This window comes from Gallinula chloropus (assembly GCF_964237585.1).
Source record: "Gallinula chloropus genome assembly, chromosome: 4".
In the NCBI taxonomy this organism is placed as follows: domain Eukaryota; kingdom Metazoa; phylum Chordata; class Aves; order Gruiformes; family Rallidae; genus Gallinula; species Gallinula chloropus.
Genome location: NC_140088.1, coordinates 41,298,111 through 41,442,289, shown reverse-complemented (window position 1 = coordinate 41,442,289; position 144,179 = coordinate 41,298,111).

Below are 144,179 nucleotides of genomic sequence, written 5' to 3'. Positions count from 1 at the left end.
AAGTTCTCATACTTCCAAAATAGAAATTGACTGTCAGTGCAGAGAGAGAGTGTTTCATTTCTTAATGCTTCATACAACTGGCTTTTCAATGAAACCCCATTTATTTAGTGTATTTCCTCATTTTTGGTAGACATTCTCTTCTGTTTTGTTAGTATAATCATCACAGATTCACCATGTTTAAAAATGTTGAGGATATTGGTGGAATGCTACTGAGGATCATTGTTTCTCAAGATGTGGGCTTAGACCTTTACACACTTCTTTGCATCCCTTGTACTCTGTGTGTAATGTGAACAATATGTGGGATGGTACTGTCGGAAATACAGTCTCTATGGTGTTTCAAAATCTCAAACTTTGACAACAAAAATGCATGGCTATTCATAAGTATAGCAAACCAATTGTTCCATCTGGCTGATTTCTGACACCAGACAATGCCAGATATTTCAGATAAAAGTATAAATTTCACAAAGAAAATGCTTGCAGCAGTTGAATTAACAAAAATTTTACAATTTAAATTTAAGCTAAAAGAGGAACATCTAGTCCCCAGTCCATTTCTAACCAGGCTGAAACAAGATATCTGTATTTATTGTTATGTTTTGCTATTTTATAAGTATCACTTTGAAAGAGCTTTATCAGTTCATTTCTGAATATGAAATCTAAACTGTAATATGAAACCACTGACCACAATGATATACCATACCAAAAATGCTAATTTCACAAAGGGAAATTATTTTTCATATTCTCTATTGTAATCTACTGGTTTAAGCATAAAAAAGAAAGGAAAGAGCTGCTGTTCTAGCATTCTTTCCCTCCATTTCAGTCTTGGATACATCACTTAGTTTTATGGTATCTACTTCTTTATTACTTGCAGAAGGTAAAATTATTTGGAGATTAAAGACTTGTGATGATCTTAATCCATTTTGAACATCTGTAATAGAAAGCTCAAAATAGCCCGGGGGGTTTGGAGGGTAGGGGGAAGAAAAAAAGAAATACCAAAAAAGATTTAGAACATTTGCTCTCACTACATACTCTGAATTTGGATAATAAGACAAGGATGATGACTGTAATTAACTATCTGTCCATTGTCAGGGTAAAATTACTTCAGCTTTTCCAGAATCTTTTTTCTACCTTACCTTTTACCAGTTCATATTCTCAAGCCTCAGTACAGTCTCCTAATTAAATAGCTTTACCTTTATTTCTTATTTGGGACACCTGAATCATATTGTTTATTATGGATACATTTTTATTCTGTGATTTTTACAGGCTTTACAGCTTTTTGCTGTGCTGAGGCTCAAGAACTGCTTTGGTCTCCCTACCGAGCCATTAAATTCACCTCATTTCTGGACCACTAACACTGTAGTGCATTTGTGCTGCTTCAGTTCTGACAAAGATTTACAAGTACTCAACCTTTTCAGTTGCCATGAAACGCACATAGGTTCATTTCAGATCCTGTTTCTGAACAGAATATAAAATTACACATGACAGAAACTAATGACATTAGCAATATTGGGTTGGTACCAGATGAAATCTAGACCCTAAGTAACTATACATACAGAGTATAACATGGGAAAATGAGAGTCAGAAATAAGCGCTGCCTTGTACTTTCTGGACAAAATAAGAATGGGGGAATTATGCTGTGAATATGTCTGAGATGTGTCACTATATTTGTGATGAATGTACAAAACAGCCTTCATGACTGCAAATGCATTTGACAAATAAACATTCTCCAAATGTCCTGGATAAACAATTGTTGGTCTGTGAAACATTTACACGCTGTTTAGAGTACCCATTTTCTACTGCTTTTTTGGCATGAGTGTGGAGATGTCTCAGAGAGTGGATGCTTACTCTCCCTCTTCTGGCTTGGTTTAAAGGCAGAATGACAAACAACAAAGAGGTCTCAAAGGGATGTTTTTGTTCCCAACTGCATACAAGGAATTCATGCAGTTTTAGTGTTTGGACATTCTGAAGATTTACAAAAAATAAATATCCCTGATTAAACTCAATGCTGAAGACAGCCTCTTGGCTGCTAGCAGCGTTACACAGAGGGGCCAGCAGGAAGGGTGCTGAGACAAAAACCTGGAAACCCCTAACTGTCTCTGCTGCAGCCACTGATCTCATCCACAAAGAGGAGCTGGAGACCCATGACAGTAGGGTGCAAAAGGCACTGTCGTCTGCAAGGAGCCCAAAAGGAAAACAAAGACTGGTATTGTGGACTGCTGTGGTTTACCCCTCCCGCAGCTGAGCGCCAGGCAGCCCCTCCTCACACCTGTCCCTCCCACTCCAAACTACGGCGGGATGGGGGTGGAGAATGGGGAGACAAAGGCAAACCTCGTGGGTTGGGATAAGGACAGTTTGCTGGGACAGCTCAGAGGGGGAGAAATTAACAATAACAGGGTTTGTAGCACAACATATATGACTGGTAACACACAGCGCACTTTCTCAGCCAACCGCACAGCTCAGACCGGACAGCTCAGAGCTGGACCGTCCCCACACCGCGTCGCCCATCCCCGCTTAGCCCCTTTTTATATTGGGTAAGGAATATTCCCTTTGGACAGCTGAAGTCACCTGTCCTGGCTGTGTCCCCTCCCAGATTCCTGGGTGCTTCCCGCCTTCTCCTTAGCAGGGCAGTGTGAGAAGCCCTTTTCAGCCCTTAACTGCTTAGCAACAACTAAATCATCAGTGTGTTACCAGCACTGCTCTCATCCCAACTTCCAAACACAGCACTACCACCGCTGCTGGAAAGAAAATTAACTCTATCCTAGTCAAACCCAGGACAGGATATTAAATTATTCTCTGCAAATCCTTTTAAAGCTGCAATAATGTTATTATCACATTATCAAAGTACAGGTTGTCCTCCCGTCCAGAGGACATAAAGCCTTTCAAGGAATTCAGAACTGACTACACTGGCAATACATCCACTCATTCTGGTAATCTGAGTGCGAGTGTGTTGGCAGGAGCATGTCGGTACAGAATGAATATTACGGCATGGCTGTACTTCAAAACTGCAATACAAAATAAAGCATTTCATCTAGTTTCCCTGTCTTCCATCACAGCTAAATCAGCTCCTAGTATGCTAGGTGTGGGAGTAATTCTCTCTCTGTCCCTCCACTGGGATCTAAATTTCTTATGTGAAATAAAAATAATATAAAAAATTCTAATGAAGAGATAGATTCTTTTTCAATAGGTGAATACATTTTTCTTATTCTTTTACCTTTGTCTTCTATTCTTTTTTTCTTTCCTGCCAAGAGGAAAGAAGAGTTTTCCTGCATCACATGAGAACTAATATAATTGCATCAGGTTTGCAGCTGCTTAGCTGGATCCTTATTTTAATCCTGCTTTCATATTCCATGTGTGCATCTGTGTTGTAAGCCCCAAGATGCAGAATTTTTAATGGGTGGGGCAGTGTCCTTCCATTAGTAAAGCCACTTTTCCCCCTTCAAAATCATCCTTTTTGCTTCTAATAAAAATACATGTTACATTTGTGTTCATATTATGATTTTATCTCAAATAACATCAGTTTCTAAATAGCCAAATATCACAAGTTTTGAACAGTTTTGGAAAGTGCTGTCACTTATTTCCTTTCATTTTGATATCATTATTATCATTATCATTTCAGTATCAAATATTATTTTGTTTGCCCCAAGAAATACTGAACATAAATAGATGTTCCAAACCATAGCCACAAAGACTTCTAAGTTAGCAACAGTAATTCTTACTTTTCAATGATAACTATATAATTCAAGAACCAAAATTGTTTAGACAATGATCTATTAATGTAAATACTACAAAACTTGCAGATTGAGAGACACAAAACTTTTCACTAAAGTCTACTAGTATGCCAAGCATTATTCGCTTTTCAGTTTTGCTGTATGTTAAGCTTGTAAATAATACTGGTTAATTTTGTTACAGAAATGTGAGCCAAAGCAGCATTTAAAATCAACTATAAAGTACAGAAAATTTGTAACAATTCTTCAAAACAGCTGTCAGAATATTTTTGCTGTCTTTTGGATATCTGGTTCTGGAAAATAAATTCAGAATTTGGATGTGATATATTTGTTTACATTCAGTATATCTATTAAAATATTCATATACGTACATGAAATTAGCTGTACCTGCGGGAAAAAAAAAATCATTTCCTAAAATGGAGGGCAGATAATCTACACCAGTATCTTTGTGAATAATGTACCCATTTATTCCTGTCTCCAGAACAAAAGATTTTTTAGTTTTACAACATTACATGCTGTACTTTTCTAAATACGTTATTTGTGAGTTACTACCAGATGCTTAATCTTTCCATCCTCTTGCAATTATGTGAGAGTTTATTTTGAATGAATTCCATTACTGCTGATACATTAATGTTCTGGTTTTTCTTAAACAAAACAAAAAACCCAATCCCAACAAGTCTCAATTAGGTTCTTTAGTTGCAATATTAACTCAGGCAGGTGCTTCCTTCATAAAAAAAAAAAAAAATTGGTTTGTTTCCTTAAAGTTTTCAAATGTATAGGAAAATTTTTAGTGTCTCTGGACAAGCTACAAAGGCAGAAGAAAGAGGAGTGAAATGGTAAGTGGAATGGTGGGGAAGTGTCACATCCCAGCAGGCAGGCAAACCAGGGAGATGCAGACTGGACCTCTTTGCTTTTTAAACTCCTCCTGATAGAGGAGTCTAGGTGTGGCTGGACCCAATGCTTCTCTCACACCTGTCTGTCCTACCCCAGCCAATGGGTACATGTAGAATTAAACTTTTCTACCTGCCATGGGGCTAGGTTAACCCTCGCTTAGCTGATCTCTTAACAACCACGCATGTGAGGCTATCTGCTATAACCCTCTGTGCAGCACTCAGGAGTAATAACAATTACCCACGAGGTCCAAGTAAAACACAAAGATGTGAGCAGGATTATAAACCTTGCAAACAAAACCACAGCACACAGTATATTGGGAGCGATGGATTACAATTGGTGAAATTTAGCGAAATGAGAAATGCTGTTGCTCTTGTGTGCCAAGAAAAAGGTTAGAAATTGAGAGAGATTGAGAAAAAGATACAGAAAAGATACCACCACCTAGAGATCCAGTTTATATCAGCACAAGTTGTGGTTCTTGGATTTGGGGTGTGCACCAGACATCCCAAATCTGCATCTTTTATGCTACCTGGCCCCACCCTTCTAAGGGGACATAGTGTATCTTGTGCAGACTCCGTGTTGAGTTGTAGAGTGTCCTGGAAATGAGTCGGTGGGGAATGGGGGCCCCAGGGGGTCATTTGACCCCCCACCCAGCCTAATCAAGCAATGACCCCTTTTTCGCCAGAAAGCCCTCTGCCTCTGCAGGGCCCCACTCGCCTGTCACTGTTCCTTGTTGGATAAGGACAGGATCCTGCTTGTTGGGGTGCCTACTGAGTGCAGGGCTGCCCTGTCAGGGACAGTGTCCGGAGGGCTCATCGAATGAGGATCCCACCTGAGAACAAGGTCGGGTTTGTCAGGGTGGCTTTCTTGAGAGGAGTCTACAGGCCCTCATGGCCTTTGGAGGACGGGGACCCTCGTCCGCAACACGCCATCCTGCAGAGCCTCTGCAGGTTCTGTTACCCTGCAAGACAGATTGCTTGAGTCAAACCACTCATCCCAGTATTTGGAGCAATGCAGGAAGGGAGGAAAAGGGAGAAGAGGAGGCTGGAGGATGAGGAGAGGAAAAGGGAATGCTAAGGAGAGGTAAGAATGGAAGGTTAAGAGGAAGAGAGGACAGTGGAAGGTTAAGTAAAGGACAAGGGAAGGGAAGGGTAAAGAAAAGGGAGAGAAAAAGAAAGGAAAAAGGAGAAGGCAAATTTTAATTGTCACATGTCTGGGAAATTAGATTTCATGATTATGGACATAGATATAAAAAACAGTGGTTCAGGTTACAATGATACCTCAATAATTTTCTGTTCATGGGTCATCACTAAATTTGGTTTGCATGAAAGTCCAGATACTGACTTTTTAACAACTCAGTACTGGCTTTCTCGAAAGTTTTATATCCCCTTAGTTTGATTCTAGCAATATAAAATTAGTAAAAATTGTTGAAATCAGGTGGTACACACTTGAGAAATAAATGTACTAGCATTTTAAAACTTGCAGAGAATGTGTTTGGGGTTATTTTGTGACTCCTATACGGATTTTGACCTATCTAAATCACAAATACCATGAAGACCCATTTGTGAAACATACGTCTTTGAGGTGGGTACATTACAAACCTGCTTGATTTAAGATACAATATAAAATATTTTATAATATCAGCTTAAAAAGATAACCTTTTCTAGTCTGGAGCTTCTCAAAAGCAGCATATGAGCAGCATCCTGTCTCCAAACAGGCAACAACACCCATTTGAAAGAGCTGGAACAGACCATCACTTTCAAGGCAACACCTGCATAAGGCAGAACCTATGAAATGGGGACCAGGCAGACCTCATTTGATGGAACAGTTGCATATGAACATCAGGGATACAGAGTGGAGCTTGGGGAAGGAAGAAGAGAAGATTTGAATTTCAGCTTCCCCTTTTGAAGATGATTAGGGCCATATCAGTCACAGAGGCTAAGAACATCAAAGACTGGGTATCAGAGCTGCTGGTAGCCAAAAATTCATGGTATTTTTCACCCAAGGTTCAGCTAGCATGTTGGATTTATCTATGATTTGTAACTGTTGACAGAGTATGTGGTAGTTATATTTAAATAAATGCTTGCCTGAAGTTTTAAAATTTGCTTGGTGTTTCAGTCTCAAAATACTCACAGCAGTTCCTAATTCACAGCAGTACAATCTGTTTGTAGTCTGCTGTGCTTCACTCCAGAGACAGCTGCTTTCACCAAGTGCTGCTCAAGACAGTTCTATACTTTAAAAGTCATGTGCAATATCAACTGGAAAAGATCCAGCAAAATCTGGTACAATAATGTGGAAAAAGTCACACAGCAAAGCTAATACCATGTTTTTCTTTTTTATCCTTTTCCACTAATTTCCCATACCTACTAAAGTCCACTAGGAACTCCTTACAAAAAGAACCACTTCCTTAAAATCTCATTGTAAATACAAAGCTGTTATTCACAGACAGTTTTATGGCCTGCCTAGAAGAGAAACAATCATGGCTGAGATAACACAGTAGATGATCTAGAAGTAATTAGGAAAAAAGAAGTTAAATCAGTCCTGAGACTCCAGACATAGATGAGCAGCTGTTGCCTGCATTGTTCTGGCTGACCACACACAAGCCTACATTTCTTTGGAGTATTGATCGATCAGAGATTGTAAATTTTTACTACTTTTTTTTCCCCTCACTAGCTCTCAGTTACAAGGCCCAAGCATAAGGTGAGTCATTACAAAAATGTAAACAAAAATTAGTTCTTCAACAACATTAAAAACCCATTAATTTATTAGGTTGTTTGGCTGAGAGTCAAATGAGTAACTAATAAGATAATCCAAACTAGTCTTTTCATCAGTAGTTAATGTCAGCTGCACAGTCGTTTCTACCTTTTATCTGCCAAACAAACCTGTCTGTCTCCTCTCCAGCTGTACTGGTACCGAATCATCTCTGACAGCAAAAACCGCAAAACTCAAAATACCTCTGCATGTCTGAGCTGAAGACAATGCTATGCTGCCTCAGTCCATTACAGAAACAATGGCAGGGTGCAAAGATGATCTGGAGACTCCACCAAATTTAGATCCAATTATCTGATCCTAACAGTTGCATATTAATTAGATCGAAGCAAACACTGTATTGAAGCTCATGGTAAATGTCTTATTTATCATACTTTCCCTAAAAAAGCTGAAAAAGCTGGGAAATTTACACAATTAAGAAAGAGGCTTTGTCTTTAAGACAGGTAAATTCCAAAAACCATGCTACAGAGAGCCAAACAGCTGTCAAATATTGACTGACAGTAGCCAAATTGCGCAAAAAGCAAAACACTATAAAAATAAAACAGTCTCCAAATTGATTTTACATTGAGCTAACATTGTGAGAAAATTTTTATTCTCATATGGCTTATATCCAAAATGCTCTTGTTACTTAATAAGGTAACAGGTAATGGCAGTAGGTTGTAAAATAACAGTAAATTATTAGAAGATTCTAGATAAATTCACGACTATGTAGCACTCGGCAGGAAATTGGGTCCTCTTTGTCTAGGCTTCAAATACAGCTTGCTTTGTTGAAACCTGAAGTTGCCATGGGGGGTGGTGGTTCACATGCTGGAGAGCAAAGCTGTCAAATGGAGTCAGCTTCCCATCTCAGTTTGTACTGGAGACAAACAGTCCCAGTTGGTACTAACTGGCACCCTTACAGGTAGTGTGAGGAGAAATGAAACTGTACTGGCTGCAGAGACAGCAAAACTTTGAAGACAGACTTCTCCTGAACACGCCTATGCCCAGGATAGGAGTAGATAACAGTACAAAGGCTTTTTCTGCTTTTTCCTAGGTAGATCCATGAGACCAAATTGGAAGTTGGACTAATGCAGTGCAAAGATTACCCACATAATACTTACAATTAAAGTTAATTATTTTGTTTGAACTTCATGACATGTACCCATGTCTGCAACCCAAGAGATTAATCAAAAGATACACAGGGCTGAAAGTGTTATTTGACATTTATTCGGCCCGAACCAAGCAAAGCTAAATGAAGCAACTGCTAGTTTCATGTTCTGTAAAATTATCTGCATCTATCAAAAACATCTTGGAAAATATCTATATCCAATTAACGAAGGATTTTAACCCTTGTTTTTGCCAATACATTGTGATTTAGCAGTGCCAAATTTATTTGACTGCTGGGAGAGTAACGAGTTAATTTGCATTAAAAATTCGACTTGAAAATCCATTTCCCAGTTTGCCCTCAAAGCCTTCTTCTGTGTTAAATCTCAGAACAGAGCGCTGAGGACACTAGAAGCTATTTCCTTTTAATACATGTGTATAACTGTATTAGTTTCAGCTGGCTAAACAGGTAGTGTAGTATTTTGAGCAGTCATTTGTGCATATGCTAAATTCTATGTCCAACATAAAATAGCGGGTACTTTTTTGAGCTGTCAGACATCTTGCTTCCTGTTGCTTCGCTGCATCTTTTAAACAGGAACTGCTGATTAAGTAGAAAAGGATGCTTGCTTCTTTGAAGTGGTTTTGATGAAACTATAGTATATTCTGTCAGCGGCAACTGAGGCAAGAAAGTTCAGTTTAAATTACAGATAAATTTGACAAGTTCCACAGTTTGTTCATGGCAGAACTGTCAAATCCCCAGCTTCACGAAGGACTAGATTAATTTTATTTTTTTTAACGTGCTGTGCAAAGTAATTCAGTTTTGTATTTTACAAATATTTTAATTTGGTAAAGGCTACTAGTCATTATATAGCCAAATTTGTTATATGCTGCATAAATTTATATCTTATCAATAAAACATGTATGTGAGAAAAAAAGCTGGAGCTGGTGCAGATGAGCTCTTCTGCATACTATTTTTACTAGTTACTCATGCAGCAATGATTTACAATTGGTCCCAATATACTCAGTGAAGTGTTGTTTTGCACCCAACACATGGTTGGAGGAATGCCAAATGCATTTCGTCCCATAAGCACATTAAGCAAAGTTGTTTTGCAGAAAACTAATACAAACCCCATCCATTAGCCTGTGGCAGTCTGTAGAGTAGGGATTATTCAACTTGTCTGAAACATAAGGAAATGAATACAGTTCTTAGATTCTTAATTTAGTGTATTATGTTGTTAGACTATATGTGTGTATAGAAAACTAATAGATATGATGCAAACTAAGCCAGAAAAAAAATATGTACCATTGCCTTGGGACAACCAGCTAAAGGATCGGAAGCACAAGTATTAGTTCTCCTCTATCCATGTAGTTGCAAGGAATGATAAGAGAATAAATGGAGAGCCAGCCTATCAATCAGGCTCTGAGCCTGGCATCACTAGCAGAATTATGCTGGTTTTGATCATGGGTCAGTTTAACCTACACCAGGCCTGCTGGCATCAGAAGAGGTCATATACAAGTGACAGAGCTGATTCTCAGAGAGTGACCTGTGTGTCTATTTCTAGCATTACCAAATTCCTGCCTGGAGCTTTCTCAACCATTACATACTTCTGTTGAGGAATTCCGTCAACACTCTTCTATCAAGGACTACTGAGCATGAGCACTATGCTTCCTCTTCTGTGGTTACAGTGCCTTGCTGGGCCATAGTTTAATGCTTATTGCAAAGCAAGTCTCTCACTGGGTTTGGCCTCATGCTACCAGTGCAAGAGCTGACCCCGTGTGTGGATATGTCAGCATTTGCTCAAGGATCTGCATGCAGTGCAGGCACATCCTAGTTATGATCCTCTTCTAATTTTATCCAAATAACTTTACTAATGAGGATTGCTATAGTGTAGATTGTTAAAATGTTAACGCTTCAAGGCCAAGCTGTCGCTTCTACTCAGCTTTCAATTTTTACTACCTCAGCCTCATTTTTTCCTGAATCTAACACATTCACCCTATTTAGAAACCAAACATTTCTGTTTTTTCTTACAACCAGATTTAGCAGATACACTAATCTTTGTCTTGTTTTTTACAGATATCCAGACAGATTAGACCAGTGGGATTTTGAAGTGGTAGTACAATGTTTACCCATTTTTTATGCCCCAAAACCGTTCTCTGTTCTATAAAAGAAATACATTTCTGTCCAGGAAACCATGTAAGTAGCCTCCTGTTAGAACCCTGTTCAGCAGTGCATTGGTGATGGGCTGGCTCATGTAATAATGGAAAAATTATCTTTCTTGAATCTTATCTTGTTTTTTTCCTTAGGGTATGGGTTTTTTTTTGGGGTGGGGGATGGTTTGTTGGTTTTTTTTTCAATATATTCTCTTCTAGTACCTTTATTGTACCTCCAAGATTTATTTTCCTTTCCTGATTTTAAGGATCTTCATATTCCAATTTTGTCACGTAAGGATTTCAGTCCTTTCTCTCTGTACTTTCTCCTCCAATTCAAAACTGGCTGTCCTACTACTTCTTCCTAAGGATTTAAAATAAATTTGAAAACCTTTCAAATTAAAAAGTCACAGTTTGTAGTAATTTAGACATCTTGTTATAATTTACCAGGACGAATAATTTATGGAGAATCAGAATACTTTTATAAGTACATTCTCTAGGGAGAATTTATCCTGAGAGACAAGTTTCAGATTCATCATGTTAATAGTTTTTGATGTAAAAGTATTGGGTTTTTTCTAATTACATGTATATGCAATACTACTTAACTGCTGTGAGGCGAAGATGGTGAAGTATAGCACTTCTAGGAAATTCCTTACCCAATGAGTATTTAATCTGGTGTTGGGATCCTAACAGCTTTGTATGCTTTCATTAACTTCCTGAAAGTGCCATTCGACTTTAAATTTTTGATGCAACATAACTGCTAAAATTAATATAAAGATATTTTATTTAAGAATTTCAGCTTTTCTCATTTGAAAACGAGGAACAAAACTGCAAACAAGTACCTACAAGCAGCATCATTTATCATAACAGCAAGAATGTTAGGAAGGGGAAAAAAGGATTCATTTCTCCAAAACTGGGAAAATGTTTGCAAGTAAGAATCAATCCTGTGTTTAATTATGAGTAGAATATATTAACTTTATAAAACTAATTACTGTTTCTGACTAGAATGTGATTTTAACAAGCAATTTAAGTTTTTTGTGACTTGGTTCTTCACTTACAAGCAGTTTTCTTGGTTTTAAACTCTTCTATGGCATGCTATCCAGCTATGTTGGAATGGACTATATTCTGATCTTTACCCTAAGTGCGCACTGCATAACAACATAGCTGAATTTTACATTACTTAATCCTACTGTTATTCCCTTTAGTATAGATGCTTAGTTCTTCCAAGAGGCAGTTACTTTTTGCTGCAAAAATTAGTAAATCAGACATCTTTGATTAATAGAGGCTTTCCAGATTGAGAATTAAGTACCTATGTAGCTTGCGCTGTATTTAAAATACTGTCTCTAAATTAGTTTATAAAATAGGCGCAATTTATAACAACTCAGGATTATCTGGAAGAAAAATCACTTTTCTTTACAAGCTGAAAGAATCATTCCAGATTTACACATACTCCACAGGACAACTATCAGGCTTGTAGCTTCAACAAATATAAAGTGCAACTATGGTTGTCCTTATATTTGTATTGAGAGCAATTAATGAAAGAAGAAATATATGACCTAGCACTTAATCTATCATTGCATAGGGGTAGCTGAACCATGCTTTTAGGAAGGCCCTGAGCTCATCTCCCACCCTTTTAGAGATTTGGCCATCTGCACTCAGAGCCAGATTTTGGTGCAGCTGTATGGAAAACAGCTATTTCTCACAAAGCTGTTAGAAATTAAGACTTGCTGCCCCTTTGCTGAAAAGGCTGTTTTAAGATCAGGCCCTCAGGATAGGTCTGTGCCCGAGCTAGGTAAGGATAATTCCTTTTCCAGGTCATGTACCTTGCAGACCTGAAACCTGACCCTTGGGTTTAACTGCCTGGTGCACCCTGAACCCGCCTTATTACTACAGACCTGCCCGACCTAGAATGAAGCTGAGCCTTGTTAACATCACTGGACCTGGTCTGTGCTATTAGCTTGAGTACTGTGGGAGCATGCCCTTGACAGTGAGAGCACTGCCTTGCTGTTACCCATGGCACCCAGCTTGCTTTCCATTGGGAACCAGACCACTTCACCTACTCCCTTGTGCCCTTGGAGGCATGTGTAAGCTAGTGAGCTCTTCTATACTATGTTTGCAAACTTAAAAAGTGTAGAGACTGTTTCTAGGGTTTGGTCCTTATGAAACTACTTCCTTACAAATCACGACTAAGACAAAAGAACTCTTCCCAACCAGAATAACTTTCAGTGTCAGATAGTAGTACTGATGATTCTCAAAGCATACATCAGGATACTCTGTTTAAGATTAGTAAGGAAGAGGTTGCTTGTTGTTACTCTGAGTCACTGCCTCAAAACTAGTTTGTCAAATAAAGTATACCACAGACATCTTATAAAATCCTGTTAACACTGAAGTTATTCAGAGTCATAGATTGTCTTAGCTTTCAGTGTCATGAAATTTAGTCCCAAAACCTTGAATTTATGCTTGTATGGATTCCCTCCCTCTCAGGATCAATTCCAAATTACATTGCATTTCTGTAACAAAGAAACCCCTTTTTCTGAATGCTAAATGATTGCCAGGGCTCAAGAACTGATGTGGAGAATACTGCATGAAAATTGTTAGTCTTAATTTCTAGTATCTGATAATCCCTTCCTTAAAGGGAGTCACTTTCCAAACATTATTTATTTAAGTTTGTATTTATGCTAGTCATTAATGAAGACACCTTCAGCAAAACCAGAGTGTATGTGTAGACACAAAATTACACAAAAAGAGGAGTTTAAATTTTAAAAATTAAAATATTTTGTAATTGGTTTTAGAACATAGGTGTATCTTGTTTTCTAATGTGTCCCTGATGGTGGTCATTAGCAGATTCTTGAAGAACAATTCTTTTGAACTGGATGCACTCTATGTCATCCTTCCTCTGATGTACTAACCCTGGTTGGAGTCATCATTTTGATCTGTAAATGGACTAACATTTTTAATAATCAATAGAGAACCATAGAGAATATTTATTCTGTGAATTTACGAATCCCATTTTGAACTCACTTATAGTTCTGAGCTGTATAATGTCCTGAGGCAATCAATTTTACAAATACTTATCTGCAGTATAACAAAATTCTTTGTTTTGTAATGACTTTAGTTCAAATACAAACCAGGTCCACCGATTCAGCTAATTAACTTAAATTTACATATGAAATCAAATGTTAAAAAGCACAAAAAAAGCAGAGCAATTTACAAATGCAATTCATGTACTTTCAAATACCCCCCCATGCCTATTTTGAATATGTATCTTGTAAAGTCATCAAAAATAGTGGTTCTCTTTGCAGTCATGATGTTTGGTTTAATAGCCTTGGGTCCTGGCTCAGCATTAAAGGTGAGGCTCATTATCACCATACCCTCAGGCATAAGACCTTTATCATGCAAGGACTCAAACAGATCAAAAATTTTATGTACAGAAATTGGAATTTGCAGGACTATAATTTTTGGTAAGTGATGAGAATGTTAGTTTGTATGAATGTAATAGACTGTGTTATTCACAGAGACTTTTAAACACTAAGCAAACTTGATGTGAAAAATTGGATCATGTTCAGATTGATTTGCAGTAGAAAATGCTTTTTCTTCTGTAGGTTACGTACAGTGCACAATATCCATGAAAGCGGCACTGCTGCATTACATGTTTCCTTCAAACATGTAATCAAACTTTAAGAGTGCAAATAGTGGGATAGAGAAGCAGCAGCCAGAGTTGTTAAATGTTTTCTCTGTAGATACTGTACATTTCCTTAAAACCTTAAAAATTCATCTATCTGGAAACACCCACAGAGGTTCTTCAAATCAGTGTTAAGAATGTCAGTAAGCCATGAAATACAGGAAAAAATTATACATATATTCTGAAAGGATCTTTTCATCTAAGGAAACACAACACGACAACATTGAATAAAGGAATTACATTTCAGCACAAGTAAATTAAGATACAGCTATCAAACTCCAGTTAACAAGGCTGAATGTTTCTAAGTTCATCAGCTGTAATTGGAGTCAGATGGAACTTTTTTCCTCACTTGTCATGATTTCATTTTGTCTCCTTTGCATTTGCCAACTGGCCACTTTATGAAACAGAATGTTTAGTCAAAAGATTGCTTTTTACTCAGCATACTGTTGCAAGAGATTCAGAGTTTTGTCTTGTTCAAACAAGCATCTGTTACTCTTAAAATTCTAAAAACTTCAAAACAACGAATTTATTCACAAATCCTGGGTAAAATGCCTAGCTATGATACAGTCATCTTGAGATACACCTGTCTTAGAGGTGTATCAAAACTACTTTCATTGTGAAAGCTTTGTTCTCATTCTTATAAAGCCATTATAGCTATAAAGAGGTACACAGAACTATAGAGAACCAGCATAGCTCTATTATCATTACCATTAGAGCTACCATCTGGAAAGTAGCTGGTAAAACGAACTTATGAAGACACTCCTTTGTTCAGAGAATAGCTAACCATTAAACTAGTATATAGGGGTTATGATTGATATCATTCAATAGGCATGGTAAGCAGTAGTGCATGTCCAGCACATTAAATATGTGCTAACCAAATAGACTGAAGGAAGGGACATTTGTGATTAAGTGTAAGATTTTTGAGAAGTATCTAATTACTGTCTAAGAGTAATTTTCACAAACATGGTAAGACTCTAGGTTTCACAATTTTTAAGTAAGACCTAAGCTATTCTCACTCATATTTTGTGAAGTGAAATATTCGCTGCGCTCATATTCTGAGCTACCAGGATTTAAGCCATGAGCATCAGCACAGAGCTCAACCCAATACAATCTGTCTGTCACCAGCCCTATTAGTACAATTTCATTTACACATTTGTGCACTTGCTTTGTTCAGAGAGTGGCTTTAAAGAAATTTCAGCTGCTAACAAATGTAGCAGGTAGATGCAGTCTCCCTTCTGACAATGAGCTTTAGCTTCTTGAGAACATAAATGAGTCTGAGAGATTTAGACTAATCTCAAAAATAGGATTCTGTTTTAGATTTCTCCCATGTCTGAATAGACTGGAAATATGGTGAGATTATACCTTTGTTCAACAGTAATCCTTTGAGTGACAGTAAATGAAAATGCAATCATGTAAGATTCGTTATATGGATTCTAATGAGACTTCCTCACCTAGTTCTTAGAACAGTAAAGGAAGGTAACTTTTCAATGAAGCCCTTGGAAAATTAGGATTTACTTGTGATAACTATGCAACAGTATCTCTGGAGTTATACTTCAAACAATAATCTCATTTACTTCCTTTGTTGTTTAATTTTGTTTAACAAAGTAAACCACCAGTTCTAACCTTAACAGCAGCGTATCTGTAAGTTTATTGTGTCAGGGATGATCACCTATGACCCACAGATCTTCTCAGTACTCTATGATAACACTGCAATTCATGGTCAAGAATTCTTACCTTTTACTTCATATTAAATACCAATACCACATGTAATAATACATTGGTCAATAAAAATCAGAACTCTTATAAGAAAACCAATGCAGTAATATCCTGCACCTTCCAAATCGGTGCCTCCCAATGATTTCTAACAAAAGACACGATCTTTCTATTCCTCCATGTGTGAACACACTAATTCTGAGGGAATTTTTTCCCCTGTTGCTTCTAGATCCCAAACATGCCCAATCTATTACCATAACACAAAGTCTAATCGGACTTCAGTTTAACTGCAGCGTTTTACCCACATTTTGCCAACTGATATAAAAATACTAATGTGGGTTCCTTGTTTTTTTCATTTTGCTATTTTTTTCTCTATTTTCATACACATTTTTGTCCACCTTCTTCCTTGATGTTGTATTCCTTACATGTAAGGAAGAGCCAGTAGAATCTCCTCTATTGTCTCTCCCTTTAAATTTACAGAAATGTGAAGGCCCTACATTGTTCTGGTATATAACAATAAAGAAAAAAGTAATTTCTTTTAGAACTGCATGGACCTGTGGAGGAAAGATGATCTTTTAAAACCTAGGTAGGATCTTACTGCAACAATGAACAACTCCAACGTGGCACACTGATATCTGAATTAGGCACGACTGTAGGCTGCTTCTTCATGAAAGCAAATATTGTAGCACCTATATAAACAGTACTAATATTTTAATGAATCAACAGCAAATTCTGATGTCAGATATGAGCGATCATATACTGTTTATAGGATTCTGTTTCTTGAAAGAAAAGTTCCTCTCTTAGAATATAAGTATGGTACCAGCTCTGTGTCTGCAAGGATGCATGTGCAGTCTTTCAAACTTGTGAATTTAGGTTCCCTGAATTATTTGAACAAGACCAGCTTCGTACTAAAAGTAATAAAATCTCATTCAGAATGCAATTTAAATTAATAAAATGTAGTTATATTTTCTACACAATCAAATATTGAGTTGATTTTTATTTGGGGTTTTTATGGGGGGTTTTGTAAACTAACCTTGTTTTCTATACAGTCTAGCTATTCAACAGTGACTACCCAGAATGCAATCATGCAAGACATCACTGGCATCAAGATTTTCTTTCGTAATAGCAGTTTTTATTTGTTCTTTCCCCAGTCTCATGCATTTGTCTACCATCCTCTCCCATAATTTAGTGCCCAGATAATCATGTTCGGATAGAAAATGAAATGTTGAAAGCACTTTATTTTAATTCTGAGGTTTACAGAGAAGTATGCCTACATGATTCCTCTGATTGATTCACATATGCACGTATCACAAAAAAATCTCTTACTGCTCTGAGATTTGAGTGTTCATGCCTGGTTCAGGTAAAATATTTAGCATTTGATGCTCCAGCAATATAAAGATTTTGTATCTGGAATCTTACGCTCAGTTAACATGATGCTCAGAACTAATTTTGACTGAGTCTTTCTTTTTCATATTATTTTTGCAGGTCTGTGGCAATATCTATTTCGCAGGTTTCTTTTAAAAATGTTGGTGGAGTTTCTTTTAAATAATTAGATACAGCATTCTAACTTTTAAAAAGGAATTAGTCATTCCCCTATGTCACTTGATCTCTCCGTATCTTTTTCTGGCAGTAAGAATGAGTTTGATATTACTTATCTCCTCCACAAAAACTGGATTTTGTAACGAATTATTTTAGATCAGAGTCAGAAGTCACAAATCTTTTATCTAATTTTTTTAAGGAATCCAAAGTTTCTAATCCCCTGCTGACAGGAAACACAAATGAGGTTTGCAAGGGGCAGGAACTCTGTGCAGGTGAAGAAATGTCAAATTTTCAGAAGACGTTCATGTGGGCCTTTCATTTTGGAACAAATGCTTAAAAAGAATTATGTAATATCTCTATTTCTCCTAGCCATTAAATTCTTTATGGATACTTATTAAAGAAAGTCTAGGAAGTATATTTTACACATATATATAAGAAAGTTGTTAATATGAAAATATTTTAAGACTAAATATGATTGTTACATAATGTGTGCTACTCAATTTACATCTATAAAAACGACCTGTAACTAAATATCATCCTAACTTTTTGGGAAAATGTTGGTTTTGGAAATAGTAAAAATACAACTTCTGTGCCTTAATGCTTTCTAGTTTATGACAGCCTTTTAAAATTTCCTTTTCTTCTGAGTTGTGTGACAACAAGGGGGGGGAGAGGAGAGTTTACAGTGGCAAAAAAAGAAGTAACCTGCTTCAGTAAGAAGAATGGAAGTTCCTGCAATGCCAGCACATTTTCTGTCACACAGCTTTACTGAAATAGTATTAGAAATTATATAGGGTGTTATATAATCTGTTTTTCAAGAGATTAGATTATAATTGTGGTCTGGGTTCATAACGCTTAACTTTCCCAAGTAATGCCAAATAGTGACTTAACCAAGTGCTTATGGCATTCCACAAAACATAAGTGAGAAACAGATTCTTCCAGGAATTAAGTCAGCTTCTAGTATAAAAAATTACAGCAATGGGAAAAAAGATTATTCAGTTCAAACACAGTGTTTCCCTTTCTCCAAACACAGGAATAAAAGTGAATCAAGGAGCATGAAGCAGTGAAAAGAATCTTAGCAGAATGGAAAACTTGCTTTTTGTTTGACACACAGAATCCTCTCTTCTCAAACTGGTGTCTGGTAGCTATAACTTTTGAACTGAAATTCTATTTCAGGAATTAGCTTGGTTCAGTGAGAACGTACCTACTTTTTTAGTTGTCCTATAATTTCTTCCTACTCCAGACTTTGTAGCTTTTATTTAGTGCTATATATTAAATATTAACTTCAGGATCATATTGTAATCATATCACACCCTCTCTCTTCTTGCTTTCCTTCACTACAGTTTTTACTGCAGGTACCCACAGTCTTTCATTTCAGGCCACTTACTCTATGCACAATCATAATGGCTTAGTTTATTTTAGGAATTAAACCAGCTAAAATTCCTCTTTTACATCTTGCATGAATAAATATGAACTTTATAAAGTCTAAGGGGGCAAAAAACCTGCCAGTCACTGGATAAATTTTTAAAGCTCATCTTATTGTTTTGCAGCTGGTGCCCTTTGCTGAAGGATATTTCCTGTGCTGCAGACTCTGAATAAAAGCATTTCATTTTAAGAATGCAATTAGAAACACATCTGTTGTTCTAGGACCTTTATATTGAACAAGTACTCCATAAAGCAGGCAAGAAGATTTTAGAAACACGCTTAATGTCTCTGCCTTCCACCACCTTATTACATTAAGAAAACCCAACAACTGAATATCCAGTTTCCAGGTTTGATCCCACAACATATATGACCTAGCAATAGATATTTAATTAATGTCACTGGATTTTGGAAACAAGCAAGTCAATTCCTTTTCAGTTGGCTTATTTCTCTGGACCTTCAAAGAACAAGAAGCCTGTGGCTGGATGGTAGGAATCCTGTCTTTCATGGAGTTTAGAATGAATCAAAAGTATGACTCGCAGCCTGAATTTTAACCCAGGTGTCTCATGCTTTTTCAGTTTGTTCACAGGCAAATGCAAGCTATAGCTAATCCTGAAGCTTTTTTCAAACTTCTACTCCTATATTCTATTCCTGGGCAGACCATTCCTTTATTAGTTAAACTACTGAGATTAGTTACTGAAAGATGAGCATGAACAGCTTCCTAACATGTCAGCCACTGTGTTTCCCAGATAGCATGGAAGCACTGAGCTACACTCAGCACTCACTTATCTGAGTGGACGTACTGCTGACCCAATTTAAGGACACAAACCAACTTCAAAGGCTTAACTGGTTAAAAAAAATGTAGGACTGAAACTTGGTCACTGTTCTGTAGATGAGGTAGACATTGCAAGACAAATTAGTACACTGAGTCTTCACACTCTAGTATCTTTAGTTTTTACACCACTACATATAGTAGCATGTCTTTGATTCTTTTCATACTAGTGCTGGTCAAAAATATCTTTGTTAATAAAAATGAACAAACGTATGGAAATCTACAGAGTTATTTTCACTCCTTATGAAGAACCATTTATTATGTCCATTCTGGTGACTCCCCAGACACCCCTAAAAGGAAAAAATGAATTCCCCAAGGATAAGTAACCAGTACTGTTCAGCACACTAACAAGCTTAGTGGAGCTGTAGTGATGGTGAATAGACCCCCAATAATGAAAATTTGGTTTAATTGCAATATTTTAAATATTGCACTATGTAAGTGTATTAATTATTTTTTTATTGGAGGTGTTCACACTCATACAATGCTAAAGATTAGGGTCTAATATCTTTCAGGTAAAGGAAAAGTTCTTGTACTTACAGTTACACACTCTTGCAGATTGAGCTCATCTGCTTATTCTGAGCCTGCAACACAAATTAGTTCTGAAACTCTACTTCTCCAAACTTCCCTCACATTAGTGTTCTGTTTTCTTATCATTATGCAGCTTCATTTTTCTTTAGTTCTCATTATGCAGAACATAGCTATATATTACACATTTAAATACAGCTTACTACTTTTCTTCAACCATCTTTTCTTGCCTTTCTCCACACTATAGTAATTCTCTTTCTACACTGTTTGATGTTTGTAATGTTTGCCTTTAACATAGATTCTCTTTTTCAGTGACTTCAAATACAGTACCACACAGGCCCCTATGTCCTGAAAATAAAAGAATAAGCTTTTACACTGGTCTGATAACTGATTGGTACTCATGTGAATATAAGTGTCTCTATTGTTACCTTGGGTGTCTTCAAGTGCTTGAATGAGAGAATGTGAATCAGCAGGGTACTCTGTCTCATGATTACAAATTTCAGTAGTTCATATACTGTGTTCCACAGGTGTCTGGCTAGCCTGCAGGTAGGTGTGCAGGAGAAAAACCTTCCCTCAGCATTGCAAACATAGTTGTATGTGCAATTAGTCTTATTCACTCTCCTAGACACATCACAATATTACCTACATGCGTAACTCTTTAGAGCACACTTGGTTTAGGTGAACAAATGTGGACTTTCTCTTTTAAATCACATACAGACTAAAATCTACAGGAAATATGCTTAATAATGTCCGGGAGAAAGTATTTCTTACTGTTTGACCACTGAAAATTGACTAAGAAAATTTAAAAATGAGCAGTAGTGATTTCAGGCTGAATAACTTTTTAATAACCCAAGTAATCTTTTTGCCATTTGCTTAGCATGACAGGAGTGTTTGTATAAAGCCAGTGAAAATAAGATTTTTTTCCTTATTCTACCAGCTGCAAACTTTACAGCAGTAGGTGTGTTAGATTTGGCATTAATACACATTTTTTTTTCCACACACCATCAGCAGAGACAAGCTGATCTTCTAGGAACTCATCCCTGGAGCTCAGACACTAAACACAGCTCATTGCCCCTCCAGTCAATTTACCATTTTCCTACTAGTACTGTATAATTGATCTATGGTTAATATTGTTGCATTGTAGTGAATTTTAGGATGCAGATCTGTTTTAGAAAAGTCACTAGGTCAATATTAACACCTTTCCTCCCCCTCCCTGCTGTCACTTTGCTATGTAGTTACAGGGCAAGTGAAAAAATAAAAAGGGGTTGGTTGGATTTTTACCACCTGGACAACAGACTTAGAAGTCATGAATCTTCTGTATTCAGATATATGCATTTGGGTTTGTGACAGGCCCTTAGGTCAAGAGAGATTATAGTCCCCTTCTACTCTATCCTGCACATATGGACCTCTGTGTCCAGTTCAAGACCCCCCAGCTCAAGACTGACAGAAGTAGTGGAGAAAGTATGGTGGACGACTACAAAGATGACTAGGGGACTGGAGTATCCCTTGTATGAGGAAAAGCTGAGAGCTGTTTAGCCTGGAGAAAAGACTGGAAGTGGATCTTAGCAATACATATGAATATCTAAAGGGTGGATGTCAAGAGGATGGGGCCAAACTGGAATGCAGGAAGTTCCATTTGAACATGAAGAAAAACTTCTTTACTTTGAGGTTGACAGAGAACTGGAACAGGCCACTGAGAGATGAATCTCTCCAGAGCAGGAGATGCTGCAAAAAGCCTCCTGGATGTGATCATATGCAGCTTGCTTTAAGTGAACCTGTTTTAGGAGACGGGGTTGGACAAGATCTCCAGAGGTCCCTTCCAACCCCTGTGATGTTTAAGTGTAAATAACTTCTTAAAAAAGAATTCCCTAGTTGCTTCTGTTGCTTCTGTATCAACTAAATTTCCATAAGGTTCTTAGAAGCATGCCTTACAGAATCTGCTACTCCAGTATGTGTGAATCAATCTGCTTTAAATGCCTCTAACTGAAGGGAAGTCTCAGAACTTCCTTCTTACAACAACTGCCTAATTAAACCTATAAGGAAATTCACTGCATCAAAGTTTTAACTAAAAGTATAACCGTAATTAGCAAGTGCCTTTAACTGTTTCACCTACTGCCACCCAGTAAGTGAAAGTCTCCCTTTAGAGACGACTTCTGAGACTAAGCTGCAAATTATCCGCTTTGACTCTAAACAGCTTTTCTCTCCTTAGATATAAATAGATCACTGCAGACTCCCACGGAGACAAAACCATCCACCTTTACAGATTATATTTCACTCAACAAAACTGAGAGGCATCATTTTTTCATATTCCTTTTCCATGTACAGAGATAGTCTTTTGAAAGTTCTTTTTTCCTCATTTCACCAAAGGGCCAAGCTTTTCTCCTTACAGCATGGCGGACTACTGTATTACTGCTCTGATTCTAGGTTTTCAGTCAGCACAGGCCTAACTGAATCACAGCTCTACCCTCCACAAAACATTCAAGCCTCCTTTCTTGCTTATTAATTCTTTAGAGTGAGCAGGTGTAGTAACCCGACACACAGTTAATAACAACTCCATCTAACCCAGATAAAGTGAATCCTATATTTTCCAAACAGGATTGTTATTGTGATACAGTGTCTGGTTTCCATATCTACGTTGTTCTTGAGGGTAAAAGTGCTTCCTATTCAATAATAAAAACATGTAGAGTTTGTTTGTTGCTCATGCTGTCAACTATCTATCTTGATGACTCAGTGCCTTTGTTTCCATCTTTTTCACCAAGCTGTCAATTTTCTTCTTGTTCAGCAAATTTCTGTATTTTGACTAGGCAGAAGCCAGTGCAGTTCCTTACTGTCTAGGCTGCATAGGTAACTAATGCAGATTTTTTCACCTTTCATTTTTCATGGAAGGCTTATTTATATATACCCACTAGACACATTCTGTATCAAGAGCTGAAAAACATCCTGACTTTGGAAAACAGCCTCATATAGAGCAGAAAGCTACTTATTTCCATCACTGTGGGATAGCAGTTCTTTTGTTTGTTCTTTGACATAGGAGGCATGAAAATAAAATTCATCACTCCTAGGACTGTATAGATCTTTCCAAACTGTATTTCACTAACTCTAGTTCACCAAGTAATTAAGTACCATTTGAAATAGTAACCTACTCCAGTCAGAAATTCATAGTAATTATGATTGTAGCAGATGTTCAAAACTTGCAGAAGACTGATTTATTTTTCTAGATTATTCTATTCATAGAACAGAACTAATAATTTTATTCATAATTTTTAAAAAGACAGTCCTAGAACTCTTAGCTCAATTTGAGCAACTAACACTGAAAATAGTCCTACATTTCTTGTGAGTGCATGTTTTAAATGTCTCTGGGCAGGCTATGGACATTTAGTCTTCATTGTGAATGACATACCCCTTGTTTGTTTCACTTTGTATCTTTGTATATGGCAACAGACTTCGGCAAGCTTAAAGTCTAGCATTTGTTTCCAAAGGAGAACATACAATCACTCATGATTCAGGTTTGGTTTTGACAGAGCAAAATCCTTAGGAATTATGGAAGTGTTCTTGATGATTGCAGTTTCAAAATAAAAATGCTGTTATTTCTGCTTCAGCAGTGGGAGAGTGAAGAGTTCATAACTACTATTTTTGAGTCAAGAAAATATTCTTGTGATAGGATATGCGGCTGTGACTTTGGGATCCACCCAGGCACAAGAAATCCCATAAAAAGAAGGTATTTTAAGATTTCTGGTTCCTAAAGTGAAATCTTTACCTTACTGAACCCGATGACACAATTCCCATGCTCTGTAATTGAACAGGACTTCTCTGGGAGCCAAAAAACACATGTACGTCACCTGTGAGTTTTGTAAGTACAAAAAACACATTGTGCTGATGCTCAGACACTGACTTCAGAACTTAGAGTTATAGAGAAGGTATGTTTATTCAGCACTGGGTGCATGGGGGATCACTCCACTACAGACATGCACACCAAACAGCCATTCACCTTAACTATATACAGTAGAATGTACATATTAACAACATTTCATAATACACATTCATAACCTGTCCAGCTTTGTACTAAAATTAGTCCCAAGAAGTCATTTTCATAAACTCCTAATTGCACCTGTGCATTTTCTCATGGTGGTGGTCATCAGGGGGTCTCCGAGATGAAGGCTTGAAGTCTTCATCAGGTTGAACTTTTCACCTCCTTCCCCTGACACATGCATAGTTGTGATTGTTCCAGATGAGCACAACTATCCTTGGGATATTTTCTTATCTATCCCAGGCACCACCTTCCTTGTGATGCTTCCTCCTTATCAGTCCTGGGTCCAGTTGAAATTATCTCAAGAACACTAACCACTCAAGAATAACTACAAGTAGTTCAAGTGAGACATTGTTTATGCAAAGTCACCTCTGACATAACCACTATGGCACTTCAAACCATCCTGTTAGTAAGCCCCCCCCCTTAACAGGCATATTGTTAGCAAGCACCCTTTAACCCTTTGCAAGCATCTTGTTATAAAGTCCCATATCAGTGTCTTAGAGGCATTCTTCTCTTGCAGCATTTCATTCACAAACTCCAATCAGGATTTTGCAGCAGCTGGAAACCCATTGGTCTCTGAACGAGGCTGTTTGTGCAAAGCTGTGCTCCAGGATCACTGTGCTTTGGGAAAAGCTGCAGATTCCTGAGGAGGAGAGCACCTCTTCTGCAGTGCACATGGCTGGGTGCAGAGACAAAACCAGGAAAGCTCTGCAGCTGGAAGTTGATGCCATCTGGAGGACCTGCAGCTGCAGAACATCAAATCTGTGATTCAGGCAATCCAGGCAGAGCTGGCCAACTACTAGGACAAGTCAAGAGCAGAGGGAAGGCTTCAGCCCCTATTACAATGAGGACTGTACTGAACTGAGGTCCTGCTTGAGCTCCACAATGTTGAGGTGGGGAAGATGAAGAGCTACTATGAAATGCACAAAGACCTGTTTGGGGCCATCCAGAAATGGGAGGAGAACTGGCAGCTGTTCCTGGAGCTGGAGAGGAAAGCTTCTGACCCCAGTCACTTCGTCAACTACGGGGGGAACCTGCTTGAAGGAGCAGCAGTGAGCAAAGCTGCAGAAGATGCTTTCCAAGCTGCTTCCAGGTACCTTTTTCTGTAAGTTAATATAAATCAAATCATTCCAGAGCAATTTACTATATTCAGAGTCTAAACAAAAAAAAAATCTTAATTCTATTGCAGTATCTTTTTTCTATTTCTTTTAAAGCTATGTCAATTACATTGACATTGTAAATATGAATTCTTGGGGAAAAAACCCACACCATTCCTCTGTGAACAGAAGAGCATTAAATTCAGCAGTGTTTCACCAGAAATTTCACTTAAAATCTTAGACAAGCCAAATCAGACCAAAAAAATCTCAGATTTTGGATTAAAGAATGTCAGAAAAAGAATCACTAGGTGCCACAGAACATTTAAAATGGCTAAAGACAATAAATAGACAAGATACATGTGTGCATGTCCGAAAAAGAACAAGGGGCATAAGCCTAGAAGTATTTCTGGAAGTGCAAAAGCCCCTCAAATCTAAAGACACTGACAGAAAACTCAAGTACAGTTTACATTCAGCAAACTCTCCCTTTCTTTTGGCAGTTTGTCTCCTGAACAGCCTTGATCTAGAGATAAGTTTGTCTCTCAGTCCCAGTCCTCAGTGGGGTCACCAACCTCCCCCAGCAAACCTGTTCCAGTGCAAGTCTCACTCATCTCTGTCACTGTTCCTCCTCATGGCTGCAAGTGCCTGCAGCAGCTTGTTCCAACATAGGGTCACAGCATCTCCTCTATGTCTCCACCTGCTCCATCCGGCATGGAGCCCTTCCATGGGCTGCAGGTGGTGTCTCAGCCTTTTCCATGGGTTTCTCCACAAGGCTGCAGGAGCATCTTTCTCTCCAGCACATGGGCTGCCTCCTCCTCTGCCCTGTTCCAGCCTTGGTGTCTGCACAGCTCGTTACATCTTCTCACTCCCTTCTCCAGTGGCAAAATGCTGCTACTTCCAGATTGTTTTCTCCTATACGTGATTCTCAGAGGCACTGTGACTGTCTCTCAGGCTGCAACTTTGGCCTTGAATTGCTCATTGTTTATAGTTTAGCCTGGCAGAAAACTCTAACTGCTGCTTAAAGAAACCATCTCAGCAGCACAGACTCACAAAACTGCAACATAAAGATAATCAAAGAGTGTTTTCTTATATCATGATTCTTTTCCCCTTTTCTAATTAGGTTGAATTTGGTAGCAAAAGGCTTTAGTGTAAAGATGCCACATGAAATACAGGCAGTTTTTATCCTTGCTGCCATAGTTCTAGGCCAAACCACATTTAATATACATAAGCTATAAAGGGTGCAGGCTGTTTGGAGGGAACATCAGCCACAAAGAAAATTCTTTTGTTTCCACATCCAGTTATTCATCATTCAGTGGAGAATGCCTTTGAAATGAAATCTCTATATAGAGAGATTTTGCTGATATGGAGATGTATATAGATTGTGAGCTTCTTATTCCCTACAAAGATTAAACTGATTTTGGACATGTACTTTAGGTCTTAATATTTTGAAAACTTATTTGCAAAATATATTGCAAAAAACTGTACAGGCCACACTTGTTATATACAGAACTTTTAAATTTGCAATTTTTATTTGCCATAAGAATGATTTCTTATATTTGAAAGCTTGGTATTCCTTGAAGTTGTACATGTCTTGCTGATTTTGCATGCTAAAGCTGGTTTACATGAAATGTTTCCCCAATACTCCTTTTTCTTAAAAGAGCAGCATAACACACATAGTCAGCACATTGTATTTATGGAAGAATGAATTTAGCAGCACTGGACTAAGGATTTAAACTGTAATGCATAGGTGTTATGTGACTCTCATGAAAGACCACAAGGAGCTGGCAGAAACTAGCTAGCTGGTCATATCAGAATAATTAAATTCTGCTTATACAACTGTATATAAAATCAGATACAATTAGACAATTTTTTGTCTTTAAACAAAAGTGTTCATGAATCCCATCTGTAAAGTAACCTTCACAGATCATAGTACTTCATCACAATTAGACGTTTGATATACAAATCTTAAGAATGTTATTGTCTTTCAATGTATGCATGAATATCTATTTTGATTTGCTAAGCAATTATTGCCAACTGAAAAGAGATGGAGAACAGTTAGACATGCCAATTTGTTTCCTTTTTCACTTGATTTAATACAGAGACAGTACATGGCCTCAGCAGAATTGTTAGCCATTGCCACATCTAATACTTTATCAAATTACACATTTCCACTGAATATTCAATTAATATAAGAATAAAGAATAAAACAGAGTAGAGGAAGACAAGAATAGAATTTAGAAGCTGAAATAAACTGAATTTTGATTAAGGGTATTTTGTGTGGGTACTGTGAGACTTAGTCCTGGGTCTGCTCTTTGTATCAGATCAGAAGCTACCAGGTTTTTACTAATTTCTTGCTCATTATGTTTTGTCCACCAAATTTACAGACTTAGGGAGGAACTTTCTCAGATTGTACTTGCACTTTGTTTTGCTGTTGTTCCCTCTTAATAATATTAATGTATTTTTACAAAGTCTAGGTAGGAATGCACAAATGGATTCTGAGAAGTCTACTAAATTGTTTAAAGGGGTTTTTTGCTTCGTAACAACTACCATGGTCACTTAATATCTTTAATATTATTCCACTTTTCATACTGCTCTTTCAAGACGCAAAGGATTTCCTCTGAACTAGAGAGGTACCTTCAGACACATGAGCTGAAGTAGCATTGCTGTAAAGTTTCAAATTTTAATACTGCTAAGTCATCACTCTTAATATGGAAGCTTCGCTGCTTGCTATTTAGGAAACTCTGGTAAAGGATAAATTTAGTGATCTAGGGCTTCACACATTATAAAAATGAGTATATCTGAGTCATAAATCATCCTTTTTTCAGAATATTTCTTTCTTGCAGGCACCCAAACCACACAAGCATGCAACATGGATATTACACAGGAGCAGACTTCCATCTAGTAAATATTCTCATAGCTTGAATTAGAAAGTTATATTTGTGTGGTACATACTATTTCTTATTTTTATGCAGACTACTGACTTCAATACCGAAGCAATCTACATATGTATCTTACTATTTTATCTACTTTGACAGTTTCCTGGACACTGAGTCCTATTACTGGTACTAAACAGAATTTTCTTTCCCCCTGCATTCTTAGTTGGTTCAGTTGCTGCTGGTAGTTCTAGCACATTCCTCTCATATCAGAGCCTTTCTTCTTAATCTCCCAGAGGGCTGACCATACCTCAATGATCAACCCTCATGGATCTAGAGGCTTTAAAAGTCTCTCTGTCTTTCTTTCCCCTACCAACTGTTGTTATGTCTGAACTTTAGAGTTATTTAAGGTCTTTTACAATAAGTAGTGCATAGTAATTATCATCCCAGTCACAACGCATGTCCATGGGGGAACGCTGAAAGAATGTGTTTTTTTTTTCTTTTAAAAATATTCAGTATCTCATTTATAAAAGCAGTTTAGCAAGAAAGATGAAGGAAGATTGGAAAAATGGAGGACAGGGAGGAAAAAAGCAATGCTTTTTATGTCTTTTTTATGCCTTTGAAATCTCAAGAGAGCAAAAATAAGAAAAAATCACTCCCACATATTTGGATAGTTTCTTAGGCTCAAGCAAAGAAGAAACAAATACACACATATTATATCTTTCCTGTGTAATGAACATATAACTATGGAACCACTCACTTATTTCAATAGCAGGCTTTTTATTGTGGCAGAATTATAGGGACCCTGGGGCGCTCTGTCACTGTCAGAACTCTTAAGCACTTCAGTCTCCAAAGGCTTCTCTGAAAGCTCATCACTCTTGCATAGACAAAGACTTGAGGCCACTAATATAAATAATATATCAAAATTTAGCAGGAGAAGAATATGCCAAGAGAATGTGCAAGATGGCAAAGTATCTTCAAGACGTTATAAAATCATGCGAAGACTATCAAGACTTAAGGACATTGTTATTTTTTATTGTGTTGCTTTGTCAAAACCAAAATTCTGTTGTTCCATTAGAGCTTCAGACAGTCTCTCAAGAAAGCTCATCTAAATATATAGATGAACATGAATTAAGCTGTGTCAGTTCTAGGTTTATAAACTATAAGGAACAAAGGGACTCCTAGAAGATTTCATTTTCCTCTAAGATTTTGAATTTTTGTATTTTATTATATAATCCTTTATCAGTATCATGATTTAGTGTTATGAGTAATAGCATCCTGCAGGTGAAATTCACATATGATTAGACAAAACCACCAAAATTTAGGAAATTTAAATAGCCATTCTCCAGACCCCTTCATTAATCTACACTGCCTCCAAAATAGGAGTTCTGCATTGTGTAAGTTATGAAACAATGTGAAGCTAAAAGATTTAGAGGGATGATCTTAGAGACACATGATCTAGTTTTGCAGGTAAAATACAGATCTGGAAATTGAAAGAAGTCTTTTATATATGAAAAAAAGATTATTTATCAGGACAGTGAAAACTTTTCTGAACTCCGAATATATCTAGTCTCAAATAGTAAATATCCACAATATGTTTTGAGATCCTTAAATTAAAAGCATTACTGTTTATACATACCGAACCACCTTCCCCACCAAAGTGGTCAACATAATGCTTAAAAAATTTACCAGAATCTAGTTCTGTTCCAGGCATTATAGAAGTTCCATAGCTCTCCAGTTTGGCACTTTCTTCAGTCTCAGATGAATTTTAGCAGCCAAAACATTTCCCAGGGATATTTCAATTTTGGCATGAAGAAAATACTTATGTCTCAGATCGTACTGCCAAGAAATCACCCCCTGCCAAGCCAGACTCACCACCATTCCCAAGGAGTGGAGTATTCCTTGTTTTTTATTTCAGCTGAATTTGCCATATCTGCTAATACTTTCTAAGTTTGCCCAGAAGCTACAAGATAGATAAGTTGGTTAAGCAGATGTCTAAAGGGAGATGAATATGAAGATTTTTTTTTTCAGAAGTAGGTAATATAACAGAAATACTCAACACTCTATAATCAACATTCACTATGACTTTACCCTTATTATCTGAGTTATTTGTCCATCATTCACATTACTTTCTTCTCAGCCTCTTTATTCTTGCTTATGCTGTACACTGTGCCTATTCTAACAATTTAAATCATTCATTAAGGTAGAAGGAGCAACAACTACATTAAGGAAACTGTTTCAGAATTCTAGAGTATTGCACACATTTAGGTGTCATAGGTTTCCTCATGAACAGACAAAAGTCTTTGAAGTATGCAGCTGGAAAGCACACAGCATTGTCATAAAAAACAGCAAAGAGGAAAGATGGAAAGCAAATTTTGTACAGAACTGGGTTTGGTCATATCACTTTCCTACAGTGAATATTGAGAACTGATGTGTTACACAAGTTTAAGGCTATGCAGCCAGTCCACTCAGAATCTAAAGCTTCTAATTTCACTGTATAGGTCTTATATAATTGAAAGTTTAATAAACCACCAAAACTCTGTGCACTATTCAGCTACTGTGTGCAACTGTTCCCATGTTTGTGGGACTAGTGCTTAACTATTAAGTTAAACCTGCTGGAATCACTGTGTTTCTCTTACATTCAGGTAGGGCTTTTATCACATATTAAGTATATCTTATTATCTGGGCTAAAGTAGTTCTGATTGCAGAACAAGTGACTTCTTTGTCTCCACAAAAACTAGAAGGATAAGTTTTAGTATTTTAAGAGGACTTTGTGCTTTAGAAAATACAACTTTCTAAACAACTTGGCATAAATTCTATGTAACATATCACCCTCGCTTAAACTCTCATCTCTGCCACAAGCTGAAACGAATTCACTGTTATCTCTGAAAAGTATGTCTGATGTCAATTAACTGTACGAGCTTTCAGTTTCCTTCAAAGCTTCCATGCCATTGTCTTCAACACATTTATAGAGATATACTGGCAATGGAACATGCAACAGATATAGGTTAACTAACAGACTGAATTATATCATCTTCCAAAAATACTCTAGGCATCCTAAAGAATTCCCAGCCCTACATGGTCCCAGTCCTTTAGGTCAGATGGTGTATGAAAGGATAACTGTGCAATCTTTTCTTACCAACCTCCACTGAAAGATATTCTAATGTTCTAGCTTAACTACTCTTGCAGTTAGATATTAAGGAGAAATAAAAAACTATACTCCTCTTCACTATCTAATTAACTAACTGGTTAGTCAGTCCATTAAAAATGTTTATTAATTCATATTTACTGCTCCAGAGATAAAGTGTCAGAATACTGAACAGGGCACTGGGAAGTCCTCTGACTGTACTAGAGACACATCACTTAAGGACAATATCACTTGTGTATTTTATTTCTTAAGTTTATATACTTCAGACCAATGACAACACTGCTGCAAGTTACTGTGAAATGCAATATTAATTTCTATAAAGGTGGATGTAACTATAGCTACACATTAAGAGTTCTGTAAATCCATGTCAATCCCTATTCACTATAAGAGAGACTATGCAGTATTTTTATATATCAAAATGAGTGATACTTGAATAGCTGAATTTTCAACAGGGGAGAAAAGTGATATGTTTTACCTTTCATTAGCAACCTGAATAAGAGCATAATCTCAAAACCAGAGGAATCTAAATTCCTCCAAGACAAAGGTGTTCAAAAGAAAGTCAAAACTCAGTGTCAGTAGCTGAAGAAGAAATAGATCCATAAGCAACTTTTGAGCTGTCAGTTCAATAGCCACAGAGTCTGTCAGAGTAGATGCTTTCAACACTTACTACCCTGAGCCCACAGTGTTCAGTTGTGCCTTTACAAGCTTGGACTCATCTTATGACTTTACATACTAGCAGTGAAATAACTACAAGCCTTTATATTTTTGAATGTCAATTAGTACATATTCATTCCTGACATCTGCAACTGAGGGTATTGTACACCAGCATCAGCTTTCTAATTATAGTCAGATGTATGACAACTGTCTTAAAGTGAAAGATACATTTTGTACAGGAAAAAAATCTGACATTCCACTTGTGTGATTTTTCTTATGGCCAAAGCTAGTTTCACATCTGCATTAAGTCTCAGCAGACATCCAAAAAGGAAGAAAGTAAACATTTAACTCATAATTGTGTCTTTTTGAAGCTGCTTTGCATGACCATTGATGTTGCCTCTTGTCACTGTCCCAGACCCGCAAAGATTTACATATAAAACTCACCTTTATAGAAGCATTAAAATGAGTGCTTTCAGTAGCACACTTACACGTGTTACACAACTTTGTAGAACTGAGCCATAATTATGTTAGTTAAAACAAGTGGTAGCCATGGGTACATTAGAAGTACGTTACACTGAATTGGCCAAGAGATGGGTCTAGAGACCACAGATGATACTTTTCTCTGGACATTGGGAAACTGCTACTGTGACCTCATTTTTTGAGGGCTACTCTGCAAAAAGTTACTCTGAAATATACAAATTAATTATGTTCATTTCAAAAGCTCCAAAATTCTTCATGAAAATATAACTTTGCCTATTACAGCATTGCCACCTTCAACATGGAACAGAGCATTCAGATTGTATTCTACACCAAGCCTACACAATTGAAGGAGACTTATGGAATTCAGTATTGGCTCAAGATAGAGCTTTTCCTCATTATTGCCTGAAAAAGTAAATTTTGTTTGCTTTATCATTATGTCTGTATACAACCCTAGAAAAAAATAAATACACTATCACTTGATTTAAATGATATAGTGAAAGTCTATTAGTACATGTAGCATTTGAAGGATAAAATAAGCACTTATTTTGTAATGGAAAAATAACAGTGTTCTAGGAAATTATCTGATAGCAGTTTCAAAGGAAACACTTCAAAGAAAATACTTTTTCATACTTTACACTTTAAGGTAGTTATTTGCAGAGCACTTAGTCACAAAAGCTCAATAATAGGAATGAATTTGAAGAATAACTATTTCTGGCCAAACATGACAGTGTGGGTGCAATTTCCAGATAAGGAAAATTGTAAACCATTAATTCCAGGAAACTGTGAGCATTACAGCAGGAGGGTCATTGATACATATACATGTATCTCACCTTTTACCTGTTTCTTGCTCACCTGCCACTGATAAATGTCTGCAGACAGACTTTGACATGTGTGATTATTTTTCACATTCTAATACTTCCATGTCCTCCCCTTGCTTAACATATTAAGATATCTCAGTCCATGAGCAGGTAACTATTAATCTTATTCACACAGTATATTGGGATTTTATGCATAAATCCATGAGGTCAGTCTCTCCGAGGTTCTAGAGTATACTGGCTATGTATTAAAATGAACACTTAATAAAAGACTGTACAGATACAGCACACTGTGGGTTGTCAAACATTGGTGATAACCTAACCATACTGATCTACTCCTGACAATACTATTTTATTACAAATAGGATATTTTAAAATAACATTAAATAGTCTAATTCAATAATTTGATCTGACATTAATCTAACCAGTTTGTATACAGTACTTCAGCAATAGCACTCCACCAAAATTAAAAGTTCATGTGCTTTTCTCTCTCATCCTAAAAGTTACATCTGCATCCAATTTGTGTTAGATTAGCATATTCAAGAATCTTCAATGACTTTTACAAAGTTTGCATGATTGTTTTATAACCATTACTTCCCTTTTATGAACAATTAGCCTTTTACAAAGTGCAGTTCAGGTTAGGATTATTAGGCTAGTATACAATCAGTATCGTAAATGCCAAATGAATAAGAGACTCAGAAAATTATCCTGGCAGGTTTCTTACAGCTTCTATTATTACAGACAGATAAACCAAGTACTTTGAGTAACTGGATTTGACATAGAGAAAAAATTACTATATAATAAGGGACTTAATTTTGTAAACATCAAATTTTAAAAAAAAATTCAGTCAGCTTTTAAACACATGAGAGTTTTAGTAAAGAAAAACAATTAAGGTTATTACTCCAAGTTACAAATATCCTATATTTGGTAATAAGTATGATTTGTGTATGGCATTATATTTGTCTGTTATCGCATATAAATGATACTTATTTAATAGTTTTTCTAATTTTTATATTTTATTTTAAAGCCCACTGTATGATAATTTATATTTGCATTTGTATAGATTCAAGTATAATTAGATACAGACATAACACTGACAAGTTTAGTTGACTATAGGCAGTTATGGCATTAAATCACTTAAAACATATCTGAAATTATTTTTAAACTGTGAAAGATATATTTTTAAAAATTTTCTTTTTTTACAGTACTCACTGTACTTTGCATACCTTAATGCTTGAAGCAATAAATACAGTGTTTCAAGTTAACAAATTATCCTTGACTAGGAGAAAAAAATTCCTTAAGTCAGCTTTCCATTTCTCCTGATCTTTGGTTGGATTAAAAGAAACATGGAAAGTATTTATGAAAAAATCCATTCTTGTTCTATACTTTTCTTCAGTGAAAATTAGTGTTACACATAGGTCACACACCTTTCACTCCCAATTTTCTTTGTTAGCAGACTTTGAGGTATCCTCTGTTGTGAGGGTAACTACTTTTCTAAAGAGGTTTTGGCTTCTTAGTCACTGGTCAGTAGGAAACACTGATCTGAGTTTGCTTAAGACAGGCAAGACAACACATCAAATATTTTCAATTAATTATTATAGTTGGTCAAGGAATTGACAATTTCCTCTATGTGTGAGGTCATTCTGGAGGTTGTCAGTGTTTGGGTCAGAAAAAATAATAGATGAATCAGATGAGACTTGAAACTGAAAAGGGTACTTAGAAACAAACACAGAGCAACTCATTTTTATTACTTTATAAATGCTCTGCAACATTATGACTGCTGTGAATTCCGAAAACAAAGAAAACAGCATATACCTGCATGAATTTGTAGATGTTGATTTATAGCTGTCACCATTGACATTAACATATTGATAAAAAAAGAAAAATCTTTTTCCTTCACCAATGGTCATGGTATGCTTTAATGGATATTGTTAGAAACATCCCCCTCATTTCCTACACCTTACTGAAAAAACAGGCTCTCCTTTCCAAGAGGAAGAATATATGATCCTTCATTTTGTAAGAATTATAATTTTTACAGTCTACTGTGTTGTTTGACTTTGTATTCCACATTATTCCAATCTAACATGTTTTATTGGTCAGGATGACCTGACCACTTAGTCATATTCTTTAGAAGATGCAGCTTATCATATCCTAATGCATTCAAGAAAATGTCTCCATTTTGCATTCAAAAATACAGTTTGTCTTGCTAAAAACTTCAGTGTCTGGTACTTCTATCAATGCAATCTCTCAGGCAAATATTTTTGCCAAAATGTGTTGTGATTTTCTTGATAAATCTGTAATATCAAAAGCAGATATGTGATCATAGTAGATTTTTTTCTCTTTCTTTAGTGTAAAAGTAACCATAAGTTGTTATCCAAAACCCTGGAAACTGACTTGGTGACACATATCAAATTAATATAGATTTTAAAGTATAAGTTCAGACTGAGTAACAATACAAACATTGAATCTGTACTCCAAAAGCTATGAGTCTCATTTAAAACTTATGTCCTTCGAGGCTATGTTTTTATATCTGCCGTTATCTCAGAAACTCTGGACAGCAGGGTAACAGTGATCTCACAAACAATTTATAAAGAATGTTCATCCCTGTACTTCCTGCATTGCTTCTTTTTATGAGGAAGACAAATATAATCTGCAAATGGCATACAGTAAAAGGTCCTATATTTCCCTAAACTTTTCTGGACTGCATTTGTTTTACTTGAGTATTCTGCAAGTGTTTTAATGAGTCAGTCCTTCCTCTGCTTGCTTTTTTAATTAAGTTATGATTATATGCCAATATATTTCTTGATCTTGCACCAGCTCTAATCGAACTTAATGTATATAAATCATATAAGTTAAATAGCCTCATGACCTTTCCAACCAATATGGCAATCAGTGAAATAGCAAACAGAACTGACCTATCATATTTTCCTTAGATTCAATTGCTCAGAGAATCTTCCAGTTCATGGGTGGCTGGGCCATAAAAACTGCAGAGAAAATAACAAGGGCTTAATAGTTTCAGGCAAGGGCAAGAAAACTTTTTCCCCCCCCAAGGTATGAAGTGGGCTTCCCATCTTACACTTTAGAATCAGTATCTACTCAGCCTCCATTTTATCTCAGTATTCAGTGTTTATATAGAAAAACACTAAATAAATATCTATATTGCATAAATTTTAAAGAAACTCCACTACATTATGTTAAATAAATCTTTGTGTACTGTCTTGGTTATTTTAAAGATTTAATGTAAGTTAACATCTCAATGTAAATTTCTTCTAGAGTGACCGTAATGTTAGATAGTTTTATTTCCTGCTTTGAAAGATATGTAGATGAGTTTTAAATTGGCTTTGAGTGACAAGAGTCAGAGTTTTGTTGCTGTTGGTGCTGTTAGACTGAAAGCTTGGATTTAGCCTATGATTTGTGTATCTTTCGCATCCCATTAAATCCTCAAGGGCTTTCTGCATATTTGAATTTAAGTAGCCGGAATTTATAACACATATGAAATACAAAAGGAATAATAATATTTATTTTACTAGACAAGCTTCATAGATAAATTCAAGATATAAAATTTCACACCAGAGGTTTGGAGGAGCAGCCTAACATATGGTAACTATGCAAAGTGAACTACATAGAATTCATGTTTTAAGAGGTCAGAAAGGGATTTTTAAATGTTCATCACAAACGCTGTTGATTTTTGAATGGCGTAACTCCTGTTAATGCCTATAGTCAGATGTTTGCAGCTATTAACTGAAGGAAAAAATGAAGAATAAAAAGCTGTTAGACTCTGCAAACACCTGATTTTAGAAGCAGTTCTATAACATATACACATTTCTCTTAGTATCTGAGAAGACATACACTAACCTACGCATTTATACATTTATTCCCAAAGAAATGTGAGAGGCGCATTGGAGAGCTAGTGCCCTGAAACAGGTATTTATTTCTTTGGATTTACCTAGGACAGAATAAGCTACACGACATGAGGGAAAAGCAAGAAAACCTTAGGAAAGCATAAGCAAGATGGGGAACAAGATGTGTGACAGACAAAAAGGTGGCAATATTAACAATAGCAACCAATCAAGCATGGCAGGCAAAATTATAAGAGACTTACCCGCAATGCTTGAATTGGCCATTGCGTCGTATTCCTCATTTTGCCTTTCAGATTGAGGATATAACTGCACTTTCATAACTTTTTCTAAGTTTTTTCTTACCCATCATTTATGTTTAGCATCCTTTACAAAGTAAAATAAAGCTTTAAGTCTGTTTCTTGGAAAAATACAAATTCCCTTAAATTTTAAAAATAAGGACCACAGTGTTTCTTACAAATAAGGCTAAGTGTTTTGTGCTTGTTGCATGAGCAATAAGGAATTGCAGACTATTGGGTATCCCAGAGTATTAGGTTCGCACTGTACATTTTAAACTTGGAGCATTAGCAGCCTTTTGAAATATCTTACCCCATAAATCAAAAACTGTTTTAATTTGTACACATACTGAACATAACTATTATCACTTTATTCTGCTTTTCACATAATTCTTCTATATTACATGCAGTTGATGAAAAAACTTGTGTTTGCCTTTTTTATATAATCACATGCTCAGTCCTCTTCCTACTACTATATTCCATTTGTTTTTCAAGCTCAAGTCCTATAATTGCTATATTAGTATACTCGCCTCCATTTTTGGAGCACACTTACAATTTAAGAAAACAATACTCTAGTTTCTTCTGCCCTTCATTTCCACAACAGGTATACAACAAGTCATCTTTCCACTTCCACTCATAACTTGACGAAGAGACAGTTTATGCGATCAGAGATTATAGCAGAGCTATAACTGAGAAATATTCTTGTTTTGTAAGCATTTAAATATCTTTTAATAGAAGATGAAGCAATCTAAGTGGACACATATGAGATACTGCTAAGTTGTACCTTGGCTCTGAATTATAAAGTTCTGTTTAATGATGTATGAAAACCCATCCTTTCTGAATCATTGTTTATTTGAAGGATATGTTTTACCTCAGTTTCTAGACAATTTAATACATGGATTCAAACTGTGGCTGGTAGGATTGATTATTTTTGTGTTACTTTTTCTTTAGAATATTCTTGTCTGTGAAAATATATACATTCTCTGAATAAAGAAAACTTTATAAATTCCTTAATTAATGTAGCCTGCATTTCATTGAAATGTACTGCTGTACTTAAGCACTCCTGTAAGTTAGTGAAATAGTTTTTTGATGGCACTTGCAATTTCATTCTTGGATTTATAAAGCCTGTGCAAACAAATTACTATATGCATAAGCATGATACAGTTAATTTAAGTGCTTTTTGTATCTGACTTTTAGGTTTTTATAGTCTCATGATTGATGCTGCTGCATTGTGATCAATTCTGAAGTCCCACTAAACACCCTAGCAAGAAATGAACCACATCTCTGTGCCCAGCTAAAAGCTCTTCCCTCTCCTCTGTAAAGCCTTACTAATGTTAGAGAAGCTCTTAAGTGTTTAGTATTGAAGGGAAGTTGTTACATCTTGTGGTGGATTGACCCTGGCTGGACACCAGTTGCCCACCAAACTTTGTTGGACATCAGGGAAGCTTCAGGCAGCTTCTTGCAGAAATGCTCATACATCAGCACACACACTTCCCCCAAAGCAATACATTAAAAACGTAATATTCAGATGATTTATTAGAGTGCAATTTGTCTCACAATGTTTCATGTTAGGCTCTGTACTGTGACAGAACTATCATGGATCTTGATGAGAGATCAGAAATTAAAATAAGGAACTTTAATACCCAACCAGAGCAGAAGGTCATTATATTGTCACATTTCAGCAGTGAAATTAACTTATTTTCTCTCATTAAGTTTAAGAACAGTTAGTGGTTTAGTGAATCAAAAAAACAATTTAGTGTTTTTTGCTATCCTGAAAGCATTTTATCCAGTATATTTCCTGTGAGTTATCTTCAGAGGTAATATTTTATTAAATGTGAATAGCTGAAATTTTCTATGATGCAATTCAAGAATGGTACACTCACACAGTTAGAATGTATAACAACAACATAGCCGGATAAGGTATGTTGTTGCTACTGCTGAAAAGGGACCCATGCAAATGGAAAAGATATAAAATTTATTTTTAAAGCTGGGGATTTCTATATCATTCATGTGCTCTTACTGTCTGCATTAAATTCCTTTGGATCTTGGCCTTCTGAATGGATTCCACACAGTCAATTCTTTCCAGTTAGCAGCCATGCTGCAGCATGAGAGTGGTAAGTACAATGAACAGAGGAAAAAGAGAATCACATGTACAAGGTATCTCTCCTTTTCATGTGGCTTTGAGACAAAAATTATAATCCCATTGCTGTTTTGTCTGTTCCTATGTAAGATAATTCCACATGTTCAGCTCCCAGACAGGGCAATTCCCTTGAGCAAAGCCTACTGTTTCTAGCCATCAGTATGAGGAAGCAAAGTTACATTTAAAATCACTACTCTTTTTAGGGAAGCCTGATAAATACATTTGAAACATATTAGAAGAAAATAAAGCTGTCTTGCTGTCAGGAAGAATAATCATTTTGACAGGCAGGTTTTTATGGCCAGGTAAGTAGCCAGCTGTCAAACCCTACTACCATAAGTTATGAATTAACTGAACACTCAACCATAATGCCTAAGGAGAAAGACTACAACTCTGAGTATGTTTCTATAAACATTGAAGGATTGCCTTTTTTTAAGCTTAGTAGCTCCATTAAAATGGAGATAATGAAACTAGAGTTACTTGTTTACTCATTTACTAACAAATGAATCAATTTCATAGTTACATTGCTGTTCCATAAGTAAAAGGCTGCTCACTTATTATACAGTTTTCAAATCTTGATTCTGCTAAGCTCATGATCAGTTTGTTCTGTGCCCAAAACAGTGTGGAGTTTTCCATGGAAGAGACACATGTGATGCATTGTAGAATTTCTAATGAAATTTTGGCCAAGACCAGGCAAACATCAGCGCACTACTTAAAAAGCTCATGCTCTCAATGAGTCCTTAAATTGCTGAATAAACCATAATTGCTGCTCTACATTCTTTTTTCATGCATTTTTAGCCTGAATTTTTTTGAAGGAAACGAGGTTCTCAGGAAAGGAGGCAAATAGCATGGTCTTTTCCTTGACACCACCCTGGTACCTACTAAGTTTTTTTAAAAATGTTGGTGACTTTTCACCATATTTAAAGTGATACAAATAAATATTTTATATTCCTTCTAGTATGGGGAAGATGATGACCAAGTAAGAAATATAGTCCATTTGTAACTTCACACATAACTCTTAAGTCTGCTGAAACATCTCACACTTACTTATCATAATGAATGTTTGGTACAGTAGCTGAGGAAAAAATATTATGAAGTGTATATACAAGTAAACTGGGAGAAAAATACTTGCAAGAACATAGGGACACAATCCTACAGGAAAAACAAATTTTGTTCATTCTGTTAATGCAGAAGAATAATTCCTGTTTCTTTTTGACATTGAAGTAGAATGGATATTCTTTCAAAATAAGTATTTAGAAATAACAGAGATAAGCCATGTAAGCATGATGTTGCTACTAGAAGAGAGTATTTTGTGTAAGATTTATGCAGCTTTGAGTCCAAGGGTCTTTAACAAAAGGTTACTATGCATACAATGGATTAATATCAATTATCTGGATCAAAGTTGAATATTTTTCTTAATATGCAGACTTTGAGACAGCTTTTAATAGTGAATTTTATGTTCACCATTCAGTCTATAACTTAATGAAAAATACCTTATCTCAACATTTCATCTAAAAACAAACTTGGTTTAGATTTGTCTTGTGCATTCAGAAAGATTTTAAGTCCCTTATTCCAAGTAAGAACTTGTGCTAGTGAGACCAGGATACACACCCAATACCTTACAAAAAGGGTTTAGACTTTGTGGCTTTTACCTGTGTGATACGACTGTGGAGCTTTCTCTTTTTAAGTGTAATGACTTTACTGCATGAATTCATTCATCTACATAGAAGGACAATGAATTTTGGTTATGCTTGCTCCAAGTATAAAGTGAAATTGACCTCATACTAAGGTATCTTACAAATTGATCTGCATTGATCTATGTTAATTTTCACCTCCCTGCTTTTTTATTTTTTTACAGAAAGCAATAGGATTTCAAGCAAGTAGATCCAATAGAGCATAAGTCATCATACATAGAGTGTTTTCTTCCCATCTACATTTGTCTTGGTAGACCTATAGTATTGGAGAAAGACATAAAACAAAGGACTGGTAGAAATGGAAGAGAAAAATTTGATGTGACACAACACAGGTACTTTCTTCTCTATTCTCCACTGTCTACCCTATGGAAGGCTTTCCTTCTTGAATATTACCATCAAGTACCTTTATTTGAGCAAGTAGGCATATCTTGCCCCCTGCAGAGAATGGCTCTAAGCAGGACCATCTGTTCCATCAGATAGTACAGTACAGGTGTATGTGGAAAAGAATAACTTAAGCACCTTTAGACATAGTGAGGAACATAACTGCTCACCTAGACTTTTCAAGCAATTCACGCAAGTCATACGTTGGTCCTTGTAGTATGTCACACTTCAGAGTATTTTCCCTGCAAGTACCACCTTTCGTTCCACTACAAGCCAATGGCTCATAGCTGGCTATCCTTGTATCTGTCTATCCTCTGGTTCACTAAGAATTAGGATAAGCTTTGACATTAGGTTTAGCTCCCATGAAAAGGTAAATGCTTCTTTAGACAAAGGATTTACTAAGAATGATGAGAATTTAGCCAATTCCTGTTTAAAAGTGGAGGTGGGAGACAGAGTAAAGTTTTCCTGTCAATGACAAAGGACGAAGTAGTACCAGAAAAGCAGGAAGAATGAATCATAAAACTCCAGCGATTTTAATCTAAACTCAACCCCTTTTTATTTCCTTTATTTACTAAGGAACAATACACCTGTACCAAAGCAGGTTTTTTTATTCCTCTATATTTTAGTTTTATTATTTCTGTTCCTCTAAATCCTGTGTAAGAAAAAGGAAGATCTTCTGCAAGTGGAGAGCTATGCTGAAACAGCAAGTACTTAATTGTTTTTCTACCAATTATAACCTAGTTGTTCTAACAAGAATGGAAATATGCTCACTAAATCTATGCCTTAATCCATACATAATTTTCTTAGATGGATGTGTAATAAAGGATTTTAAAATAATTTGAAACTATATGTCTTTACAAACATAATTATTTACAGAGCTACCATAATATTTGCCATTATTAATCTTGGTGTTTGAGTGGATTTTTCTTTTTGGTAATGTAGACAAAGAGAGAAAAAATTATGAAACACAATCAAGTATATTTTGGTTTCTTCATGCTTCAGCAAGAAGAGCCCCTTTACAAAATGCACAGACACCTATTGACTCCTGAAAACAAGTTGGTCTGAGGTAACCTTTCATCTTGTAAGGGCTAAAATAAACACTACTAGGACCATGGTCTTAAGAAAAGCTTTAAAAAAATATTAGCTTTTAGCTTCATTCCACATCTCCTATGAAAAAGTGAATTCTTCTACACCACAGAGCCATTTGATATTTATACTGCTACCATTGCTTCCTGTAGTATACCACACACGTAGTATATTATAGTATAGAGGCCAAAAAGACCATTAAATTACATAGTCTTGTATAACTGTCCAGCTTTTTTTTATGTTACTGTGTTCAATTGGAAGTTTTTTGGATAATTTATATAGCCAACTTTGAGAACAGATAATTTGACAGATTAGAAGTTGCTTCAGTGGTAATTTCAGATGTATTTTCCTGGCTTGATATGGTCATACAACCCCTGAATGACTCAGTAGGAAACATAAGCCTTCCTTTCTGTGCTAGCTAATTTAAGCTTAACAAACCAAGTACTTCCTAATTTTTAGCTACTCTTGTCCTCACCCTTGCAACTTGCACCAAGTCACAAACAAGATTCTTCAGAAAACAGATACATAGAACCATCAACCAAAAAGCAATTTTGAAGCTAAGAAACCACATTACAACATGGGAGCTGCAAGATAAGGACTGCTGGCAAGAAATTTACCAAACATTACTGCAGTGGTTCAGCCCCAAGTATGGGCTAAACAGCACACAAGCCTGCTCCTGGAGGACACACAGAGCTTTCACAGGTTGGGATAAGGACAGCTTACTGACAAAATCACTGTAAAAGATGAACAATAACAGCCCAGAGGAAATCTCACTCACCTCCAGTGATAACACAGAGTACTTACCAAGCCAACAATTACATGCTGCCCACCACAAGGACCGACCTAATACCCCAGCCACACTCAGACTGTGCTGAATAAACCCAGGAGCACCCTTTTATGGGGGAATCATGTCAGGTGGTGTCTGAATTCAGCTCATCTGGGCTGACTTAGCTCACCTAAGCTGCTGCTTGAGGAGTATAACTTTGGCTGCCTGGGTAGAACATGGATAATTACTAAAATTTTTTCCTGCAATGATTTAAAAAGTTACTGAATCACTGCAGCAGATTTAAGGAGCGATCTTATTGGATAAAACATTGTTTGCCTATAGAAACTCCAGCTTTATCTTGACAGCCCAAGAAGAACATGCAGAACAAAGGTATGTTAAGTGAAGTACTTTCCTCATTGTTTGTGTCTTATGATTTCTAGGAAAGCTGATCATTTTCAAAAAAGTCCTGATTTTAACGGAACAAACCTTGAGAGATGCTGACAGTATAAAATTAAGACTCACCTCTCTAATTCCATTTAAAACTCTCTATTTCTGTTTAAAAGAGTGAATTGCTAAAGGGTATCCAAAAGTTTTATTCTGAAAAATGAGATTTGAGTGCACATGGTGTTTTTTTAAAACTCATTTTCTGTCCTGAATTTCTTATCTTTATTTCTTTGTTAGCTATTTCACAAGAACAATGTGAAAGCTGATACATATGCAGAGCAAATCTTCTGTGTCAATTACTTTTGTTGCTGGGGAAAATTAAAATGTCATTCATAACAATCATGAAGAATCATGATTATTAATACAGTGTGTGAGGTATTTGAATTAGATTAATAATAGTAAAAGTTATATAATGAATTGAATATACTGGTCTTCTAAAACGGCTTCCTCCTGCTTTCTGAGATCTTATGTCCTGTCATAAAACTTCATAGTATTTTCTGGGTATGATACTTCGTAGTCACTTAGTGGGTGAAAAAAATACGCTTGAAAGTTTTAGATGCACTTTTGATAATGGAATTTTGCCAAACAGATTCTTTTTTAAGCTTTTTGATTAGGAATAATTTAACTTAATACATATATCTGTAGGAATTACTGTGAGGAATTAACACAAACATTACACTTCAGGTTATAAAACAGGAAAAAGAATATGAGAAATAACAATTCTGCTGTGCCTCTTTCAATCTAATAATCGCAAATCTTCTTAATCCTCAATTTAGCCATCAACACTTCAAGTTAACATATAAAACTAAAACTAGTAAAATTAAATTCAGCAAACTGGGTGAAATTACATCTTTGTTATCTTGGTAGAGATTCCTTTTTGCTTCATTATACTGTACACAAGTTAGCTGAAAAATCAAGGAGTTGGGGCTTGAATTTAGCTGTCCTCGTTTATTTAAAGTGAAAAAAACCCCAGTCATAGTTTTCTCTCTCTTTTTCATTTTTTTTTTTCTCTTCTCTTTTTGTGTGTGTGAAAGTAAATACTAATACTTTATTATTAGGTAATTCTGACCGATACTGTTTCTAGTAGTTTAATTCATTCACTATGTAGTTTTCTCTGAAAACCTGAGGAAAGAGGCTTTGAAATTTCCCTACATTATTTTACTGACGAGCTTTCTATTTCAAGTGGAGGTCTTGTTTCAGTATTGAACTAGGTTTATTTGTATCCTTTTTAAAGAGGCAGAAAAATGCCTGAAAATTAAAATCAAATGTAAAATTTTATAAGAAAGACTTTTCTTCAATTTCCTCGTTTAAGCCACCAAATGCTGAAATAAGCAGCCTTCTCTTTGTCTTACCCTTGAATGCTTTGTAGTTTTCAGTACACTGTTTTTGCAAAGCCTTTGTAAATCCAGAGGGTGTCTGTAACTGCAGTTGCCCAGATAAGTATTGTAGAGCGAAGAGCAAGGAGGTCACTGTAAATTCAGGAAATAAAAATAACTATTTATAGAATTTATTACTAATAGGACACGTTATTTTACACTTCCACTTATTTTAATTTTTTTTTCTTAGATTATTTGTATTTTTCTTTCTCAGCACAAAACACTGAACTGCTTTCAGAGTACTGTGTTTTTCCCTTGTTCACATTTTTACCTCTCTGCTGTCTGGTTAATCAGGTTAATTGCATTAGCCGTGTAAGCATCTGATTTATTTGACTATGTTCAGACTTTTGAACTGAAATTTTAAAAAACCTGAATTTTTCAAAAGCACTTGCCATTAACTCCAATCCTCTTCTGAAACTAGCAGATAAATTGCAGTAACAACCAACAGAGAAGACAGCCCAAACGTCCTAGTTTCAAAGAAAAGATTCTTGATTTTGAACATGTTTAAAAGCCTAGTGCCGCATTCGTATTTCTCTGTTGATATAGCTTTTGATTTATATAGGTCTGTCCATGTAGGTAACATAATGTTGATTCTCCTGATACTTCCAGGAGCTTTTCTGGAAGGGAACAACACACTGTGACTGCAGCACAGCTTTGGAGAGGTTGTCTGTCTTTGGCAATTTGCACTTTACAGCACACTCAGCTTGTGTGTTTCCCTAAATATACAGCAAAGTGACTCTTACCAAACCGAGTCCATCTCATTTGGAATATCAGTGTCTTGAAGGAGAGAGGGATAGAAAACTGCCCAGATAGCAAGCTTAAACAACTTTGTGCTGTAGAAGCAGGTTTCTAGAGACACAAGAGGAAAAAAGCACACTCTATCTACCTTGGTGTGTTTGCAAGTTCCTAATGCATGGGTCAAAGAAGTACCCTATATTTCATTTCTCTTGCTTTCAACTTTTCAAATTTATTACTATCATAATCAATTTTAAAACTAGACTGTAATAATGGCATCAGAGGAAACTATCTCAGTAAATGAGACTAATATTTTTATCACTTAAGTTCCAAAAGTATACAGTTTCTAAAATCACAACTCATGGGTAGCAAACACTTAGTAAAGTCCTAGGAAACTAGCTGGGTGTTAGGCATAAACTATCTCATGGGTATTTGCTCTGACAAAAAGCCTGTGTGAATTACAGAAGGAAATTTTCATGCTACACCTGCCTACTTAGAGAAATCTCTTTAAAATGTATACATTTTATTTTACAGTCCCTAAAGGATTTTTGTTTCTGTAAAGACCCCAGAAGTGTTGGGTCATCCTTAGTCCCTATTTTGTTCTCAGATTTTTAAAATTGTTAATAAATAAACCTAAAAATAAATTTATGCTAAGGAATGGTAGGTAAAGTGGTAGGTAAATTGGTAGCTAAGGTGCTATGAAATCTCGAGTAATTCTAAGAATTTAAGAAAAATAAATAACCCCAGAAGGCAGATGTTATCTATAAAGCTGAAAAAGCAAGGTGAGCAGAAGAGAAAGATTTGAGAAATTGGATTTACAACTTGGTATTGAATGCTGTCTTACTGCATTAAGATTATACAAATGTTACTGATGCATTTTTATTACGATGATTTAATTGACCCTGATTAATATAACTCTTCTCAATTACCATTCTCCATACAAATTTGCCTCAGAAGTGTCCAAGACTATCAATGATAGATTGATTTTTATTTTTTTTCCCCCTCAAAGATAGGAAGAGGATGTTTTCTAGAATACAGTTAACACACTTTCTAAACCACGGAGTTAGGATTACAAACAGTTTGTTAGTGAACATTTTGTGACAGTCTAATTGTAGACCAAGATTTAAAAAAAAAACCCAAACCAAAATACTCATTCTTCTTTTATTTACATTTTTATAATGCATATGAATTATAAGGACTTGTATCATAATAGTGGAATGCTGCAGGTATGATTTATTGTAATTTATTCACATTCAGTAATTTCTTAGGAAATGTGTTTGATTTATAAATTTGTTTGGGTTTATAAAGTTGTAGGTTTGCAAGCCAGTCAATTATTTTTCTAATATCCAGCACTGATAAATCCTTTTTCCTGTCTCAAAGGGACACTGTCATGACCGAAAACATGGTCAGATCCTGGGATTAACCCTCCCTCTCTCTGTCTCATTCCTAGTGCTCTCTTTGCATTTTTCTTGACCAGTTTGAATTCCTTATAACTCCCGAAGAAGTAAAATACCAACAACCTCTGTATATGCTCTTTAATTTAGGCAAATGGAAAACTGGTGGTTGCTAAGGAAACAAAAAAAACCACATCACCTTCACTGTGAATCTGAGAAATTATCAAATCATTTTAGATCACAGAAGGAGATTGATATAAATATTTCAGCAATGTGGTATGAATTTTTCACCCCCTTTTCTGGAATGCTTTGAATGTGGTACCACTGAGACTCTAAATTCTGAGATCCACTTTGCCGCAGAAGCATGCCTGTGAGAGATGCTGATCAGCCTTTTGGCATAGATCCATACAGATATAGCAGTGCATTTTTTTTAATGTTAATGACAACATGGAGTATGTTATGCTTCACTGCCAGTTATAGAAAGCTCATGAACCTCCCATGAAGCAATGAGAGGTCTATCACAGATGCTATAATGTAGAATTAGAGTAAAACCTTTAGCATGGTTTCTTTTTGTTTCTGTTCTGCCACTACATAGGAAAATGGGCTATTTAGCAAGTATTAAGACTCATGCTAATTTGTAATTTTTCTTCAAAGGAAACTACAGAGATGAACAGCATGCTAGCTTTTGTGTTGTGGGGTTGGGTTTTTTTCCAGCTCCTAACATGCTCAATTCTTGCATGCTTCAGAAAAACCTTATGCATGGAGCTGAAGTTTTGCAGACTCAACTCAGATCAATGTGATCAAATGCTGAGCTCATTTATTGAAACACACACACAACTTACATAGGTTTCTATTTCAGTACATGAGTTACATTCCATTGTTATTGGTTAGATGCTCTGTTCACCTGCCGTACGTGCATCTCACTATTGCTAACAATTGGTTAAGGCTACACAGTCACAATGTTCCTTTTTAAGGCAATTGTTAACATTCTTGCAGTTTCTTATCTCATAAACTTATCTCTCACAAGCTGCTGTTCTCACAGACATCTGCTACTGCATACTGACATGCCTCTGCTAGCTTCCCCGGGCCTTATTATATGGGGATCAACAATAAATCTGGATGGGACACTAAACCCATTCCTCTCAAAATGCATCACTACACCCTTATGAAGGATCTGGTGATATAGAGTTTGTCCTTTAAGGAAGTTTTGGATACTATTAAACCCACTTCGCATGACAAAGGGCTGACTGGTAACACCGACATATAATTTTAATTTCTTAGATAATCATATATAAGGGGCCTATTTATAAACTATGAGGATTATGTAAGTGCACCTCTTCAAATAAACAAATGAGAGACTCAGAAGAGACAGCTACCTTGTCAATTTTGAACACAATTTAGCCATTAAAATGTTCCACGTTATGAGGAACAGACTTCATGTTGTAAGTTTCTACCTTTAGGTTTTTTTTCTCAGTTCTTTCCTGATACCTAACAACTAATACAAATCTTAATTGCCAAGTTATTTACTTTTATAACAGTTTGAAACACCTATTTTATTCCTTTCTGATATTATAATGAAAATTAATTTCTTAATTTAAAAAGAAGTTAAAAGATTGAAAAGCATAGTGTCATTTTTTCTGTTTTGTGCTTTTTCCTTTGTGCAGAAATAATCTAAAACTCATTCCAAAGTCCTAACAGTTTTTATCTCTTTTACACCTCAATCTATATTGAATAAGGATACAAGTGAATGCTAGAATTGATTTCCTAATGTATTCTTCTGTGCTTCATAAAGCTGTATTCATTGAAATGCTCAGCTCACACTGTATAATCTTATCCAGTTAAACTCTACAAGTTATTTACACACTGTTACACTTTTTAGGTAAAAGAGTTGGAATATTTTAATTTCTTTTTCTTTCTATGTATTAATTTGAAGGAATCCAGTTAAAAGTCCTAGAATACAGTCATGTCTAAAGACTTCTGGAAAAGATTCTGCGTCTCTGTTAGAAACTTCTTACAGTCTTCTGTTCCAGCTTGCCCTCAGCTATCAGAGGGGCTGAGGGTGTTTGGGCTTAAGTTCTGAGTGATTCCCAATTCAGCACTATAAATCCAGTCGCGTTCAACATTCTCAACTGTCACAGTAACAGGTGGACGAGCAGTGCAAAGTACCTTTCAGTCTAGTCTTCAATGAACTAGCAGGGCCAGACCTAAGGAGTTTGGTTGCATTCAGAAGGAATTTTCATTACTACATTAATGAATGGTGCAGTTCATTGAAGCAACAGAGTGCAGATTCTTTTGGATTGCCAGTCATGAGGCACTCTCTACAGAGCATGTGCAAGTAATACATCGACATAAAGCAACATAAAACTACTTGAGTAATATAACAGTAGAAATAACTCTATATAGATTGGCAATGGGTATAATTACTACATGAACAACAACAGAAGCTTTCCAATCCAACATGCTGTCTCCAACAATGACTACTAATAGATGTTGCAGAGGAGATGCAAAAAAACCTAATCACCAGGAGTGATTTGAACATGCATTTCTATAAAATTATAATTCCGAGTAACCCATTTCCCTGTGATTTAATCCCAAGACTATGCTTTTAGATTTTTGTGAACCAGAAGTAGGTTTAAACAACTTTTATTCCAGCGCTTGGTTTAACTCCATTTTGGAACAAATAAGAAATATTCCAAAATATAGCTCAGAAATAAAATTCTGCTCTTGAGACAGCCTGCCTGCTGGGATGGCTGGGGTAAGAAAGGGGCTGAAACTCTAGACCCTGCAAGCCCTACTTTCTCTACTTCCGAATTTCTTAATGCTCGGCTGCTGTGATTAAAAGAAAACAGGTTCTGGAACACTCTCTTCCCCCAGCACTTCATTGAGCTGGCAAAGATTCTATTTCAAATCAGTATGTTACATACATGCAAAAAGCCCTTTGTTTCGGGTACCAGTATTTATGACTCCATCTTCAATATCTTCATTTTAATGTGACTGGCAGTCTTTAAATATCAGCAGAATGTCTCCTTTCACTGCTCTTTCAATGAGAAAAATAGGATTTCTGGAGCAAATACACTCATGATAAACCAATAAAATGTGATAATATTGTGATAAATTGAGATCCAATAAGCATTAGTACAGGTAAGTTTTTTTTCTTATGTGTGGGGACATCTATCACCACCACTATCCTCACTGGCATGTAGATTTCTGCTTTCATTTATTGAGCCAACTAAAAGACAAGAAACTACTTCTTTTGGCCCTTAAAATTACAGATTATTTGATCTGAGGAGCAAAAATAATTCATTTCAGAGATAAAATGTTGCCAGTTATCTATGCTATTCCACAGTTTTATGACAGTTCATTTACTTTGATTAATAATCAAGATGTTCTAATTACCTTCATGCTTGCTGCCTGTCACTTATGCTTTAGCTTGGGTTAAGGCCAGGAGGAAAGGCTAAAGCCTGAGGTAGACTTAATTACTTAGTTTCAATGGATAGGGCGAAAAGTGATAAAGGGCAAATACTATTTTGTCCATGTCTTTATGTATTTATTTTGGTCAGTTGTAAGTCAGAAGCAATTATAGAATAAGTCTAAGGTCACTGAAAAACAATGTTAGATATTAAAAAGGATAAAGTATAATTGCCAACAGAATATGAAATGGTAAAAATTAAAAGTAATAGTCAAATTTCTTGGTGTTGTAATGCAGAGTAATAATGGAAGTGAGAATACCATGCCATTTGCTCATATTTTGTTTGTTACAGTGGACTTCTGGTATTCAATAACAGTCAGGAAGGTATGAGACCATATGATTGTGAAGGGGAAGATAGGTTTATTATTGGGCTTTTGAGAAAAGACTGCTACTAACTTACTCCTCCTCAGACCTACCTCTGTTCATGCAACACTGGTGAGCTGACTGTTAACATTGCTCTTATTTTGTGCGTTGCAATGTTAATAACACAGTGATGCACTGCAACTTAGATGTTGCAATGTACAGTGCCAAAGAAATGTCACAGAGTTGGAGTTTTCTGAACAGAACTTGTAACGTTCTGCAGCACAGGAATGGTCAGGGTCGATCCAATACTTTAAGTCCTGTGGAAAACAGCCTTGTGTTGTAAATGTATAAGGGAACATGGAAGTGTAAATCCCACTGTGTTCTCTGTATAGTGTCTTATTATGGAAATAGGAAAGCATACACAGGGATATGGAAAAAGAAACTAAACCACTGACTGTAAGTCTGTATTCCCTTGGATGAATTTAAACTTGAGCAAGATTTATATATCCAAGCTTTGTAAGTCAAAAAGTCAAAAGGAACTCATGATTAGGCTGACACAATCCTGTGCAAACCGCTCTAGGTGAACCTGCTTTAGGAGAGGGGGTTGGACTAGATGATCTCCAGAGGCTGGCTGACCTCTCAAGATCATACTTACCCCCACCCTCTTGGGGAGGGGGTGTATGTTGGAGAGACAGCGTTGATGCTGTGCCAGCACTGCTCAGCAGTAACCAAAACACTGGTGTGTTATCAATACCTCTCCAGCTACCAATGCAAGGCAGAGCACCATGAGGGCTTCTACGCAGTACATTAACTCCATCTCAGCCAGACCCAATACTTGATTGCTTGCAAATTTTATTTGATAGGGAAACATTACAGAATTCTTGCAAGGATGGTAATAGAAGATGATCATCCAGATAGTCACCTACATAATAAGATTATTGTTCAGTGTCAGCTTGCCCTACAGCTCAGCTGCTTGTCAACTGCATATGTGGGATTTTCTTGAAATCTCTGGAGTCTAAAGGCACCAATTAATGGTGATCTTCATTTTAATGTATGTGCTGTGTGGGTGGAGAGGAGAGAGTAAGCCTCAGAATTATTCATAGTTTCATGTATAATATGAAAATTTAACTTTGAATGGAAGCTATAATATTTGCATTTTCAAATTTATATCTAGTTTGACACCCTCTGGGTCATGACAAGTAACAGATGCTGTCAATACAAATTGCAGCACTTACATAACACTGTGATATACTTCAGTGAATCCAAGCATCGATCTCAACTGACTGCCTCTTATAAGGGCAACCACTTTTCACCTTTCTCATATTATCAAACCTACTGTTTATTACCAAAAACCCCCCACAAAAACCCAAAACAAAGAAAACAAAGCCACAAGAAAAAAACCCTGTAACTATGCTTTTTCTGGAATGTAGTATAAGAATACGTTTGCTTTCTCTTGGAAATTTTGTGCATGAAAACCCTTTATGCAGAATATTATGGATGTTGATACTATGGGCAACCATGTGGTGAGAGCAATACATTTCAATCTTGCCTTTAAAGCCCATTTATTTCACTGACAACTTTCTTTTTCAACTATTTACCTTAGTACTATGCTCTGATCATACTTATTTGCCAAAATAATATGATCTTGTTGGGTTTAGAATCAAAAGTAAACAGCTTTCCTTAATATTTCATTTGAAACATGATGCAAGAGACTGACAGAACAAAAGGGCAAATATAAATAAAATATAAAGATAATAAGTATCAAGTGATGCAACTTTTTGCACAGTACACTTATATTCAATTACATGGGAAGAAGAGCACCATTAAACTATCAGTAATAATCAGGATGATGACTACAGCAGAGTTTCTTGCTCCCTCTTCGGTGTTGTACTGAGCTGACGAATTAAATGTGAGAGAAGGATAAAAAAATGGAGTTACATTTACAATAGGGCCTGGAAATTTTATGGATTCACCAATTACTGCTTATCTTAAATAGTATCAGTCTATCCAAATGACTTACTGTAATCAGTGCAAGGCTGTCTCAAGACACATGGTCCAACCTTTTAAAACAATTAGCCAATAAAAGGAAAGCTCTGTAAAGAGAGGTGTTTAAATGAGGAATAGAAGTAGTATTGAAGACCATTATTATAAATTCCATTAATCTAAATGGCTTAGCTATCTGAAGTTTAAACTCCTCTTGTATCTGTTGCTTCTCATATCACTGCCACTGCAGGTATTTGCTGGTGACTTTGTAAAGTGTAAAATTGATGTGGTTTGGAGACTTGTGGGTTTTTTTTAATTAAAAGAAAATGCTAATCGTATATGTAAAGAAATATATATCTACTCTAGAGACCCCAACAGTACTCTATGATAAACTTTCTCTAGTGCTGTCAGTAACGCTAAAAGATTAGAGAAGAAGCATTTTTAAAATTATTTGTTCAATTATACACTTCTCCTAAAGTGCATGGACATAAAGAAATACACAAATTTTTACTCACATGGATGCAGGCTGCATGCAAGCCCTGTTAGACGAGCATTCAGCTTAAGTTTATGGAAGTGCCTGCTAGAATTTATCCACAACATCAAGTCCATTATAGCAATGCAAATTGTGTAAAGGAAGAAGTTAAAAATTAGGATAGCAAGGCTCCTCAAAAAAGGAATAAAAGTAAAGAACATAACTCTTGCTGAAGGGCAAATTTTTTCCAATATTCTTACTCTTTTACATAAAGAACACATGAATTTTCATTAGTAATTCCAGTAAATATTATTAAAAGGGCACTATACAGGAATTTAGTTGTTTTGTTTATAAAATTTTTAATTTCGTGGATCTGTCAAAGATCCTTCCAGGACCACTGGAGAGTATGCTAACTTGCAGTCTGCTGAGCTTTTCTGCTTATTTAAAGTTATATAAGTAGAATCACCAGACACTCAAAATATTCCTATTGAAAGCAACTTGATCATCTTCTACAGCGGTATTCTCCTTTCTAGAAATATTGCAGTTATCTGATTTGAAGTCTGAGCAGGCTATAGAAATTAACTTTTTAAAATGTGGTCAGATATTTTCCAGCTACAAGACCTTAGTATATCTTTTCACTTTAATATTACCAGGATCACACAATGGTGGAATGTTGTGATTCAGTAATAACTCGCTGTAGGATCCCTCTACCTACCAAATTCTTTTGGTACACAGCTTCCTCCTTCTTTACTACTATGTAAAATACAAGCAAGTAATTACAGTCCAAATTCCTGTGTCAAGCGCTCCCAAACAAAGCAAATATTCATTAGTAATGGCTTCTTATCTGCAAAATATAATAATAATACATAATCAAATTCATACAGGCTTATAATTTAAGCAACAGGACCTAAATTTAACATGGTCAAATTTTTGATGCAAGACTTGTAGGCAGTAGAAGTTCTTCTAAAATATAACCTGGCAAACACAGAGCACAGCTAGCCATTAAATAACACACTTAAGGCTTGTACAGTATAGTGAGAGGCAAGTCATCCTGAAACAGATTTCAGTGTCCATTAGTCCCCTATCACTCACACAGAGGACCAGACTTAGGAAGGACTGAAAAACAGGGTACATTTCCCTTCAGAGAGACAAAGTACCATGGAAGATTACTAGCAGCAACCAGTCTATTGAGAGGCAGCATTATCGGATCTGACTGAGTTTCTGCTGGCAGAGACAAAACCTGTAATTTGGAAAAGACAAAAAAGAATCTGGCAAGGTCTCTATGAAATGTTTGCAACCCTCCTATTAAGTTGCATGCACAAAGAAAGCCTGATACAAAAAAATCCCTTAGCTACCTGACTTATTCTTTGCTAAATGTGTTGTAATATCTATTTTAAAATAAGAACTAACATAATTTCCTGCCTATCTCTTATGCAGAATGTTTTCTGCAGTATTATTTCCCAATTCTCCTTAACTGACACAAAGTGAAATTAAATTAATTATAGCCAACTACCTACTCACAGCATTAAACTCCTAGTGTGTTTTCTACATATTAGGGTGCTGATATAACTTTTAGTGTATTCCCATCTCCAGCTCATGCACATATGTGTTTTCAAGGCAGAAAATAAGTTTAGTTATTAAAATTAGGATATCTTAAACTAATGAAAATAATTCCTTTGCATTAGTGTGTCTTTTGTATCAGCATTGGTGTCAGGATCAGTTATGGTGACAGCAAACAGGGTCAGTCAACAGACCCATCACCAGGTCATGGCAGGTCCACAGTGATGAGGCAGGTGGGGGTCGTACCAGGAAGTCGCCCCATGGTTTGGGGTCCATATCAGGAACCCACGATCAGGCACTGGCCCAGCTGCAAGGCAGTGGGTGTGGGAATGCTGGTGGGGCCCAGTCTAAAACAGTGGCCCAGCTGCAAGGCAGTGGGCATGGGAACGCTGGTGGGGCCCAGTCTAAAACAGCTCCCATGGGATGGTTGTCAGTCCAGGATCAGGCTTCCCCACAGCATTGCTGGGGGAGCTCATCCCAAGGCCACCAGTGTGAAGGTGGCAGCTCTGGACTGTGCTGGCTTGGGCCCTGGTTCCAAACCCCCAGGAAAAGGGGAACACGCTCTGGGCCTTGGTACCAACTTTTCCTTTCAGCAAGGTTTGTCCTCATCTGTTATGTGCATCTGGAGGTGCTTGTTTATGAAATGTTGGTGTCATAGAGGGCCATGTATAAGATCAACTGTATTCCAGGTCAGGAGTCTATTTCAGGGACCCATGGGGATCTGTGGGTTGGAGTCACAATGGATCAGTTCCCAGACACTGTGGGCCAAGGCAGGCATTGTCAGGTGGTCCATTGTCAGGTCATGGGGTAGGCAGGGATCTGAAAACACTATTGAAGTTTGCAAACTCAAGTGGGGAGTTCAGCCTCCCGGGGTAGAGTGATTCAGGTCACCACTGAGGTGCAATCCCAAGCCAGGCAAGCAGGGCTGGATGCTGTAAGTAACACATCATGACAGTCCAGCTGAGTTTTACCCTTAGGCAGGGGCAGGTGGATGCGCCAGGGGAGAAGGTTGCTTGGGGTTGTTAAGGACTGACAGTGCACCCAAGCCCTGAGAGCTGTATTAAACCATTATAACAATGAATGCTTCTGCATGTTCACAGATTTGTCAGACATTCATCTCTCATAGGCCAGGCACTACAGTGCACAAAGGTACTGAAATACCAGGCTGTTGGAATGGAAATTTCTGGCCCAATGAATGTCCCCTTAACTCAACCTAGGCAGTGAGTCTGGGGAACAGTATATGATCTAATTCAGAAGACAGAATGAAAGGTGTAGGTAGTCAACTGTGAAAATTAAGAAATATGGGAGAATTGGTGAAGCTCACAGAACCACAAAGGAGCTGTGCCAATAGTCAAAAGAGATGTATGCATCAGTAGCAGGCAGAAACTCCATTTACCTGAAAAAAGCAGCTAAAATGATTTGTTATAGAGCAGAAAAAAAAAAAATTCCTTTCATTTGTGAACAATTCTTGAGCTACAAGAGAAAGTTCATGTGTCTGTGACCTGTGCCTATTGAATGCTCAAAATAATAATGACACTGAAGCAGTACCATTACTGTGAAGCTTGTTATTTTGACAAAACCAGTGTATATATCATAAAACTATTTCAGAATTGGACACAATAATTGCTTTTTTTGTTGGATTTTTTTTTTTGTGGAGGATTTTAAAATATTTTTTTCAATCATGTACTTCTAAATAGACAAACAGAAAAGTTAAAAACACAAGAGAAAATGTTGGAAAAATCATATATTTAAGGTTCTGAAGAGTCTAGGTGTAGGCTGCTAGTCCTCGTAAAAGTGAGAAAATTATCTGAGGTTAGAATAAGAGACAGATGTTCTTTGCCCAGAATATTTGCCAAACATGCCATGAAAATAAGCTGTGGACCAGTTTGTTGAGGTCAAAGATTGCATGAGTCAGTACATTGGTATTCAGTAGAATGACCTGGAAAAGGTCTACCTTAATATCCTTTTAATACAAAAATATGTTCCTCCTATTTAACAGTCTGTTTCGTAATCAGGTCTAATTTTCTATGCTATATTACTCAACTAATAAAAAAATCAGGAGGAATTTTAAAACTGAAAGTTTGATTAAAATATATCGGCAATGTAGTAAGTCATCTTTCAGCTATTCAAGTCGTGTGACAGGTGCGTGTTGTCTAGTAATTATGATGCTAACACTGATGTTAAGTACCCTGAAATTGAAGCTGGTATCTATTACTAATTAAGAGAATATTAACAGTAATTGTTAAATACTTTTCAAAATATTCTAAGGACTATGTCTATGAACTTTTTGGAACAATGTAAACAGCATTTAAATTTATCATCACAACTTAATTTTCTTCATATGTCTGTCTGGTCTCAGTTGTTATTACCAAGTCCATCTTCTGCTGTCGTCTGTAATGATAGCTGCTTTCATTGACGATCCTAGCTACAGCACATCACTGGACTAACCTATTATTTTCAACTTTTTCATAGAAGCCCCTTCTCATAATATAGTTACAACCTTTTTCTTTCCCTACCAGTTGGTCTGTCATCATATTCCATGAAGACATTTTAAGAAAGATCTGGCATATGTTAGAAGAAATGAGACAGTACAGAAACATTGTCTTTTCCATTTTCTGAATTGTCAGATCTGGTCTCCATTTGTTGCCATCAGTTCTGTTCTGTGATTCTTTTTGTAAATGACATACTGATCAGTATGACCTCCTGCATCCAGATGTGAATACTCTTATTTATACACCTTCCTGGGAGCTCTATGACAGCTCTGAAAGGAGTCAAAGCCTGGGAAATTCTTTGTTCTTTAGTGTGGAAGAGGAAAATGAAGCTTTCTATTCCCATTTTTCACTTCCTACCTCACTTTTCTTTAGTCTCAACATAGTAGGAGCAGACCTCCAACAGACTCTCAGTATTGATGCATTTTTAAAATATGAATCAAGAGAGTGCTATTTTGATTTTATGCCATGGCCATTTCCGTGTATTTGGGGGTAATGATTAAATTTGGGGTAAGTCAGACTAAAAGCTCATTCTAATAGAGGAGAGGCTAACTTTGGTATCCTAATAAAATGTCTCAGATCTCAATCTCCTTCCCTACCTGTGTTTTTCCAGATGTTTTACCAGAGTACAATTATTCACCAAGAACACAGAAGAGACAGTACTGTGCTATCACAGTTGTATATTACTGCCTTCTGTTGCCTGCTATAACCTGAAAGGATCAAAAGTCAATCCCATACTGCACTGTTGTAATTAGATAGCTATTAACAATATGTGGTGAAGAACATATTATCTAAAAATATGCATACTAATATATGTTTCTAACAACCCATTCCACTGCTGCATGAGTTACCAGTGCGACATATGCATGATAGAGACAGTAACTCTGTTCTGGCATAGACACACAATGTCCACAAAAACATAATATCCTTTCTTAGAGAATTTAAAGGTTAAGAAATACATCTATCAAATCATAGAATGTTTTTTGGTTGGAAGGGACCTTAAAGATCATCTAGTTCCAAACCCCCCTGCCAACTCTCTCAACCTGTCCCCACAGGAGAGGTGCTTCAGCCTCCTGATCATCTTCATGGCCCTCATTTGGACTTGCTCCAACAGCTCCATGTCTGTCTTGTACCAATAACCCTAGAGCTGGGTGCGGTACTCCAGGTGGGGTCTCATGACAGCTGAGTAGAGGGGCAGCATTACCTCCCTTGACCTCTTTGTCACACTGGTTTTGATGCAGCCAGCATATGGTTTCTCAGAGAAAGGAAATTATAAGAGTAAGTTAGAGTGCTAGTCTTAAATTCAAATTTGTGACTGTTTTTTGTAGAGACAGGCAGACAAGATAAGTTTAAAATCTTTTATTACCATAAACAATAACATTTCTTTTTCCTCCCCTGCTTCTGTCTTCAGTTATTAGTTTTACTCCTGCTCATTTGCTCTCTCCTCCAGGTACTCATTATTTTATTGTATTTGTTTTCTTTAAGAACACCACCAGAGGAAAAAAAAAAGCATAAACTCCCTAATATTCTACAATTCCCTATTTAAGAAAAGGTACTTTTTCGTTTTCATTATTAGTTGTATGCTTAGTGGTCAAAATAAATCCAACAGTGTCTTCTGCCTCCAAACAGTAGCCTTATCTGCACAATCATCTTTGGCTGAATTTGTGACAAAGTGGAACCTAAAGTAAGGATTAATAGTTGAACCAAATTTATTTTGATATCTATGAAAAATCTTGTATCGAACACTTCATAATATACTTTGCAAAATAACTTGAAGTTTTCAAGATCCAAGTACTTGTAAGAATATGGTGGTGTTTGTTTTCATTCACATCTGATTTTTATTACCAACATCAAAACAAATGATAAATATTTATTTGTCAGCATCCATTAATAAATATGCAGCTATCACAAGGCATGGAAAACTAAAAGAAAAATAAAGCATTGTGGCGCTCTGCTATTTCTGTGGTATAAGACTTTTTTGGATAAAGTTCTTAGATATTATGGAGCCTACGTTTATGATTCAGCAGTAGCCTCACAAAAGATGAATGGGGTGTGTATATATGCCCTGCCTTTTTAGAAATGCTATAAATTTATGAAAAATATCGGTTTAGAAATTGGAAATAGATTTCAGCTTGGGTAATGACTGAGAAAATATTTTTTAAAAAAGATAATGCTTGTTGATTTTTGTGGAACAGATTAAACATGAAGTTAAATTAACTTCTCTCATTTCAATACATGTGAAGCAGCTGTGTAGTTCCAGCCCATTTCTCAAAACACAATTGTACAGTTACGTGCAGAAGAATGGTGAGGAGATAGGTGATGGAGGTCAGTACAGCTATTTCCCAGGCTCCTTAAAATCAATCTCTTTATGCTTCGCTAAGGTAGCAAAGATTTCTATTTCACATCACAATATACTGTTACTTACATTGTCCTTAGCTAGATTCCTTTGTCACACACCTCTGTAGCTCACCATGCACTTTTCACATGTCTGCTTGCAGGACTGTCCTTTAGCCATCGCATCACAAAGATTTACTGCATTCTCACATAAAAGCATCATAATCTCACACCCATTGTTCCCTGCCATGGGCCTCCTTCTGCAGTGCCAAGGACCTCCTGGTTCAATGCTTACCTTCCTTGGGAAACCACTGGGGAACCCCTGCTGGGATGCCAAAGTTATAAAAGCCTTTTTGATCATCTGTGTGCATTGTGTTTGTGTGTCCAGCCCTGCTTTGGTCACATTCGATTCTTGTTCTGTGAAGAATACTCTTGGAGTAACATTCTTCACAGATAATTCTTATTTGTGTAGCCTAAATTTTACAAGAATAACAAAATAATGTTTATAGGGCAGGGTTTTTTTTTTTTTTAAAGAGATAATCATGGTGACAGCGTCTTGTGTTGTACATTATTTTACATTGAATGACTGGACAGAACAAAATAAAACCAAAATAAAAAGAAAAATGTGACAGGAAGCTAAGCCTCTTAGAGACTGAGTCAACAGACTCGGGAGGTCAACAGCAGCAGAGTTTTGGTTAAATATATTTTGCAGTTGATGAACACTCTAAGTTCTTCACTAGTGTTTTCAGTACTACTATTTACTTTTTAGATTCATTTCCTGTGAATTTATGGAACTAGCCAATCAAAAAAGTGTAAGGAGTCCTTTGAAAGTCCTTTGGAAACATTAATAAAATAAAAAACAAGAAGGAAGTAAAATTGAAACAGCAGAAAGCTAAAAAGGATCAGTTGCCATATAAACTCCTTACTTTTATGATTTGTATTATTAAACTGCTCAAGCATGACATCTGAGGAAAGAACACATTGTTCCCACTCAAATATTGAATGGAAATCAAAGACAAAGACTAAATATTTATTTGCATTGCACAAAGAAAGATTCATAGTAGTTCATTAAATCAGTGGCTAGTCTATGAAAACGTAGATAAGGCTTAATTTGCGATTTTTTTTTTTATCCCATGACATGAAAATTTTAAATGAAAACATCATTTAAAACACTTCATTTGGTACCTCAAGCAACACAGTTTAAAAATATCTTTCTGTTTAAATATAAATCATTCTCAAGTTCCTTGTTATATGCATTTCTGTTCTTTAGACTTATAGGCATGTAAGAGGGTTAATGTTTGAGACTGGAACTACTTAAAACAGGTTATTGAGGTAAAGCACAATTTTTCTTATGGAATGACAGATACCTGAGATTTTCTTAATCTTGACATACCCAGGAGTTTTGTTTCTTTGCTTCTTTTACAATGAAAAACTAACATATCTGTAATTATATCCCACATACTTCCTACTGCTAAATGCTGCTGTAGGGCCTCACAATGGCTACCATTTTAGTGACACTTCAAGTGTTATTCAAAAGAAGTGGAGTTCTTACGAAGAAGTTGAAATGAATTTAGGAATGTATCTATTTCTAGGAAATGTGGCTTCAGTGTTCCACATGTATTAATTTTCACATGCATTTGATCAAGTATGTCTACTTCTAAACAAGAACATGGGCTAAAAATAAAACGAAGAAGTTAACCTGCCTAACATTTTCCTTTTATCAAAAGAAGACAAAACATTTCTAAGTACAGCAGATAGATAGAAGGGTTAAAAAAAAAAAAAGAGAGACTACAGGACTATATGCAAAAGTGCTTCAAATAATGAAACTGCCAATGAAGGACAGATTTTGAGAAGAATAAATAAAAGGACCAAAAAAAAAAAAAGAAGCCGCTGTCTGCTTGATGGTATCTTTTTAATTTTCCAAAACATACATGCTCTGCTCTGTTTTTCTTTTATGACAATAAAATCCAGTATGTTCTGTGTTTGGGTTTTTTGGAGAGACTGGGAACATTGATATTCTTAAACAAAGAGTTATAAATCTGTAGTGATTAGCAGCTCAGACATCTGTTTTGATGGGTATAAAATTGACATAACTTGCATTTACTGTGGAGGGGTATTTTTAAGGGTTTTTTTTTTTTTTCAAATTTGTAGCCTAATATTCAATGATCACTCAACTCAGTGACAGCTTCAACTAGAACAGGGTGAATGATTTTAAAAGCCCACCCTACATACCTAATTGTATGTGTCTCAGTAGTAAGATATGTACTTGTATCATTGAATTGCACCTGTAAACCCAATTGGATATCAGGTAAAAATAATGGCAATTTAAATGGATATTTGCTTTGAAATTTCAATGAGTTATCTTGTGTGTTTCTATGGTAGATATATATTTAATATAGCTCCTGGTTTAATATCAGGGTTTTCTCTTTGTAGTGCTTGAGGTGCCATAACAATGGTATTTGCAAACACATGCACATACCTGACACACTTTGAAAATATTTAATATTAAAATTGAGGTGCTAAAATAAAAGCTAAATTTAGATCTCTCTTGCTTCATTTTGTTTTCGTGCATCATCACTAAGACTACTTTCATCCTCCTCCAAGTTTAAATTCCTAGGTGTTAATCTGCTTGCATACCATAAGTAATAGCACCTTTATTTTAAATGGCTGTATTCTGCAGAAAGCAATATCTCTTACAACTAAATAACTTCTGTAGGTAAGTCTTTTGTTGTACAAATAAAGCATTAAGTCCTATTCACAACAGTTATCAATAGCTCATAAAGAGTAGTAGCTTGAAGAGAAAACCCTTTGGCTACACATTTTACCCACTCTTTAGTGGATGATTGTTTCGGGTCAAGATATAATTGTTTTGACGGAACATTTGCAGGTTTTGGCTCAATGCTGACAAGCTTTCCCAAGTTTCATTAAAGCATAGCTAAAAGGTTCTTAAAACATGGGAATGACAACAACTAAATGTGGGTTCAGGCAGAGTTCAAACTGGATTTCTGTTATAAGGCTATCAAAGAAGCTGAACTGGGAGTTACCTATACTGCACATCAGTTCTTTTCAGTGTTCTATGAAACAACTTCATTATTTATCATATTTAATGTATTCCAAGGTCATAGAAAAATATAACAGCAATAAAAAGTCATAAACTGGGGAGACACAGTACACTATATATTGTGCAGTATATTGTTCAGAATGAGTCCAAGAGACTAGCAATAAGTCATGAGAAGGAATAAGCTAAATGATCCAGAAAAAATTGTTAGTGGTGCCCATCAACTTAAGTATTTTATTCTCACAAAAAATGTTAAATCTTTCCAGAAGTCAGTCAAACCAAAAATTTTTATAGTTCAAAAAGATTAACTACTGATTTAATTTATCAATTTTTCTCCCTGTACTCTGAGGCATAATCTTAATTGTGTGATATGATATAAAGGATATGCCATGCTTGAGCAGACAAATTTGGGGAATTTTTTCACCTACTCCTTTTTCAGAAGATTGTCCCATTGGATTTAATATTCAAAAGGTGACACAGCGTGCACTGTTACTATCTAAGTTCTTCAAACAGCATGTCTTGGGTGCATTTCATGCCGGTGTGCAGCAGAAGTAAATACAGCAGTGGCCAGAAATAAAAGCTTTGAGCATCATCTTCATACTCATGTTTTCTTTTGACAAAAAATCTTGCCAGAACTAGGTATGAGTGTCATGAATTTATACTCTAATGCTATTTTTTTCCTTCTATCCATCCCAGTACACACAAATTATGCCCATTTCTTCTTTTATTTTTCCCCCAAATTGGTACTTTTAAGATGTCCCTGAAGATCTCTGATCATAATTAGTCTTCAAAAAAACATTTAAAGCTTTTAAGTTTGTCTCCTTGCAAACTGAAATGTCCTTGAAATGTCTGTCAGCTTTCTCTACATAGATCCTATGCTTCTTTTCCTCTTTCATTCTTCTTTGTTCTGCTGGAGATGTCCTTCATCCACTCACCCACTCCCTTGGGTGTTTTTGCATTATTCCATTGTATTTTGTTTTACATTACTTATGTAATGAAATCAATAATTGTTTTGTTTCTCTAAAACCCACCCTTCACCCTCCATACTTGCTTATGCAAAAATCAAATATCAGAAGATAAGACTGTCAAGACATCTGAAATTCACTTTGTAATTATTATATATATCACTAATTAACTAATAAATATCGACACAAAATTATGAATGGTGGAAGCTGACAGTCTACGCAAATAGATAATAGTCCTATTTACCTCAATTTCTCTCCTTATTTCTAGATTTTTCTGTTCTCAATCTGACTGCACTCAGGAGAGGTACAAAACTGTTTTATACAACTTCATGTACAGAAACACCAAAGGTTAAATTGAAATTGTAGGGGCTACTCTAAATAAGATACTAATGGATAATAAGCCATGCTTAATTCCAACAAAGAAACACCAACTTCTTAAACCTGGAAATTAAATAGATTTAATGACAATTTGCTTTATTTTCAGATAACTTTTCAGAATCAGGTTTCCAGCTCAAATCAAAAAGCAGAGCATGTCTTGTGATATTGTGCAGCTCATCACTGACAGAACTAAATGGCAAGTTACTGAAAATAGCCATCATAGTACTCCCTTTATAACAAGCCTTTCCTTTGAATGTCATCTAGGATACTTAGCAATAACATCCTGTATGTCTTTTGATGTAAGATAGCAGAGCTCAATTGTGCTGAATGACCTTTTGAAAATAATGATTTGCAGCTTATTCATGGTGCCTGTTGCTCTTAAAATTACTGGTAATATTTGCATTGCTATCTCTGAAGCTTCAATATTGCACTTACAACGTTTAGAGGCATACCGAAAATACGTTTTTTTCTGACATCCTAAACTGACATCACACTATGTAGTTAAGACTGGGAAATCATAGATTTATAGAATGGTTTGGGTTAGAAGGGACCTTAAATGTCATCTAGTTCCAACTCCCCTGCAGTGGGTAGGGACACCCTCCACTAGACCAGGTTGCCCAAAGCTCCAGCCAACCTGGCCTTGAACGCTGCCAGGGAGGGGCGCCTTCTCTGCAACGTAACCCAGGGTTTCATCACCCTCACCAGAAAGAATTTTTCCTTTAATCTAAATAAAATTTATCCTCTTTTAGTTTAAACACTCTTTTAATAGAAAACAGATATAAAAATATGTATTTTTTTCTTATGCTTTGACCAAAGGAAAGTCGGTCACACTATCTATTTAAAAAAAGAATCTTAAAGTAGAAAATTAAGCTTAAAATCATTCCCTCCATCTTTTCAGGTAGATAATGCCTACAGAATTGCTTTCAAGAGTTCTTTTAGCTGTCATCCCAACGTTTCATATGCCATTATTTCTGCTTCTTCAAAGCAAAAGTAGGCTTTAGAAAGAGAATAATATACATCCAAATCCATTTCAGAATAAACTATACTCCCTTGTATGAAAACAAACATTTTAGTTTATTTCTACAAATTCATATTGCTCCACAACTATAGACAGGAAGCCTAACTACAACAGTTTCTTGCTAAGATTAGGTTTGTATATTTACTCCTTTTGTACTACTTTGACCCTTTTTTCTTCTTACACCTGAAAAAAACCCACTGAAAAAGAGCTTCAAATAGTTTGAAAAAATTAGAGAATATAAAATGTTTTATAGTTAAAAGAGAAATATAATTGTTTTGAACATATTTATCCAATATAATGATAAAAATAATGTCTGGAGACATAACAATTAGCATAGTATTCTAAAAATTAGTCCTGTATATGGAGGGTATGTATGTGTTGTTACTTAATTTTCTTTAACCCCAAGAAGTAAGTGTATAATCTAAGAATGATTTGACAGATATTAAAGTAGTTTTAGATCTGTGAAATTACACTGCATTCCAAAACATGCTTTTAACAAAAACGTCAAATCCTGGGAATGAATAAAAAGTACAGACAAGGTCTCTTTTTTTTTTCCCCATTAACAAAGTATCAACTGCTGAAAAAAAAAAAATCAGAGGCCAAACTTGTGTCTTAAGTTGTGCTCAGACACAAACCATAAAAATCGATAAGAATTCCTAAAATACCTTGAGGGAGGGATAAGCATTAGGCTTAGATGTGTCCATTTATCACATTTAGTTTAGGATGTGAGAGGTAGAAGCATTCTGTGATTAAGATGCAGAGTTGGAAGTTAAGCAATACAAGGTAAATGATTTGGTATATATTTCCCATGTCATCTTCTGCAAATCATTTGAATGCTCTGGGCCTTTTCTTCCTCAGGAATGCAGGTTTTGTACTGGTGCATTTCTAGTGATAGTGCTGTGAGGATTTGAGGTCTTAGGGTTTTCATTTTCCACCTCTTAAATAATTGAGATAGTGATGTTTCATATCTTCTTACCCTTGGTTAACAGCTCTTTATTAATTCATATCCATGTATTCTTGTCTGTGAAAAAGTTGTAAATGTTGTGCTACAGAATGTTGATATATTGATTAACTGAATACAAGAGGCAACATAGTTCCAGGAAGAAAGCAAGTGAACAGGAGCATGGGAAATACAGGCTTCGTTGCTCCCTTATGCTAGTGTGCTATGGCAATTACTTTACTGTTCTGTGCCTACGCTTTTCTGAATCCATCTCTCCTCTTTAAATAATGGACATCTTAGTATAGATATTATATCTTAATATTCCTCTCCTTAGCATGATCATATATTTATTTCTTATGATTTCTAGGTGATTCTTTAACACAAATAACACATGAGAAAAACATACTTTTTTTCTCTTTTCTCAAAATCTAGAGCTTTATCTGCAATCAGGCATGCATTATAAAAATTAAACAGACCCATAATTACTCGCTCTACTAAAACAATACTAGTCAATTAAGGAAAACTTAAAATAACTTTATATACAAAGTATAGGGTATATTTTAAAAAATCAGTGAAATATATTAGAAAGATACATTTGCATTCAATAAGCAGTAGAAAAAAACCCCAAACATCAGAAAAAAACCCCTTTTGATAAATATTAGCTACTATTTTTTTTCTAAGCTCTGATATGAGAGTAATTTATGTTTTAATTGAAAACATAAAGCAAAATATTTCTTACATTAATTCCTTTGTTACAATTGATCAGAGACTTCCTCAGCTTTGTAGCTGCTGATGGGAACTTCACTGCGTAATGAAGTTATTTGAATTAAGTACTCGTGATAGAAATGTTACCCTTGTTCAACTGAAACATTTTATAAGGGATAGTAATAGGGATAATTTGTAACGTAAATAATCAAATCCTGAAAGCCTTATTCTGACAAAAATCTCCTACAGAGAGAGATTGTTTTGTCTTCAGTCTTGCACAACCGATTATCAAAGCTTGATTTCATGTGAAATGTAAGATAAACTTCACGTTTCAAGAAAGCAGCTGGCTGTTTCTTGAGATATTAAGTTGTAACAATTAAAAATATAACTAAGTCTTTCATCTTAAGATTCAGCTTCCCAATTAAAATAAGTGCAGTTGAACAAAACTTTTTATTCAGAATGCATGGGAAGTGAGAAGGACCAACACAGAACATATTTACTCAAGCACTACAGATACTGTATTCGTTACTCTACAGAATACTGTATGGCATAATTTAATGTTTATTAGTAATTTAATTATGAATGTGTTTATTTTTAAATGACTGGACGGTTACTTTGCAACACAAAAATAAAATCTTAGGTTTCTAAAACTTAGTTGTCTCATCTTGACCATCTGCATAGACTTTTGCTAAAATCTGAATGCAGGAATTTATTACAGAAATGGGTTTCACTGCTATCATTGACTAGTCAGCTGTTTTTTAATTGTGTGAAATACTAGAAGTCTACTGGAGGTAGTCCAGGACATTTAAAAACCCTAATGTGAACTGCTCAGAATCATGCTTAGCAGGAGTGGTCTGTCTGCATTGACAATATGACCCATAATTCAAGTTAGGTGCCTAGAGGTAGCAAGCATCAGCATCTTCCACCAACTCCAAAACATGGTTTTGTAGAGCATATGCTCTTTTGCATTTTAAAATTATGTAAGGAGTAACAAGTCTTCAGTAAGCTCTGTATATGACAATGGTTCAGCTGGCATGTAAAAGTAAAACGTTTCCTCCAGCCACGTCTCTAGGTTGTGCCCAAAGATTTGCTGTCTAAGAGGTGCCAGTACAAGTTGTCAAAACCCTGAAAGTAGGAGGGTGAAATCAGACAGCAGAGCAGGAAGGAAAACAGGAATTGAAAATGCTTTTCTACAAAGACAGTTGACAGGCAACTTTGATCTAGTTTATACATAAATGGAGCTTTGAAAAGCTTAGATATTCCCTACCTAATTGGGTGCCAAAGTTCATTATCATACTCACAGTCCCTGACTATTCCAAAATATTTTTTCTAACATTGATTTTTATCTAAAAAGTGCTGCAATGACTTACCCAGAGGCAAGTTCCACCTTTTGGAGTACAAAGCCTTATTTTTGGTTTCTAAAAGAATTAGGCTAACATATCTTTTTACTCTTTGTCATTGTAAACTTTGGGTTGGGTTTAGTTTTTTTTTTTTTTTTCCTCTAGTGAGATATCATTTGAATTATCTTTTAATTCTGAAGTGCTGGGACGTGATTGTGTTTGCCCTATATTTTCCAGATGAAAAAATGAAGTGAGGTAGTAAGTTTAAGATCACAGTGTCTGGTGAGGGCTTCAGCTCTACTATAGTGCTATTAAATTGAAATGAAAAGACAGCTTGCCATTTTAGGCAGCATATAAACTGCAAAATGTACATTAGCACTTTCAATATATTAGGGAATAAAACCCCCTTTAATTGTTTGAAGTTCTTCTGACGCTTATATGTATGGAAATATGGTACTTACATCTCCATAAATACTTCTCTGAAGAGGAATGCAGTAAAACAATTTTATACACAACAATTTACTATAGATGCCTATTTTTGCTGTAAGTGCTATAAGAGTTAATCACTGACTACAGTCTTTTATATGTATACATATATAAAATTACTTGACAGTATGAACTGGAAGTTATAAAGTTAGAGAAGAAAGAATCCTAGAGAAGATAATATGAATCTTCTGGAACTGTTTCTTTCCAGAAGCTAAATTTTCAAAACATTACAAAACGAGACATTTTTGTGTGATCACTAATAGTAGTAGGAATTTCACATGGTTTTAGTAATCATCTGGTTACATGCTGACCTTTAATTAAAAACCAGTTGCGCTGAAATCAGACTTCAATATACTTTGTGCATGTCAAGTAACAGTTATCAGTACTGTATTGAGAACTCGCAGCACAAAATCTTGTCGCATGTTGCATTTTGAGACCTGCAAATAAATAATTGGTATTCAAATGAACTTTTGGAGGTAATGGTAAACTCCAAATTTAATTTTTGCATGTGGACTCATCTTTACTGGGCTGCAGGATCACTGCTCTGCCTGGAGCCCCTTCCCCTATTCATTCTCTGACCTTGGTGTTCACACAGTTTTTTCTGCTCTGTGTTCTCAGGGAATTTTTCCTTTTCTTCAATAGGTATTAGAGAGGGTTTTGTCTTAGCTTTTTTGAGGTGCTTTTTATCTTGCAATTTGTGCAACTTAAATTATTATCAATGTCTCTGCTCTTTCTTGATTTTTTTGTTTTCTGACACCATTACTTTTTCTCTGACCCACACAATATTGTCCCATTCTTGTCCATCAGAAATAGCTCATCAGCTTTATTATTTTTCCTATCTGTCTGGCTTTATCCCTCTTCCTTTGGTCACTTCAGTTAAAACAAAAGTGTTTCCCATATTCCTTTTGGAATTAGCTTATCTTCAAGATCTTCTATATGTTTCAATGCATCAGAAATAACGTCTTCCTTTTCAAATGTATTTTCTCTTACATCTCTAAAAGGAAGGGTAGCCTATGCAATACCATATTTGCTAGACTCTCACGTTTAGTATGTTTTCTCTACATGACACTATAAAAAATGGGATGTACTTCCAGATCAAATGCATAAAGGCACAAGAGGAAGATAACCTCCAAAAGCTATTATGGTTATTCAGTAAAGACCTCTGTATAACCCTATGTTTATTTACAGTATTTGTTAATCCTCCTCTCTGATGTGCATTTACCCTTACTGAGTAACAGCATATTTAAGGCAAATATAAGTCCATTGCCTGAACTCAGACAGTGCTGGAATAGAAAATAAAATCATGAGCTCTATTCGTATATAATTTAACTGTGTAACTGCAGGCAATACAGTAAATTAAATAGAAGTCCCATATGAAAATCTTCTAAATTTCTCATTTTGAACCCCGAAAGCTGCTGTTACCTTACAGACTCCCATCATCTTCTTTTATTAAATAAAGTAATAAATTTATAAAACTTGCTTCTTTCCCTAAAATAAATATCAACTTTTTTTAAGGAACTTTCCATTCAGAGTGAGTAGAGTCCTATTTCTAAACTACTCATTAGTGGTTCTGATTAATTAGTGAAGAATAATGAGGTGTCTGAAATGAGAGTACCAATAATTAAATTGATTACATGAATTCTTGATTAATAAAATCCAATTATTCTCACATGTAATTGGCACAAGTTTTATTTGTATCTCCTTTTTAATAAGTTTGCTAATACTATCAGAAAGTAAAGAAAACAAACTAATTGCAAAGTTCAATTAAAACTCAAAACCCTGCTAAGCCAACATAGTGTACAGATTAGTTCAAAGTCCTTATTTATCCATTGAATGCATACAAAGCTATTGGACACAACAAAACACATTTTTGAGGGGAGAAATTACAACAGCATCTTTCTTTCATGCCTGTAGAGAGAACTAGAGAGTTCTGGGTTTTTTAATGGGAGATTTTTCAGACTTGAAGATCAATAGGATTTTTACCTGGTATATGAGGAATTATAGTTGCTTTTATAGAATATGTGCTCAGGAGCTAAAGCCAGTTTACAACATTCCAAGAAAGCAGTGGAAATTTTTTATTTTGATGTGAAGAAGACTAATTAATTAGTTCCCCAAGCTGGCCAAGAAAACAGGCTCGGTTTTGTTAACAATCACTGGAGAGCAAGATGAGAATGATCAGGAAAAATATCTTAATAATAATCTGAACTAAAATGAAAAAAAAAGTCTCAAAAATGTAGATAGGGAAGATAAAATAGCATCTGTAGTCAGATACTCAGTGGGACTTGCTGAATACACTGTTAGAAGATATCCCTTATTTATCCTTGTTTAAGGATAAGAGGATGGGCTAAAAATGTATTTAATGTATTGTAAATCTGCATGTAAAAAATACAAATAACTGCTCTAGAAAATTGTTCAAACTGAGACTGTTCTCAATGTAGTGTGAAGATAACAACTGCAAACATCTTGGTATATTCTTACTTTCTCTACTGCTTTATTAATCCATAGATAGTGTACCATGATTATGTTGGTTTTTCACTGTTGCTGTTCCAAAACATTCATTCTTTCTTTTAGATATACTGTCTTATACAGAGAAGTAGTGAGTTTGTAAAGTTATCACAAATACACAAGCCTAATACCATACTGATCACTTAGAGTCCATGGCAAAAAATACATAATCCTAAATAGAGATGGTCTGATACCATGCTAGAAGATATTGCTTCTGCTGAGTTTAATAAAATAAGATTGACTTGCTGTCTTTATCATGACCAAGATCACATTCTTATAACAATCCAAAATAACACACTGAAAACTGCTACTGAATGAAGAACTTGGAGACTCAGTACCCAGTTCAATAGAAATTGTCTCCTGCTGAAAGCTAGCACATGCTCTTTTTTCTGCACAGTCAGGTTGAAGACATGTTTCCAATTCTTTGAAACAGCTGCCAAGCATAACTCAGTGTCAAAACAAGCCCCCTTGGTTTCTTCCTCTCTGAGACTGTACCTTCAGCAGCTGTGGTCTTGTCTGAATTCTTCAGAGTCCATAGGAACAACTGTGCTGAAACTCCCAGAGTTTGTGAAGAAATAACATGAAGAAAAGTAATTACACTGAGTCAGAAAACCTTTTCAAAACAAAGCAGTGTTTAATTAACTGGAATAGATATACAAAGTCCTGCTGATTACATGACTGAGCCAGAGCTTTACTTAGACTGGCTTAGTGAAGTTGCCTGCCTTGCTGGCCCAAAGAATCTTACTTGCTCTGTCCTGACCTGCTGTAAAAGATAACAACCAAGTCGTTTGTACTTAGCTCCCTGAATCCCAGTTTTTGAAAGCATGTCATTGTCCCCAAAGATGGCTGAGCTGTTGTTCAGTTCCATTCAGAGCAACAGAGATACCTACATGCTATTGCTCTGGTTTTCATGTTTCTCAGTCCTCTTAAAAGCAATGCTGTCTAGGAAAGATTTAAGTCATTCAGCCCTAATTTTACAAGCAGATGAGTATATACAGTCAATTATCTTAGTTGGAAAAACACTACAAAACATCTCTATGTTGTACATAAGAATTATATTCTTCCCTACAGAACGGAAGAAGTAAATAATTTCCATTGCAGGGGAAATCTTGTGAGTTCTAGTTCAACCATTAAAAGAACTTATAAAAGTTTAAAGGGTAGGCTATATTAAAATGTCATAATCTTTAGCTTCTTGTTAATTCCTAGAATCTCAATAATGAATAACGGGTAAGTAGGAGATTGATTTTTATTTTGTATAATTTCTGTTTAAAGCTAAATTTCTCCTATTAAATGTGAGCAAAACATTTAAACTTAGAGATAGAAAAAAAATTATGTTAAAGTCACAAATCATTTGTTGATAACATTCAGCCGTCATTTCTCTCTTTTTTTTTTTTTTTAGTTAGATAAGTCACAGAGATACATTCATATGAAGTTTTGTTTTCCTGGTGATGCATTCTTTTAGAGGCACAGAGATGTCTCTGCAGCCATCTATAACCAGAGCAGAGTTAATGGCACATTTGGAATACTGTACATTTGAAACGTGGGTGCAGAGGTTACCACAAGTTGCCATGAATTTGGCACGGCCTTTGTCTTCAGTTTGGGTGAAGTACAAATCACTCATAAGCATGGCTGATAAATAAGTAATTGTTCAAAAGCACCAAACATTTTTTTTCCTTTATTAATTGTACTTACAGAATGGAAGCTGCCATACGAATATCTCACTGATTAGATATAAAAGCTGTGCAGTTCCTCTAATTTGCTCTCAGATTGACCACAAATTCTGCCTCCTCAATCTGCAATTGCTGAACTTCCAATAGTTCTTTCAAGGTGTTGTATAAAGCCAAGACTAATGAACTATAATTACTGAAGTCTCTTTTAGAGCGCTGTGGTAAGGATGCAGAGTAACTCTTAGAGAAGTCTAAAGAAAACACTGGATAACAGATTTGGGTGGGGGTTTTTTTTTCACTAAAGGATACCAAAGCTAATCCACCAAGAATAGTCTTTTTCTACTAAAATCATGTCCTTACATTTTCCTCATCACTCTTCTGTGATACATGCAGCCTTTCAATTGGCATTTGGTTAGCCCAAAACATTGAAAACAATATAATTGCAGCATGCCAACTGTCAGTTGGAGCAGTGCTCCTGTTTAATTTTAAAACTGGGGTGCAAACTCTTATCTTCCAGATTCCATTAAGACCAGCTTCTTTGTGAAAAGCGGGTGGGTATTTTAAGTGTTATAGGAAATCTTCTTTGTAGTTAGGAATTAAGTAAAGAGCTAGTCTAAGTAGGCTTAATTGTATCCTGGTTTTGGTTTATTGTCAGAATAATAAAATTTAACTTCATACACGTGTATTTGTATAAGTCAGCAATTTAGGCTGAATTTTCTGCTGACATGCAGGAACTGAAACTGTGGACATGCACTATGTCACCTTATGACAGAGCTCTCAAATAATCCCATTCTGCACTTTCTTGTATCATCATCTGCAGTGGAATGTCTGTCGTTCACTAAAACTAGTCCATGGTTTAAATCATACTTTTTCACCAAGCTCTGAGTAGCTGAGCTATTTGTCATCTTTATTCAAGGCATACAAAATAATAGGATTTTATATTCCCTAGCGAATATACTTTAAAATAAAGAGTCAGGAATACATCCTCCTTCCCACTACCCCAACCCTGCTACTGGCTTTTTTTATTATTATTATTTTTAAGTTATTTTTTATTTACACATACATGTACACAGCACCTTGATGTTCTACAGCAGAGGGCAGCTGCAGGTCTTCCATTTGGATTTGTTTTGCAATAAAATCTCTGATAACTGCATGTTTTATTTGTTTTATTCATTCAAGACAATCACAAAGTCTAATAACACAAAAATTTACTGTGATGTTTTGATGTTAGACCAAATATCAGGAGAGGAAAACCATCAGTTTCTAATTAGAACACTGCAAATATATTGATTTCTTTCTTGCTGCTGAACAGGTTAAATTGACGTGAAATATTTTTCTGTATGTGTGTTTATAGTACATTTATAAATGTTGGAGATGTGGAATGCTGGTACCTCTAAATTTCTTCAATAATCAGTAGGAAGAGATAGCTTCTTTCAGGGTCTGAATAACCCCTGGAGGAGCTTTTCATTGTTTAATGAATATAGAAGTAGCCTAGGAAAGAAATTATCCATTGTGAACAGCCCCTTCTTGCTGAAACAAGATCCACCAGGTAGCAATTTTAGTGTTGTTTTTTGGGTTTTTTTTTAATTTGGGCCAAGCCAGAATGCCTTAATTTAAGCATTTACAGTAAAGTCAGGTCTCAAAAGGTTAAATTCTCTAGTCCGTTGAGTAGCACATTGAATTTAAACAAACCTAGGTTGTATTCTCTTGTCCACACAAGTCTTGCAGCTCCTGGTGCAGAAGAGAGAGTGAATTCGCTTACCCACTTTCCAAGCTGCATAGTGAAAATGACAACTAATATTTCTGTCATACCACAGGAGAATCTGGAGGTGTTCTGTTTGTATTGCTCATTCTTATTTTTATTTTACCAACCTATCTGAATTTTTTTAACGATCTAAATCTCAAATGCTTTGAAAGCATCAAAACCAAGTTAACCGATCCAACACTCAATATGTTTTTGGTTTCAGTTGAAGCTTTTCCGTTAATCAGACACAAACTATTTTGTTACCTTACTATTAAATTTTTAGTCTACTAACCAATTGATCTCCAAACAAACCAAACAGTTTAGAAGCCCTCTAATGCAGGTAAAATGATGTCTGTATGAAACTGTTGAAGTAGGAGGTTTGGGAAAACTGTCGTATGCTATGTCTGACCACTACTAAGGGAGACCAGAATTAGAATTTAGACAAGTGTTATTTTGTCTTTTGAATAACACAGCAGAACCTGCAAGAGACTTATCAAGTCATAAACTGGATTCTGATTCTCTTAGCAGAGGTTGTTGACATTCATAGAGTAGTTCTCAAGACAATGAGTCAGTTTTCTTTTTGTTCAGACTAAGTAAATAATAAATAAATGGCTGAAATAAATAAATAAATGGCTGAAAGGCAGACACTAAAAAAAAATATCCTCTATTTGGGATCCACTTTACCTTTTATCTGAAAGCTTTCCTTTGAAGAAAGGTATACAGTTATTCCCCTCCCACCCTCCCTAAGGTTTTACAATAATCATAGTTATCAAGAGGCTATAGAGCGAGTCATGAGAATCTTCTCTTTAAACATTATGGGTTTAGAACAATTTCTGAGGAATTCCCAAACAAGACTTTTAAACTTTCCTCATTAAATACATAAGCAGTGCTTTGCCATGGGATCGCATTTGGCTTTTCTTCCTGAAAGGGATGGTCCGTTAAGATGTAGGCATGTATGACTAAGTTATGTTCACAGGATCCTACCATACACTTAACTTTCAGATTCACAAGGTTCTGTAAAGACCAAACCTCACAAAGCAAAGAATGTCTCCCACTGAGAACCCTCAGCTCATATTCAGAAACAGTTCTCCAGCACCATGAAAATAAAAACAATATCCATTTTTTGACATATAGAGCCAGTATACAGGAAGTTTACTGTAACTATATTAACACAAATTCAGAACCTATTTTTTTATGATGATATCACACCCTTGACACCAAAGTGAGTCTTTCAGACAGAACTGATAACAGGATTTATGACAAGACTTTTCACAGAACATAGTTAGCAGTAAGTTGTTAACAATATAGCAATGAAAAAATGATCTGTATAGCACTATATCTGCAATCCCCAGCTCCTCCATCTGAGATAACAGATTCCTTTAAATTAACAAGACAAAGAAATGTGCAAACATAATGAACATTACAACACAGATATAAAAGGGAAAAAATAAATGGGTCAAACACAACATGTTCTCCTTTAATTCTACTTCCATCCCTTGAAATCCACTTTAAAATGAAAGCCCTGATGAAACATTGATGTGTTAACTCTACAACAGACTGTTCCTTATTAGCAGCTGTTAACTATACTACAGACTGTTCCTTATTAGCAGCATGGTCCTTTGTTATGTTTCAATAAGCTTTCAAAATCAACAGCTGTCAATTACACCACTGGAAGTTATATTTAAATTTATCTGGTGCATTTGTTTTACATACTATGAAGGGCCTCTATAGAGTTTCAACAATCTACTTCACTTGTCATTGCATCAGTTTTTTTCTGTTGAACAAATATTGGTGAAAATCTAATTCAGAGTCCAGTGACATCCATTACTTTGCCACATTGTGGGTTAGTTCCCAGGTGAATACTTCAGTGGAACTTAAACCTGTCATTTCGCCCTGATTTACCCCAACGTGGTGGGGGGCAGACTCACAGAAGAATACTAGGTAGAAAAGAAGCATTTTTCCTCATTTAGTCCTGACATAATTTCCATAACAGCAAGGGCACAAAGGCAAGGTGACACATAATCTAGCATTAAAAAGTATACACAAGGTGCTCTCATCCATGCTTCTCTAAGTGATACACTTTGCATTCAGTTTTTAGAGTCCACGAACACATCGTTTAGAAGAACGGCAGAGATTGTCTTTTCAACTCTTTCATACCTATGCACAGCAGATTTCATTGTTCCCTGGAGAGGTAGCAACTGAAGCGTTTCATGGTGCTTCAGGATATAGGGTATGGATAAAGAATGCTGAATACTAGGGTATTACTTAAATAGGTCATGCTAAAGCTACATTACCAATGACACTGTGCCAGCACTTGTTTGGGATCACGTCCTGTACCCTTAGATGAGAGCAGTTTCAGGGTTAATTTCATTAGTAAAGAATAATTTTTTTCAGTCCCTCTCCCAGTTTGCTACTGGAGAATTATTTGCTGTTGTTACATATCTCCTTTGCTACTTCAAAATGGCAGCTTAGCTAAACTGAAAGGGATTTGAAAGCAGTCTTCACTTATTCTTTTTACAAGCCCTCTCCATTCATTCCTGTATAATCAGAGCCGCCTTCTATGCCAGACAAGGACATTGTAAGAGATTTTGGAGTGTCTTGGGTTTTCTAACCCCCTCCATAGCTTACAGTCCACTTGAGAGCACTAACTATTTTTAGTATTGTTAAATACAAGCCTGTTCTTTTATTTTCTGGCAGCATTTCAGAGTCCTGATATTTTGCACTTTATCTTTCTGGCCACTGGTCCATTCAACATGAAAAGAAGTGGCTTTCACACTCCCTTTAAAGTTTGCCTGTTTTTTCATTTTTTTTTCAACCAAGGAAATATTTTTTCCAATAAATATTCTTCTTCTCTCCATTCTGTTCACCCCACCAAAAATATATATGCTAACAAATTTATTCTTTCATTTAATGTCATAGTGGTGTGCACTTTGAAGATGCAGACTGAAACAATTCTGACTCTGGGTTGCTTATTATCTGTATCACAATAAAATAAGAAATTAGCAAGGACAATCTTTTCATTTGGGACAGCATGTCTGGTTATCAGAGAAAGTAATCCAAACTAGATAGACATTACCACATTGAATATTTTACATAGAAAAAATGACAGCTGGTAGACAGAAAGTGAAATACCATTCTTGGAAGCAGTTAACTGGTGGCTGACTTTGAAAATATGATCCAATAACCAAAATAATTAAACATCAATAAATGTAAAACAGAATCATGACTATTCTAACACTAACTGGACAAGGAAAGCAGGCGACATCAGGCAAAGCAAAGATCTGAACTGAGAATCTATGTATCCTTGCATTTCTTCTGTTTTGTAAGAATTGTTAGTAGAAACTTGGAAGTAGAGATTTTATGGCCACTTGAGAAGACCAGCTGGTGAGGTACATCACATGGAAGATTTTCACTTAAGATCTATCTTTGGATGTAATACTCTTCCTTAAGAATCACATTCTTGATTACTGAGTCCAATTCAAGGAAAAATCGTGTACACTAATGAGTGGGAGACACAGCTCAGTTACAAAGCTAAACCAAGAATTTGTCTCAGAAAGAGCATGAAGATAGAGCAGGTAAAGTAATTCTTAACTCTGCATAGGTCTAATAACAGCGGAATATCCGCAGCACAATTTCACTGGTGTAGAAGATTGTATAACACAACAGAAAGTGTATTGATACCAATAATCTTATTCCATTTATTCTAAAATTTATAGTTTTAGACTATGAACTAAAGATTTTTTATATTGACACATTTCTTAGCGTATCTTTTTCTAATTTTCTGATTTATTCTTTACTGTGTTATGTCCCAATTATCAGAGCATATTTTATTTTCTGAGAGAAAGGCATGGAGAATCAGAACTTGAATATCTGCAGCATTTTTGAAACATTAGTAGGGCAAAAAAGTCACGCATTCAGCAAAACTTTACCCTCTGAAGAACACTGATAATGCATACTAGTGATTATAAGGCAAAGTCTACGTAATCATCCACCTCTATGGTTTTTAAATTTTCCACAAAGCTTAATGTCACCAAAAGGAAAAACCAAAAATGTAAAAAAAAAAAAAAAAAGAAAACCTAAACATATCAAAAGAAAAGTTGGTGTGAAGCAGAGGAGAAAAAAGTTGAAGTTTCTGTGTAAAATATTAGCCATTGGTGAAATCTTTGTTTGCTACAATGTTGGATATTAAAACACTTACCATGATGCATACTATACTAAACTAAGAAAAAAACCCCAAACAAATCCATTTATTTTAGCCAAAACAATATATTGCAGATTGAAAAGCATGCAAATGACTGTGTCTATGCTTTCTATCTCATAGCTGAAATGAGGCTACAGTTTCTCTTTCATACACCACTTACAAAGATGTAAAATATGTCAAGAAAAACAAAGTTATGATAATTACTTTGCTCACTGTCATTTTATGTCCCTTATTGCTTGCTGGGAGTCAAAAGCCTGATACCTCATGTACTGTTCAAGCAGAAGACCAAGAACATGTTCATTGCTCCTGGACCAGTTTGCTCAGAAGAGCTGCTGTTTGTTACTTTCCTGACTTTTGAAAGACACGCTAGACTCTTGAAGTACTTGACATTTAGGACTTGTGAGGAATTACAAATTCCTTTAGTAACCCAAAGCCAAAGTTAGGAAGACATCAAATAAGAATACCGTGACTCATATCTTTAGCATTATGGATCATGCAATGAGCTAATTCAAGTGTAAAATCGTCATTAACAATATCTTATAAATCGACAAACTAGAGTTTAAGTTTAAAAGTTAAAATCAAATAGGAAAAAAATACAGGTTTAGCATATGCTTTGTCTAGCCCTTTAGATACCCCAAAGTGAGATATTTTAAAAATGTATGTTATTACATTGAAATTACTTTTTTACTGTGGTATTATTTTGTTTTGGTTTTGGGATTTGCATGACTTCCTTTTTTTCCGAGCTTATGGTGCAAATTTCACATTGTTTTCTTCCCACCATGAGAAAGAAAATAAAAGAAAGCAGCTTGAAACACCACCAACTCTAACATCTGAATAATATTGACTTTATAAAGTATTTTTAGGAACTGTAGCACAATCTCACCTTTTTATGTTGTTGTATTGCAATAGAAAATTTTCTTTAATATCCTACCTTATAAAATTATTGATGTTCATTGTTAAAAAGGTTTTCATCCAGGAGATTTTTGGTTTTTTCTCAATAGCAGGAAAAGTGACTGCAATATACCATGTAACTTTCTTACAGGGTTTTCTGAAACTTCAACATTTTTAAAAACATTTTTGAGAAACTTGATTTGTTGTTTCTTTAGAACTACAGCATCCTCACTGTCACATTAAAATCTTCTCCCTGGCCCCAGTAGAGGCTTTACAGTTATTTAAAGGGGGAAGGGATGGGCAGGGGCGATGACGGAAGACACAAAGAGTGAGCATTATATTATATTCTTTAGCTGTCAATCTCTGCAACTTCACAGTAGTCATAGAATCACAGAATCATAGAATCATAGGGGTTGGAAGGGACGTCAAGAGATCATCAGGTCCAACCCCCCTGCCAAAACAGCTCCCTAGCTCATATTGCACAGATAGGCATCCAGATGGGTCTTGAATCTCTCCAGAGATGGAGACTCCACCACCTCCCTGGGAAGCCTATTCCAGTGCTCTGTCACCCTCACTGTGAAAAAGTTATTCCTCTGTTGGTGTGGAACTTCCTATGCTCTAACTTGCAGCCATTGCCCCTTGTCCTGTCTCCACAGATCACTGAAAAGGGGCTGGCAATTTCCCCATGTATCCCATACTTAAGATCTTTATGAACATTAATAAGTTCTCCCCTTAGTCTTCTTTTCTCAAGGCTGAACAGTCCCAGCTCAGTCAGCCTTTCCTCATAGGGGAGATGCTCCAGGCCCTTAATCATCTTAATGTCATTACCAGACAAACATGAGGTATTTTGCAAGTGTTTGTGTAAAATCCTACTGTACAAAATGGAGTGGAGTCCTCGCCAACTCCTGTGTTCTTGCACAGCCAACTTCTTTTACAACATTAGAGCAAGACTTGCAACATCTGACCATAGATTTTAAAAGGGAAATGTTTGCAGTAGGGCAGAGCCTGGGTGTATAGATCATTTCACTGCTACGTCCTACATCTGCTGTCACAATGCAAATATATGTCTGAGGCTGCACCTCACCCAAAATGAAAATTAGTACTTCTGAAATGATAACACTCCATCGGAGTGCCAGATATTTCAAGGGGTACTAACAAAATCTGCTCAGCAGAGGATCTGAAGCAAGGATCAGCTTTAGCCTGGATGATGTTTCTTGTGTAACCCTGAAGAGAAAAAGTTTCTTGCCATGTATTTCTTTCAATACAGAAAATTACTGCAATATTCTTTTATACACAAAAAGAAGCAACTGCATAGTACATTATGAGAAAATAACAGTATCTTTTAAAGCAGCTTCCTTGTAGGGACTGAGGCATACTGTAAGGCTGAATAATGACATTTCACAAACCCCTTCTTAGATTCTCTTATATAACTAACTGATGGACAGGAAAATAAACACACCAGTGTTTTCAGTTTGTGTGTCAAGGTTTTAGTAGTGGAGGGGGCTATAGGGATGGCTTCGTAAGAAGGTGCTAGGACCTTCCTCTAGGTCTGATAGAGCTAATGCCTGCTGGCTCCAAGATGAACCCACAGATGACCAAGGTTGAGCCAACCAGCAACAGTGGCAGCCGTTTAAGAAGGAAACGAAGGGGTAGGAAGACTGGTAGGGGTTGCAGCCAGAGAGAGAGGAGTGAGAAGATGTGAAAAACACTGCAGATACCAAGGTTAGTGAAGAAGGAGGTGGAGGAGGTTTTCAAGTTGTTCAATCGCTTAAAGTCTTGCTTAAAATGGAAGAAGTACCAGACCACACCGAAAAGAACAGTCTTAAATCACTAGTCCACTTTATATAAAGAATAATATGAACATAGGTGTGCAAGTGTTATTGATGAGGCTTTATATTCTTGTCTACACTAATCCACTTGCAGCTCTTAAAAAGGTTAAGAATATTAAACATTTGGTATTTTTGAATGTCAGTATAATATTTTTTTCTGCAAGTAACTCTAAGGAAATTGTTGACTGTTCAGAAATGCCTCTCCTTCAGCCATCAACATTCAGAGCACTAGGCTTCAGCAGAGCTTAGAAGCTTAGTTCATTTTTCTACCAAAAGCATATGAACTAGATTGTTTTCATTTGGTATTTGACTACTAACTATTAAAATACTCTAACCACAGAAAAATGTCGGTTTTTCCATCAATTTAATACTTAATTTAAAAACCCCTCCTATAACCCCCCCCAACTTTTTCTTAATGTAAGTCTCATCATATTTGTTGTGAGCCACAGTTTGTTCCTCTCTTGGCTACTAGCCCACTCAGAGGATTTACTACATTTGCATTTTCTCTTCTCATTCTTACGCTTAGTGGCTCCAACGCTATTGATCGCTCCCTGAGAATCATACTTACTAAACTTCTACTCATACCCAGTCTACTCCTGTGTCTTTACTCCTCCATCACCCTTCTTGAAGTGCTAGTCCACAAACAGGACTCCAGCTGAGTTTTTGTGAATATTCATAGAAACCATACTTTGTTTAAAATCTACCACATGCTTTTTCTTTCCACAAAAAACATAACCCTGTGGTCAGCTTGTGGACAACCAAATCTCTTTCTGCAAAGCAGCTGCCTAGCCAGCTGTTCTCATTTACATCCCTTCTACGCTTTGAGGGCCTTTCACTTTGTTATAGGACAAAATGAGATGAGATTGAGAAGATTTGTTCTTGGCTAATCAGTATTTGCTTTCAATCGCTTACTTGTTTGCTTTTAGTTAGTGTTTTTCTTTTTAGATATCTGGTAAGGCAATTGTAACAAATGTAGCAATGTAGTACCAAGAAAGAGTTATTCTTGATGAGAATTTGCCTTATGCCTACACATGAAGTCCTGTAATACGTAAACAGGTGTGCCACTGATAAGCTTGAATCTGCTTCCCTCTTGGAAGAGCAAAGATCAAAATCACACACTAAGGCATCAGAGAGTTGTCACATCTGCAATATGGGCACAAGGTCTTTCATGAGCATTGCTTACCCAGGACCAGCAAATTTTCAATTTTTTTTTTCAAAGCAATAGACAATATTCTAATATACCCATCAGACATCACTGCACATTGAAGTTCAAACCTTACCTCGCTGTTCTGGTAACTAACATAGATACACCCAGTGACAACAGTGAAGAAAATTTGGATAATAACAGCTTTTTCTCCAAGCAACCTGTAATGGAACTTATCAGATTTAGCTGACTTAAAAATAGTCAAAATATTGAAAGACTTTTTGATCTTCGCTTATGAAAGTTTCTTTGTGCCTGACATTAATTGTACTCTGTCACTCATTTTGTGGATGTGGTTACATAGAAAGATACTAAGAGTATTAGCCTGATGGACTTTGATTTCTTATAATTGTCTAGCGAATGGATATATTCCTTGGGCTTTCTTCCATTTGTAGAATTCTGATGTTTGTTTGTTTATTTATTTTGCTTACTGGCTGTGTGCCAATTATTTGCATACATTTGTAAAAATATTGAAAGTGGAATTCAGATTCAGACAGAGGCTTGGGAAGTTATCCTATGGAATAAGGACAATCACAAGCCTTTCATTGTGTTTTCTCTCCCCTGTCCAGCTGAGGAGGAGACCGATAGAGCAGCTTTGGTGGGTGTCTGACCTCCAGCCAGGGCCAACCCACAACACCAGGTATAGTGCCATTGGTTCTACTGCTAATAAAATATAACCCAACTCAATTTGGGATGGTAAGTTTAATATAGTAAATCCTTAAGCCAACACTAACAAGTAGAACTTACACCAATAGCAGAGGATCCCATATTCACACATAGAAAAATTTGCTTTGTCCTCTCTATATATAGGGGTTTTTTTTTCTCTGTTCCTATCAGCTTCCCATTGCACAGAATATATAGGATTCATTCTGTCAGTGAAAGTGAATTATTCCCCAATTACTGCGTATGTCACAAGGGCTGAGAACAACGGTACAACATCTGTGATGGAGCTGAAAGTGTTTTGCAAAAACCTGCTTGGCCAGCAAGTGCTCTTTCTCTCTTTATAGCTTGCTAAGCTCATTATGTAAGAGTATAGGATGATATTAAGCAAAGAAATTTAAGACTAAATGCTAAGAAACAATTCCCATGACAAAGATTCTGTTAACTTCCTGAGAGAAAGGTGAATTATGCAAATCTGGACTAGATAAAAGATTGGTAAATGTGTCCTGGGAACATCCAGCCAGCTCTCTGGTATTGAAAGATGATTAGTACCCTAAAGGAACTTCTTTATCTCTGATTTCTGTGGTCACAAGGAACTGATGACACACTTCTGTTGTTGCTATTTTGTGATTTGAACCTTTGGTGCCTGTACTACCACAGTAGTCCATTGTTGTGGTAAATGCCAAAGGATGTCAATGCAGTTTGAGGGCAAACAGGACAGGCAGCAATAAAGCTCGGTATAAGCTGTCTGTGCCTGGTTTACTCTCTGCTCCAGGGAGGCAGTGTAGCAAGAGAAGGAAAGGCTGACAATGTGGTGGCATAAGAAAATATAACAAAAGACTCATAGGTCAAGATAAGGACAAGGAGAGTTCATCATGGGCAAGATAATGACAAGGAGAGCTCATCATGGGCAAAACAGGTACAATGTTAAAAAAAGTTCTAATTTATTACCTAAGAAAAACAAAGGGTGATGAGAAATTACAGGCATGGGGAGCAGGGAATGGGGATTGTGGTCAATTCATCACAAGTTGTCTCTGCCACTCCTTCCTTCTCAGGGAAAAGATCCGTCACGCTCTTCCCCTGTTTCAGAGTGGGCTCCCTTCCATGGGAGACAATCCTCCATGAACTTCTCCAACACAAGTCCTTCCCACAGGCTACAGTTCACAAACTGCTCCAGTGTGGGTCTCTTCCACAGGGTCCTGACAGCAAACCTGCTCTCCTCCTCCATGCCCATCCCACCCCTCCCAGCCCCTCCCATTCTGCATCCAGCAGATGCCTCATGGTAAGCTAATGATAGGGCTTTTTTTATTTGAAATTTATTGCTGTGTCAAGCAGAAGGAGTCTCATTTAATATGGGAAAACAACTGGATGCCTGAGGCACCTGTGCTCTATTCTCATCTGCCACTAATTCACTATGTGTCTTCAGCAATTCACTGGGACCAAGCTGTTTACATTCACTCAGTTACATGTATCTAAATAAATAGTACGATTTAAAAAATTATTCTGTGGCTATTATGTGTATCAGAAAATCATAATAATGCTATGAGCCTAAAAATCAGCACAATTTGTTGAATTTTTATTTAAATTCTAAAAAACAGGTTTAGATCAAACACTAGCCTTTGGACTCTGCTCAGCCATTGGGTACTACATTCATGTTCTGCTTGCAACTTTAAAGTCTGTATGCATTTGTAAGTACTTCTAGTCTAAGCTATAATTTAAATGATGATATTAAAAGTCTAGAATATCTTTAAAACTTGGATTCATCCTGCTGATTTTACAAAAAAAGAAAAAAAAAGTAATAAACCCACCAAGCTTAAATTACACTTGTGTCAGGAGATGCCAGTTACTAAGTGCTGATCATATAACCCATGCTCTGGCTACCACAAACACATGGGATTAAAAAGTCTCTCTGTATATATACCCCAAGGAACAGGTGTATATGAGTACTCACATTCCATTTTCTCTGACCCATCAGCAATTTCTCATCTCCTGCCATGAAATTAAGATGACATGACCTGTTGAGTTTGACCCATTAATCTGTAAGTCACTATTTGTATGTTATGTCTTGTTTTCTGGCATAACAGCTAAGTGTTTCAAAGAAAGAGAAGTGTTTCTGTAGACAGAAAACTTTAAAATGTGTTCCTCTACAATTATGGAAACATTTTTGTATGGTTGTATCTAAGTAAATGGTAAGTCAAAATATTCTACCAAAACTTGTAAATGTAAAACATATTTTCTTTTTTTTTTTTTTTTTTTCAATTTTGGGTTTACTCTAAGTTAAATTTTGTAAATGTTTTTTGCTACTTTGAATTAGTCTATTGTCCTGGTTCTGGTGAGGCCAGGGTTCAGCTCCTGGAGCAGCCAGCCCAGGTAAGCTGAGCCATCCCGGGCTGTTCCCATACCACCACTACCTGGTATCACTCCCCCACAAAAGGGGTTAGTTGGGCAGGGGTGCTCCTGGGTACCTTCAGAGCAGTTTATTGTTCCCCTTTTTTGGGTGCTTTTGTCAGTAAACTGTCCTTACCCCAGCCCATGGAGAAGGCGCTGCCTGTTTCTTCTCTGGGAGTGAGGAGTGACGTATGATGCTTATCCACTGTTGGGCCTTTTTGTCCTTTTTGAAAAGGGGCTTGCCAGAGAGAGGTGATTCGGTGCAGCTCCAGGACAGCAGTCCTCTTTTCAGTGCCCAATTGGGGGCTTGAACTCAGGACCCTAGCATTAAGTCCCCTAATCCATATATCTTATTTACAAGACTCAATTGTCCAAGGTTAATATAAATTTAAATTATGAAGCTGTAAATCAGATAAAGCTCCAGGTGAAGTGACTGTGAGAATCAAATCTGTTATACAAAATAATGTTTCCCTCTTATCTGAACCTTGTCTAAAGTCCTAATTAGGGAATTTTTCCTCTTGTTTTTGTCCTGGGTTTGTCTAGGGTAGAGATGATTTTCTTTTTAATAGCTAGTGTAGTGCCGTGTTTGGGATTTAGGATGAGAACGATGTTGATAACACACAGGTGTTTTTAAACCACAGCAATATTGTCCCTATTTCTATTGTTTCTGCTGCTTCAGAGGTCTGATTTTTTTTATAATGAGAGAAGAAAATTTGATTTTACCTGTAGACTTTATAGTAGGTGTCTCGAAGCCTCTTTTAAAAAAATACTCTTTCTCAAACTATCTGTGCCCACTGCCCAATATTTTGCTTATTGTATCTGGAATTCATTAAGCTCTCTGGTTTTGCCTTTTTTATAAGAAGGGGGAAATGGAAGTGGGTACCACTGTGCCCTGGCAACCAGGAATCTAACCATATCCTGGCCTGCATCAAGTGTGACCTGTAGGATAAGGGAGGTGATTCTGCCCCTTTACACTGCTCTGGTGAGACCCCACCTGGAGTACTGCACCCAGTTCTGGGGTCCCTGTTACAGGAAAGGCATGGAGCTGTTGGAGCGAGTGCAGTGGAGAACCACAGAGACAGTCAGAGGGCTGGAACAGTTGCCCTAAGACAGGCTGAGAGCGTTGGGCTTGTTCAGCCTGCAGAAGAGAAGGTTCTAGGGAGACCTTACTGTGGTTTTTTCAATGCTTAAATGTGGCCTAAAAGAAATCTGGAAAAGAACTGTTTCAAAGGGCATGTACTGATAGGACAAGGAACAATGGCCTTAAAATGATATATTAAATTAGATATTTGGAAGAAATTCTTCTCTGAGTGCTGAAGCATTGGGACTGGTTGCCCAGAGAATTTGTGGAAGCACTCAAGGCCTAATTGTATGGGGCATTGAACAACCTGGGGTAGTGGAGGGTGTCCCTGCCCATGGCAAGGGGATTGGAACTAGATGACATTTAAGGTCCCTTCTAACCCAGTTCATTCTATGATTTGAATATAACTTTTTAATCCTTGGGTGTGGGTGTTTCTATTGTTTTTCTATTAAGTCAATATTTCTCTACTTATTGGTTTCTCTTTTCTTGTTTGGTCTATATTTGACAATCATTCTGGGCCTGTTTGAAATATCATTGCTCAGTGAGGCAGTTCCAAATTCTTCTTAGTGAAATGGCATTTTCTACATCTTCATTTGTTGTTTCCTGTTCCTGAAAGCCAAGTCTCCTAAAATTCAAGATGTCACATTCAAACCTTTTCATTCCCTTGAAAATCAGAATGGATCAATTAAGAAACAGCAATGTTATCAAAGATGAAAGAAAATTACATGTTCGGTGTTTGAATACTTAATAATGGGAAGGCTTGTCTGTGGTTTCTGTTAATTTCTATGTAGTCTGAGATAGGACTTCATGTACTTCATACACAAATCATTTCTTTTTGAATTAGAGGATGAATCTGATAGTCTGCTTCATTATGCAATCTGAAGAGCATGAAAAAGAAACATCTGAAAAACCATAAACAAAGAGTCACAGTTATATAATTGCAAGATTGTGCTGGGTTTGGCTGGGATAGAGTTAATTTTCTTCATAGTAGCTAGTATGGAGCTGAGCAGTGTTCACACAGAGTCAGGGTCTTTTCTGCTTCTCATACCATCCCATCAGTGAGTACACTGGGGCCATACAAAGAGTTGGGAGGAGGACAGCCAGAACAGTTTACCCCACCTGAACAAAGGTATATTCCATACCATTCAGTGTCATTCTCAGCATATAAAACTGGGGAAAGAAGAAAGAAAAGAGAGTAGGACACTTTTGAAGTGATGGTGTTTGCCTTCCCAAGTAACCATTAGGCACAATGGAGACCTGCTTTCCTAGAGATGGCTGGACTCTTGCTTGTCCATGGGAAGGGGTGAACTAATTAATTGTTCTGCTTTCCTTTCACATCAAGATTTTGCTTTATTTATTAAACTATGGTTACTCATAAATTTTCTCCCTTTCGTCCTTCTGATTGACTTCCCCATCCTTCCTGAGGGGAAGTGAGCCAGCAACTGTGTGGTACTTAGCTGGGGTTAAATGATAAGAGAGATTGGTTTAACAAAACATGTTAGAAAAAGAGGCTCAAGTCCTGACATGTCTATGTAAAAATGGTGAAGTTTTATGGCTAATCCCAGATTATCCCCATTCAGGACTTCAAAACTTGCAGAATACCTTTCAAGGGTCAGAGGTGTGTCATCAACATAAGTTTTAGTGGCTTTTCAGATTGTCTAGGATTCAGCTAGGACAGGGTTAAATTTCACCACAAACTGTGAGGGGACGTCACCAGGACAGGTCACCCAACCTAGTCAGAGGGGCTATTCCATATCAATGATGTCATGCTCAGTAACTATAAAAGGGCTCTAGTCACAGAGGGGCAGTAGGATTCCAGGACATGTGATTCAGGGACAATCCAGCCTTGGAATGGGTTTGAGCTGTATGGTTGTTGGTGAGAAACTGCACTGTGTATCACAAGTTTTGTTGTTATTTCTCCCTCCCTTTTGTGTCCCAGTAAACTGTCCTTATCCCAACCCATCAGGTTTGCCTTCCCATTCCCCTTCCCATTCTGCAAGGGGAAGGGTGAGCAGTCAGCTGGGGCTCAACCATGTCACATAATTCTGAAATTATCTATCTCAAAACTTTTTTTCTTTGAGTACATTCTGCCTCTCGTAAGAAAGGGACACTTTTGTTTTGTCTTATTTTTCTCTCCTGACTCCCAAGCTAAAGGATTGCTTCTAATTTAACCTTGACTGATTTTTGGTATTACCTGTATCCACCTGCAAACTTGCAAGTAAATCAGAGCTAAGGGAGTTTTAGAATTGTGACTGAAACATTAACATATGATGAAAGGTAGATATACCTACTTCTGCCTCTTCTTGGGTAAAAATAGAGATTAAGTCATTTTTTGTTCCTAAGGAACTTCTACAAAATTTGGGAGTATTCTTACTCTGTAGAACTACCCTAGGCTAAAGTCTAGCTGAAATCAGTTACCAATCTCTTTAAGTAACATATAGTATTTCACAGCGGAATGGTCATAACATTGACCACCAGCTATTCTAAATGTTTAGACAAATTTACTGAGATTTGCTGTGTTTCTGTAATACCCTGTTGAAATTGAGACAATCTCAGCTAAAAACCTTGTGCACAGAAAATGTACATTGCTTTCTAACTTAGAGGTCTGGGCTTTAACTCACAATCTGGGTCAGACACCCAATCTGGAGAAGGTGTGAGAATCCCAAACCAATCAGAAAATTTAAAGGCATCACTACTGAATGACTTCTTTCCCTTCTATATCCCTGTTGTGTTTGTGAATCTGAAATAAGTGTTGTTTCTCAGAATTGCTCTTTGGTTGGTTAAGACCATCTGGTTCATTTCCTAGTTGATAACGAACGTGAAGCACACATTCTGGTTGATGACAAAGGCAGACAAGGACAAGATTGGTGTTCATATATTAAGAAGTGGTCAAGAAACATGAAGGTTCTCTATGAATCTTCAGCAAATTTGTACCAATTATTTGTGTCTGACTTCAATTTCCTTAACCAGCAAGATTCATGCCTCTATACTAGGATAATAACATCAAGCAAAAAAAAAAAAAAAAGAATTGCTGCATGTGTTAATAAAGATGTAGAATGATCTCACATGAGTTTGTGAAAGGCATAATGTATATCTGGGAAGCCAGACTATTTCCATCCACTTAACAATTTTATTTAACACACAATTATCAGCTAGTGTTTTCACTTTACAGACTTGGTTTGTTGTTCTTCTATGCTGATTACGTACCTTCTAAACTGCAGGAGGAAATTATCTTTCATAGATGATTGCAATCAGGGTGATAATATATAATTGTGATTAATCAAGGGAGTTTGATTAATTTTGATGTTGAACTTAGAATAATCCTATTCTAGAATAAAGACCTGTTTGCTGTCATTCAAGATAAGTAATAACATAGAGTTAGGGAAATGCTTATTTACAACTCATCCAAACATTATGCTGTAGCTTTCTTAAATTTTGCCTGGAAAAAGTAAACAAGACAAAATACCATATAGTGAATTCCACATCAGTGGTAGGAGCACATACATTATATGCAATGCCTGTCTGTTGCCTGAGATATCTGGAGTGACCCCCGTTTACTTGTGTGTTCTATTTCCTACAAGACATTTTTGATCATTATGCATGGTATCTTTTTCCACTCCTTTTTCCCCTCTGTGCTTTCTATGGTGCCGTTACTACAAAAATTATGCTAAGTATGACTCTGTGTAGTCCACAATTCTGTTATCTTGACAGTCTATTAGGTATTATATGCATAAGTGAGAGTTATTTTTAACTGGGACTCTGTTCTCTGTATTCATTTGTGTATATTTTCCTAAATTTCCTTAGGATTGTCAGTGGTCACACTGCATATTTAGTTAATCTTTTTGGCATAATTCCATATTAGTTACCATGATCTTCCTACTCCTCTAACAAATAGGTCAACTGCATGTAGTGTGCAAGACAAGGAGAAATATTAGGTGATACACACTGCCTGGGATCAAAAGAGTATATTAAAAAAATGAAATAAGGAACACATCAAATTATGATGGGCCACTATCATTAAAATCAAACCAGTTAATCCTGTAAGTCATATTAATTTGAGAACAACGAGCAAAAGTAATGGTAGTGGAGGTACCTAGTTTTGGAGCTGAGGCAGATTGTGGTAGAGCAAAGAAATGCAATTTCAATTACAGCATGTGTTAAACTTGCATTACAGATTGTTTCTCCTGTGTTTTACTGAATTACTTCTGTGGCAATAATTAACTTTATTTACAAGGCATGTATTCCAGTGCCAAGCAGAATCACATCTATTTGTGACAGAAAGACATTTAAAATGCATTTCATTCTGGTTTATTGTTCTAGTTGTTGTTTTCTGCTGCAAATTTATGCAGAACTGACAGGGTTACAGAGACTAGGAGAAGTGCTAAAGATACCTTTCAATCACTTTCTGAGCATGGCTGGATGAATGCAGAACACTGAGAATCTGTTCTAAATCAGATAGACTCAAAGACTACTGTAAAAGCACAACCTAATGCTCCCTTCTGGCCTCAGTGTTTGGTCTGGCATATAGTCATTCTCATCTCTACTACACACAGCTAGGAAAAGCACATTGAAAATCTGCTATGGTAATCTAACCATTTGTAATTATGTCTTAGTGGAAAACTGCTATATTCCCTGCATGAATGTTACCATACAGTGACAAATACAAGCGCGTCTCCAATGTCATTGCCCCAAATGGAGCCAAAGCACATGGATATTAAATACAAGTTGAGCTATAGACATGAGGGATGAAATGTATTACAAGATTTATTACTACTGTATAACAAAGGAATGTTAAAACTAGAGATTAGAAATACTTCAAACAGTTGAGATGTTCCTAGGGGTAAATACTAAATTAATTTGCTCAGAGCTTTTGACTGTAACAACTGCATGTAAATACAGAGGCTTGCAACAACAACAAAGTCCTGTTTGTGTTTCGTGGTGTTAGAAACAGTTTAAATAATGAATGATTATCACTAGTTCTTAAATGTTCTTTTGAGTGGCTCTCTGTGGCTCTTTCTGAGGCTTGCTTCCATTTCTGCCTGGCCTCAGGTGCATGATGATGGTTATAAACATTATTTTCTTCAGAAATAAGAAACTTCAGACTCCAAGGTCTCAGTCAATGCCTTCACTCTTCAGAGATGTGTAGGCTCTCAGAGGTGCTTTTCAGTACTAGCAAAAACCACGCTCTCAGCTGGGGTAAAACCACGAAACTCTCAACTGATGAATACAGTATACAGATAAACAGAACACTTTTATCACTTTTATGTAAGTACAACTATCAAAGCTTTTGTTCTGGCTGCAAAAAAATTCTACAGATAATTTTTTATGGTTTGCAAAAATTAAAGGATGTTTTGGATCAGCCTACATAAAAACACTAAGATCTGAAGCTTAGAGACTCTGCCTAACTTTCTTAGAAGTGAACTAAAATATTTTTAGCACTTCACCTATAAATATTCTGAAACAGAAAGGTTGCAATCTTAGCTCCTTTAAAATCAAATCAGTAAAGTTTGAGGGTGTTGACAGTGAAATATTTTAAGAACATATCACTAGACAAATATTGCCCAATAGGAACAATGAAGTTCAACGTGTGTCTAAAATTTGACCTGTAATAGCATGGGTTTTGAAGACAGGAGTAACAAAAAAAGAAATAAAAGACCACCACAGGCTTTTTCTTTCTTCCTTTTAAACAAGGGAATACCAATATTGCTCTAACTTAAAATAGGAATCTAATATTTTGATGCCTAAACTCTTAGTACCACACTCTAGATTTAAACATGGATTAGGTATGAAATTTGAAAGGGATACAACTATTCTTTCAATGGCTGCTGATTCATATAAAATACAAATCACCACAAACCACCAAGGTGCCAGAATTTTCTGCACCTTCTGTTATAGCAGGAACAGAAGGCTCCTTTGGCAAGATTAATTTCTGCTGTTTGAAGAAGTTTGCATATTTCTTTTTTTTATCCAAAAGCTATCAGCGTAACATGTATCTGACTAGCCAAATAACCTCATACAAAAATATTAAAATAAAAGGATGGGTTGTGGGTTTTTTGGTGGCTTGTTTTTTTAATAAACCAGCATGCCTAATCAGATTCAGGTTACTAGGTTTCAAGGGAAGAATATAGAATCATGGAATGGTCTGTATGTTCATTTATTACTTCTTTGATGCCCAACAAAGTTCTAAGCTTTGATTTTTACATTATGGATTTGAATATTTTAGAGGAAACAAAATAAGTTTTAAATGATATGGCACCAAAAAGCATCCAAGATCCCTTTGCTAATGCAATGGACTGCCTTGCAAAGTACAGAAGTCAACACAAATATTTACAGAGGTTTTTTAGATCTATAAACTACCCTAGGAGTATGAAAGCTTTTCTTCTAAGAATACCCAAGTGAGTTCTAAAAGAGTACTTTACATTTATGTTCTCATGGCCCATTAAATCTTTTTTAATGCACTGTTCTTTTGAATCAATAAGTTTTGAATCAATATGTTTTGAATGTACCAAAGTACAATAAGACGTGGGGTTTTTTTTCACCGAAACCAGAGTTTATTATTATAGAGGTGAGGATGTAAAGAATCAAGGCCTTTTCCTGGTTGGATACTAGGGAAGGAGTGTCCTCCTGTGGAGGACACCAGCAAGGGCTGAGATGCCAGGGGTTAGCTGAATCACCTGTCCTGGTTTTGTCCCTTTCCTCCTTCCTGGGTGCCCCTGCCTTCTCATTAGGGCAGTGTGAGAGGCTGAAAAGCCCTTTACTGCTTGGCAACAACTGAAAACATCCATGTGTTATCAGCATTTCTCTCATCCTAACTCCATACAGAGAACTACACCCAGGTTGCCCTGGGTGCTTTCACTGCTGAGGGCTCTAGCAGTTCTGGTTCTTTGAAAGGGAACATCTGAGTGCAGTTTTCCTCCAGCTCAGAGGTGCCAGCACAAGGCAGCTGAGAACAGGGCTGATGGACAGACTAGGGTTTTTTTTAAGAAATAGTTCTAAAATTTGGATGTAAAATAGAATTTGGGTGGACTAAAAATATACAGTTCTCCCCATATGTGGAGAATAGATATATATGACAGGAAAACATTGCTGGAAGCTCAGCAGTGTTAGAAGAAGTTAAATGATAAGATTCCATGCTATTTCTTCATAAGTTTTGGTCTTTATCATGACTATATCTTTCATAAGTCTGTGTCTTTTCGCTGCCAGGTTTTGCCAGGTTTCCATTCTCTAGCCACCTCTAAACAGTAGCTATGTGCTATAATTCCCCTTAATTAATAATGGAGAATTTATATGGCATCATAAACCAGAATTCTAGAAATAACAAAGAACAGTTAAATAACTAGAAGGGAGGTGGCAACATGAAATTAGCAGAAGGGCAACATGAAATAAGTAGCATTTATTAGCTGTAGTTTTATAAAATTACATTATATTCAGTGTGATAGCAGTGACTTTTCAAGCCTATTGCTCAAGCTACCAGATAAAGTGAAAATCTATAAAACCTCTGTTGAATGGCTCTGTTTTTAAATGGCACTTTTGAAGGGGAATCTCCCGATGCTTCAAACCCCATAACGATTTTCTTCACTGTCCTCAGCAAATTAGTCTGTTTTTTGATAACTAATCAATGGTTCTCTCATCTACTGCACAAACAGAAAAATATAATTTCATTACTGGGAAGGTTTTGGCTTGGTTATTGGGCTTTTTTAAAAAAAAATTTCTTTTTAGACTTTCTAAAACACAAAAGCAGGATTATCCTAAGTTCATGAATTCATGGAATCTTTTTTTTATAATATGTTAAAAATCTAATAAACTGACCATACTCTTTGTGCTATTAAATGTTGTTCTGCTTTCAGGAGCACCTTTATGGATGTGTAAAACTTTAGCTTAGCTATTAGAACATACTGTTAGATACATCAACTGACCTAGTTGTGTCAAATGAAGTAATTTTGGTTGTATCTATCTATGAATTAGGTATATCTTGAACACTGAATGGAGATCATTGTGAATTATATTAATGTGTTCTGCTGTGGTATATGTGAATTATTGGTATTGTTGATACAGTGTATTCATATAGACAAAACCAGGATGCAATTGCAAATGAAAAAGTGAAATTAATAAAGTAAAAAGTCAGGTATGATATGCTGAACTTAATGCAATCCATGTAATTACTTGAACTTCCTTTAAAAGGTACATATATATTTGTATATATGAAAAAAAAAATTGTCAGAAGTATAACCTTCTCCCCTACCTTTGACCACTCTTCTAATCTCTTTGGAGCTTTAGGGGCTGCTTAGATATGTTATCTTTCCCCCACATGACTGCAGCCATCTCCTCTTTGGGCAGAACTGTAAAGCAAAACTGGGTGGACCTCATTGGGTTATAGTGTCTTAGTTCCATAAGCATTTGCTATCTCAGATTTGACTTACCTCCAAAGATACCTCTACCTTGCTTCCATTTCAGTTCTTGTATATAAGGCACTTATGAGTTAACCAAACAAAATGGAGAAAGGAAAGAAATAGAACATTGTTTAGGAAACGAGAAAATAGTATGTATTCTACAAAATGTTAACGTACCTTCTTCATTCTCTATTTTTAATTATACCATTAATGAGGACTTATATTCACACCTGGAAACTACTTGACATAAATCAAAAGAATTTTAATTGCTCAAAAAGATGATTGATTAGAACTACCTTTTCTTTAATTGCATGTTTGTTCATTTAGAACTTAATGGAGATGATGATTTTTTAATTACTAAAACTGGGTTTAGAGGAAAACAAGCAGAAAACTGGAAAACAATATTGGGTTTACAGGTATATAACATACACAGTCTTTGTGAGCAATCCTTTAACTTAATTTTGAAGTTTCTACTATGTATCTGTCAATTAAAACACTTTTATTGTTTCACCCTAAGAAATTTTTGCTCCTGCTTTCAGAATTTTTTTCAGCTTGAACTGGAACTTTTGGTTTCAATGGAACAAATTGCAAAACTTGGGACAAGAATTATGTTTCCCATTTAGGCACATTTGCTACAATATTGCAATTAGATAGCAGAACTGTTCCTCATATTTATATACTTGAAAACATGCTGAGAAAACAGGTAAAAACTCCATTAAAAGCCATACGTATGAACTTTTGTGTGATCAACTTTTATATGAACCTATGCACTCCAAAATAGATGTAAACATATAAAAAGCTCCCACCTGGTACCCTCATCTCCTGTCCATCAAAACATCATAGTATGCCAAATGGCTCTGACCACAGAAGGCTTGTAATGCTTCATACCTGCTCTAGTATGTGTTACCATCTGCTGTCCAGTTGAAGTACTACATGTGTGCGGTTTTGTGTATACTATGCACATATCTATGTACACATGTGTATATACATGTAAGAGTTATATACATTTTTAATGCATTACCAACCAATGTCTGATGCTAAAATTATAGTGAGCAAGACTTAGAATCCACTGGAGGGAACTCACAGTTGTAGGATGCATAAAGATGTAAGATAGTTTGTTATTAAACAACTGTTATTCAACTATATAATTGTTTTTTAAAGTTAATCAGAAGCTTTTGTTAAACATAGCATTTGGCTAATGAAATATACTGAACATTGACCCAGAGACACAAAAAATAGTTGTATTGTGGAGGTATTAAACCAGAACTGTTAGAGTTTTAGGCTTTGATTTTTGGCTTCTTATCGCATTTTTATTTCTCTTTATTTACTAGAATTAGTAGCTGCAATCTTCCACATAGATGGTACTAAAGAAGCCAATTAGTTATTTTCTAATTTATATTCTAGTTCTGGAAGAATTTATATCTCTCTGTGATGGGATAACTCCTATTTGTGATGTGACTAACTCGCAGGATCTAGTGGTTTAATTCCATTATAAATATGACTCCTTGTGGGAGACAGAGTAGAGCTTTAAGGTGGTTTGGACACACCCCCCCAACCCCCCCACCCCATTTCACTTTTGTCATTTTTGCCACCCTCACAAGAATTCTTTGGAACATGCAGAAGCTAAAAGAACTTATTTGCACTTTGAAGATGAAGGTCCCCAAACAGAACTAAATAAGTCTTAAACATCTGCAAACCACAAACGGGATTTCCTAAGCGCTAACTCAACAAAACCCGTGACGACTGAGGGGGAGATAAAGGTGGCAGCCGAAAACCACAACCACCAACCCATAGATCACTCACTCAAGAAATCCTGCAATTCAAAACTCCCCTCTTTTCAGCATGCAGATCCTAATATGTGCAGGAGAAGGATCTTAGGCATAATAACAAAGGAAAAGATGAACATAAAAGAACAAGGCATGAACTTGGGGGTGGGAGGGGGTATGCAGTCCACACTGAACTCCATCACTGGACACGCTGGATCCAGGACTGGTAATTTCTTTCTCTCTCTTTCTCTCAAAGCTGCCAAGTAATGCAAGGCTGACCTTGGTTCCTACCAAAGTCTGTCCCTCTCTCTTCTTTCCCCTAAGCTGCTCAGTAATGTAAACCCTCCCTTAGTTCCCCCTAAAGACACATAGCTCAAATAGATCCAATTGTGAGAGTGACAATGTTAAATAGTATGTTTGTTCTCTGTGGCTAAAGTTAATGTGTGTACCTTAAGTGTTGTCTCACTTCAATTCCAACAAAGGAAATCAACAAATGTGAGTCAGCTTTCCCTCCTTCTGGGTTCTAATGAAACTCATGAACTTGTATTTCATATTTATTGATATATGTTACTTCATGAGAAAGAGTTTTTATGCTGACTTCCAAAGTATGTATGAGAAGCTTTATTTATTTGGTGATACCTGAGACTGGAAAAAAAAATAAGTACTGTTTTTCTGTACTCAGCCACAACGGTGTGCCAGTCAATGGGGTCACAAATTTTAACAGTAGTGCTAGTTGAGAACCAACCTGTAAGAAGAAACAAATTGGATGGGTCATTCTTCTCACAGATATCTGCAAATATAAAAATCTATAAGGGGGAAAAACCCTATCATATGTCATTATCAACACTAGCAGGGAAGTCCATCATTTATGTGGAATAATGGAGAAATCAAGGTTGATTTTGAGAGAGAAGGACACAGTCTGTTCTCAAAAACTGAATTTACAAGTAAATAGCATTGGTAATTCATATTGCAGTCATATTAACTCCAAATTAATTCATCTTGATTAATGTTGTTATGATGAATATCAAAACATTAATAGTGATTAACTTTTTTATTGCAGCATCTTGCTGACTGGGATAATATTTTGTAAAACTGGCACTAGCATTGTGCATCTGTCTTTGCTATTTATGTATACCTAGATGCAGGACAATTTATAGGATGATTAGTACAGCTCTAAAAATGTAGGCTTCATGAGCTTGGCTGTTTCTGTGCTTGATTGCAAATTCAGTGGCACATGCCAACAGGCTCAGTGAGTGCCAGATAAGTTTCTGTTTTATTCATTTTGTAAGCTGGTATTTTTGTTCTTGAATGTAGCCTAGCTACTCAAAAGTGATGGGTTTAACTTGTATACTACACTGTCTTTTCCAAGAGTCATATAAATGAAGAACTATCATTATTCACATTGCTCACTATTAGATTTTAAAAGATACTTTAACCAACTCAATAGGACTATTAGATATAGAGAAAAGTTAGACATACATATAAGTCTGCAAGACCAACATCTGAAACTCAAATGTACATGAAGTCTTGCATAAGAATAGAATAAATATCTACTCAAAATGTAACTACTTTCCAAATTCAGTACTGTTCTGGTTTTGTTTATGATCAAGTTAATTTTCACAAGGAGCCAGGACATGTGAGCCAAGATGGCCAAGGGGGTATTAGACACCATGTGACATCATGCCCACCATAAAGTGGACCTAGCTGGGTAGGTGGTGTTCAACGCAGCTCCAGGATGTGTTGAGGTCATTGTCAGGTAGGTTGGTAAATTGCCTTGTGTTATCACATATTGTTTCTATTCTGTTCTTGTTCTTTCTCTCTCCTGTGCTGTCCCCCAAACTGTCCTTATTCCAACCCACAAGATTTACCTTTGTCTTCCCATTCTCTTCACAATCATGCCAGGGGAGGGTTGAGCAAGCATTTACTTAGTAGTGGAAATGATGGTGTGCTTTTTTCAACCGGAGTAATATGTAGAAAGTAGCTGATTCTTTAATCTTTAGAGATTGTACAAACACTAAGGATTTACATTCTGTTGACACCAATAGAATTTAGTCACTGAGCCATAATTTTTCTATAACAAATAAATGTAAATATTTTCCTCTCTTTTCTTTTAAAATTAATTTCATGAGGATTTGACAAACAAGCAAAAGTTAATAATGAAAGAATTATTCTAGAAAAGCTAAGAAGTGGCTGGTCACTAAGCAGAAGAATTCTAATGATAGGATTGGAATCAGTTCTGTTGGGCATTGGGAAAAACATGACATATTGTGGCTTGCTATTTCTATACTGAAATGTGATTTGGAGGTAAGCAAATAGTGCAATATGACAAAATAAGTGCCTGCCTTTTTACAGAGAGGAACAATTACAAATGGGCTCTAGATGATTCTGAAAGGTGGAAACCTGGGGAGGTGTTTTTTCTTGATATAGAATTTGAAATTTGCCAAATACATTGTTAAATTGCAGGTTTTCTTGTCTTTAACACAGAAGCCTAATAATAATTAACTGAAACTTATAAGCATACTAGAGCTAAAGTATGTTCCATTAAACAATTATTTTTGAGTGGAAGGGGTTACACATTTACATGTTCAATTTTAAGGATGTATCGTGCTAGCTCCTGATGTTTTAAATATGCAGTCCATATTCTTCAGGAAAGCAAATTCCTGAAAGGCAATAAAAAAGCCTGTTAGTGTCCTTGAGTGTATCCTTCCTGTTTAAAATGAATAATCCCTTGGCACTGCTTCCACCAACCACCCATCACCAGGTATGAGAAAGCAGAGGATACTGAAATTTGTTTCTTATATGATATTATTATCCTGGTGAATGAAGCATAGAGATAATCCATGTCTAAGAGGTCTCAAAGCATTACTGTTCAAGTAGTTCCTCTAGCGTTTAGCTATTCTCAGTGGTTTGGAGGGTCAGGGGGGTTGATAAACTAGTGGTTTTGAAGGGCCTGGGTTGTTCGGGTTTTTTCAGTGGAACATTTTAATAATAAGAAGTGGAAGAATTCCCTGACCCATCACAGAACCAGCTACTCAGTATGCACTGTGCACTTGTTCAGCAGCACAAGCTTTAAGGAAAAAAACTCCAAACGTTGTTTTCATTCTTTTCCTTAAATTTCTTTAGATTTCATTAGATTATCTTTTTCATCATTCTCATTTTCAGGAGAGGACTATAACCCACACTTCCTATTTCACTCATCTCTCTGTGTCCAAGGATGGAGAAGGCAAGTGCTATGAGGAGAGGTGGGATAGACAGTGCATAGAGATCTCCCCAGATTGCAATAAGAAAGGATGTTCTCATAAAAACTTCTTGCTGCCCTTTTAAATAAAGGCAAGACCATGTCAGTGGTGTTATCGTTGGTACCAAGTGGGACCTGCCTGCAGGCTCCTCTGTTACAACTTGCTGGCTGAGCAAGCCAAGGATATTGATTGTGAAGCATAACACAGGTCTGAAAGCTGCAGTATCCTGTTATCACTATTAAACGGATTAAAACTTTTACAGAACTGCAAAAAAAAAAAAAAAGTCAGAAAGGTGAAAATATGTAGTCTTTGGATAACCTTACAGTTGTGCATGTGCGCTCTGGAAATCTGTAATGCTCACAGAACTCAATGTCACTCTGAATAAGCCTACAATCTGGTAGAGAGCTAGATGGACAACCAGGCTGAGGAACCATTGTGATAACTGAATGTGTTCTGGAGTGTTTGGAGGCAGAAGAAGAAAAGAAAAGCTTACCTTTGTGAAAGCAATTTTTCTACCTTCTAAAATCAAGCTGTAAAAGATAGTAGAAAAGAGACCCACCTGGTCCATATTATATTTGTGCCATTGGACTTTGTAATTCTTCATTAACAAGTTCTATTAAACCTCTCCCTAGTATATTTTTTTAGCAAGATCTTAATCATAAAAATTTATAAGCCAAAAGGGATAGGTATAGCAGGGACAGGACTGAGATGAAGGCCTTTTATCTGCTTGAATTTTCCGGAGTTTTCTCTTTTTCTGTCACTGACACTGGAGGGAGAGATGGATACAACTATTTACTGGTAGTGAGAATATGGGTCTCTAGGCAAAACATGCAGTTAGAATGAACTTTTGCCAAGATCTAAACATATGCACTACTTTACAACTTGTCTCATTTTTAAAATAGTTTAATTAACGAAGATGCAGTCTATGCAAATTAGTGCACTTCATTTTCTGTTGACTTCCTGATCTTTTGATGAATCTGAATTGATTCCCATTTTAACTGTTATTTCTGTTAGAAAACAATATGAAGCAAAAATGCACAATTACAGAGAATCCACTGTAACAGCAGCAATTTTTTCTAATAGCTAATTTTCTCTTTGTTAAACACTGATCATTGTGATCTAGTCTGTGCTAATCTATATTCAGTGGTAACTACTGGAGATCAAAGGTAACCTTCTGGTTGACGGCTACCAGATCATAAAGCCCTCTCTTACTTTTCATTTCCAAGTTTATGTTCTTTTTAGGTTGCTATAGAAGCACCTTGAGCCTCTTTTATTGTCAGGCTTTCCTCACATTATCAACATTCACTCTGATTTATGGACACCATTGTTACAGTAGTAGTCAATAAACATCAAATGAGAGGTTATATATTCTCCTTCATCTCATCCAAAAATAACATTTTTTATTTGGGCACAGCACAGCACTGAGACTTCATTCATCATTATCTGAGTTCTTTTCAGAATCTGTTTCTTGTGGTAAATTTTACAGGGATTGTTTTTGTGATTATGACCTTAATTTTTTTATATATGTTACTCGTCCTTAAATACGGATGTATCATATCATTTATTTATTAGTCTGTTTTGTTGCATTTAGTTTTACAAAAGATTCTACAGAAAGGGTCTGGGACCCAACATCCTCTAACTTAGGATATATGACCCATGCTAATTGTCTTAATAAGCAAGAAGTGCTCTCCTTTATTTCTAAGGCTCATCACAGAAATCTACTCTTTTTGACTTCTTCAGCAAGCCTGACACCTGCAGTTACCATGACAACAGTGATGGAAGCCAGAGAATGTTAATCCACTTCTGACAATAACCCACCCCATATATTTAAAAATCTAGCTATCGGGTAGCCAATTAGGAACAGATTTGTAAGAATAACATAGCTGGTGATACGGCCCTCGCATCCTCAATGCATGTGTTCGGGTGGGATTTACTTCAGATTTGCTTTAATAATTTGCAATAAATATAGCTGACATTATAGAGGCATCCTGTAACTCTGATAAAAACATGTTATTTACGAATAAAAATTCCTATGCCTTTCTAATTCTTCAGTAACTCCAAGATAATGACATAAATTACACATTTAACATTATAATAAATAAATCTTTCTTACAACTTTCATCAATATAAAAGAGAATATACATATTAACAGAGTGTTCCAAAGCTTCTTTTTATCACCTTTAGGTGTGTATTTTCTCCCTAATTCTTGATTCTTTGATTAATTTTGTTGGTAACATCTTAATTCTTGCCACAAACTTGACTACAATGAGCTATTCCCCTTTTGCCACCATTTAGCTTTCTTTAAAGTAAAGCTTTGTAGACTCTTCTAGCCTACCTGCTCCTTAAAACAATAATATCCATTCTATCACAAGGGAAGCTATAACTATTTTAGGCAGCATATCACAAAATCGAAACACTTTCTTTATGTTATCATATGAAATACCGCCTTAATCAGTGGTTCCTGTCTTTCTTCTATAATGTTAAGTGTTAGAACTATTAAGAAGGTAATTTTTTTAATCTTCTTTTCCATTTTGAATGTTAAAATTAAGTTATAATGTAAGATATATCCCAATTAGAAAGGTAATCAGGGATCTTTAGTGCATGGATTCCTAGCTACTGTGTTCAAACACTTGAAATTTGAGGGTGACATCTAAGGTTTTGGGATTTAGAAAGCAGCTGAAATATCCTTTCCTCTGGTTCTTACAGAGAGTGCATTGCATTATTTTTAAATAGCTTGTCTGAATCCTCAGCTCTTTGTTTAATGTGCTTAATTCCCCTATTCTGTGGATGGAGCAATTGATCTATTGATCTGCTAGTTGAATATTTTCAATAGTCTCTGTTTCATTCAAACAACAGAAATTCCAAATATCTGCAGCTTCTGTAATGAAACATGTAAACAATTGGAGAGCATCTGAGCATCATAGACTATGAAGATCATTAGGGGCCTGGAACATCTTCTCTATGAGGACAGGCTGAGTGAACTGGGACTGTTTATTCTCGAGAAAAGAAGACTTAGGGGGGACCTAATTAGTGTTTATAAATATCTTAGACATGGGATTTAGGGGGAATTGGCCAGCCCCTTTTCAGTGGTCTGTGGGGACAGGACTAGGGGCAATGGCTGTAAACTGGAGCATAGGAAATTCCGCACCGACATGCGGAAGAACTTTTTTACAGTGAGTGTGACAGAGCCCTGGAATAGGCTGCCCAGGGATGTGGTAGAGTCTCCTTCACTGGACATATTCAAGTCTCGTCTGGATGCCTATCTATGTAATAAGAGATAGGGAGCCTGCTTTGGCAGGGGGGTTGGACCCGATGATCTCTTGAGGTCCCTTCCAACCCCTACAATTCTGTGATTCTGTGATCATAGGCTCCCCATCCTAATGTCACCTTCACAACTGTTACGCTGCTGGAAATAAGTGATTGCAGGCAATCTCCATTTCTGTTTGATCTTTTGGGTCTTCATTTTGCATTGAACCACAAGTACTAATGTTCCTCAAGTTACTCTGAGATTTCAAGGAATGCAGTTGATTGACAGAGTTATTGCTGCAATCAATCTATGCTTTATCAGATTCATATCCCATTGGGAAGGTCAAGGCTTCGTACTTTCCTTTCATCTGACTGGCAGAATTGCATCTGCAGTAGCCTTCAATCCTGACTGCATGTGCATTTGAGCTAGGAGCAGAGTTTGGGCCTTACCAGAAGTCAGCACAATGTTGTTATGAGATGCACCATATGGATGTGACAGACACTGGTATTTGCATGCACAGTGTCATGTCCCAGTCCATTGGAGGGACAGCTGACTCACACTTATTGATTCCCTGTGTTGGAATTGAAGTGAGACAGTACTTAAGGTCCTCACACAAACATTAGTTTTAATAGGAACACAGAAAACAAATGTACAATTAATGTTGGTACCCTCACAATTAGATCTATTTGAGCTATGTGTCTTTAGGGGGAACCAAGGTAGGGTTTGCATTACTGAGCAGTGTTGAGGGAAAGGGGAGAGGTAGAGATCACCAGTCCTGGACTGGGCAGCATCAGGCCTGCCAACGGGAGTGTGCCTTGCCCTTTTATGTTCATAATTGTTTCCGTTATTTGTAGATGTTCTACTTATGTAAATTAGTATGTATAACCCAGTTATCATGGGTTTTGCTGAATTAATGCTTAAGCAATCCTGTATCTTCCAGCTTACGGATGTTTAAGACGCATCTAGTTGACTTTGGGAAACTTTGTTGCTGATGTTTAACCAAGTTCTCTTTTAGCTTCCACATATTTAGGGAATGTTCACCTAAGTAGTTCCTGTGAGGGCAGCAAAAATGACAAAAGGGAATGAAGGGTCCAAACCACCTTAAAAATCCAGTCAGCGTCCTACATGCAGAAGTGATAAACATTTTTTTCAGTTACATTCAAGGATTATTTCTTTTTCCCTCTGTGTAATTTGAACACCAAGAAAGAACAATATAGCTTAAAAACAGGCAAGTAGAAATACAATTATTCCTCATAAAATTTAAATATCGTGGTACCCAAGGCAGTGTTTCACTTGCAGCTTTTTAAATTTGCTCTGAGCATGCAAATTTTCTAAAAACTCCAAGATGTTTTTATCTTTCAGTTACTTAAAGGAAAACCTACATCACTTTACATGTACTCTTTTGTAGTCTTGTATGGTGTATGGCTATTTCTACCATTAACTTAATCTTTCATTCGGAAAGTCTTCTGATACAGTAAATACTAGGTGCACCTAGAATAAAGTATGTCTCTGTGCCCATCCATGGCACAGGTACACCATCTTCTTACAGCTCTGGTGCTTGATGCTGTGGTTTCATAGCTCATTTCCTTTTTTTCTCCCACCTTCAAAAGAAAACTGACAGAAATCAATAATGGTGTGAAACAAAGTGGGTGGACAGAGAAGGAGGGCAGCATTGTGCCAATATAACATACAAAAAACTCCTTTGTATTGCATTCTTATTTACTGATTTACCACACTGAGAAGTAAAAAGGAAAGAAAAATATTCTATTCTTGAAATTATTGACTGTATATTCACTGCATTTTACTTCTGAGCAAAGCAGTTTATTCATTAAAGGAATTGGAAGTGAGTAGTGATAACAATTATTTCTGAATAATGGTCAAATTCAGGATTTCATTTTATTTTAGAAACTGAAAGGAAGCTTTTTTGGCCCACTTTTATTTTTGTTCTGAAATGGTCTCTAGAGCAAGTAGATCTAAATACAATGTAATTACAATTAATAATATACTCCTGAAAGTCAATGTATATAATTTAACCTAAAATTTGGGAGGGAGAGATTATTAGAAAAAGATAAATGAATTTAATTTTGTGAACATATCAGCCTTGGATCAGAAACAAGAGATTATTTGCACATTTATACCTTGGTCACATAGCAACACTCGTGGGATATGGGATATAAGCAATAGCCCTCAACTTTTCATGGACTTCAGGGATAATAAAGCATCCCAGATTCTCTGGCTTGGTCAATGACTAGTCTCAAATTGTTTATTGTGTAAAAAAGATCCTTTGTTTGCTGTACTTCTTTACTGGTGACTAATAAATAAAAATACCAGCTCCATAAAGGACCTTTCTTTCAAAGAAAGGTTGGCCTAACACAGGAAGCCTAAATATATATTGAATATTAATAACTGCAAATAAATATGAATGTAAAACTGTAATAATGAAACTCAAGGATTTTCCAGCTGCATGCTTGAAACCTTCTATTTATGTATTTTTTTCCCACATGAATTTCCATATTAACGATGTCCATGTTTTTTGACTATGTTAGGGCTGAATAGAAGTCTATTTTGATCTCCCTATGTGCATTAGTACAAATTCACAGTGCTTACCATAAGTTTAGAAACTAACAATATATAAGAATAATGCAAGAGTATTTCTTTTAGTTCACCTTTTATATTTATTGGGACCTATACGTGAGTATATAACATCCATCCAGTATTTTCATTAAATCTGTTTGACAATTTTCAATATTCTTTCCAACTGATCAATTTAATAGCTTCTTGTGAACCTATTTATTGTTTGTCTTCCTCAGATGATAATTTTCTTTTTTTAATTATACCACTTCAGAATTATCATAGGTTACTGGGCAAATTGGAGAAATTCAACTAAACTACTACAATTTTTTTTAATTTTCTATCCTAGCCAACTTTGAAATGTCAGTGTAGAAATTTTCTGCTATTATTCATGAGCATTTCAGAGCATAATTCATCTATTGAATATTTGAAGATTTAAAAATGCATTCTCCATAAAAAAGCAAATTGTTTATATTTCTTCCACGATCAGTGGAGAGATATCTAATGATTTTCATACAGGTGAGATGAACTATGCTCTAGAAATATCTATTTTACATCATTAGTTTCCTTTATGATTAAAGATGACATCTAGTACTTATACGAATCTAACATGCTTTTATACTGTGAAAGGTTTTTGACTTTTTTTCTTCTGAAAAACTAAATAAATTATGACTTTCATCAACTATTTTGGAGATACATTTTATAACTCAGAGGATTGTAATGACACTTTTCACTGTTAGAGATGCTGATTTTTCTGTTTAGCTTTGAATTGCAATTTCTTTAATTATTCTTCTAATACTTCCCACCGTCCCCACCCCCCTCCCCCAATCCCCCCCGAAGAAAAACTGTTTCAAATATCCCAAATCATTCTAGCAACTCTCTAGAAGAATACCTTACCGTCTTCAGGTTTGGTTGGTTATTATGTCTCTGTCTATCATAGTCATAGCGTATTCATTACCTCTCATTAGCAATACAGAACGAACAAAGGCACAATGTGTAATAACCTGATGGTGACTCCCTCTTAAACCTTTTCATAGAAAAAGATAATGAAGAATCGACTTAGCCAAAGATTTTGGGTCACACACAAAAGTGAAATACTTTATGATGAGTAGTCCTGTTATTTGCAGCAAAATTATTAAAATAAAAATACTCTGAAACAAGTTAAATCTCAAAGTTTAGTTTTATTTCAGTATTCAGTATTTTTCCCCCAAACACAATAACAACAAAACCTTTTGATAAAATCAGGATGTTGTTCCATGTTATGTGCTGTTTATCATTTAATTCTGATATCTTTACTGAAGCTCTGCATGCTGTATGATAACATGAGATGAGAAATACAGTTTTTTTAAAAAGAAAAGTTTTCACTGGAAATTGAATGTAGTGAGATGGGAAGCTCCTCAAATGATGCTGTAAAAAAAACTAAATAAGCTCTTTTGAAGAGCTAAATGACACTTGAAATGTAGCCAAGACCTTGTTTACTAAGGCCTGAATGCAAAGGACATACTTAGTGTGGGAAGGGCTTAAAGTAGGTGCAAACAAATGAAGAAATGGAACTGTTCTATTGTGTTAAAACCAAAGTCTATTTATATTTCTTACACGGCATTGGAAATAACTTTAAAGTAAAATGTTTCAATCTAGTTATTAACATTATTATTTCTGTCTGTGATCTTTTCTTTCTTTGTGAAAGTTTTCAGGAGCCATTATAAAACAACATTTTTTTTTTTTTGGCAGGAGATTATAAATGTGCTTCCAGAACAAGCGGCCACACCAGCTATTCCTGCTTGTTGCAAAGTGAACTTTTAGATGAATTATCTTTAGGCAATGGACTTGAAGACTAGAAGAAAGGTTTGCAATTTTGTCACTACTTACGTTCTAAAAGGAGCATCTTGTGTTCTGCTTCTAAAATATTGCCCACAGACAACTAGTTTTGTGGCATGGATGAAGTCTAGCAGCTGTAGAAAGCATTAAAGCATCCAGCTGCTTTTCTACGTGTGCTGGATGGGAAACAACAATAATGATAGAGAAAATAGAAAAAGAAGCGTGTAGGTACTCCAAGCAAAATGTGTATGATGTAGTCAGCTGGGCTAGCCAAAATGATCTTTCTCATCTCCCTTTATGAAAATAGTTGACATGAATGGGTGAGAAGTCTTCACACATTCTCTTTTCTTGACTTCTCTCTTTGTGAACTAGCAGTAATAAAATTTTTCTGCATGAAAGGAATAAGGTAAATCTATTTGTCTTTATCACGTTTTCAGAAAATAGGTCACAAGGACCAGAGAAAAAGCTAGCTAATGACCTTATTTCTCAAAAGCCACTGAACAGTCATTGCATAGTGAAAACATTATAATAATGGATAGTAAAAACATGATAATAAATGAAAATTCATCTTCCTAAGAATTTGAACCTGGTTAGCCAACCCAAGTGCTAAAAAAAAGTACACCTGCTATGGTCTTGCTATGGGCTATATTATTGGCTAATGGACTTTTGGGTCACAGCATTGCTTGGTAGACATATATAATAGCATAATAGTGTATTACTAGATAATGTATAATAGAGTATCAATAGGTGAGCTGGAGAACATTTAGAACTGCTCAACAACAACATATAAATTAGTTTGAAAGTTTAGTCTTCACATCTGTTGAATATGTACCAATTTTCTTATAATTTTTAAAAATGTATGGCTAAGTACCTCAAAAATTCATTCAACAAAAGCGATCAATTAATCAAATCTGTAAAACTGCCTAAAAAATCTAGATTAAATCATTTTAACTTTTTAATAAATTAGCAAACTTTAGGTACTCTAAAAGTTAATGAATTAGGCTTTTTGTTAAATTTAGATCTTTGGCATCTCTGATCCAGGAATGCAAGCAAAGGAACCATTTCCCTAATTATGAAATCATTAGAATTTCTTGAAATAATTATGTAATAAAATACTACTGCTGCTTAACCTGATATTACAAAACTTTCTTTTCTTTTTTTTTTTTTCCTGAAGCTTTGGAATGAATGTCTTTGTTTCAGAAAAAAAAAAAAGAAAATAAAAAACTTTAATTTCCACAGGCACAAAGAAGCAAGAAAAAGCTGTGATTAATATATCTTCTCCAGTTTCATATAGAATTCCAGGAAAAAAAGGAAAAAATAATAATAATAATGCTTGAGGTGATGTAGAAAACAGGGTCCTTTGAGGGGAGCAAATGAGCTTGATGTTAATTGAGAAAAGCTAGGTTTGAATGGAGTGGAACAAGAAACAACGGATAGTGAAAAGACATGAGAAAAAAATACTAAAAATCTTTAATATTCTATTCCCTTTCTGCTTGAGTTGCACTTCTGCATTGGCAGCTCTTCTCTGTTATATGTATGTGTTTGTCGCAGAGGTCATGTGTGAGGGGGGGGGTTCCCCTCTTTTAAGATCAGTGCTTTTTTATTTTGTTGTAATTTATTTTTGGCCAGCTATCAGTTTGATGCACCAACTGGTAAAGGTCAAGTCTGAACTTGCTTGCCAACAAAGCTCATGTATTTCTGTCAATTTTTTGCCTGCTGAAAACACTCTTTCTGCAGCAGCCAGCAACAGAGAGAACAGAAGCCAAGAATCAGTGATCAGACCTTTCTTTCCGTGCTCCATTTTTAGGACCTGGAGATGAGGCTGTTTATATATCTCCATTTATAAAAGACAATAAGTTTTAATTGAATTATTTTGCTTTTATTTCTGAATATTTGAAAGTTTTATAAACACAAGACCAATTTCACTGTTACAAGCAATGATGGCAACCAAATCACAACGCATACATACAGAAATAATTCTTCTTCTTTGGCTCTCAGAAAATCATAGAGATTAGACTAAAAGTTTTGAAGTGTCAACTTTTCAAAGTATTCTCACCAAATTAACACAGTGTAGACTTAGGTATGTGCTACTTAAATGTGAAAATATAAGCTAAAAATCTGAATTTGAATGAAGTTTTATTTGAAAACATATAGCTGTGCAAAAAAGCAATATTTCTAAACCACACTAAAATTTGCACAGATTTCTGTGAATAGACAGTTATGTCTCTGGTGCCCTTAAACCATTTTGTGTCATAATACAACATCCATTATAGATATGTTTCATTTTAGGAAAGTTAGTCACATCTAAGTGTGAGATGAGGAATGAATATATGATATTTAATACTGCTGGCAAGAAAGTTGATACATTATCTTGTAGTGTGGAAAGCACATTCTGTTGTGGGGGTTTTTAAATTTTTGTTTCTTGTGATCAAATTTTTCTCAGTTGACAGGAAAACCATTGCTTTGCTTTTATTTGATACGACATGAAAACTCAAACCCAAAGGAGACATGCTAGGTTTGTTTAGTTTTACACACTTTATTAATAAAAATTTTAAAGACTATTTTTTTTCATTTGTACAGTATAGTAGTTTAATATCACTAAGATTCTTCTCTCTTCTGTCTCACATCTAAACAGGTTAGAATCACGGAAAAAATGAAACCCTTGCGTGTTCCAGATCCACTCAATACAATAATGCCTCTGTAGTTGTTCAAAGCTTCTCCATCCCTTTTCCATGTTGTGCAATTTTTTTGAAATAATCTTGCACTTAGTCATGTATTTTTAGCTGTGTTGTGCTTTATGTTCACTTTCCCTTGTTGAGATGCAAGTGAATTTGCTTTGTCTTTTGGCAGTAAGATAAACATCTCTGGAATATACTTGCTCAGTGACAGCACAGTTTTCTGGTTTTTCTCTTCCTCAATATGTAGGAAAATTTGTAAAGTTATAAGATACATATTGATACATATAACTTTATAATAAAATAGCCGATGTGATGTTTGACCTACTTTTTGTACAGTGAGAAAATAAAGTCATTGTAATGAAAACACATATTACCTTATATATAGCCCTATAATATATTACTTATTTATAACCCTGGAATAACACATTTTACTTATACATAACTACCAAGAAGGTAGAAAATTAAAAGGAAAAGCAAGTACCAATTAAAGAATAGTATGATATTTATAATTTCCTGAAAAATTGCTAAGTATGGATTATGAGTGATTTCAATGACATTCTCATGTAATCACTCAATTATTTCAGTTTTTGAGATGAACTTCCCTAATTGCATGGTAGAATGGGATTTCTGAGACACTAGGAGTTGGGGGTTCTCAAATTTGAGTTTTAATGGGATATCTGACCTTCCTAATTTTGAAGACGGATGTCTTCAACTGTCAATTTTTTTTAATGATTTGACGCACATAAAAATTCTGATGCAACTCAGGTAGGTTTCATAGACAATGTTCCAGAAGATAATATGCATTATGGGCCTTTGTTTTCTGTTACGTAACCCTATTTCTGATTGAATATTTAAGCATTAAACAGACAGCCTAAATGTTTTCATACCATGTACCACTTGAAAGACATCTTTGGTACCAGGATTTGAGTGATTAAGGAAATTTAGATGAGTAATGATGAAAACCTGGGTATAGATTTAAAAGCTGAGGAAAGAGGGATCTTAGAGTAGGGTATAGTTTTACCAGAATTTGTTAGAGGTGTTGAAAGAAGTAAAAGAGAAACAGAAGAATTTTTTTTGACTGATAAAATAGAAGAGACAGACTGAATAAGGATCTCCAGACTTAAAAGCCTTTGTCTTCATTTTCTAGTTCAATTAATTGGATATAACATACATATAAATACTACTGAAATAATTGTATGAGATTCTTTGCAAATCCAAATTGCTTAAATACCTGGCTTGGTGCTGATAATCAGGAATTTACTTGCTTAATAACTGAGCATTTTCAGCAAAACTTAAAATCTCTTCCCAACCCTGCAAAAATGGGTCTACCCATGGGTAGGGAAGAACCCAGGGTTGGGAAGTTTTTTTGCTGAAAAACTTAAAATCTCTTTAAGAGAAGGGAAGAAGCTACCTCCAAGTAAGTTTATCCTTCAGGAAAAAATACCTGGCTGCATCTGTCACAAAGCATTTCTTTGTGCCCTGGTTCAGCCCCAGCCGGCCGCGGAGCACCGCGCAGCACTGCGCAGCCGAACTCCTACCCCTCTCCCGGCGGGAAGGGGGTTGAATGGACAAAAGCAAACCTTGTGGGTTGGGATAAGGAGCGTTTGCTGAGGCAGCACAGAGGGAGGGAAATAGAAGTATCCCTAACCAAACATACAAAATTGGTGACATACAATCCAGTTTTTCACTAACAACCGTACAGCTCTCACCATACTCGCAGATCCATCCCGGAGCCGGGCACCTAGACCATCCCAGAGCAGTGCCACCTGATTAGCCCCCTTTGCAGTGAGCATGACATCATGTGGTAAGGAATACCAGCTTTTATTTGTTCCCACTTCTTATTCTTTTGGTCTTTTAGTTGGTTTGTTTTTTGTCGTTTTGCTTTGAGACCTTTTTTGGGTTTTTTTTCAGACTACCTCAGCTTCCCATATAGCTTTTTTTTCTGGTTTTAGTAATTTGTAAGAAAATGCATTATTAAATTTATCTTTTTATCCACAAAAGTCACAAAGTTGTTAATTTTAGGAAGTGAATATCTGGATGTAATTGAATGTTAGTGTGTTAGAAAATCTGTTTTGTAGCTATAGGTCTGACATGAAACTAATGCTTCCTTTGGATTAATTATTTTAATGAGACAAGTCACGTTCATACAACAATTGTTATCGCTGGCTATAATTATGCTTCATTGTCTTTTAAGTAAATCAACATTTTTCTAGTCTTGCCTTTCTCCTATATGAATTAAGCACTAAAAGAACACATATTTTTGTGGTACTACAAATACAGACAGAATATGAGATTTCTCACTTTGAATCCTCAGCCTTGTAGTGCAGAGAGGAAACACTTTGGGACTAAGGCTGAAGGATCAGGTGGCTCCCACAAAGGAACTCGAGTATTTTTTGTTTTGTACCCTGTGCATGTAAAGGATGGGGCAAGGGGGAGAATGCTGAGATGGCGTGTTCAGCTTTGTATTTGAGCAGAGTGGGGCAGCAGTGGAGCAGGGAGAGGAAGGGCAAGCATCTCTACCTGCTGCCCAGCAGCCAAAGTTGCTTTCCAACTTCCAAGAGCTCTCCTTAGGTTTTCTTTCTGTGCACCAGTGAACAAATGTGCTTCATGGTAACCTGATAGATCAAAATGGATTAATAGCACTCATGGGCTCTTTGCTAGTTGGTTGGAATTACTGCCTTCCAGCTGATTCTGGAAATATCAGTAGTTCTGGAAATGTTAGCTGCATGAATACTTCCAAATGTTTAGCAAGTTAGCTCAAACACCCTTAAATCACTTATGTTATCATTCTGTGTTCAGAATACCTCTGTTATATTCTAAGCAACTGAAATTCAAATAAACCAGTTCCATTTTTAAAAAAAAAGGTAGTAGGAGAAGATGACTAGCACAATATTTTGAACTGGAAGCAAGTGCTACAGAAATCGCACAGAAACTATAAAATCTGGATTTGTCTTCCTTTGTTTTCATCAGAGATGCCTCAAATCAGAGATTGTACTTCCCATGAGAGTGTCTCGATCCCTGTGACTTAAGTTATGCTAGCTGAAGCTGTTGTCCATCCCTCCTGTTCAAACTGTGCTACAGGACAGTCAGGGCTACAGGATTCCTGGAACTTAAAAGTGGAAGCAGAAATCTGCAGTGCATTTGGTAATCTCCTTTGAGAGTTCTTGTCCTATTCTCAGTTTTATCTGTTTTACCTAATAACTATTTAATGCAAACACATAATTGAGACCCTATAATTTAGGATAATCAACAGAGATTTTTACAGTTAAATTTTATACCTCTCTATCATGTACCAAGCTACAGTGTAGTCCTTCCCCTGAGTCCAATTAATCCTGGATTCCTTTTTAGCAAATGAACTACTCCAACAGGAGAGTTGCATATAGGTTATTTGTAACGGTCCTCTCATGGGAGGTAGGAGATGCATGTTCAAATCTCTAGGCAGGAAAGAAAATTAAACCTAAAAATCTTCTACATCTTACACACTGCCAAAAGCCTATAAAAAGGCCAAAACCATCACTAACTGTTTATTTCTTAAAGAACATACATAGGAATTACCTGACTTTGGGATCCTGAATGAGTGTAGGACTAAGATAACTAGCCAAGTCACAGCTATTGCAGTTAGAAGCACTTGGCAAACTTTAATGCTTAGTTTAACAAAGTATTTTATCATTTATATTTTATTTTGAAAATTCCACACAGGCCCTATTCTTGGCTAATGTGTGTGTTTAAATCTACTGTTAATGAAATGATGAAATTAAACTATAATTAATCAACTGCACTGGTTTAAAATCAATGTACTTTATCTCACTTTAATCTTCAGAAAGTGTAGGTATCTATTTCTATGATAATGTTGCTTAACCTGTAAGCTGTAATGCCTATAGATGTGGAGGTTCTAAGAAATCTAGGAAGTAAAGCTCTAAATAATGTGAGAGGTAAAAAAGGAGAAATAAATTTAAAAAAAAAAAAGAAAAGAAAAAGGAAAAACAGGAAAAAAAATCTCCTCCGTCCCAAAGGACTACTGCAAAGTTCTATGTTGAATATTTACATGTAAATCAAAATTTGGGAGCTTTTGCCCTTCATAAGTAAGTCCACAAGTATAAAACAATTTATGAAAGCAGTACACTTATTAAGATTTATTTTCTGATATGGAGAACTCTTCTGCAACTTTACTAACTGGAGACCTACAGCTGTGATTAGATGGATGAGGGACGATAATCAATAGCGCTCACTTGTTCAGGAGTTTAGAGACAGCATGCATATCTAAGTGACAAACACAGGAGAGCCAAGACATGAGTTATCAACAGAAGCAGAGTACATGCAAATGCTTTGATTTCCGTAAAGAACAGATTAATAAAAATGTTTTAACTGTCACCATTCAAAATACAAATAAAAACTATGCTGAATATTTGAAGACATCCATCTTTAGATTAATTCAATTTCCAACTTATAAATATTATTGCTTTCTAATTTCTACTGCCAACTGTTTAGCATCATGCTACTTATTACTTATCATAAATAACAATGTTATACTAATAGCTTTTTAATGAGTAATAAATAATTGCTCCATTAATACAAAATGCACTAATTTGGTCTAGTCTTGGACTCATTCCTCTCTTACTTGCTATGCATATGTTTTAAAAATGTGGATGTTTGTATTATTTTTTCAAATGAAAACAGTCCTGCGCTAGCTGTCTCATAGATACTTGATGACAGATTGATACTTTAATGGCATGAAGTTGATGCAAGTTCTTTTTCCATTTTTACGACTATTGATATCCTATAAAATTAATACATTTTTTTCTACATCGGTTTTATACTTTATTTGCCACATTCATTTGGATGGAAATATGACAAATGAAGGTCAAAATATCTACTTACTAGGCCAATTCTCAATGGATTCCTCGGTTGAATAAAATTCACTATTCCATGATAATTATTAAATGTATGGGAAATGATTGCAAATCAAAATCCATAAAGTTCTAGGGTAATTAAGTAGTAGTTGTAATATTTAGGCTAAGACATTCAAGCTATAAAATTCAAGCTATAACTATTTTTATCATATTAAAAACCACACAAAATTTACTTAGTTTATTCCCCCTCCCTTCTGTTTTCAATGAGTCCTCACTCAGGCATAGGGCCTATAAATTTTGCATTTCTGGAAGAATTCCACTAATTCTTCCTCCAGTACATGAACATACTCAGAAAGCTTTCATGTCCTTTTACTTCAGCTGAGGTCCTGGCTGAGTGAAAGCTGAGAATAAATTGAATATATGCTTCCAGATTTCTGTTTGTGAATGCAATTTTCTTCCTAAAGCAGAGGAGAACCTGTGTGCATATTTCATATGAGATTAAACTTGAAATTTTAGGGGTCTTAACTGGCACACAGCTCTTGATTATGATCTATGCAGAGAGAAGTCTTTTTCTTATGGGAATATATCTTAAAATATACTTAAGATGTAGACATAGGACTCTCTTAAGTTTTTAGCTCTGAAAAATCATAACAAGAGGCACATTTGTATTGCAGTAGTATTAATATCATCTTGTTAAATGAGTAGCTGTCCTCAGGGGTACAGGATAATGACATGCAAAATTCTGTGGTTATTGTTGATGAGATATTATGTGTCCTCCGGGGCTTTATTTTCCTGTATTTCTATATCTATAGAATTCTTCTATCTCTAGATATACACTCCTTGTTATACCATGTGCCAATTTAGAGGTGGGTTTTATGCCTACAGTGGGAATTCTGGTTTTGTTTAGGGAACTGTGGATGCTTTTCCCTCCGCTTGCTTGTGGGTTTTTTTGGTTGCTGTTGTCTAAATAGTATACCATTTTCCTTCAGCTCTTTCTAATAGAATGCCCTTGATTTCACCCCAAATTATATTGTAGAAATAGAGCCTGTTTCTTCTGCTGCTGAAAACCTTCTAAACTATATTGAGAAAAGTATGTGTATATAAAAATAATCCCTGAGAAGCATAGCCATTTTGACAGATTTAGTGAGTGACGGCCCTGGTTCTGCCGGCTGTTTTGCACATGCTTTATCTAAATGTCCTGGTTTAACCCAGCCAGCAGCTAAAACAACCACACAGCCATTTGCTCAGCACCAGCCTCCCAGTGGGATGGAGGAGGGTACTGAAAATGTAAAAACCAAAACAACCCCCTGGCCCCTCTGTGCCCCACCTCCCCTCCCACCCCACCCCCCACCCCCCAAAAAAAAATACCCACATGGGTTGAGATAAAAGACAGTTTAGCAGGACAGCAAAAGAAGATGATGATAGCAACAACATACAAAACAAGTGATGTATAGCACAATTTCTCACCATCCAAATCTGATGCTTGGCTAGTTCCCGAGCTGCCCTGCCTCCCAGCCAGCCCCCAGTTCTACACAGGGCATGTTGTCATAGGGCATGGAATATCCCTTTGGCTAGTTTGGGTCGCCTGTGCTGTCTGTGTCCCCTCCCAGCTTCCTGAGTGCCCCCTGCTTTCTCATTAGGGTGAGAAGCTGAAAAGTCCTTGACTGCTTGGCAACGACTGAAAACATGAGTGTGTTATCAACAGTATTCTCACCATAAATCCCAAACACAGCACTATACCATCTTCTGGGAAGAGAATTAACTCTATCCCTGCTGAAACCAGGACATCATATGAATATAAATAAGCTGATGCAAAAATTGGCCCAGAACCAGCCCAGCATCTCTTTTATTGCAAGTTCCTTACAAGTACTTAATGCAATTATACTTCTAGCACACTCAAACTTGCCTTTGATAAACAAATACAGAATGATATTCCCATAAATTGTTAGCAAACTGACTTCTTGAACATTAGGGTCTATTTAACATTCCACGTACTAAGGGAATAGAGACTGCTACAAGCCAAGTTTGTTAAACCCTTCTGAGAGACTTAGATGTGGTGCTGCACTAACATGGGCATGTGTACCATTATATGTGGAAGAATGGTGAGGAGATAGGAAATGGAGGTCAGTACAGATATTTCTCAGACTTCTTATAATAAATCCCTTTATGATTCGTTAATGCTCCACATTGTAGCATATTGCCTATGCTGTCCTTGGCTAAATTCCTATCTCTTGCACCTTCTCTGTAGCTCGCCATGCACTTTTCTCATGGCTACCTGCAAGACTCTCTGTTGGCCATCGCATCACACAGACATGCGTATTGTCACATAATCCCTATTTGGGTTTAAGTGCATCCTGTCACACATTTTTCACTGAAAAATTCATGTAACATATATTGATGCAGTCCAGGAAAAAAGAAAGCCTTAGCATCCTAAATTTTTTGATGATCATAAACCATTTTCTACATATTTTCATTCATACTGCTTGTTATTATTCTAATAGAGTCCTTAAAAGAAATTTACTTTGAGCATGCAATTCAAATTTTCTGTGCATGCTTGGAATGTATTTGTGATTGTGTAGGTGCTGTAACAGATGGGCAAAATGCCAGATTGCAGTGCAAGGAGTAGTAGAATAGAAAAAGCAATATAAAGCTTCATATTCAGACAAATAAAGTTCAGACTATTTACTGGATTGACACCATCTTTGTAGTGTCTCTAACCGTAAAATATACAGCAACTGGAGGGCAAAAGGATACAAGTGAATTTATTAGCCTTTTCACAAAAATACTTTTCAATTATTTACTTGGATCACTAGTGTCAATGAGCAAAATAATATAAACTAGAATATTATGATGTCATTAATAGAAAAAATATTCAATTGTATTACATTTTAACTTCCCCCTTTTCAATTTAATCTTGTCTTTAAGAGTAAATAAAATAAAGTTTGTTGGCCTCTCACTTCTGTGAAAGTATTCCTCAAATGCAATTTCTCTCTAAATAGAGTGAAATTAGATCACCCAAATGCTTCACTGAATATGAGGTAATTTGGTTTTAGATTGTTGTTTTTAATATAGAAATCCTTGTTTTGTATTACAATTGCATTATTAATAAATTGTAGCCCACAAACAGAATACTGGATGCGATTCCTGGGTCTTCTATCTGAAAGTTTATAAACACTTGAAGAATTCAGTCTGTCACCAATCTCTTTTCCATTATTTTTTCAGACATTCAAAAAACCGGAATCTTAGCTCTTTAACATGGGCACCATACATTCTTCGTGTGCTATCACGTTTAATCAACAGTAACTGCATTAAAATTCCAAGTATACAAGATTCTTTAATCACCAGTTCAAGCCTGCTCAATTAGAATGTTCTCATTGAAATAATTAGTCCCTGTCCTGAAGGACTAATCTATTGATCTGTAGTACCTCTATGTTAAACCTTACACTAATGCCCTTCCCAAGACACAGATCTATCAGTAATTAAAGACCATGTATTAGATGGTGATCAAAGAGAGTTCTAGTTCTGAATGCAATTTTATTAGCAGAAGGTGTTTGTACTAATAATATTCTACGGTGGTTGTGTATTTCATACCCACAACTTGCTCTACATCTGTATCAAACTAGTATTTCATCACATGTCTGATTGACACAATGCAGAGAAGCTAGAGGGTATGTATTCATATGGATATCTACCACCCTCTTTCTCCTCCCTGTTTTTAAATCATTTTCAAACATGTCCAAACTCTTTTCTGCCTAACCAAAATATCACTATCCTGAACACGAGCTTCCAAAATGGAAAGTGTCAGTAGAAAATTACAGATTGAACAATTATTGTTTGGGAGCTGAAAAGCTATACAGATAGTGTTGGACAACTTTAATTAAAGAGCTTGCCCTTCAGCATTTGTGTATTGTGGGCTGTACAACCATCTGTGGAGGCCTACATTTCAACTTATTGCACATATATTTATCAAGTAATAATGACTGGAACAGCTACAATATCGGAGGATTTTTTTCTTTACTTGTCCAAAAGTTGTTGTACATGACAGAGATCAAAAAGAAAGGAATGTCTGACCCTGTTCAACTCTCTTAAAACTTTTTATTACATACAAACATTAGGGAATGCTGATCTGTGCAAGCTCAACATACCTCTAAGCATATTTATACATGTATTTATCTAAAATGTAATATTAATTCCAGTGAAACACTATTGTGATTATTAATTCATAACCCTGCAAGTCTGGTATCTTGTGTCTATTCCTTTTTTTTCTATAAACTTGCTTCTTGGCATGCCCTCACTCCTTTGAACAAAATATTTAGGAACTTTAAGCTATATTCCTAAATCCAAGCGTAAGCAACTCCCTCTAGATTTTCAAAAAAAGATTTACAGGCTCTAATCATCTCTACTCAACCTAGAAAATATTCCACAATGTCTCCAAGTGTCAATAGTTGAAAAGGGAGAACAGTAGGGTTTTTTTGGTTGGTGGTTTTTTTTCCCCAGGATGTTACAGGACACACCAATTTACTAATAAAAGTAAAATGTGCTTTTAACTTTCTTGATAAACAACTCATTGGCCAGTCTCTTTTTTCTGTCTGATTAAATGCACTTTGTAAAATGTTAACTCCTGGATTCCCTGATAGTTTTCCTTCTTTTCAATTGAGACAGGAAATTATCACTATACCTGAAACAGGTTGGGGGTTTTCCCTAGTCAAAATTATTTGAAAGTGGAATGTTTGTTATGTTATGAAATAAACCCTTTTCTTAAACTCAGTACAGTAGTATTGCAAACAATAATTTCTGTCAGTAAGAGCAGCCAGTATAATAAGACTCCACTAGAATAAAGCAACAATTAATTGAATTTGTCTTTAAAATCTAAGTAATAATTCTGCAGTTTTAAAAGGAACCCTGCCTCTCCCTGTGAACATATTAATAGGTAGAGATCTTAAGATCCAGAAAAGCTTGTGTATTGTTCCCAAACACAATTAGAAATACACAGGAGAGCAAAAAGTGGCAGAATTAAAGCAGTTCAGGTCAGTCAGAGATTGAGTATAAACTAAAGGTCAGAAAAGATTAAAATGAGAGTTTATATAGAAAATTCTACCATATGCAAGAAAAAGTTAGCTTTTATCTTTCATCCTGGAAGTACTATGTTAATCCCTGGACAGTGATGTTACTATCATCACGTGGGAACGCCATGTGAAGTTATGCAGAAGATTCAGTGTAATTGTGTAAGTGAATTTCATCAGAGAAATTCAGATTCTGTTCTCTTACAGCTACAGGTGGAAGAATTCTTTCCCAAGCCAAAGAATCATCGGCATTAAAAATACTTTGATAGCAGTTGAAACAAATTTCTTCATCTTTACAGAATTCTATTTTTCAAAATTATTTGCCTGCTCCAGCATTGTTATTATTGTTCTTTGTGTTGGGATGGCAAGGAACATTCTGAGTGCTTTTGAAATTAATGCAAATTGCAGGTTGTGCAGAGAAACTGTCACGTTAGTGATATTTGGGTAATTAGTGAACAGCAATCTTAAATGCACCAAGTCCAATTATCTATTTCTGGTTGGAAGTGAACAAAACACACAGATTTTTAGTTCTGTAATGAAGTATTAACAAACCTCTGAAAAGTTTGGCAGCTGAAATGTACATTTTTAATACATGTACGTGTAGTTTTAATACTGTTAGCAACACAATATAGATGAGAAATAAAAGTTACAGGTAAAAGTTACCTTAGACAACTTGCTCTATTGGTAAACAACTTGTTCTCTGATATCTCAGAATAAAATTTTTAATATAAGGCATCTTTAGAAATGTCTGTCCTTCAATTTTAATACATGGTTTGACAATAGCCTTAGAGAAGGAAGAAAGAACTCAAAATATCTTACATAGGAACAAATATATGAACAAAATAATAACATATTCCTAAATATTTGCGTATGTCGGATGACATAAAAGCTGAAGAGAACTTAGAACGATAATTCAAAATTGCTATAGATTTGAAGAGGAAAAACCCACAAATAAATGCTATTAGTATTTTATGCTAAAGGCATTTAAAAATGCATTTTATGATTCCTTTTATGCATTGGTTTGATGTGTCTAGACTTGACCTTTAAATTTATAATATGATAAAATTTAATTTAAAAACAAAAGTTGCTTAAAATGAAAAATTGAAAGAATTTATTCTGAGGGACAAAACATACTGTTGTCATGGAGCATTGCTTCCCAAAAATAGTTTAATGTTATTCTTACTACAGCTTTACATTTTAAAAGAATAAAAACTTTATTGAGCAAAGTTAAGTTTTTATTAAACTTTTATTGGAAAAAAATATTTCTTAACTGTGATGACAGAGTTGTCACAAAAAATGTGAGAACCTCCAAGACAGTTTTCCACACAATAGACCTAGACAACAGTATGCTTAATTGAATTCTTGCCTCACATGAAAATGAAATTTCTCAAAGGGGACATAAATATACCCTGGATATATTTATAAATATAATACATATATACATAATATAAATTATTTATTCCATAAATAATAGAACATGGCATTTTTACAAAAATGATACAAAGTTTCAGCAGTTAGACTCAAGAATGAGCTGGACTGTTCTTCCTTTATGAGAACAATCCTTCCTAAGACTTAGAAAGATCTGCTTGTGCTTTAGATGGTCTAATTTTGAAAAAATTCAGAAAAGACACAGATGATAGCAAAGCAATAGCGTAAATTATAGCATCCTAAAACATAGGGTAAAAATGCTTTCATTGAGGTCCTTTCAGACTAAAGGTGGGATTTATGGTTAGCTCTGGAGTTACGCTACACAGAAATCTGTATGGTCACACCCATAAGAATCCATCTATTTAAATCTCTGCTTCTTCAGACTTTTTCTTCTGTGATGATATAAACATTTGAAGCTCCTCAGTCCTATCCAGCTTTGTAATTGGAAAGTTGTTACTGCAATAACTGAATTCTTTACTGACACTTCTGTCATAACATAGAGAAATGGTGATCCATGGTTATCCATGATTGGGCATTTATTCTTGCATTAGATGTTCCCCAGCATGGTGCATCATCTTTCTTATTTATTACCATTTAAGCCTGATGAACACTACAATAGACACGACCAGATGCCCTTTGTGTATCTGGGAGCTATATTATATAGAAGCAATTCCATTAATAGAATGGATTTTTCATGTTTTTTTCATTTTTAGCACATGTAATTATATTAAAAAATGACAGCAATAAAAGAGAAAGAAGCATCATTTTTATGGGTAAAAGTGAACCTTAATCATAAATGAAAAGCATCATAAGTCACAGCACATGTGAATAAAAACAGTGCTTATTGCTTCCTTTACTATAGTTTAAATATTTTTTCATCTCTGCATCCTATTTATTGATTCTCTAAGCATGCAGAGGGATAAGGAACTGAAAATATTTGATGCACTTTCCACCATTTTTATCAAGTTTACAGTATGTAATTGACTCATAATTTCAAATACTGGAAGTAAACAACAGTTGTTCCTTCTTCCTGTTGGGAACACTATTGAATTTGTCAATTCTCATTAGGAAACCTAGAATTTTCAGAAGCTAATAACATTTTTAGATAAGACATGAAAGTTCTACCATCTTTTAGCTGAGACTGCATCTTTAAGAGCATCATGAATATGTTCTGTCACAATAAACATGATATTTCAATTCCAAGTCACAGGTCTTTCCACATTGCAGAATGAGGTTTTCTATGTTTTTTCTTCCCTTGTGTTCAGTACCAGTTACCAAAACACTGAAAACAATAATGCTTCCTGTGAGAACTACCTCTCTTACTAAAGTCTATAAATGTTTTCAGGTCTTGAACCAAATCCTTTGATAGTATATGTCTATATTGATTGTAAAATACAGTGTATGTAATGTAGCAGTAGTGGTAGTAATAAAGTATTGATTGTAAAGGAACTACTCTGACTTACACTAGCTGAAGATACTATCCAAACGATTTCAGGAGAAAGAAACAGAATAGGATAGGTCTCTAATCATCACCACAAATTAACAGCTTTTCTGCTTGTGTCTCATTTTCCCAAATCAAAAGAACAGTAATACTGTCCATCTCCCAGATATACCAAGAAATGTATTTGTTATCTTTTGCAGAAGTGTTCTAGCAGTCTTGAGTGTATTATGCATATACCATCATAATCATAAAATGAGAAACAAATAAAGATAGGTCACAATATAACAGTTTTCTCCGTCTGGAGAAAACACAAGGCATATTTCAAAGGATTAAACTACTCAGAATTCAACTTTGACAGCAGCAGATTCAGTCATCAGCTGAGACAAGTTTACACTTGGTAGGCCTGCAAAGGAAAAGTGGCTTACTTTTAAGCCACAGAATTTCTCCCCCAATGATGCAAATTGCAGCAGTGTACAAAGAGTGCCAATTTAGCTTCAAAGAAACCAGGTAAACATCAAAAGCAGTGTAGTCACAGCAGCACAGCACTTGGCACAGGAATAATTGTCCTAGTAAGTAGCTTAGTTCAAAGTAAGGAGAATACAAAGAAGGCACTCCCAGCTACTAGACCACTAAGGAGATGCTACTTGCATGGACTCAGCACTGTTCCTGATATTCAGATTAATTTTTTTACCTGTAGTACTGGAGTTCTGATGAATTACAGCAGCTGTTGACTGCTACTGAACCAGTATCCTCCATCCTCCTCACTGATGGAGACTGTAAACTTTTTGTGACGCCTTCTAGTTCCCTTCACATAAGACATTCTTTTATTGGAAAAAGTTGGAAGGACAGAACCTGCACCCTAAAGAGGCAATGTTCCCCTTGCTGAAACATTTTGGTACAAAGAGAAAATTTGTTCTGTTGAAATCTATTTCCTCTATCATTTGTTAACACATTGTTTTACTCTTTAAGACTCTGCACAGCTCAAACTCTGATTTTACATTAATAAACACCAAATAACATATGTTGGAGCTAATCATATAACCCTTTTTCACACCAAGACTCTCCTGAAGTGGAATTTTTCAGATACCCTCTTAGGGCAGCTTTCGTCTGTTTTACATGTGATAAACAGTTGGGACATGGACCGAAGACTAAATATAAACAAGTTTCTCATTGCATTGTCTGAGAACTATATAAACTTAGATATTAAATGTGTGCAATTTTGATGTTCTCACTCATGTATATTGTGTAGAGATTTTCTCCAGTTAAGTTGCCACATAACGTTTCAAGGCCTGTATACAAGCTTTTGGTGGTGTATAATTTTAAGGATCACCTCCCCATACACCTTGACCATACTGGTTTTAAAAAGGAAAAAAAAAAAAAAAGCATTATCAATATCTAATTAAACCTCTCTTTTTACCTTGACAATAAGCTATACAACTGACATTACAAGGCTTTTCTAGAATCTCTCCCACTTTCCCTGAAATCTAGCTCCTTCAGATCACATGGAAGAACAAAGTAAGTGAGCCATAGTCAGCCAAAAGGATTTTGTCTTAGTATGAGCATTGTGGAAAAAAAGCCACAAAGCTGCCCTCCTTTACCCATTCCTTACTGCACGGATGGTGAAGACTTACCTGAAAACAGGTAAGTGCTTTTACAAGTTCTATTACAAATCGTCCTTTGATTTAAATAGGTGTTTTCCTGAACTTTTCATTATTTTCTATTTCATTATAAGCCTTTTAAACTTTATTTTTGTAGTACTTTCCCATCTATGTCAGTAACCATGGGTTATTTCTGAGTCAGAAATGTGTTTCTTTTCTGTTTACTTATGTAGTGAGTTATCAACAAATAATATTCAAGTAGCTTTCCTGATGATTAAAGCAAACAGACATGGCCATTAATGTATTTGAAAAATATTATGACTGTAATGTTTTTCTTCTGATAACATTTTGAGAAGCTCAAACCTTCAAATTAATTTCTTAATTAATACTTGAGATTGGAGATAAGGCATGTGGTCTGTTAGATTTGATATTATCAACTTGCTGATTGATCTCAAGTGGTGTTTAGAATGTGTTCCTGGAAACCTTTTACCACGTGGCTGCAGTTTGCTCAAAACAGAAAACTTGCTGAATTAGAAGTGCACCTTTTGCAAACTGGATTGCAACTGGCATGAATAAAGTTAGGAAACAAACAGGATCCTTCATGTGATTTGCCCTTCAAAAAGAAGGAGGAGGAGAGATGAACAGATTCATTTTAACAGCCAAATCACTGGAATAAGTTGTGTATTGAAAAATTTTGTTACTTGTTTTGTGTGTGTGTTTGATGTGGCAGGGATATTCCAGAGGAAGTGAGCTGCAGGGTAATTCAGAGGGCTAGGAGATGGGGATTTGAGGATCATGCTCCAAACTGCTCAATCTCAGCAGCCTGCACAGTTGTCATATGAATATAATAATGGTTAACTTCTCCTTGGAGAAAAGGTATATAATTGGTTACCTAATAAATGCAGAGTGCATTTGAGCTTCAGATTCATCTGTGTGCTCATACTGACACAAGACAAAGAATAAATGCCCTTTGCATGGTGTACTTCAGCAATGAGGGACAGGGTTATCAGCAGTGTGTATTTCAGGCTGCATGCCTGCTTCTCTTCCTCTGATGGGTACAGCACGGACTCAAAACCAGGACAGTCGGTTTACTGAATTCCTACTATCTCTTGGCTGTCATATACCTCAATAAGGACATCTTCCCTCCTACTTGACCTCTGCCTCTTCTTACTCTAGCGTGCATGATATATGCATGTTGTGATTAGAGCCTGCACGCTTAGTGCAGAAAGACAGTACAGAAAGACAGTGTTTCCCACTCTGGGAAGAGAGAGATTTATGACTTAAGAGTAGGACACTTAAGGAAAGGTTTATTTTTTCAGTCATATCTTCCAGAATTTGGCATAAACTTCCATTTTCACAGTAATTATTCTCTAAGTAATTTCTTAGCTGATACAGCTAGCAGTTCAAGGTTCACTGAGTATCCTTTTCATTTTTGTGTGTTTTAATTATATTGCACGTAACATAATATTTAAAGAAACAAACTTTTCCTTTGGCTGCTTTTCCTTTATCTTTCTTAGGCATTTGGATTTAGACTTTCAGCCTTTGCTGGTATCAGTAAGCCTTTGTCCATACACAATGTCCAAATATAACAGCAAGAGCTGAAGCTCAAATGAAGTCAATGAAAATACTCTGAAACTTAAGTAAGAGTAAATTATTTTCATTGTGAGTAATGTTTGCATCTTCAGGTCCAAAGCAGTATGGTGATTAGATGGCAACTAAAATATAATGGCTGCTATTTTGCATTATAAAGAGCCGCTAGAGTTAGCTTCTGTGGTAACTAATGTGTAAATCATGACTGTTATCTAAATTCTTAGTTGCAATTTATGGTCTTGCTTTAGAGCGAGAAATTAGATGCACTGGCTGCTTGAAACAAAGACGACATTAAATTAGGATTTACATAATCTTTTGAAAAATATGTCTCCTTAGTTGTAAAAGTCCTGGAACCAGCTCAGTTTCTCCTTTTCAGGCTGAAAGTTTCCTATGCAGCTGCACTTCTGCTTGTGTGCATGACCAGCATAGTTAAACTTTAAGGTTCCAAGTTACAGTCAAAGACACCTCTAAGTTTTCTGTGCAGTACTGGAATGCAAGTATTAGATGTTTAGAGTATATTTTGCATTGACAGAATTAGTTTTTCACAAAACCCAGTTGTAGATGTTTACCTTCTTGAAAACCTGATTTCTTTCTACTGTTCAGTGACAACAAGGTGATGGTCTATGGTTGATAAAAGCCTAGGTAACGGGACAAAAATATTTTGAATCTGAAAGACAAAATAGTTGAAACAGCCACTGTGAGGCAGTATAAGCAGCATTCTCTGGTGTTCATACTGCACACTTTTTTCCTTCTTGCTTCCTTGCAATTTGCAAATGACTGCTAAACCTTAGTAGCCTCACTTCAGTGACTACCTGAGCTATTGGATTTCAGGAAGTATTAGAAAGTGAAGGCTGAGATTAAATTTTATTTTTATGTGAATGTGCACATGTGTATTTATTAGGGATTATAATGATTTTTTTTCTTGCAGGGAAAGCTTGTGTTGAAATTGGAAAAAGAATCAAAGGTGATTAGAGACTTATTTTTCAGTCCATATTTAATTTCTGAGAAGGGCTGTCTTCCTTAGACAGCTACCAGGTTCAATGGATTCAGTTTGTATTCTGAAAATAAGAAAGGTTGTCTAGAGTAAATAATGATTTTTAAGCTACACAAGTAAGGTTAGAATAGTGCATCCAGGGCTATAACATCTATTTTAAATGTAGAATTTATCACAGAAATAAAAAGCAGACTCTTCTAGACAATAGGGAAATAAAATCTTACACTACCACAGCTATGAGCTACCCATGGAGTGGTACGCATTTTGGATCTCTATGCACTCTTCTTTGTTTTTAAGCTTGGAAAGATCTAGAGATTGTAACTGTCAGCTGTAGGTAAAGAGAAACAAAGTTTAACATCTGGTCTTCATGGAAAACAGCTTTCCTATAGCATCCTCATTTAAGCAAGACTGCTTTTCATATAAGGAACATATGGTCTTGTTAATGTGAGTATGGTCATGTGCTATTGTGCTCATTTTAAGTACATTCTCATGCCAAGGTCAAAATTAACATCTTTTAATCAAAGCAAATATCCATCAGGCAGCCTGTAATTAATGACCTTAGAGCGACCACAACAAGACAACAATCATTTGCCATATAATTAGTCGAACAATATACTGTGCTCGAGTATTATCACCTATTATGGAGTTGAGGAAAATGGGTATAGAAGGTTCCTTGAAAAGTTTTATATCTGACAGCTGATGACAGTTGTTTCACTAGATCTATTAATCTTTAGTCACTCCGTATTTGTTTTCTGTTGATGATCTTCCTGCAGTTGTTTGGGGGCGGGGGGTGGGGGGGGAGGGAAGTTACTGTGTGACATACAAAAGCTCCCTTTGGGGAGATTCAGCACATAGGATATAAGTCTCAGCACACTGTTGTGGTTCTTCTTAGAAAGTGTCTAATCAATAAGACAGTTTTGAACCCCGTGCCGGAATTGTAGCCAAGTACCAGAAAACTCACAAGACAAAACCGTAGGTCATAGTGCTGGTTCCCAGCTTATTGTCTTCAGCTCCCCAGGTAGTTAAAGTGTTGAAGTTGATGGAGTCACAACAGAGGAAGCAAAACCCAGCTCTACACCAAATAACAAAATTATTGTTCTGACTCTAAGTAAGTCTTTGTATAACTATTCAGAATCAATCTGCTGATCTCTTCTATGAGTGATTAATTTATTTAATTGCTTTGTCAGTACAGAGGAAAGACCTGTGAGGCAAGAGCTGTTAGATCAGTTTTGGCTGATGGTTAAATGCATTTTAGCAGATTCTGATGGAGAAGACAAGCAAGCCATAGGCTCAGCATGCAGACACAGTTGGCTATTGACAAGTCATATACTATGTATGCACATGTACAGGAAACTGTATTCACAAAACTAATTTTGCTGGAAGGCTTTAATTCTGTAACAAGAAATATCATATTGAATGTCATCAAAATAATTTCAATTCCTGACTCAGACATTCCATTGAGAAAGATATCCTGCATGAGTGATGGAAGATACAGCCATGCCTCTATGAGAAAAGCAGTGCTCCATCTGAAGCAAGTGCTAATGCTCTGTGCAGATATTCTATTTTCATATGTACAGAAACCATCATAGGTACTGTTAAAATAATGTTTAAATTACATAAGAATTTGAAATATGAAAGAGAACCCGAATCTGCTGTTCAGTAAGTTGGTGGGCATATTCAGGTTGATAGAGCATTCTGATTTGATGGCGTATAGAAAATTAAGAGAGACTTGGGTGTAAATAGCTCCTAGCAAGCATGGATTTAGACTTGAGGATGGTGAGGATTATGCATACTTCACAGGCAGTTCAAGCAATGCATAAGTTTTTAGCAGTGGCAACATTATCACTCAGCATATGATATTCAGTAGTTCAGTAGAATTTTTTTAAATGTTTTTGTCATACTATGTTGAAATAAATGACATTTACGAAGGAGGCAAGATAGCAGAGCTCTGAAATAAAATCAAGTTTTGTTTTACTTACAAAATAGCATTATGCTTTGATTATTAGCCTTTGTTGAATCTAAAAGATTTTATCTGAATTGGAATTCAAATTAAATTAGAGATACATACACATCCTTCTGTAAAAAAACAATATAATTGACTCATTTTGCAACACAATCTTTAAAAATATAAAAGCCAAAGAGGAAAGAAAAAGGTAGTGAATGAAGTGTGCACTCATGCATAGACATTATTTCTGTTTGAGTTTAAAATCCTTCCTGTAATTCTACCAGGATTCTTTAAGATGCCAACACCACACTGCATGTTTGCTGCATCTGTATATGATGAACCTGGACATAACATCTGAATAGTCTTGTTTATGCCCAACTCAGCAGCTGGTGCTTCTGTATATAACATGCTTGCTACCATGAACTGAATATTTAGCTACCCTTTGTGCTGTTGTTTTTATTTGGGGGAAAGTTAAAGGAATGTTATGACCTTCATTTGACTTTGTAAAAGTATTGGAGAAAAGGTTTCAGGTGATAGGCCAAACAAAAAGATGATAAAACCACCGGATATTACATCTCACAGAGTCTATCATCATAATCATTATCAACATCAAAAAATGGAAAAAAATAATCTTAGATTTTCAGCAGGACAGTGACTGAAGCAGGGCTGCATCTGTCACTAAATCTCTGCAGTGCAGTCTGTTTCGAAATGAATGCTGAGAAGAGAGAGGCCTTCTCTCTCAGGACTAAATTCTGATGCCTGATATTCTTGTGGGTTCAGGTGTGTGGGTGTAGACATGTGCCTCTTCTTACATCTCAGATTGACACTTCTCTTCCGAAGACAGCATTCCCAGGGCCTTGACCAAAAGAGGCCTAAACCTGCTGAAAGCACAAAGAGAAGCAAACACACGTGACAGCATGTAGTGAATATTCAAAGCATTAAACTTACAAAAACTGTAGTGGAGGGCCAAGGATACAGTTTCTGCCCTTTGGGTCAAGGCACGCTGCGTCTCACGTGGACAAAGCTGTAAACAAAAGGCGAAGTTTGAGAGACTTTTCATATAGCTCTGTGAAAGAACGTTACCTTTTCACATCTGGATCTGGTCATTAAGTCCACTTTGCACTGGCTTTGATTCAATATTTTTGACTGTATTAAATGCTATAAGAAAATCCCTTGGACTTAGGTTTTTGAGTGGTACCTGTGGACTTCAAAAATTAGACATAAAATGCTTCTTCCGGTTCTTTCATGAACATGAATAAATTTTAAAAATCATGTTCAAGTGCACTGAATTCATATATAATTTTTTAAAATCTTACATAAATACATAAGTATTTATGAGTGACCAAAAAGAATTTTAGATTAACTTAAATCACAATTTTGAAACTGTTTTGAAAAATCTCAAAAACTATTGAGGCTTTAGGCTCCACAAATTTTGTAATAATGAAGTTGTGCCCCTGAAACTTTTTTGCGTTAGCATGAAGGGGAAGCTCGACAAGTTATTCTTGCAAAGAACTTCCTTGAATAAATATTCAATAATGGTTAATAATTAAGGATATCTTTCAGATTCTAATTTAAATAAATATTCTTGAGTTTTTTATCATTTTTAAAAACACTATTCCTGGACCTATTCTAATGGTGCAAGGAGAATTAATTTTTGGGAAGTTTTCTTTTTTCAATATTTTTTTGTCCCCACTCTTTGGACATTACTGCCACAAGCAGTTTTGTTGCTGTCTATAGAAACTATTTTTTCTCAATTCATAAAACACAACACAGTGCCATTGTAAAAACAGATTTTACAGTATCACAGCTTGATATTTTATACACTAACATTAAGCTTCAGAAAACAAGTGGCCGTTGTAAGCAACACAGTAAACCTCCTTTATTCTCTGGTTTTTTATGAACATCAGCCATAAGTAAGGCATAAGAAGATTGCCTTGTGTAGGCATAATTTAAGAAGCAAATCCCTATTTATGCTTATTCATCAGTGGTAGCATTTCTTCAGAAATTTAGCATAGAATCATTAACGTCCATAATTTGTCACCATCATATTAATTAAATTGGCTAATCTTTAATTTTAATAAACCTTGTGTTTGTAAAGAGAAGAACTCAACAGATGTGAGTCTAAGGACTGCCATTTGTGGAAAGACTGATGGAGATCAGAGCTGCCCTTCACTCTGTATAAAGTGCATCACTATCTGAATTTGCTAGCAATGCTATTTATGATTTTTTTTCATAGGCAGAATTTGATAACTATGATTGCCATAAGCATTCATTATGGGGGATAGCTTATTTTTAATAAAAATTTCCATCTGTTAGGGTATTGCCTCTGGTTCTGCTTTGCCAGTCCAAATGCTAACTTGTCCCAGTGCTGTCAAGAGACATTCAGAGGTGTGTGAGATAAGACGTGTCAGCAGTTTTCATCATCATAAGGTGATACCATGATAGGATATACATCTGGCATGTAGCCTGAAGGAATCACAGATGTAAAGTGGATGGTAAACAAAAGTAAATGTGAGATGCCAATACCAGTTTCTGACAGCATTCTTCGGAAATCCTCTAGAAATTGAACTGTCAAAGTCATTTCAGTCCCTAGGCAAATATGGTATTTGTATCACTGGAAACATCAATGTCCTGTAGAGGAGCTATTGGCTTGTTTGAAGCACAACTGAGGAACTAATCAACATATCTTTTCAATGGAACGTGCAAAAGCAATGTCTCTTTTTCTGTTGTCACAAGCTAGTGCATTTTGCATAGGAATATAGTTAACAGGGTGCATTTCCATAAGGATGTTTTGACAAGTATTTTCTATAAAAGCTGGAATTTTTAACATCGCTACCATTGACCCCAGTCAGTTGAAATCCTGCCACATCTTATAACCTGAAAGAATTGGAGCCATGTCTGTGCCCAGATGAGAGAACTCCACCTCCCTGTGACATCTGGATATCACTGACTGAGAACGTGATGTGTTCTTTGCTTGTTAGCGAGTGATTCCTTAAGGATGGTACTAAAGGCCAATGTATACCTGAAAGTGCAAATTTTTGGATGAGATTCAAAAAGATAAAAGATTCTTTAAAAGATTCCACACCACTTTTCCTTACAGAGTAAGCATTTGAAAGCTGTTCTTCCGGGTAAATGCTGACTTGACCTTCCCTCCCCCACCACCCCTTTAGAAACTACCTGAATTATCTGTGGTTAGTACTATGGTAAAGATGCCATGTCATTTGTGGCTCTGAACTCTTGACTAATTCTGTGCTGTAAAAGCTGCATTTCAAATTGCAGTGCCTGTTTAATGGTAATGGCTGAAGTTATATGAACATAGAACTGTACATAAAATGCTTTGGACAAACATAATAGCTGTTATGATTAATTTTTTAATGTATTAATAATGTTAAGGATGCCTGGTACTTTTTGTCGCTCATATTTACAATTAAGTGACAATGGAAAGAAGCTTAAGGAACCAGATCCTTTAAAGGTTAAACAACAGGATAAAAATATTTCATAAGTAATGAGTTTAATTCAAATAATATCAACTTTATTACTAGACTTGTTTTGTGACCTGCATGAAATGAATGTGATGTTATCATAGGTTGGTGCCTACACCCCGGTAGTTCACCAGATTTGACCTATTGTGCTCTCCCAGATGGCGGCTTGGCTTTGCTTGTAAATGCCTGACTTATTTTCTTGCCATCCATACTAGATTCCTCCAGATTCAAGGAGGACTTGGAGTACTCCATTTGGGACTGCTGTTTGCAGTATGGTCATTTAATAGGTGTTGAGTCAGTGAATAAACTATCGAATGTCTGAGTGAATAATCACGCTTTTCATTGGTTCTTAATGTCTAAAGGATTAATAAATTGTACTGCTGAGTATATTCTGCTTTCTAATTTCTTATCCTTTTACCTTTGTTGGTCATTTTAACAGTGGCAATTGCAACTAAATACTTGTTTTCTGTTTGTACCGAAGCTCTGTCTGTAATCCTGCTCAAAGTCTCTGGTGTGACACATTTGACATTTTCCCTTGGCTCTCATCAAGTGCCAAACTTGTTCCCAATTTATGCCCGTATGCTTTTTTTTTTTCTCATTCCTCTTTTCAGACCTTGGTGCCAAAGAGTAGTTGGCAGGGTTTATTGGTCTTATGCACTTAGAGTTACATCATTTGGTTTCCCAAATTGTTTTTTTCCTTCTCTTGGCACAAGATAATTTAGAAACGGCAGCAATAGCAGATGATGTGGTGATAGCAGCCAGTTTGGCATCAGAAGAGGCAGCATCAGGAGCCTCAGCAGGAGCAGTGAATGCTTTTTGAGGTAGTACCCGCTCGCTGCACCACAAAGCCAACATGTTCTTGGCTTTCTTGTTTGAGTGAGGTTCTTCTGTCTTGATTCATTCAGTTTCAATTCTCTCCATGGAAGTTCTTATTCGAAGAAGGAAAAGAGGATGAAAGCTATTTTTTTCTGCTTTGTTTCAAAATGTTTTATCAGTGCTGCTGTGCAGGTTTCTGTTGCAGAAGTACTTTGTAAATGGGTCCCACAAAATCCTTTATACAGATCAACCACCACAAATAAAATAAGTAGAATGAAAAAAAAAACAGAACCAGAGATGAAAATAACAGTGTAAAATAATTAATGCTTTCGTTTATTGTAAGAAAATATTACCGTAATTTTTCTAAGCAACTTAAAATGGGCCAAGTGAAACAACACATGGCACTTCCCAAGTGAGGTTGTTCTGTTATTTAATAGACATCACTCAAGAAATGTTTGTTTGATATTCATTTTACATTTTCATCTTTAATTTTACCATAAGCACTGATTTTAGCAGTTAACAAGGTTCCTATGTGCACTACAACCATTTATACAATTAAAGTCTTTGTCTCAGACTTTTTAGAAAAAAATATTACAGGAAAATTCTGTTGGAGTGCAAGATTGGATCAAACTCTTTTTGCAATCAATTCTTATAAGTCAGAAAAATAATTGAAGCTGCTGAAGACACCTAGTATTCCATGAATTTGATTAAAACACTTTTTTAAAAGTCAAATAATTTGTTGCATATAATTCTTATGTTATGAAATAGTCAGCGCTCTTTCACTAGCTCTGGATATTTTACTTGTAGTTACCAGTTGCCAACAATTCTACTTCCATATAATAACTATACCTTAATATTAGTTAAACATTTCTGATCCAAGTAAGGAATTGTTGAACTCTTTCAAATATATTGTCTCACAGTTAGACTCATATCACTTCAACCTATAATTAATCACAGATCTGTAGCAAATATTGCTGGTCACCTGGAAGCTCAGACAAATGTGACTGAGAATTACAGCAGGAATGAGTGATTTTGACTATATTTCAAATGCTTTCACAATTAATCAAATTAGGAATAAAAATCTGATATTGATTTCCTGTGTGAGCTTGTATTACTGCAACACTTAAACTACTAATATAAAAGTATCATAGAATCATAGAATGCTTTGGGCTGGAAGGGACCTCAAACACCATCTAGTTCCAACTCCCCAACCCATGGGCAGGGACACCCTCCACTAGCCCAGGTTGCTCAAAGCCCGATCCCACCTGGCCTTGGACTCTGCCAGGGAAGGGGCAGCCAGAGCTTCTCTGGGCAGCCTGTCCCAATCCCTCAACACCCTCATAGAGAAGAATTTCTTCCAAATATCTAATCTATCCACCTTCACTTAACACCATTGTCTTTTATCCTTTAACGACACTGTTTGGTGTCACTGGCAAACTCACTGAGAGTGCACTCAATCCTACTGTCCATGTTGTCAGCAAAGATGTTAAATAGTGCCAGTCCTAGTACCAACCCCTGAGGAACATCACTTGTCAATGGACTTCACTTGGACATTGACCTGTTTACTGTAAGCCTTTGAGTGTGACCATACATCAAATTCCTTATCCACCAAGTTGTCCATCTGTCAAATCCATATCTCTCTGCCTTAGAGACAAAGATATCATGTCAAATGCTTTGCACAAGGCCAAGTAGATAAAATCGGTTGCTCTTCCCTTACATACCAATGCTGTAATGCTGTCATAAAAGTCCAACAAATGTCAGGCATGATTTTGCCTTTGTGAAGTCTTGTTGACTGTCACCAATTGGCTTTGTACAATAGGTCAGCAAATTAAAAAATCATTCTCTAACTGTTTGACTGTAGTACTCCTTCATTGTAGTTCAGATATAAATTGAGTAAGGTCCCATTATATAAATTATAAGCAATACTGTGAGTTGTTATAACAGAATCAAATTTTACTGTGATTTAGAAGAAATGAATTCTGTCCAATCATCACTATAATTTCTCAAAATTGTGAAGGATGTCTTGTTTTCTCTTAGAATACAAAAAGTAGGTTGCCACCTGCATCTCACAACATATCTGTAAATAACAGATTGTTAGTGTTTTGCTGCCACGCATTAAAATAAAATGTAGCTGTGGATATGATTTGTAGTAGAATGAACCACCTTGGTTTCTAAAGCCGATAGCAGAGAAGCAAGAGTTATTAAACTGAATCACAGGTTTACAAGTAATCAAAATTTGCTTGTAAAAAACAAGAAAGCTGTGATGAATTTCATATAATGATATTTTTCTACAAAAATGAACCATTTAAAGGTCAGTTTAATAGTGGAAATATGATTTCAAGGGCAAAAAGTAACTTTGCAAGTTGTATAATTGTGTAATTCAACTGGCATATAGACAGTGGAGTAAGCAATAACAAAGAATCTTACCATTACTTCAAATAGGAGCTGCGGAGTTAGACTTCATTATCTTGTTTAACTGCTATTTTCTTCTGAAGATACTGTCTCATGTAGAGCAATCTCTAAAGCACAACATCATCCAGAGTAGTTGGAAGAGTAATGTTGACTTCTTGTAAATAGCAGGTTAATGTATTCTGATAGGACTTAATAAACACTTTCGGAGAATTTTGTGACTTTAAAAATGTTTTCTCAAAATGTCCTGCTGACCTTATTTGTCAGGCAGATTCTTTGATTGGCTTAGATGTTACCTTCACATGTATCCTTAGGGAATTGATGAAGCTTCCTCCTTTCACCCACATGGTGTTTGAGAGAAAGGTTTATTGAAAGGAGTTTAACTCTAGACAAGTATTGAAAAGATCATGAATGATATAGAAAAAGTGCTTAAACTTCATGTGATTAAAAACAAGTATGGCAAAACCTTTGTGGTCCAAGAAAAGATACAAAACCAATTAGATAAACTCAGTTTCAATCCTTACTCTGAAGAAAAGTAGAGTTAGCTTTAAATACCTAAATGCCATCTCCTAAAAAAGAAAATCCCCAACTGAAATGGCATATTTTTGTCAGGGCTTTTCAAGGAGCTTTCCTGTTGTACTAACATTATCCTTATCCTCATTGACTAAGAAAGCATCTGTTGTACAACTGCTTGAGTCATGACATCTCAAAATTCTTTTGAGATAACTGATTATTTTTCAATAAGATGTAGCTAATAATACAAGATGGATTATTATAGACAATATGTTGAAGTAAACCTGTATAATTACTAGCAAAATACTTAAGTAACATAATTTATGTTACTTACATGCTACTTAAGTAACATTTAATGAAATTCAATTCTGAAAGTCAAAGGTTTATTTTAAGTATTTACAAGTACTTGCCTCTTGAAGCTAATTGTATTTTTCAGATTTCTGTAATAAAACTATTATTGCATTGAGCACGTTCATGTATTTTGTAATGTATCCTGTGTCTGAGTTTTACAACTAATGTAGTATAGATCTTTTAGGAAACTTTATTTCTGAGTTTTTAATACTCCTATTTGTTCTGATGAAAATGAAAACCTTGAAAAATATCAATGTTCCTATGAATAATTTTGGTTTTAATAAGGCTGTTTTTCACTGAGTAATTATTTTGAATGAACACTTCCCTACTGGTTTTAGGTCATGAGCATGGTCTACTATGACTACCAATATATATCTCATTCTAAGAAATGCTCTAGTGAAAGACTGCTCAAAGCCATATGCTAAGCATAGTGTGCACTAGAGTCTTCGTGTTTTGAGCTAGAATGCAGAATCAGATAACTGAAATAGAAACAGTAAGCTTTTCCTTATTTCATATTGAATTTTCTCTATGCCAGTATGTGATGGGTTGACTCTATTTGGAGGTCAGGTAGAGTTACATTCAGTTCATAGTACATTGTTTCTGTTGCTCCTTCCTCCTCACTCTCTTTCCCCTGCTTCAGCAGCTCCAAGAACTCCTCAACTTGAGTCCTTCCTATGGGCTGCTCTGGTATGGGGTCCTCTGAGGGCTGCAGGTAGATATCTCCTCCACCATCATCCTCCACATTCTGCAGGTGGACAGCCAAATTTCCATCTTTAAGCCAGGTGGTATTGGGTCTGTCAGACATAGGAGGAGATTCTAACAGCTGCTTAGAGAAACTGCCACTGTAGCCCTCAACTCCCTCCCAAAACCTAGCTATGCAAAAACAATACATAGTAAATTCAGTCTAGTAAATATCACTTTAGATTAATCCCTTAAATTCAGTTCTGATGATCCACTGAAATGTAAGCAAAACGTGATCAGTGTTAAATAGAAAATGTTAGGACCAAAACACTAATTTTTTTCCTACTTCTGGAAATGAAAATCACAGGGCAGGAGTAAAAAGAGCAGATCAAATAAATAAAGCATTATAGTTAATATAACCAACATCCCAAAACTGTTTTCCAATGTCCAGTCTATCAATCTGCTAATGCAGCCTAGCAGAAAGTAATCATATTCATGTTTCCAAGTGTTCCTAAGCAAGTAGGTTTAATTAAACTTTTGCTACAACAGGTTTATTAATTTCAGGCTGATGATGTATCATTTAAAACTAATCCATCTTCAGAGTAGGAAGAGTGGAAACTTCTTTTACCCTCAGGAAGGGCATGTATGAATTGGTAATTACAGAGCATTGCTCAGCTCCTCCATTTACTTTCATCTTGTGAGGAGATTAATAGCCATCCTTGGGATACCAGTTGCTTTCTATTTATCAAAGGGATGCCAGGGGCAGGCAGTTCTGCTGGAGGATGGAGAGCAAGGCAGGGTGTGAAGAGCTGGCAGAACTGTTGGCAGGGGGAGGAGAGACAAGTACTATTTTGTACACCTGATCCTCCCAAGCTCCCCTCCCCACTCCCTGTTTGGGCACGTGTTTCTTGTTGCTGTTGTTCTCAGCTTAACTGGTTGCTTAAACCTAAGGCCAATATACTCTGCTGTTTCAGAGAACTGCATTTTAATTCATTGTAATGTCTCTCCCCTTGCTCCCCTGTCAGATGTCAACAAACAGCAAGGCTATCTTTCAGCAAAAACTAATTAGTGTACTATGAGTCAGAGAATCTTGTTTTTGGAGACTCATTTTGCATTTCACATGTCACTGTCTATGACTACGTGCATATCTAGGACTATTCATGCATCTCTACTTCATTTTAGCTTTAAACATGACATATTTCCCTACCTCTGTCTTCTGTTCAGTTCTCTGTCAGAAACACTTGGTGAAGTCCAGTGAGGTGAGATTTTTAATTTTTTGTTTCTTTTACTCACACTTGAAAAGAAATAGTTAAAAATACTATATATCTTCATTATACTAAGTGATCAAGCTACAATTCAGTCATTGATATTTCTCTAATTGAAAAGATACATAAAAAAGTATATTTTCTTAACACATGTATCTTATCTGTTCTCAACTGCAGTGAAAATGGTATCATTGGGCCTAATAACTTAAGAATGATTTAAAAACAATTTTCACACTTCCAAAGTTTACAGATGATGTAATATAGACATAAAATTTTAAAATTTGCATTGATAAAATCACACATGGCTTAAATATACTTCAGATGTTAATATTAAACTTTCTATATTTATAGTCAGTAAGTTGCACAAAATGTTTTTAATTTTTCCCAATTTCCCAGTCAGTATTCTTTAGTTGTAGTTCAGCTACTCAAATTGAGCTCCATGTAATCCTTTATGTATTCCTAAACCACAATTTAACAAATTGCTTATTCTGATGGTTGAAAAGTACCTTTTAAAGTTCATATATATCAATATTTTAATTCATTAAAGGGGGGGAGGGTGTGGAAAGAATAATGTCTTTCACAGGTGGAAATTACATAGCATCATTCCAGTCATGGTACAAAGTGAACATGCATTGTAATATGCATTGTATACGCACTGTAAATCTGTTATCACTTCAGATGAAACAGAATAACTTTCAAAATGTGATTACTAAACTTTTCCTGCTAGCTGCTTACAGTGCAAATTACTTACAGAAATGATATGGCACGGTAGAAAAATACATAGGTTGCTACTTAAAATGAGAAATCATTATAGGTAGAGGACATGTGTAATTCTAATTATTTTCACTTTTCATGTTTAGTCCAACCTTTACCTGTCCTAAAGCAACTCCTCTCTTTTATTTTTCTCTTTTGAGGTGTCCTTGAGTAAAAACTGAAAACAGTAAGTACTTAAGAATCTTATCATAAGGAAGTTTTATGACAAATGTTAGCCTTTACTGGAGTAGGAAATAAATGAGTATCAGCCTAGCACTGCAGAAACATTCAAACACAGTACCATGTCATCACAAAATTTGGCTTTCAGGGCCTAGGGTGATGTTTCAGGCAGTGGCATGTTTTTCAGTCTATGTTTCTACAACATAGACCAGTAGTTCCTTCCACCGTGGAGTATGTAGCACTTGGCTTGGCATGTTCGTGTCAGTGGTGTCAATTTGCAAGGCCTCACCATATTAAACCCAGTCACTGCTGTCTACTCCAGGGATATTTTACTTGTGTGGCTCCCTTGATTGCAGCGTGTTTCATGTACATTAGTGACCTGTATGATGGCCGCCATAATTGGGTACACCCCTCGATCGTGAGCCCATCTGTATGTTTCATCTTTCCTTAGAGGTGCCAATATTTCATGAGACCATCAAGTTAGAGAAAGCTCAGCGGTGTGCTCCCAATCTGAGTCCACCTGAGCTACTTCAATTTTGGCATCATCTACTTGATTGCTGTGGGGTTTTTGGATAGATGATCTCTAAAGTTCCTTCCAACCCAAACCATTCTATAAAAAAATTGGTGTATTACCAAGACTTTTCTAGCTACAGATGCAAAGCTCAGCACTATTCTCACTGAAATTCATGAATGAAAGGAAACTCCTTAACACCAATTTAGTGTTAAGAAGCAGGCATTTCCTTTATTGCAGTGCTGGATGCACAGGGGATCACTCCAACCTCACATGCATGCCAATTTGTTAGAGGCAAACATTGTTATACACCTCATGGTTTATATATTCATTAAGTCTTTTTACATATGCATCAGAACTCCCAGTATTCATCATACATATTTCATCTATTTCCTGGGATTAATTATCATATTTATGTAGTAGTTATTCATGCACCCTCAGCCTTAAATAAAACTTATGAGGGTCTTTCCTTAGCTCATCACTCTGCTGGTGGATTCTTCAAGTTTCTTATCTTGGTTCCAAGTTCACTGTTGTAAAATTTTCGTCCCTGCTTGAATTATCTGAAGCCTCTTGCATTCTTTCTTCTTAGTTCCTGGTTTATAGTGTGATGTTCCCCCTTCTGTCCTCAGTAATTACACAACAATAGTTCACTTTTGTGAATCTGGCTTGTTTATGGATCCTGTATGATCATGAGTGCTACTATGGGGACCAGTAACTCCATCTCAGCCAGACCCAATACACATGTATATCACTTTCACTATTCACAGATTAAGATTTTCAGTTTAGACACAGTTCTTGCCTCTTTACAGAGTTATTAATTATTTAGACTAACGTGTATCCCAAGCAAACTCTCTACATAAAACTGTCACTGAAACTCTTGAAATTTTGTTTGCTTATTTGTTTGACACATTAAAAAATAGAAAAAAGAAAGAAAAAAACATGAAAGCCTACTGAATAGATACAGAATGCCATGATATTTTTGTGCAGCTTTCATTCTGGTCCATATAATTAATGATGTTATCTAGAATTTTAATTTGAAGCATTCTGTTCACCATAACAATAGAATTCTGAAGCACAGGTGAAGCTATTCATAGAGTTAAACTGAATTTGCCAAATATTTTTGGCCTAAAAAAATGACATAATTATAAAAACATTGGAAAAAATTAGCATGTTGTAAAATTAGTTATCTGCTACCCTTTTGCTTGAGGTCATTTCTCTCAAAAGAAAAAAAAAGAGACATTATATCACAAATTTTAAAGATTAATAGAACCTAATGCATCTGATTCAGTACACTGAATGCTCAATAGAAATGGCTGACAACACAAAGTTTGCAAATCATCCTTCTCCAAAGTAGGTATCATTGCACAATATAAAAATGTGTATAGTGTTTAAAATAGTCATTACTCTTCAAAAGTAAGCTAAGAAAAGTAACAAGTCTAATATGCAGTGATAAGGTGCTCACACTGAATAAATGTGACTTTGATTCAGCTCTCCTGTTTCTCAGCAGAAGTGGAATTTGACTTGTCATACTTGTGCAGGTGTTTTTACCTTGTTGTGTTAAAATTCCAACCACACACTGTAAGTAGGATACTATACCAAACACAAGCAATAGACTGATAGAATGGATCCAAACAATGTATGTATGATTCTGTTTTTTTAAAGATAAGCTAATAATTACATGCTTATGTGATACCACTGTATATCCAGTTTTGTTGCAGATATATATGTCTAATGACAGCTTGTCTTAAGATATTAATAGCTTTTCTATGTTGTCAAACAAGTCAAATTATGTGACCCTTATACAATAGTATGCTTTACATCAATGCAAGATTCTTTTCCTTGTCAATATCTGTAAGGGTACAGCTTTTTATTACATAACCAAAGGCTTCATTAGCACAGCTGAGCCATGGAAAACCCCTTCTTAGAATTACTTTTGTTATGTTCTAAAAATCTATTTTCTTTGTATCTGTGGGACTTCTGTTATCAACCTGTGCCTCTACTTTCTGGCCTTCTCTTGTAACTATGGAGCTCACTACAATTTCATGATCCTGAGGATGTGGAAGGGGTAGTAAGTTAGAGATGCATGCACACATAAATATATGTGTTTGTATTGACTATTAGATATTTTACTTTATATAAAAAATGTTTGGTTTACTTAATGCTTTTGAAAACTGACTTTCATTCATATCTATCTTAACTTGGTTTATATGGTTCATGTAATAAGAGTTTGGCAGTTTTTAGATGTTAGCTCCTTGTTTCTTTGCCTTTCCAAGCACTGAATAACAAGACTTTTGTGTGCACTATTGCCTAAACAATTCTAGTTAAGTAATATTTCTCAATCCAACATTTCATTCAGCCCAAAATAAAACGTTTAAGTTTTTCATTTGTGCAAACCAAAATAAGTGATGTGATTCATGATTTATAATTTAATGATGGCTATGTCTGAGGCATGCAATGAATGCACTATTCACATAAGTTTGATTTTTGTTGGCACACTTACAAATTAATCTTTCATGAGGCTTCTTCATGAACAATCACAATGATTTTGTCATGGAAGACTAAACTTCTACATTTTTTCCTCTCTGGCCAAAGCAAAGAATGTTAACCCTATGGTTTAAAATTAAATTAGTTCAGAGGTAATAAATAGTTGCCCTTTTTTTTCTTTTATAAGTAGCACTAAATATTTTTAATAAGGATTATAAAGAATAATCACAGAATGGTTTGGGTTGGAAGGGACCTCAAAGATCATCTAGTTCCAATCTCTCTGCCATGGACAGGGAAACCTTTCACAAAGAATTAGTTACAATTACGAAGAAAAACACACTTTAGTGTTGTAAAGCCTTTTTGGAGAATTTCAAGGTTGGGAAGTAATAGAGACTGTGAATACACAACAGAGGTTTATTCTGCATAGTTACCAGCTAAAATCCTCTCCTGAATTTTCCAGTAGATGGAAATTGTAGGTTTATGATCATTCAGACTTTTGATTGCACTGAAAAATTCTACTATGGGAGGCAAGCTGAAGATGTACATTGTAATGCTACAAGAATCATAAGGACAGTAAAAGGATAATTTTTTTCTACATTGAATTTGAGGAGATTCTAGCTATTGATTGTAATTGCTGCATTTGGGAGAGCATGGAATTTCGTTTTGCTACTGCCTGTTACTTCAATGATATCTACTTTTGGTGTGGGAAAGCAGATATGCACCATTCTGACAGGTGCTTTATCTTTCTAACTGCTTGTGTTTGTTGGACTTTGTTTGAAAATACATTATTACAAGTATATAAATGTTCCAGATAACAGCTTAGGAAAGTATGGAAAATCTGAGCATTCCACCATGAAGAAAATTTGGGAACTGCTTTTTACAAATCTTTC